The sequence below is a fragment of the Ambystoma mexicanum genome, chromosome 3q (genome assembly GCF_040938575.1).
Source record: "Ambystoma mexicanum isolate Mex_15411 chromosome 3q, UKY_AmexF1_1, whole genome shotgun sequence".
NCBI lineage: Eukaryota > Metazoa > Chordata > Amphibia > Caudata > Ambystomatidae > Ambystoma > Ambystoma mexicanum.
In genome coordinates this window covers 26,177,267-26,319,787 of record NC_090926.1, presented here as the reverse complement: position 1 = coordinate 26,319,787, position 142,521 = coordinate 26,177,267, and the positions used below count along the sequence as shown (strand labels likewise).

General features: G+C 47.0%; 1 protein-coding gene across 1 annotated transcript; it reads left to right on the top strand.

The window, feature by feature from the left end:
* Positions 1-20,950: 20,950 nt before the first annotated feature.
* Positions 20,951-100,340, top strand: KDELR3 (KDEL endoplasmic reticulum protein retention receptor 3). The gene is made up of 5 exons (XM_069652974.1): positions 20,951-21,740; positions 57,876-57,976; positions 65,813-65,971; positions 66,117-66,369; positions 99,821-100,340. The coding sequence occupies exons 1-5, from the start codon at positions 21,650-21,652 to the stop codon at positions 99,859-99,861; spliced, it is 645 nt and encodes a 214-aa protein (XP_069509075.1). The 5' UTR covers positions 20,951-21,649; the 3' UTR covers positions 99,862-100,340.
* The last annotated feature ends 42,181 nt before the right edge of the window (positions 100,341-142,521 follow it).

Sequence of the window (142,521 nt, the reverse complement as noted above, 5' to 3'; positions counted from 1 at the left end):
ATATCCTGCCCAATTTCCCATGGCAAAACGGGCTCTGGAAATCCACTGTAGATTATATGTTTGTCTCCCCAGACCTGTTCCTGAAGGGTGGAAGGACTGGAGTTAAGTGGCCATCTACTGATTACTTGTGAAAGTGTGCTCCCACCAAAATATCAGGAGAAAAATATGCCTCTTGTGTTGGAAATAAACCCAAGAAATCATGAGGTTAAATGGTCACCAAAACTGGCAAGGGCCTTCGATAACGAGATGGCAGGGCTAAGTGCAAAGGGGCTGGGCTTCCTCTGCTCACCGGTAGGGTTTTCTTCTTACATAGAGGCAGTATTGGGCAGTCTCACCACAGAAAATCCCTGAACAAGGTGGTGCTAAATTTCTGGGGTATCCATGGTTTTGACGGGCAGGTGCAGGCCCGGAAAAAACAAATGTGATGGGCGTTAACAAGGCTATAGAAGGTGAACCCGAGAGGCTGCGTCAAAGAGGTACGCAGGGTAAAGCAAGATCATAGGAATTGGGTCAAGGGTCGGAAATTTTTAATGAACATCAACAATGCTGACAAAATGCTGCCATGTTTGTGGGGTAATAACTCTGGTAGATTTTGGCAATTGATAAAGCCTGAAGGGAGGGATCAGTTCTTGCAAACCTAACCAATCTCAGAGGAAATCTGGGTCAAGCATTTCACTGACCTTTATGTGAAACCTGGGTCAAATGGGAATTCTGTGCTGCTGCAGACCAGCTGGAAGGGAGCTTTTCAGTCGGATCTAGACGATATTGCTTTTCTGATGAAAAGGAGTAAGAAATCAAATGCCCCAGGCCCTGTTGGCCTTTCAAATTTGACCCTTAAATCCAACGTATTTGTTTGGTCTAAATTATTGTCAGAATTGTTAGCAAACATTTTGATTGAGAAGGAGTTCCCTGAAACTTGGTCTGCAGCCATCATAATTCTAATTTTGAAAGGTGGAGACAGATCCTCACCTACATTTTATAGACCCATTTCATTGTTGGATGTTTCAAACTAAATTTTCACCAAAATGATGTTGAAGGAACTCCAAATCTGGGCACGCAATTCTGATTGCCTGGACCCATTTCAGACTGGGTGCAGGCGGGGGATGGCAACCTCTCTAAACAGTTTCATTCTGGAATTACTTTCATGACAGGCAAAGGTGCAAGGCAATCCTGTTTTTTCAGCGTTCTTGGATATCAGCAAGGCTTTTGATCATGTAAACAGGGCAATGCTATGGAAATGGAAATGTTTATATGAAAATGGCTGTCCGCTTCCTTTGGTAGGGATTTTGGAGGCTTTGCACGTCGGCACAAGGATTAAATTGAGATTAGATGGCCACAGATCTTACACGTCTTGGATAGAGACAAATAGGGGTTTGCGCCAAGGTACGTCCTGGCGCCTTTCCTCTTTTGTTTCTATATCAAGTGAATATTACACAGTTTGAGTCGTGCAAGGACAAATCCCCCCCTAGGTTGGGAGAGTTTAAAATTCAGCACCTAACGTACGCAGATGATATAGTCATCTGCGACTTGACGCCGATTGGCTTGCAGACAGCCTTGAATGCAGCGGAGGATTTCTTGGGAAATTTGGACTTGTCAATAAATACAGTAAAATCTAAAGTATTGGTGATGAATGGAGGAAAATAAAAACGCAGAACTTTCTCTTGGAAGTTGAGGGGCTGCGGCCTTAAAGTGGTAAACAAGTTTAAGTATTTAGGGTCCCTGGTTTATGATAACAGGGGTAGGCCTGATTTAATGAACAATCTAAAGGCCAGGTTTATGGGGCAACAACCCAGCTCTGGCAGTTTGATTTCAAATTTGGCACATTTTCGTTCCTCCCAGCCTTAAAATTGTTTAAATAGCAAATTGTACCAAAATTCATTTTTGGAGTACAGACCAGGGGTGTCCTAATTGATTGGTCAAAACTGGAGGTGAAATTCAGTACCCTTGGTGGGGATTTTGTACGAACTGGGGCAGCTTCCTATTCGGACCATGATCGATTGGGGGAAGTTGCACATTTTGTTGATTGGCCCCCCAGTTGCCTCAATCTATGAGAGACTAGGGGGTCGATTCATGGAACAAACGTGCGCCGAAAATCCCAGCGCAAGCAGGCGCAAGGTAGCGCAAGCACGAGAAACGCAGCGCACGCGCACATGTGCGATTCAAGGAAGACGCTGCGCGTGTTTCCCGCTGTTCGTGTGCCCAATCCAGCCATGGCGCACGCAGGCATACACGGCGTGTGCTACGCGCACAGCAAAAGAGCACCTTGTGCGACATACACAACCAAAGTGGGCGGAACAGTGGGTGTAACACGCGGAATGGGGAATAACGCGTGAAAAAGAAGGCGTAACTGGGGAAGTACTGCAGGGAACTACACGGAACGCCCACACGCACGCGAACAACCCGTATTCATGGATTCGAATATGGGAAACCCGCGCACAGCAAAAGACGCACACAGGCGTCAACGCGTCCGCCACACGAAGGCAGGCGGAAGCGTCCCCACGCACAGTATAAAAGTGCGCGCAAACAACAAACACGTATATACAGCTACAATGAATGCCCCATTTGTCGCAGCACTGATCGTGGGACACCGCAGGAGGAGAATAGCCAGGGCATGCATTTTCGCACCACGGACATGCCTTTTTGGGATGCCTGACGACCAGGTCTATGGCAGGTATAGGTTTCCACCCCACATCATCCTAGACCTGGTCAGGGAGTGGGAAGATGACCTTACATCCCCCACCCTTTGCTCCCAAGCATTGAGCCCCTTGGAGAAGCTGCTCAATGTCCTGCATTTTTTGTCCACTGGGTCATTTCAGCGGACTACTGCCATAGTGGGGGGGGTCTCACAGGCCACGCAGTCACGCTGCCTACACCAGGTACTGGCAATCATGACAGCACGCCCCTCAGTCCGCAGGCACATATACATGCCCAGAACACCTGCAGAAAGGCAGGCCGTTGTCCTGGATTTTTTCAGGGTGGCACACTTCCCCAAAGTGCTCGGTGTCATAGATTGCACCCATGTGGCCCTACGTCCACCTAGGGCCACTGAGCACATCTACCGAAACCGCAAGCACTGGCATTCCATCAATGTACAGGTGGTATGCGATGCAAAGGGAATCATCACCTCTGTCTATGCAAACTACCCTGGCTCCACCCATGACAGTTTCATATACAGAATGTCCGCCCTGAGCCGGGCCCTGGAAGCTGGGCAGCATAGCGACACATGGCTCCTAGGTGAGTACAAATGCCCTTGCACATGCATGCATGTCACACACACACACACACAAATAAACAAACCCCAATAATCACAACCATTTACACCTCCCCAGGGGACAGTGCCTACCCTCTGAGCAACCACATGATGACGCCAATCCGGAACCCCGCCACACCACCCCAGGTAAGATACAACGCCGCCCATATTGCAACCAGGGCCATAGTGGAGCGCACATTCGGAGTGCTCAAGTCACGTTTCCGCTCTCTTGACCGCTCTGGCGGGCAGCTACTCTATGCACTACCAGTAGTGTGCAGGATCATTGTGGCAGCATGTGTCCTGCACAATGTTGCAACACGGCAGGGCGTCCCTGTGGACATGGTGGTGCCCCCACATCCCCAACCACAGGCACAGGCGCTGCCCATGGGAGGGGACAGGGCACGTGGCGAGGAAGCCCGGACCCAGCTTGTGGCCACATTTTTCACCTAAACTCCCACCCCTGCAGAGTGCACACAGGCCTGGCACATACCAGGTGACAATCGATGATGACAAAGAGACAGTCAACTGTCACAACCCTACCACCCTGAGATAGTTGCCATGGAAGTGCCACATTGTCTGCATCCCTAGCTACTTAAACACAAGCTATCCTGTGTGACCAAAAGGCACACATATGACATGACATGATATGGCCTATACACAGGTATTTCAACATGCGATGAGGCAGGGAGGGGGGAACAAGGGAAGACAGACAATGGTACTACTAGGCCAGGTGTCATTTAGATTGTGCAAGTGCAGGGGTAGGGGGAAGGGAAAAGTGCAAGGGGAAGGGGAGAGGGGGAGTGCAGTACAGGGTAAGTAGACCAAAAAACAAATACATAGGCCAGCTGGTGGCAACTGCAAAGGTAAGTGCAGACAAGTGCTGGGAAGGGGGGGCTGCAGGGATAGAGAGACAGTACCGCACTGCAGGGGTTGCCAGGGAGGCAGTGCAAGTGGAGAGTGGCTGGGCCAGGGACCGAGGTCGGTGAGAGTGGCCCAGTTGCAGATCCAGTGCAGTTCCAGTGAAGAATTTAGCAAGGGAGAGGCAGAGAGAAAGCAGAAGCAAAGAGGAAGGTCTTGAGGTGCTTCCCGAACCGGAGATGGTTCTCCTCAAGTTCCAGTGAGGCAGGAAGGCTGTTCCAGAGGGAGGGCCCTGCCGCGGAGAGAGATCTACCCCCAGCTAGTTGCTTTGAGAAGCGGATGACCCTGACATTTAAGGTGTGAATCACACACACCTGCAAAACAGGCCATGGCCATCACCGTTATGTCACTCAAACCCTCCCAAACCACAACATGACATGGCAAGCAATACCCATACACCAACACTGTAACAATAAGGCACACATTGCCATGTCCAGAAAGTGTACAGTGGCATCAGACAATGATGCCTGACCTGGAATCAGATGAAATGACTGACCAACAACCTCCCACCCAAAATAAGTCATTTCCAAATGCATTACAAGAGTTGTAGACGTAACATAACAATGAATGCCTGTCTACATGCACATTGTGCATTGCAAAATCAACACTGCAGCTTCTGTGTGCTGTGTCCTACACCTGCAACACACTGCTCAGCGCACAGCACAGTGAACAGCCATTGTGTGTGATGCACACCCTGAGCATCACATCTAAGCGACAGACCACATCAAAAAGCAAATTAAGCATGTACAGGATCCATAATTGATCACAGAACATGTGCTGCAGGGACACAGTGGCCACCAGAAGGCAAACAGTGTACACGTGGATATGCAAGGGTGGTAGTACATGTAGTGCATCAGAGTGCAAGTGTGTGGGTCAGCAAGGACATGCACTCAACATATGCATGTGCAATCAAGTGACCCTCAGTGTTCTCTACACATCACATGTGAACATTCACCATGTGTACACCCCAGCATGTCAAACCACAACTATCCCCTCACACCTGAAAGGTAAACACAACACATGAACAGGCATTGATCAGCAGAACACAACATGTGCATAGGGTACCGCCATTACAATGTCAGGGTTCCCATCACACTGCAGGGCAAGGCAACTATCAACAACAACCCCCCCTCTCCCTCACAAATGACCATGACCCACTGAACAACTGCACCTGGGTCATGGAGCCTTCAACCCTCAATTCCACCTGGCCACAGGATCACCTTTCCCCTTCGTCACCATCTCCCACCTTGTGTGTAAAAAGGTGCCTGCACCCTCAGAATCCACACTCATTTCCAAAATCACAAAATCCAAGGCATAAAAACGAACCAGAACACCCTCCAGTAGATGACTTGACGTAGCAGTACCTCACAAAGGCCAAGTACTACCACAATGATGCAACAACCAAGGTAGCACAGTAAAACAATGTCACAACAGGATGTGAACCATGTGTGGTACATAACATAGAATGATGCACCATGAACGGATGTGTACTGTCACAGGTCCCGTGTACAGGTGCGGGAGTGTCATGAAACAACCACCCCCACCGTGTCCCGGGTGCCTGCAAGGTCAAACTCACACAGGCCCCTGAGACCCTGGTGGGGAAGGAGGGTCAGGGATATGCAGTCGGGACAGGTGTTGGCACACTGGATTACTGGAATGAGTGGCAGGAGAGGGGAGGAGGAATGACACATGAAAGTAGGGAATGCACGAAAATGTACTACCTGCATGAACACATACACAATCCAAACAAACTTGGACATCATTGTCATGGCCTTCTGTAGTCCAGGCTTAGGAGTGGCACGAACCAACCACCCCCTCTAGGGTTTTGGCGCCTGCAAGTTTGGGGCTTACACAGGCATCCGTAACCCCAGCGGGGAAAGAGGGTTAGGGAACGTTGCTTGGATAGGTGCGGGAAGCAGGAACACCGGGTAGAGGGTACAGGGTTCAAAATTGCATAGGATTCCGGGTGATTAGGGGGAAAAAACATACCAAATTGAATAACACATTCATCCATGCATTAGTGCACCCCCTAGCAAGCCTATGCAGAGCAGTTTGAAAGAAAAACAACAAGACACTTAGCTCTGGTTTTGAGTGCTGGCCTCCTGCCTGCGCACTCTCAGGTCCGGTTACAGGAGCACTGCAATGCTGCAAAGAGAGCCACAGTCAACAACCTGTACGTGCCAATTACACAAAAACACACCACCAAACATGCCCCATAGCAACAAACTACTCTACAAACAGACAATCTGGTATAGATGCTTCGTACCCATATATAACATTACCCCTGTGATGGGTCATACACAGTCAATGCAGTAAGTCAGCCGTCGGTGGGTGCGTGGCAAATGGAACACCAATGTGTCACAGTTCACACAACATGCAATGTTCCCTGGGTAAGCAGACATACCCATATAGCAAGCCATGACTTCAGAGCAAGTTGTCTACCACCATGACCGAAACAAAGTTGGCAGTGCATTTATCATAATGTACATGGAAATGAAATGCACTGCACCCGAGTATGTCCCTTGCTGTATGTCCCTGTGAGCTGCCCCTTTCCATATCTCGGATGGCTACATGGTTGATACAAGTGCCTCGATGGACCTTGGTGTACCGGAGGGTATGTGCTACTGCCCCTGCAGGTGTCCCAGACAACCTTACAATCAACAGCCATCAGTCCACCAACACATCTGCGCTGCATTGTGTGCTTCAACACCAATATTCGTCCAAGCTCACCCTCAGTGCTGTGACTAAGCCTGCATGTGCAACTCGCCTGGTGCAAGCTTTGCTGTGTTGTGGCCCCCCTGTGCTCCTCACCTTGCCTGGAGTTCCTTGGAACACATCAGCAGTTCTAGGATGTAGGTCTGCAATCCCTGTGCCTCTGCTTGTGCACACATGTGCATGTGGGCACCAACAAACGTGTCCAGAATTCCGTCATCCAATGGGCCATGTCTGCTGGCAAAGGTGCTCTGGAGGCTCATCTCCCTGCAGAAAGGGCATGAAACACATGATTAATGCTTCAAAGTCATCTGTGTGTGTCTCTTCAGGCATCTCATTACTTGACCATGTCAGAGAGTCACATCATAAATCACACCATCAGTCCGTCTTTCACATCCAAAGTGTGGAACACTAGCTACAGCATGAATTGCAACAAGCACATGTACAGTAAAGATAAGAAACATACTACACAATGCATAGCAATGAATGTACACATTAATCATGAAACACCCCATCTAGCAAAAGCTGAACAGTGGACAATAACACCAAAATCATCCCCACTAGGGGTGTAAACACAAGTCACACAGCACCAGACATGCCACAGATATGACAGTCCAAAGCCCTTGTGTAAAAGGTTGTGACACCGAACCATCCTTGCAAGCCCATGGATAAGGGAAGCAGGAGTGGCATATGTGAGTCAAGGACCCCAAGCAGCAAACACACACACAAGACAAGCCTGAAGGGCCCAGCTGGAACAGACAGTGGATGCCTTCAAAAGCCACAAAGCACCGCACCGTCACATGAAAGCACAATAGACAAGCAATTTCAAACTATATTAACTAATTACACTAACTATGGAAAACCTACATTACCTAATTAAACTAACTATCAAACAGAAACTTAACTAACTAAATTAAAAGAAAAATCAAAAATGGCCACATACGACCCGGGGGGAGGGGAGGCACCCAGAAGGGGGGAGGTACAGGGTGCTGCTCAACATCCACATGCGATGATGCTGAGCCAAAAAAAAAAACTCCATGGGCTCAACGCCTGCACAGCCCGACCTATGTGGGAGATAGATGGTCGTCCGAGTCTGGCTCATCCTGGAAAGGAGGACGTGGCACAGTAGCCTGGCCACGCTTAGCCGCAGCTTGCCCCTCGTCGGCAGCAAGTCTGCCGGATGGGTGAGCCTGGTTCTGTGTGGCGATGTGACGTAGGTCTGCATGCAGAACCTCACGTGATACACGTGCTTCCTCTTGCAAGGTTGCACGTGTAACACGGAGTTCCTCCTGCAAGGCCTGGCTGGACAACCGCTGCACCTCCCGGCAAGCCTGTAGCTCAGCCGAGATGGTACGCTCAAGCTGAGAAAACCTCTCCTCTGCCTATGGGACATCATAAGGACACCCAGAGTGGATTTGAGGGAAGCATACTCCTCCCTCAGGGCATCCATGAGCGCCTCTGCATGAGCAGCAATAGCTTGACGCAGAGACGACATTTCAGCCTGGCGTGCCCTGTCTGAGGCCGCCATGCCCAGCCTGAGCGAGCGGGCCGTGGACCGTGCCGCCTGCTGCTGGAGAAGCACCTGCCTAGCAGGGGGGAGCACAGATCGGGCCACGCGCTCCATGCTCTCAGCGATGTTCTCCATTGCTGCCCCCTGCCGTTCTGAATTGGCAGTCATGTCTTGCTCCCACTCAGTATACTGCGGTTGCGCTCGGCGACCGCGTTGCTGGGCTTGACCCCTGCGGGACCCAAGGACCGGGGGTGCTCGCTGTGTTGGCACCGCCCGTGGCTGCACGACTACATGCCCCCGTCGACATGATGTCCCAGGCACATCAGTGACTGGTGTGGAGGGTGACCCTGCGTCCCGATCCACCACGGACGGAGGAACCAAGACTGTCTATCCTTCAGTGCAGGTGTCGCAGACAGAGGAGTATCCACATCATAATCACTCACCCCTGACACATGGACTTGATGCTCATCCAACTCAACATGGACGTCAGAGTCGTCATCAAGGCTGGACTCATAGGCAGCCAGAGACAAGATGGACTGTAGCACTGGGGGGTTTTCGTGGCCTACCACCCCACGACCCCCACTAGTGCCGGGTTGATGTAGTGGTAACAACCCTGTGTCTGGCATGACAACACCATCCTCCGCCTCCATTGCGTCATCACCTGAAAAATAGAGAGAAAAAAGGTCACTACACATGTCAGAAGCACACAACACACACACACACCGACAGCAAACGCATCAGGCAGACATGTGACACACAACATATAACCTGGCATGCATGCTGGGTCAACTTTGAATTGCTTCTGTGATCAGACCTGTTGAAAGGTGGCAGTTTCCATGGAAGTGGGTCTATGCAGTGCAGAAAATGTGTACGCCACTCACTACCTACATGTACAAGGACTCCATGGTGTGTGCCAGGAAATGTGAAGGCAGTGCAATGTCAAATTCAGACATCACGTGCATTGTGCATTCAATGTGTACCATATCTAGAAGCCAAGCACCCCTCCACCCCAGTACCAAAGCAGGGATGCCTAGCATGGTATCAAAAGCCTGACCATACACCTGTGTATTGACAGGCAGTGTTGACTGGCATCAACAGCTTAATGTGATTCAAGTGACAACACTGCAAATGATGCTGGGACAGTAAGCAGGACACATGATGAAAACTTTGGATGCCGCCCATGTGTGAAGAAGACACAACAACAGTTGGACAGAGTCATTGGCCATTGAACAGGCTGAGGCCTGTGAGCCACACAGATTGTCAGACCCTAAACATGTGTGCAACGCAGGACTGAGCCACAGTTGACATGGGAAGGCTGATGAGATGGCAGGCAATGTATGTAACCAAGGACTTGTATTACAGTGATCATCCAGTCAAGGACACATAGGGGCATGCGTGCAATGCACATGGAGCATGAATGGGCACTCATGTCCCTGCGGGACATCTGACCTATGCACAGTACAAGTGAGATACCCTGCATCAAGTATTAAGGCTGTACCACACGGCATATGTCTGGCAGATTCTACTCTGGAAGTTAGCATCTACACAGGAATGCATGAACAAGTACACATTGGCAAGATTGAAGAACACCAGTGCAAAGGTGGAACTGGGGTGCAGAGTGGCAGAGGAGGGGCAAGGGAGCATGCCTACATGGAGGCCCCGCATGCAGGCAGAGGAGACATGCATCATGGAAGCATTGCATTACTTACACATCAGAACCATGTACACGTCACATGTAGTGGCAATCATGCACAACACATCCCACAAGTGAAACACACACGTCCTCAACAAACACGCATCAACACACACTGGACTGGGCATCAAAGTCCAGCATCTCTCCCACTCCTTCGACCAATTCAGGTGGTATGAACTCTGCAACGAGTGCCTCATGCGGAGTGAGCACTTCCTCCTCTGGTGCAGGCCCACTGCCAGTCACCAGAGTCAAGTTGTAATTAGAGGCACGCTTAGCCTTAGTGCTGCGTTTGATGTCATTCCAACGCTTTTTGCACTCTTGCGCCGTGCGCACCTCATGGCCGAATGAACGGACATGTTCCGCAACATGCTTCCAGTGGGTGTCACGTTGGGCAGCCGTAGTCTGACTATTGGCACCCACTAGCATGTCATGGCTGTGGCCCCACACGTAGTCCACGAGGAAGTCCAGTTCCTGCTTGCAGAAAGGCTTCTTCCTCGACGTGCAGGAGGTCGTGGCTGTGTGTGGGGTCCCAGCCTGTGTTGCAGGTGCAACCTTCCTCCTATTGGACTGTGGCGCAGACCCTGGCTGGCTAATGCCGCCCTGACCAGTATGGCCAGTGGGTTTGGTGGATTGAGCCAAGGGAGTGGCAGGTGGAGGGACGACCAAAGGCCTGACTTGTGTCAGTGGCAGCTGGGTGCCCTCTAATGGACCCTGGGCAGCAACATCAGCTGTGGCAGGGTCATTGACCGCAACAGTCCTGGTTGGCAGGGTGTTGTTGGGTGCATCTGCCCCTGGACTTGCCAACACCCGGCTGTTTGGGGCAGCCGATGACATGACTGCCCCAGGGACACGTGTCTTGGTCTGAGCAGCCTGGCCTGCCCCTATGGTTTCCCTCCTGGCCTGTTTGAGATCTACCAAGGACTCCTCAAGTGCCAACGCAGCCTGCGCTGGCAGACCCTGAGCCTGGGTGGCGGTGTCCACAGCTGCACCTGCAGCTACCACTACCCTTGGGCCTGTGGCAGTCGATGGAACAGACTGCCGGGTCACACGGGCGCCAGTGCCAGATGCAGAAGCTGCATCCCCCGGAACCACAGGGGGTGGTGGCATGACTGCACCGACACATGGCACAACATTGTGCTCAAGTGGCGCACCCCTTCCTCTTCCCCCTCTGTGGCCGCCCTGGACACCCTGGAGTCCCCCTACTCCCTGGTCACCATGGCCACGTCCCCGACCACGCCCGCCACGAGGAGGAAGCCCAGCTGAGGCGCCCCTCACCTTTGGTGGCCTCCCAACCATGGCACAGATGTAGTAGTGCCGGCACAGATGTGGTGTACACCACAATTGACCTGGGGAATTGGGGTGAAGGGGGTGGGAAGCAAGATGTTAACAGCCCCCCTGCACCTGCAAGGCTGTATGTGACCCCGGTGATGTAGTGACGGGTCACGCAACGCTCAGGCACCCCAAAACTGCAGTAAAACCGTGCACGCAACCCTGCAGCCTACGTGCGTGGATTCAACCTCCCGCAGTACGCGGTGGCACCCAGTAACAGGAATAACGCATACGCGTGGGACACGCAGGCTACTATGACATCGAAAATGGGTGCGATACACAGGGGCACTCGCAGTGGGAAAAAGAGCATGTGCGACTCACCGTCTGACTAGCGCGATGCAGAAAAACACGCGTAGCTAATACCCCCGCCAAAAGAAGAGATACGTCCTTGATAGCTGTGAAGTTGTGATGGCGCGCGAAACAACAGGAAGCAGCAACACACGTCGGTCTCCACGAAAGGCACATACAGCGAACTGCTGGGCCCGCTCACCTTTAACCCGTGCTGAGGGAAATGCCCGCGCGCGTCACGTCACTTACGCGCATGGGCAATTTCCTCGGATTACACGCGGACGTGCAGTTTTTCACGCGCGCTGAAATGCCCATGCACGCCTGCGCACGTCACTTCACAGGGGCGCTTGCGCTTGAGGGGCCTTCTGTCCAATGAAATTGCATATGCGTGCAGACGCGCTTACGCGCTAAGGGCCTTTCCTCGAATTACACGCTGACGTGCAGAATTTTCACGTGCCAAATCACTCTGTATCAAGCTGGCCACGCATAAGCACACGGAAGACCACGCTCCTGCCCAGAAGGCCGAATTACTGCCCCCCAGAGCCCCGAGCACGCTCCCACCTGCCATCTGCTGCTGCCTGACTGCCTGCTGCCCACGTGCCCTGCCATTTGCTGCCTGCACATCAGCCAGGGGTGCTGTTGCTGTGACCACCCCTGCTGGAACCGAAGACTCCCGACTGGGATTCCATCGCTCCACAGCCCAGCCCCAGGACCCAGTTGCCCACCCACTCCTGCCTCTGGGGTTGTCATGTCGGGCACTGCAACATCTGGCACCACTGACAACCCCCGGCCAGAGAGGCAGAGGGGCACCAGCTTCAGTGCCAGGGAAGTTGGTGTCCTGGTGGAGCAAGTCCTGGGGCAGTATGATGCCCTCTTCGGAAGTGTGCGCGCCGACAAGGAAGGACGGACTCGGATCTGGACTGACATCGTGACTGCCATCAACGCAGAGGGGGTGGCAGTCCACGACTTCCAACATGTCAAGAAGAACTGGGAGGACTTCAGGTCCAGGACCCTGAACAAGGCCTGGCGCCTCTTGAAGGCAGCGGATGCTAAGGGGCGCCGGGGCCACTTGTCGGAAGATCAGATGAGGGTCCTGGAATGCATATCCCCAGCGCTCCACGTCCAGGTCCTTGAGAGGCAGACCCGTCTGGAGTCGAGCGGTAAGTGTACATGCATCCTGATTGTGAGCTGTGCGTGTGGTGATGTTTCAGTAGTGTGCAGGTTGCACATCTGTTTGTATGGGGTCGAGTATGGGTGGGAGTGTACAGGGCCGTGAGGCTAACACATGCGAGGGCTGTAATGTGTGAGACATGGATGGTGCTTGTGTGTGTAGGCTTGCATGCCAAATGCAGTTGTGTGGGCACACATGTTTGGATGAATGTGTATGTAAGTAGACATGTTCGTGATGTCACGCATGTATGTTGTTTTCAGCTGCATGTATCAGCACTGTGTACATGTGCATTTGTGTGTATTTGACAAGGGTGCAACAGTGATGCAAATGGATGCATGTGACAGCGGGATGTGGAAGCCTGATTGGCAGATGTGACATGGATGCCCATCTGAACACTGCGACACTTGGCAGAGGTGTACACATGCATGCAAGTGTGGTGGTGTGTGTACATGTGTAGTGCACTTCCTGTGTTGCATGTGATGTCTGGCTCAGCTTTGCCTGCTCATGCTGTTGTATGTGTATGGATGGTGCTGGCAGTTGCGATATGACTGTGGTATGGCTCATGTGTGCGAGTTGAAATGACATGTGTGTTGGGGATTGTGATGTCATGTCTGAGGTTTGCCAATGCCACTCATGTACAACTGTCATGTGTCTATGTGTCCATTGTACAGTGCCCTGATGCCTGTGTTTTATTTCTCCCTGTCTGCAGCGTCAACTGATGAGGAGGGCGGAGAAGGTGCTGTGGAGCACAGCGGCGGGGATCCCACCGCCAGCCGGAGACGCAAGGCCCGGCTCCCCTCCCAGGTTGTGATCTCGTCGGGGAGTGAGGAGTCCGGTGCCGCGTCCCAGGCCGCAGCTGCCGGGGGGAGGTCCAAGAGGCGGAGGTTGGAGTTGGACTCCTCGGCAGCAGAAGGGGCAGCTGGGACCCCACAGGGCCCAACGGGGGAAGATGGCACGGAGTCATCCAGGTTGGTGGGGGGTTTGGTGGAGGAGGAGGCCGTGCAAGCAACAGAGACGGGGTCTGGAGGTGGGGATTCCACTGGTGCTAGTGGTGCAGTGCCGGACCAGGGACAGGAGGCAGCACAGGCCGCCGCGGAGGTGCCTGTGTGCAATCCTGTCCCTGATCCTGTCCCTGCATCATCTTGCACCAGCAGGGATGCCTACGTCCAGACCCGTTTTCAGGCAGGGGATGAGCTCACGACAACTGGCCTTCCTCTGCCTGCGGACGTGGCTATCCGGGTCCGGGTTGAGCCTGTCCTGACTGGTGTGGCATTGCGTCAACGGGCCATGCGAGGTGACCTGCAGTCTTTTCATGAGGAGACTGCACGTCATCTCGAATGGCTCGTTGACCGCGTCGGCCTACTGGGACAGGTCACCCAGGCCGGATTCCTCCGTTTGATGGGGCTTGCTGCGACCCCCTCCTCAACTGAACCCCCTATGCGCCAGTCGTCCTCCGTGCCATCTTCCCACCCATCAGTCACCTGGGTGCCCTGTGGAGCTGCCTCTGACGGTGCGGCCAGGCTGGTGGAGGAGGCATCCCTGCCACAGTCGGGAGTCGGACGTCCAGGGGTGGCCACATCAACGACTGCACCCCAGCCAGCGGAGGATGTGCAGGCAGCAGGAGGCAGTGCACGGGCAGAGGCACAGCAGCAACGTGGTGGAAGCCATGAAGGCTCAGGGCCTTCGACATTGGAGGGGCAGGCATCGGCCGGAGTGCAGGAGGACCCAGGACAGAAAGTGTCTTCCGTGTGGCAGCGGTTTGGCCACACCATAGATGCGGAGCGGCAGCGGGCGGAAGAGGCACGGCTCACGATGGTCAGGGCGGAGAACTCCATGCGGAGGGCCCTGAGGCGGGCCGAGTGCCTCGAGGCAATCCGCAGGGGGTTGGAGGTGGACACGTCGACGGCCCTGCGGACCCTCAGGGCCATGGAGGAGGACCGCCTCCGGGACATTGAGCAGGAGTTCGATGATGCCCTGGCCCGGGACATCCAAAAGTGAGCCGTCGGACTAGCCCGCTGCCCTTGTACATAGCTCTGTAGTTAGTGTTAGGTTTCCTTTGTTTTTGCATTTTTTTGGACCTTTTGGACAATGGGCCACATTTTTGTATATAGTTTTTTTTTATTAGGTAGTGTTGTTAGATAGGTTTCATTTCTTTTGTTGGGATCATGGACCCTGGCTTGTTCATCTGTACATAGTTCACTGTTGGATTTTCTTTTTATTTTACAATTTACCCATGGAGCAATGGCTTTCAATTATAATTTTCCATTGGACTTTCTTTTGTGGACTGTGACTTTGGACACCATTCCTTTGGATTATGATTTTTGGTTTTGCATTTTTTCACGGACATGCTTCTTTTTATTTTTTTACATTCCCATTTGTTTGTTTATTTTTGATTCAATTTATGTTTCCTTTAATACATATTTTTTGATCAAACTTCAATGTGTAGTATCATCTCATTGGTTTCATGCATATCATGATATGGGTTTTGATATTCACTGACGCCCATTGGGTGTATGTGAGGAACATGTGTTTGTTTCCAAACTTGCAATTGGTGTTCTATCATGTTATTGCCATTTCTAAGTGGGTGGATGCAATACTCGGGTGGGTGTTTTGCATTTGGAGGCTGACCATAGGGACCAGGGATCTAGATTGTGAGGACATGTTGGCTGGGGAACATGAGTTGGGGCCTGGTGGAGGGTGCACCACAGTGCTGGGGGGTGGGGGTGATGGGAGACATGAGTTGGACATGAGTGGGGGCCTGCTGGCAGGTGCCCCACAGTGCTGGGGGTGGGGGTGCAGGGGAACATGAGTTGGGGCCTGGTGGAGGGTGCACCACAGTGCTGGGGAGTGGGGGTGCAGGGGAACATGAGTTGGGGCCTGGTGGAGGGTGCACCACAGTGCTGGGGGGTGGGGGTGATGGGAGACATGAGTGGGAGCCTGGTGGAGGGTGCACCACAATGCTGGGGGGTGGGGGTGCAGGGGAACATGAGTTGGGGCCTGGTGGAGGGTGCACCACAGTGCTGGGGGGTGGGGCGATGGGAGACATGAGTTGGACATGAGTGGGGGCCAGCTGGCAGGTGCCCCACAATGCTGGGGGGTGGGGGTGCAGGGGAACATGAGTTGGGGCCTGGTGGAGGGTGCCCCACAGTGCTGGGGGGTGGGGGTGCAGGGGAACATGAGTTGGGGCCTGGTGGAGGGTGCACCACAGTGCTGGGGGTGGGGGTGCAGGGGAACATGAGTTGGGGCCTGGTGGAGGGTGCCCCACAGTGCTGGGGGGTGGGGGTGCAGGGGAACATGAGTTGGGGCCTGGTGGAGGGTGCCCCACAGTGCTGGGTAGTGGGGGTGCAGGGGAACATGAGTTGGGGCCTGTTGGAGGGTGCACCACAGTGCTGGGGGGTGGGGGTGATGGGAGACATGAGTTGGACATGAGTGGGGGCCTGCTGGCAGGTGCCCCACAGTGCTGGGGGGTGGGGGTGCAGGGGAACATGAGTTGGACATGAGTGGGGGCCTGCTGGCAGGTGCCCCACAGTGCAGGGGGGTGGGGGTGCAGGGGGACGAGTGGGAGTGCAGGCTAGTCCCCCGTGGTGTGGGCTGCCTGCAGGGGCCGTGGAGGTTGTGGAACGAACACCTGGGAGGACCCACATGGCCGATTTGCGTGTAGTACTCCACGGAACCCCTGAAATACACGTACCCTGCTGATGTCGCGTGTGAAACTTCCCACGCACCCCAAGATACACGTACCCAGGACATTCGCGTGTGGAACTTCCAGCGCACCCCTGAAATACACGTACCCTGCTGATGTCACGTGTGAAACTTCCTGCGCACCCCAAGATACACGTACCCAGGACATTCGCGTGTGGAACTTCCAGCGCACCCCTGAAATACACGTACCCTGCTGATATCGCGTGTGAAACCTCCCGCGCACCCCAAGATACACGTAGCCAGGACATTCGTGTGTCGAACTTCCAGCGCACCCCTGGAATACACGTACCCTGCTGATATGGCGTGTGAAACTTCCCGCGCACCCCAAAATACACGTACCCAGGACATTCGCGTGTGGAACTTCCCGCGCACCCCTGATATACACGTACCCTGCTGATATCGCGTGTGAAACTTCCCGCGCACCCCAAGATACACGTAGCCAGGACATTCGCATGTGGAACTTCCAGCGCACCCCTGGGATACACGTACCCTGCTGATATGGCGTGTGAAATTTCCCGCGCACCCCAAAATACACGTACCCAGGACATTCGCGTGTGGAACTTCCCGCGCACCCCTGATATACACGTACCCTGCTGATATTGCGTGTGAAACTTCCCGCGCACCCCATGATACACGTAGCCAGGACATTCGCGTGTGGAACTTCCAGCGCACCACTGGAATACACGTACCCTGCTGATATCGCGTGTGAAACTTCCCGCGCACCACGAAATACACGTACCCAGGACATTCGCGTGTGGAACTTCCCGCGCACCCCTGATATACACGTACCCTGCTGAATTCACGTCTGAAACTTCCCGCGCACCCCTGATGTACACGTACCCTGATGGAATCGCGTGTGAAACTTCCAGCGCACCCCTGAAATACACGTACCCAGCTGAAATGACATGAGGTACTTCCCGCGCACCCCAGTGATACACGTAGCCCGCTTGCCGTGCTGGTACAGGGTTAGCGCAGCCCTTTGCGCTGGATTGGGGATTTTGATTGCTTTTCCCTGCGCGAGAGGCGTTCTTGGGGGCGTAACTGGCGCTGCTGCAGGGTCGCTGCGCCACTGTGCGCCGCGGCTGGTTTTGGTAGCTGGAATCCATGAATACGCTGTGCGCGGAAATGGATTTTAGCGCACGCGGCAGGCGCAGGGATTCGCACGCGCACACTGTGCGCCAGCCACGTGCGACACTTGTGCGCTAAATTCTATGAATTACCCCCTAAGTGTATTATGTCAGAAAGGTTCATGTAAGGTGTTAACGGATTGGGGAACAGATTGTTTGAAACTACTGTTAACGATAGGGGTCTCAAAGGAATACCTTATAGTGACGCCTTACTTGGTAAAACAAAACCTTTTTAGACATGTGTGGACCTATCTTAGAGAGAAATTAATGAAATACCAATGTTTTGGAGACCACTTTGTCTGGACAATCAAGAACTACAACACTGCCACTCCATACTTGAAAAAGCACCCTTCAAGGTTATTTAGGTCCCAAATCTTGAGACTGAAATTAAATTTACTGCCAACCCAAGAAGTTCTGGGCAGACGATCCAAGGTGCTGAGGGATCAGAGACTTTTCGGGCACTGCCATGAGGAGATAGAGACCTTAAAACACTTATGTGTCCATTGTCCCACTTTGTGTATGTTGAGGTGCCACATTACACCTCTGAATACTAAATCAACGGAACAGGGTCTGTGGATTAGGATTTTAAACACAAATGAAATCTCCTTGTCAATTAGGCTTTTCGAGTTTTTAAAGGCATGCTTCGTGGAATTTTAATGTTTGATGGTATATGTGTTTTTCTAATAATGTTATGGGTTGTAATATGGACTGCAGTTTACATCCTGATCATGATATTTATCATGTGGCTCTTAGGGGTGGAAATGGAATTGTTACATTTTGTTTTGGTGGAATTTTGTAAAAACTGTTTTCTCTCGTTTGTGTGAAAAGTGCAGAGTTGTACTGTAACGCACAATAAATAAATAATAAAAATAAAAAATAATAATGGGAAAAGATAAAAGGAGCGTTGGTACAGGGTTGGCGGTGGGAGGATGGAGGGATATTGGAAAGAGGAGTGAGAAGGGAAGGGTTAAGTAATCGTGCAGATATGCAAAGTGCCCTTCATGGTTCAGGTACTATGTCCCAAACATTTACATGCAGACACAAACCATGAGAAACAAAAGGTATAAAACTGAAAAGAATCCATACCTCTGCAGAGGCCGCAAGGATCCAGGAAGGGATTTGTCACCTTCCAACCAATGCAGCAGAAACACTAACCCTTTGAAACGCAAGTCCTCTCTGAGGCCACCCTTTTAACGAGGCTGAAATAATGGCAACCAATGAGTGGGTTGTTCAACCTAGCTCCCGAATAATGGTCAAAGATACTTAAAAGTGTCCCAGGGACAGCATCAGTGCCTTTCCATCTTTTCAGTTGAAATGGGCCCTGAGCCTCAGGAGAGGCTGCCCCATGTTGACAGTCTAATGACACAGCAACACGCTCCTTTAATTGGGGGAAATTAAATGTGTGCTTTGCAGTGCAAACGTTACAGGCTGGTGCTTTCAGGCCATCACCTCTCTCTGGCCTCTTGCAGTATCCAGCAACCTTCTTATCACCTTGTTGCATTTTTACTCAAGTTTCCTCTTAATTATGACCCTGCTGTCAAAGAGTGATTAATAGCTTTTCAATGGACATTTGGTACTTCAGCTCCCTGCTGGATGCCTGTCCAAGATAATCTACCGCTATTAACCCCCTTGCTGTATTATTTTCACTCTATTACAATTTAAGCAACCCACAGGTGCTTTGGACTGTTTCCCTGCTGTGGGCAAGGGGGCCCCAAAACATAATTTTGAAATTGGCACCCACCGGTCCTGACAAATTTTCAGACAGCCCTGTAGTTTCCGACTGCTCGGTATTCACGTCTCCTAAACCTCCAGCACATACACCCCGTAGTTGCTGGTTTTTCTCCGATTTATGCAGGTAAAACTCAGGAACGGTTCCATGTGTGATACAAGTTTCCATTCTGAGCAGGTGTTCCTATGCTTTAGATCAAATCACAGAACATTGGTACAGACCAGAACCTCATTGCTGTCTCAGTTTTAAGGTGTTTTTGGTCCAAATAGTGCTAACCCTTGCAGCATTGGGGTTAAGATTCAGTATGGTTTCCAATGTTATGACTCAAAAATGTCAAATTTTATATTGCTTTATGTACCTCCCCCAAACCCTCTTTCCTTCTGTTCTCGTGTTCGTATTGTATTTTGTCTGTCCCCGTCTTTGTCCCCAAGTTAGTCTTTGGTTTATGAACATCAACTCGGTTGCAGATCTCATAGTTTTTGAATTCCTCTTATTAACTGTTTCTATGGCCCTACCCTAGTAGGCAATTCATTTTTCAAACATGTTATTGTGTTGCCACTGATCATATTGTGATTATTGTTGTCATTTGTTCATGATTATCTGCAATGTTATTAACATGCATTATCCTAAACCTCCTATAATCTTAAGAAAGAGTATTAAAAGAGAAGATTCAGTATGTGCAAAATAAAAAAGATTCAGTATGTGCAAAATAGAAAAATCTCACCCCTGTACTGAAAATCAAAAGTCGACCACCCTGTGCAAGTACCCTTGCCATGCACTGCTTTTGTTGCCCTCGAAATGCTACTTGCTTATTATTCTGATTCCAGCAAATCTGAAGAGGGTACGAGGACTGGCAGGGAGTACCCACTACCCATGCATATTGTGAATGCTGTGAGGGGGCACAGCACATCGAGCTATAATCAGGATGGGGCGGGGGGAGACCAGGGATTCTGGCGGGGGCAGGGTGTGGGGGGGACCTAAAGGCGTCTGGGATAGGTGGGTCTGTGCCTCAGCCTCAAAGTATCTGATGGTGGCACTGAATCCTTGTCATTTTGTTGTAGAAACGCTGTTAAGCTTTTTTTTTATCAATAAAGTCGTGGAACAGGATCTTTGAGCTTTTACACAGCTCAGCAAGCAGATGCGTTGCTGTAGGGGTGCTACAGCCGGGGGGTTATATCCCAGAGTCTTTTGGTTGTGGCCCTGATAGAAGCTCAGGGGCTACAACCAAAAGGCTTGCTAGCCCCGGTCCCGACAGTAGGGTAGCCCCGTACCTTTTCCAAACCTGGCAACACTCCTGTCAGCAAGAAAGTGGCCACAAGGAGACAGACAAGGCGCTCAACAAAACATTTAAAAAAAACGAGCTCATAGACAGAAGGAGGGAGTCGAACCTGCGCCGCGCAGGCTGTGCACGCACCCACGTAATATAACCGAGCACTGATTGGATTCCGAGCAGAACACGGAGCGCTGTGCAGTCTGCGTTACAGTCATAATGGGTTTACTGTGGAACACGTGTCACATGTCAGACGTGCATTGTTGGAGCGAGGGGAGGGCGTGGCGGAAAGGAGAGGGTGGCAGCTCGAGGCGGAGTGACAGAGGGGAGCGCCGCCTTCCCGCCACTCCTCTGCCAGCCCTCTCTCCTCCTCTCACCCCCTCCTCACCACTGGCCACGTCAACTACCCTCAACTCTGGACCAAGAGGGAACTCCGTAAACCGGGGTGCAGGGACGCGCGTAAGGCAAAAGTGGTCCTGGGTGTGTAGGTACCCGGAGGGGGCAAAGGCAGGGACGGTCTAGGATCCAAGGGAAACGTCGGGCAGTATACGGGGGCTCAGCCATTGATTAATAACGGGGAGAATAGGCGATTTACGGAGAGCGCCCGGGGTGGGACGTCTTGGGAAAGTGTCATTTGGAAGTTACTGCACAGTTCGAATCGGGATTATCGGATAATTGGAGTGTTTGAACCCGGACCAGAAAGTTCACGATATCTCAGAGTTGGCATCAGGAAACTATATTCAGAAAGCACCTTGGTTAGGAAAATTGTTGAAGAGGGCGCTGCCGAATTAGTAAATTAGCGGTCATTCAGAATCGGGATTCGGTCATTCTTGGAATAGGACATTTTGGAATTTTCTGGGGAGAGGCATCGCGACCAAGAAAGTCACCCATCTCCTTTGGAAGTAACAGCGGACTCCCAGTGCAGAGGTGTCCCCGAGCTGACGCCCGCCATGAACGTCTTTCGCATCGCTGGGGACCTTTGCCACTTGCTGGCCATTATCATCCTGCTGGCCAAAATGTGGAAGTCCAAGACCTGTGCAGGTGAGTGGGGCACTGCTTGATAGGGTGGCTGGGTGGGCAGTGGGCATCTGCAGGGCACTCTTGGGGGTGGGTGAACTTGGCTGGCTGCCTTGGGCAACCAGACTAATGTCACGATTTGAAGGAAATGTCCAGCAGTTTTAGAGTGAATGCAGGCCTGGCGCAAGCATCTCTCGTTTGCTGCCAGAGAGCTGGCTCACAAAATGATGAGGGGTGGGTCTAACAGACAGGAGAAATCCGTGCCACTTGGAACGAAAGGAGCATAGTGTGGATGGTGCATAGAGCCAGAAAGGGCTACAAGGAGAGAAAGGCTGTGCACTCCTCCATGCACTGGTGTACACACACCCTTTAGCCCCGCAATGTTCCCAACGGAATGTATCATCGTCATATGCTGCAGAAAAAGGGTTAACATTTCACTGAAAGGCTTTATCCTAGTCATAATGCTACCAAAGTAATCGCGATTATCCCTAAAAGTACCCCACAACTTGCTGAAAAAAGGGATATATGAACTTAACCACTCTGGGCTGTTGTATATACTCCAGGGATCAGACGTTGATAGCCATCTTCGATGTGTTTTGTGGTAATGGTGTAAGATAGTGTAGTAATGTGCTCTCTGCACATTACGTCATGTGTTGCTCCTGGGTGGAATGTGCAGGTGCTATGCAATGCTGTCTGCTGGTTGAGTGCTCTGCGGTGGGCAGTTGGTGGAAGCTGGCTTGGTGTGCGGATGGGCCAGTGTTTGTGCTGTATCTACATGTCTTACACTTGAGCTACAAGTGCACATCAGGATCGAAAAAAGATACATATAAGTTACCAGCTTGGTACTTGGAGGCAGAACCCATCCTCAGTTATTTCAGATAGTCTCCGTTTTTTGGTCTTGGGGATCCAGTCCCAATCAGGGAGACATGGGGAGGTGGAGTCTGGGTTGGAGGCAGGCCTGAGGCCAGGAGAGGGGATGTCTTTGGGGAGACTTGTGTTTGTGGTTTAGAGTGCAGGGGCATTGAGAGGGTGGGGGTTATGGTAGAAAGATCCGGGATTAATAGGGTAGTCCCGGAGTATTTCTGCAGTGGAGGCATGCAGATGGTCTGTGAGATAATGGAAGATGGGTTCTTTCCAGTCAGATCGGCCGGAGACTTCAGGTAAGTTGACAAGTGCCTTTATTCCAGTTCCAAGTATATAACAGAACAGAGCACTGGCCGTCCACACATCAAGCCAGCATCCCTTCCAACTGCCGTGAACAGAACACTTACTCAACCTGACCACAGCATTCCTCCCCAACATTCCACATTCCATCATCAGGAGTCCAAATGTCCTATCCTGCACATTACTACATCTCTCCCTTTGTACAATGAAATGTTGAGACCACCACCACGCCCACTAATTGCCCTGATGTGTTGCTGACACCCAAAACAAACTGTAAATCAAGCACAGTGCTGCAAACTATATAATGTGCCCGCCAACATCCTGTTAAAATGCACTTATAACCAGCAGAAGAAAGATAACCACCGGTATAGCACTACCATCAAAAAGCAACTAACCCTCGAATTGACCCACCATGACCCGGAAATACCAACACCAGTGGGTAAAGAACAAAATACCACACCAAGATGATACCCTACAGTAACCCAATGTTAAAGGGTCACCACTCAACAAGGTGACCCTGCTTCAACAAATATACAAAACACGTCACAACGGATCCACAACCCACGCAACTACCACCATTGGATCCGTTCCGCCAACCACAACAGTAACCAACAGTTGACAACACCATGCACCTAACATGGCCCTGGCCGACCACAACTCAAACCAACAACTGAAAATTCCATGCACCTAACATGGCCATGACCAACCACAACTGTACCCAACAGTTGAAAATGTCATGCACCCACACAGCCCTGACCAACCACAACTTTAACCAACAGTTGAAAATACCATTCACCTCACATACCCCTGACCAACCACAACTGTAACCAACAGTTGAAAATAATATGACACCTGAATTTAAACTAAATTTAGTCTCTGTGCTGTGCAAGTTAACTTCCAGACACCCCAAACCAACCGGTCCTTGAAGGACAAAGCATCCACCACCTGGGCAACCAATCACTCCAGTCACACCAGACTGACAAAGACAACATTGCACCATACAAATGATCACAGTGCATTCATATTGAAATGTATTTAAATGACCACAATTGAAATGATCGCAAAATGCCTCCCCGCAACCACAAGTCCCAAAATTTTCAAACCCATGAACACCGCCCAATTAATAACCTGTAACTGGGATACAGCGTTCCTCCACGCTCCTTCAAGTTTTAAATGAGCACACCATGCACCCACTTGACCAAAACCTCATGTCCAAAGTGTGTGTGTGTCCTGCACCACTTGTCCAAGTGGACCACCCCTTCCCTCATGTTCAAAATGAGTGCACACCTGCACCACTTGTCCCCTCAAAGAACACTGAAATAATGTCTCCCCTGAGAAAACCCAGGTTCTGAATCCCGCACCCAACCTAAAATGAGGCCACAACATGTAGACAACCATACAAGTACAGGCCTCAAAACCTAAACATACATAAACATACCCCCCTCCACCAGCTAGTGCGAAATGAACCCAAACCTAAACACATAAAGGCCACCCAAACAGCATTACCAAAACACTGGCATCAACACTGCGCAGCTTTCCCGCTCGTCCAGATCGGGCTGATCATATAGTCTTGACATGCCCAAGCAGTCAACCTCCATTCCATTGACATGTGCCTCAGTTCCAGAACTGCCCTTTCACTTGACTGTGACACCTCGAAAAACGAATCACACCTCATACAGTTATCACTCACGGTTCCTGCTGTTTTCTTGTGGGCGCCCTCCGCCTCCTCACCATGATGTCCATGCCTGTGTGTCACCTGCGCCATCCCTCCTGCCAGTGACATCTGCTCCCCCATCCTAAACGCACCGGCAGTGGTCACCTCAATGGCAATGGGGCGTGCGCATGATGCGCACCCACCTTAGCGTTCCAGACCACGTGGTGACGTCCACGCACCAAGCTCGCATGATGTTATCATTCGTCCTTTGATTTCCGAAGACGACGGACCTCTCCATCGCCCTACAGCCCCAGAATTTGATACGCCACTCATCCCGGCAAACACAGGGGAACACTACATCTGCAAGAGGCAGGGGTAAACCTCATCCTCCCCCCCGCCCTGTTCAATGGGACGTGATCACCTGCTATCTCCCTTCTGGTCCAACCGGTTACATGTCTTAATACCAAATATTTTATAAAGAATGAACATATATCGAATGTTTTACAGCAAATCATTTTATAGAGAATGCATTTTTTGGGGGGTGCCCCAAACCCTCATTTCCGACCCATAAAAACCCACCCCAACCATTTCCCAAAAATATTTAACCATTTACCCCACCCCTAAAAGCATTCTCTATCAAATTTTTTGTAAAACAATATTCGAGATATGATCAATTCTATATAAAATATTCGATATAAAGACTGCATACCATCCAACCCACTCTGCCGGACACACTCTGCACGCCCTCATCCACTCCGACTTCCCTCTCCCATCTCCTCTGGTCACCCCTCTCTCTTGGTCTGACCACTCTCTTCTCTCCTACCACCTGGGTCCCTATGGCCGTGTGACAACTCCTCCAAAAGGCTTGCCAACCTCATTCACAAACATCCGTCCGATGAAATGAATGTGAGCTGCTGCGTTCACTTCTAACTTGATCCCCCCTTGCCCACCCCAACTCAGACTCTACCATTGACTCATCTCTCAGCAACTTCCACCTGTCCATCACCAACACCCTTGAGATTCTTGCCTCAGTCATGAGGATCTGCCTGAAACCTGCCTCTAAGCGTAACACTTGGTACAACATTTAACTTGCAGACCTGAAACGTAAGTGCAGAGCTGAAGAACAGAAGTGGCAAACCTCAGGTTCACCCTCTGACAAACTGGCCTGCGCGGGCTCCAAAGTCGTTACAGACTCTCTATCCGTGCCAAGAAAAGGGCCCACATTCAGACAAAGGTGTCTGGCGCTTCTAGCAACACGGCTGAACTTTTCAAAATCTGCAGGGAACTTGCCAGCCCTTCCGCAGTATGCTCATCCCCTATTCCTTCCAGGCCCTTTGCAACACACTTGCCAGCCACTTGACCACCAAAACTCAGGACATCCTGAACAGCCTTGTCACGCACTCCCCCAACCTATCCCTTATACCCATGCCTCCCTTGGCCACTCACCCTCCTACTTCCTCCTTCTCCTTTGCCCTTGTCTCCCCAGAAGAAGTCACCAGAGTTGTCAACTCCATGAAGGTCTCTTCCAAACAGGTTGCCCCTTGATCATCCACAAACATCAAGGACAACATTTGCTCTCTCGCCCTTGTACTTGCTAATCTCTGTAACCACTCCTTTGCTACTGTTTTTTTTCCATCCTCCCTCAAGCACTCCCTTGTGTGCCCCCTCCTTAAAAAAAACATCAGCAGACCATTCCTGTCCAGCCAACTATTGCCCCATGTCCATCATCCCCTTGCTGGGGAAACTGCTTGAGAAGTTGTCCCTGCCCCAACTTAACTCTCACACAGAACTTATTAGCAGTCTCCACGACCATCAATCTGAATTCCGAGTATCCAGAGGCACGGAAACTGCTCTTCTGAACACCTCTGAAGAACTGCTTGCATCCCTTGATTCCAACTCCCCTGCTGTCATCCTTCTTGATCTCTCCTCTCCATTTGACACGGTCAATCACTCCATCCTCATAAAAAGGCGCCATGACGCCCTTGGCCCCCAGAGCAGGCACTGGACTGGCTGACCTCCTTCCTAACTGACCACTCATCCCAAGTCATCATTGGCATCTTCTCCACTTGTGGCATCCCCCAGAGCTCTATTCTCTTTAACATCTACCTTACTCTGCTGGCATACCTCATCTCCTCCTTCTCCCCCAATTTCCAGTGCTATGCTGATGACACATAGCTCTTCTTCAAACTTCCTGTGGACACCCTTGCACCTTCCATCATCCCTGACTGCCTCTCTGCCATCCAGGCCTGGTGCACTTCCAATGATCTCTGCCTCAATGCCTGCAAAACAGAGATCCTTCCTATTGGGACCCTTGCACCCTGCTTCTACTCTTCACTCTGGCCTTCTTCCATGGGCTCTCCCCCTGCTCCCTCTTCGGAAGCCAGAAACCTCTGAGTTCTTTTCGACTCTTCTTGCTCCTTCCTCCCTCACACTCAGGACATTGCAAAGAAGTCCCACTTTCAGCTCTTCCTTCTCAAAGGAATTCTACATTTTCTCACCTTCCCCCAGAGGCTCAATGTTAGATAGGCTCTGGTTCTCTCTCGGCTTAACTATTGCAATAGCCTCCTCCTGAATCTACCGTTGTCTACTTTGCTACCACTCCAGCAAATCCAGAATAGGGCAGCAAGACTTATCCTTGGCCTCAAGCCCAGGGGCTGCATCTCTCTTGTCCTACAAAGTCTGCACTGGCTCCCAGTTGCTGCACGGATTAAATTAAAATCCCTCTATCATCCACAAGGCTGTCTGCGGCCGGGGACCACGCTAGTTGCAACTCCTACTTACTAAATATCCCCCCTCTAAACCTCTGAGCTCCTCTGGCACTAATTCCTTGTGTGTAAAGCGGTTCGCTAAACAGAGTGCAGGTGGTTGATCGCTTTCCTCAGCTGGCTCCCTTCTTTGGAACAGCCTCCTCATCCCTTTTTGTCTTGAGTAGAACCTTCTTAAATTACAGAGGAGCCTCAAGACCTTCCTCTTTACCTATTCCTTCCCTCAATCTCTCCCCTGCTAATCACACAGTAGCTTGATTGGTGTACAGGGCCTTTATGCATCCTCAGGATCCTGACCTCCCACATTGGATCATCCCAGCTGTTGTCTATCCTCAGCACTTGCCTCTGATCACCCTCCACTCTTGGAGGTTTGAACTTACCTTTCATTGTACTTCACCTGCTGCTCACCCACGAGCACCACAGTAGCTTTCCCATTCCCTCTTCCTCTGCACTTGCACGTTCTGAACACTCACAAGGCATAGTAGGTTTGTCTTCCCCTCCCCATTGTTTTTTCTTATATTTATTAGTTTTATGTATTGTCATTTTAATTGTCAATCACCCCTTGTCCCCTCTCTGTTGCACTTTGAAACAGTATTTGCTTCCTGTATAAGCGCCTAACAAGTGAACAAAAAATAAAATAAATACATATGCCCCTGCGCATGGCCACGACAATAGGTCGCTCCTCCTCGTTATTATCCATCGCCACCTGCTGACTCTTCGCCAGTCCCTTTGCTCCACTCGCACAGTCCGGCCTGCGAGACTATCGTGACAAGTCTTGCCCGCCAACACCTGCTGGGCCCTACTTTGCCGGCTCCTTTGCTGCCTGGCCTGCACGTTTTCCACTACAGAGCTTCTCTGCCGACGCCTGCAGGTTCTCCTTTGCCGGCCCTGACCCAGCTCCTGACACTCCGGGACCCAGGTGTACCTCAGACTAGGTCCCCCGCGTCCTGACTGGCACAATATCATTGATGTGTGGATGGTGGTCGTCAAGGACAGTGTCTCTGTCCATCTGCTGCTCCATCGCAGTAGGTCCATCTTCCGTCTACCGCTCTGCAAAACCAACTTGTCGACGGTGATATAATGGAAGATGGGTTCTTCCCAGTGAGATCGACCGGCGATTTCAGGAAAGTTGACAGGTGCTTTTATTCCAGTTCCAAGTATATAAGAGAACAGAGCACTTGCCACCCACACATCAAACCAGCATCCCTTCCAACTGCCATGAACAGAATACTCACTCAACCTGACCACAGCATTCCTCACCAACATTCCACATTCCGAGGTCCTACCCAGGCCCTACAGTCTGCAGGGTTTTTAAATGGGGGATGAGTTGTGAGGAATCCTAAGGCGCATTTACAGTTATATAATTGATTGGTTGGAGGTTATAGAGTGAAGTAAGAAGAGGGCGTGTGTTCGACGGATGCAGAAAGAGAGACACATGCATTATATATGGGCTCATTGGGGCCTTTAGGGGATTTTGTGATTAAAGGCGACTCTACGCCCATACTTGATGTTAGCACAACCACTACAGTAACTGTGAACATAGCAACACACCCTCCAGAGAGAAGCACACTAGGATGAGTGGGACAGAAGCAAGGAAACAGGATCAGAGTAGGACAAGCAATAGTCTTGGTCACCAAAAAGGTAAAACAAGTGGGCCCATTCCACATGATAATTTGGGACTTTTTCATGCCAACCTGTTTGAGTGGGCACATTTCTAGGGAACTGTTGGGGGAAATGGTCGTTTTTTGCAAGAATATTGGACCAGTGAGGGTGTTTACAACTTATAATTGTAGTGGGCACTAAGACATTGAAGAGGCCCACATTTTCCAGCCCTCCCCCCCTCACCTGGAGGTGGACTCTCCGAGAGTTGTCCTACGGGCAGCTCTGGGACAGCAAGCTTAGAAGCTGGAGGCTGAGAATTGTGTACCATGCTGAAATTCAGGAGAATGGGGCCTTCAGCTAGCAAGCAAGCCTTTGGCACGCGAAACCACCATATATAGACACCTAAGTGAAAGTGGGTGACTGAATACCCTCCTGTCCATTGACACATTCTTTGGAAACCCCGCATTGGGGAACTGTACATACTGCTTCCAGAAGGACAATAGGCCCACAGCTTTAGAACTAAATTTACAGTAGTAAAGTCTCCTCCTTGGACTGTTCTGGGGGAACACCCTTCACTATCACTATTGGATTAAGTTTTCTATTCTAACTGCAGTCCTAGTTGCCTCTCTAGTTCATGCGCCTTGGGAGCAACTGAGCTGCACACAGTCCCTCACATAGGGCTGCACAAGTACCCTTCTGCAGTCCGGTGAGTAATCCTGGGCTCATAGAACATTGAGGGCGATCCCAAAGGACCCTTAATGTGAACCGCTCATTCCTCGGACAAATCCCACTTTTGAGTATCCCGCCAATAGACAACTTTACTAGTGAATGATAATAATACTTGCTTGTAATGACCAGCCCCACCTCCCATCCCACGTGTGGCAAGATCTGGAATGGGCTGGATCTAAGCGCGTAAGACACCGTTTGGGTACCCACAATCCTGGATTTACCTTATGTTCTGGGAAAAGACTTTAGGGGAGGGACACTCGGTGGTGCCTGTTGAGTATGGATAACATAGTTACCCCAGATGTCTTATTTGTCTCTAAGTTTAAAATTAACTCTCATAGTAAAAGATGGGCAAAAGTCTGAAATCGAGAATCAATATGTTAGACAAAGTGCAAAACCGAACAGTGATCTCAATTCCCCGATTCTTACTTCTGCAGAAATAGCCCAATGAAGGATTCCAATAAAGGCAGTTGACATTGCAACTCTGCGTGGACACCCACTTTTAAATGTGCCGTGGTGGTGAGACGGCAGGGATCAGTCCACGGTATGTCGCCCCTGTGTGCGTTGTCATAAGAAGCGTCAGGCAGTTAAGTAATGGCCCATAATCCTTGGTAGGCAGTGTATCTACTACTGCAGTAACAGGAAGTATGTTGGATAGATGAACAAACAAAAACATGACTAATGCTCCATCACATCAGGTGGTGTAGGTAATGTCCCGCAACACCAGGGAGGCACGGTGGGTGGACCGGGCACCAAAAGAGGCCCTAGACATCATTTTCAAAGTGGCCCCATGTTACACATTTACAGCAATCTCAACCCTTTTCCTATGGGAACATTTGTAAATACCACACAAAAGAAGCCCACGGCGCAGAGGCCTACTGGGAAATCTACGGAGTTTCCTATAGGCCAGAATACCCCTTCAGGTAATCATAATATAAAGCAATTACAGTATGGGTAATGATTCATGAGTACAGGCCCTAGCGTGTTAGTGACATTACTGAATGCATGCTAAATAGACAATCATGACTCTTTATGTGCCATGGGTCCCACTGGGACACCAAAGGCAAGACGAATGAACGGCTGAGGGTTGCAGGGACGGTGTCATAGGCCCCGCCAGTCAATGGTTTTGGACGCACCCTCGGACCCTGCAGAGCTATATATTCCATTTAGTCGATGCCATCAGAGAGAGCCCTCTGATCAGAAGACTCCCTGCCACCACTGCAAACCCCTTCGACCGCTTCCCGCGGCCCATCACGGAAAAGACCCTGTGAAACCAGCCCTACTGCGACAAGACCACACAGACCAAGAAGAATCCAAACCCACAACTACATACTCCACCCGAGAAGATGGAGTAATGAGGCTTAAGCCTCGGTATCCAAAAAATCACTGCTGATGTATAAAATCTATCAGCAAGATGAAGACAGACAGCCATCAAAGAGACAGAGGCAGAAGTGGGAAGGTGCCAATGGGAACTCGCTTTCATTGTGTACTTTTAATAGTCCCACTACTTTAGATAACGATTTGAAAAGTTCCAGATCTGTGCTTCTTGTCGTTAGAGCACACATCTTCATTTCCCCTGATCATACATGTATTTTGTTTTAATTAAAAGCCCAGGTACAACATTGGTGCAAAACAGATAGCCTATTTCTTCTATCAATATATCCGTTTGGTATTAATGTTCAGCCCCCTTTTAATGTTCTCCGACTCAAAGGGGTGAGCAGTTATTGTTCACATAGAGAGCACTGTTCCTGGATCACTTTGGGGTTATCGGCGTCTCCGCAGCCAGCACAGAGGAATAGAGGCCGATTTGACAAAATGATTGTGCTACATTAAAAAGTCAGCACTTCTGCTCCTTCTGGTGAATTTGCTCTTTTTGTGGGGTGGGGAAACATCAATGTACCAATATATATAGATTTATTTATATTTGAACAATTATAAATTGATAGCGTGTGGAAGTTGTGCACAACATTCTAAAGTGTCATGTCAAGAAACATCGAAATAGTCTCCTCCTTTCTAGATTTTCTGGTATTTACAAGGGGAACCACCAAAAGTCCTTATGGCGGTTACATCCCGACTGAAATCTGTATGCACAGTAGAGAACAGAATTAAAACTAGACAAACCTTTTTTTCCCCTTTTAAACCGAATCCCTTTGCTGTATGACCTCCATGCCCCAAACACCTCAAGACTTGCTACATGCTTCTGCCTCCTCCCCACCCTTACGCGGGGCTCCTTTTTGCTATTTTTTTCACGCGTACACTTCTGCACAGAGACATCTACCCTGGCAGTGCACACTCCTCTCTGCCCTTAACCCCACCTTCTCCCATTGACCACATAGACAACGCACCATGTTGCGTTCTCCATTGGCTGCACCTGGGTGACATCTTGCGAGATGGAGGCAGGAGTCAAGTGAAGACAGGCACTCGTTCCGGTTTTGGTTGTGCGGCCTTTATTCCTCCAACTGCCCAGGTACCAACTGGGGCTCCAGAGGAAGCCGTACCCACCGCCCAGGCTGTTGTTATCTCAGGCTCTCTAATCAATGGACACCAATGGAACTCCTGTCTCAGAAGATGCTACCCAAAGTCCCATGCACGACATCAGCACATTCACCACTACACACCTTCCCACTTAAGGAAATGACAAAAGGATTGTGTGGTGAGCACATTCCCAGGTGAACAACAAGATAGTGGCCACATGGAATGCTCATACACTTCCTATATAAGGGCTAAACTTACAATGTTGCCCTTCCATGACATCCCAATAATCACACATGCTTGCATGTGATGCACTCCACAACATCCCAAAATCATACATTCTCATGTGCACTAACGCTGCACTAAATCCACACAACACATCTCCCCCTTGAGGCACAAAAAGAGGACACTGGGCATTGTTACGATAGGCCAGTTTCCCCATGTAAGACACTCACATTGGCATTGTCCATAATACCAATAATATTGCCATGCCCATGTGGTGTCCCCCAGGGATCTAACCTCTCCCCCTGGCTATTCAACCAGTATCTGGCACTTCTCGCCCACCGCATCGCTGCTCTCTGCCCCAACTTTCAGTGCTATGCGGATGATACCCAGCTCATTTTTAGGCTACCCTCGGCCTCCTCTCCTCCTTCCCTCATCTCTGACTGTCTTTCTGCTATCCAGGACTGATGTGCCGCCAATGACCTCTGCCTTAATGCCAGTAAGACTGAGATTCTACTCATTGGCACACCCACTCCCTCCTTCCCTGCAGCTCTCTGGCCGGCCTCCCTTGGCCCTTTTCCTGTTCCTACCTGCAAGGCAGAAAACCTAGGGGTCATCTTTGACTCCACACTCTCCTTCTCTCCTCACATATCCGATGTCTCTAAGAAGTCACACTACCAGCTACACCTCCTCAGAGGTATCCTTCCTTTCCTCTCCTTTCCCCAGAAGCTCACTGTCTCTAGAGCCCTGGTTCTCTCGAAGCTGGACTACTGTAACAGCCTCTATCTAAATCTGCCTGCCTCTACTCTCCTCCCTTTGCAACTCATCCAGAACAGGACTGCAAGACTTGTCCTTGGCCTCAAGCCCAGGGACCGTATCTCTCCAGGACTGAAATCACTACACTGGCTCCCAGTGATTGCGAGGATCAAGTTCAGAACCCTCTGCATTGTCCACAAGGCCTTCTGGGGCCTTGGGCCAAAATACCTTCAACTCTCTCTTCCTAAATATCTTCCTTCTCGAGCTCTTCGCTCATCCGCCTCCAACTCCCTCAGGGTCAGCCGTTTCTCCAAGCAACGAGTTGGTGGGAGATCTCTCTCCGCTGCAGGGGCCTCCCTCTGGAACAGCCTTCCTGCCTCTCTGAAACTTGAGGAGAACCATCTCCGGTTCCGGAAGCACCTCAAAACCTTCCTCTTCGCCTCCGCTTTCTCTCCCCCTCTCCCCTGCTAAAGTTACTCAAACTGCACTGAATCTGCAACTGGGCCACTCACCGTTCTCGCTCCTTGGCCCAGCCATTCTCCCCTGCACTTGTCTGCACTTACTTGCACTTGCCACGAGCTGGCCCTTGTTATTTTCCTGTATGCTATTAACCCTGTACTGCACTTCCCCTCTTCCTTCCCCTTGCACTTCTCCCTTTCCCCTCTACCCTTGCACTTGCGTGATCTGAATAACACCTGGCCTAGTAGGATCGTTGTCTGTCTCCCCTTGTTTCCCCCCCCCCGCCTCGTCGCACCTTGAAACACTTGTGTATAGGCGCGTTACAAATGCCATATCATATCATATCATGCCACTTAAAGAAAACACGTCCATACTGGCATTGCCAACATAGGCCAGTTCCCTCACGTAAGAGCACTCGTGTTGGCTTGGCCAGTATTGTCAATAAAATGCAATGCCACTGTATCAAAACACATTGATGCTGGCTGTGCCACTATGTGCCAATATATCCACGCAAAACAATTCACATTGGCTTCCGCAACAATGCCAGTAACATGGCCAGCATATAAAAACATACCAATGCAGGCTGTGTCATTAGAGGCCACAATTCCTGTGTAAGAACTCTCTCGTTGGTTCTATCTATAATGCCAGTCATTTTGATATACCACTGTAGAAAAATATGTCCATGGTAGGATGTGCCCCTGGAAGCTGGTTTGCCGAAGCAAGAACATTCACATTAGCTTTACCCAGAAGGCCAGTAAAAGTGCCATGACTTTACATGAAAACATGTCCATGCTTCCTATGCCACTATAGGTCAGTAGCCCCCTAAAAAAAACAGACATTGCTTTTTCCCATAATGCCACCAATATTGTCATGCCAAATGAAAACAAGCATTGGCAAAGCCAATAGGTTAGTTGGTTGCAGTTGTTTGTTGCATTCTACATGTATAGGCAAGACTGTATTAAATATGTGGGCTCTACGTACCAAGTAATTCCAAACATGCCTACAATTTATTATTGACAGACAAATAACATTACAAATAGACATAGTTGAAATACCTCTCTTCACGGCAATGTACATAAGTCTTTTTTTAATATGTGTATTACTAATGTTATGTGTCACCAAACAGTAACTTTCTGACATGTTTTGAACTTTTAAGGTAAGCATGCTGATGTTAATAGCGAGCTAGGGTGGTGGGGTAGTGGGGACCTAAGGTAGAAGGGAGAAAGAGTGAGTTAATTTGGGAGGAAGCAGACAGGGATGTGCATGGGAAGCATGGATGAGCTAGGATGAGTGGGGGTAGGCAAAGGTGAGCTAGGGTGGGTATGTTGGTTGGGATAGTGGGGTGAGTGAAGGTGGGGGTGTTGGATGGGTTTGGGTGGGTGGGTGCACAGGGGTGAGGTAGGGAAAGTGAGGTTCTAAGGGATAGGTGGCGGTAGAAAAGAGTGGTGTGGAGGAGTGAGTTAGGGTTGGTTGGTAAAGGTATAACGTGGTGGGGGTAGAGTATGATATTGATAGAGAGGGGTGAAGAAGGGTGGACAGGAGATGAAAAGGGTGAGAAAGCAGGTGGAGGTAGAGAGATGAGAAAGTGCGTGAGGAAGGGAGGGGTAAGGAAGGGTGAGTTGGTGTAGAGAGGTGTGAGGAAGGTTGGTGGGGTAGAGAGCAGTGTGAAAGTGTGGCAGGGGGCAACAAAGGGGTATGGAAGGGTGGGTGGGGTTAGAGCGGTGTTGGATAGGGCGGACAGGGTTTGGTGTGGAATGGGCAGGGTAACGTGTGGACAGGTGATAGAGTGGTAGGGGTTTGGGTAGAGTGAGGGCAGCAGTTAGAGTGGGTGGGTTAGAGTGGGAGTTAGAGTGCAGGCAGTGGGTAGAGTAGAGTGGTGGGGTGAGTTGTGTGTTGAGGTGAAGTGGTGTGATGGGGTGATGTGGTAGTGTGGACTGGACTGGTGGAGTAATGGTATGGAGTGATGGTGGTGTGGAGTGGTGGTGCAGAGTGAAGGTGTGGTGGTTGAGGATGTGAAGGTGAGGTGTGATGGTGGAGTGGTTTTGTGGTGGCATGGAGAGGTTATGTGGCATGGAGTTGAGGGGTGGTATGGAGTGGAATAGAGACATGGAATAGTGTGGAGTGGTGGTGTGAAGTGGTGGTGTGTAGTGGGGGTGTGATGGTGGCTTGGAGTGGTGTTATTTAGTGGTGTCATGACATGAAACAGTAGTATGAATTGGGGTGTGATGATGTAGAGAGGTGATGTGGTAGTGTAGAGTTGCTGAATGGTGGTGTTGATTTTTTGTTGGAGTGGGGTGGTGGCATGCAAGTTTGCAGCAGACTTGTAGATAGGTGGTGGTGTGGAGTGGTGCCTTGTTGGTGTGGTGCAGAGCAGCGGTGTACCATAGAAGTGTGCTAGTTGGGGGCACAGTGGTGTAGTAGTGGTGTGGAATCATGCCCTGGAGTGGTGGTTTGGTGACATGGAGTCGAGTGATGGCATGGAGTGATATAGAGTGTGGGATGGTCTGGAATGTTGATGTTGAGTACAAGTCCTTGTGGGTGTGATTGTGGTGTGAAATGGGTGTGTGTGTGGTAGTGTAGAGTGGTGTTGTGGAGCGGTGGTTTGGAGTAAAGGTGTGGAATGGGGCATGATGGTGTTGGTTTGTTATGGTGCAGCAATGTAGTGTGGTAAAGTAGAGTGGTGGTGTAGAGTTACAGGGTGGTGTGGAGCTTTGGGTTGGTGTAGAGTGGTGATTTTAAGTGCTGGTGTGGGCTGGTTGTATAATGTGGTGGTGCTGTGGTGTGGAGTGTGCTGTGTTGGGGAGTGGTGCTGTGGCATGGAGCTGCACTATGGGGTGTGGTGGCATGCAGTTGTTTAGATGTGTGGTGGCGTGAAATGGTGTGCAATGGTGTAGAATGTTGGTGTAGAGGGGTAATGGGGACTGGTGTGATGCAGCTAGGGTGTAGTTGTGTGATGTTGGTGTGGACTTGTGGTGTGAAGTGGTGCAGTGGTGGTTTGAAGGGGTGACGAGTACTGGTGTAGAGTAGTGGTGGTGTGGAATGGGGGTGAAGTTGTTGGGGGTATAGTGGAGAGGGTGTGGCAGCATACAGGTGGGAGTGAATGTGTAATGGTTTGGAGTGCTGTGGAGGGTGTGGAATGAGGGGGTGGTAGTGTGGTGTTGTGAATGGTGGAGTGGTGGTGTAGAGTTGGTGTGTGGTGGTTGTTGGTGTAGGGATGTGGTGGAAAGTGGGGTGGTGTGAAGGGGAGTGATGGTGTGGAGTGGTGTTGTGTAGAATGGCATGGTATGGTGGTGTTGAGTGATGTGGGGCTGTTGAGTGGGGTGTGGTGGATGGGGCGAAGGTGTAGGGGTGTGTTGGAGGTTTTGCATGGTAGTTCAGAGTGGTGGTGTGGTATTGTGGAATGGTGGTCTGGAGTGGAGGTGAAGTGGTGGGGAGTTGTAGGAATGCTGATGTGGAGTGGGGGTGTACAGTAGTGATGGTGATGTGGTGAGGAGTAATGTGTGGAGGTGTGGGTGGCGGTGGGAATGGGGTGTGGTGGTAGGGGTGTGGATGTATAGAGATGTGGTGGTAGTGTGGTGTGAACATTGTGTTGTAGACTGGTGTGAAGTGATATGGAGTGGTGTAGTTTGGTGGTGGGATGGTGTGGTGGGGTGAGATAGCAGACAGGTAGACAACCAAAAAAGAAAAAGCAGGGAGAACCATGTGCCTCTGCAGCACCTGACCACGCTGCAGCATGGCTAGAGCAAAGGGCGGGCTTGAGGACATTTTGGGACTTGGGTCAGGATGCTCACAGATTTCCGTGGGCTGAGCGCTATGCTGGGCGTTTCCTCCTGTGGGCGGCTTTGGGTTTATGGTGTTGCTAGCATGCCAAGGGGTGCAGAGAGGCGGGCAGGAAGGTAGAGTCACCAGAGATGTTCAAGCATGGTTTTGGCAAGAGCACTCTCAGGAATGGGGGCGGTATGGTTATGGCCAGAGCATGTGGGCGTGTTGTGTTTTGAAGAGAACAAGTCACCAAGAGCAATGCTTAGCTCACATGGGAGGTGAAAATGGGGCTGTGGATATACGCACACTGGGGTGAGCAGGAGCAAAGCAAGGATCACTACCCAGCAAAACAGAATGAAAGCATGTGATATGCACTCACTCCTGCACCTCCTGCTGCTCCTCCTACTCACCTCTCCCTATGTTGTCTCCAGTCATGCTATATCCTCCTTTCCTATACCTATTATAAAACTCACAACTCAAAACTCCCACTACTCCATCTCTCTTACACCTCCTTCCAACAAACAACGGCCCTGATGTGCCTACATGACTCCAAACTATCCTTCATTCACTCTCCTCGACTGACTGGCAGAGGTGGAAGCGTCGGACACTACTCTCTTCCTGCCTCAATGCCTCACAAATCTCCAATGCCACATCCTCTCCAACCTCTTTTGAATTCACCAGCTCTACTATTGCTCTGCCTCACTCAGTGCACACCATCTCCCTCTATCACCCTCCTGGTCCCACTGTGCCATTCTTTGATGATCCTGGGCAACTCCTTGATTTTCTTTCCACTAAACATCACCTCATTCTCTTAGGCGACTTTAACCTTCCCTCTCCAACCACTTCTCAGAAATCTGAACTTCAGTCTTTTCTTAGTGATCACACTCTCCACTCTATCCATAACCTACCTACCTAACCTACCTACTGATCTACCCACTGAGGGGGTAACTCTTTGGATCTCTTGTGCATCTCCACCTCTCTCTCAGTCACTTATAGTACTGCCACACCATCCATGTCTGATCACTCAATTGTTTCCACCACTATCTCCCACTATCTCCTTTCCACCATCTGGACCTTCCTCAACACTTGATTTACCTATTACTAAAAGGAAATGTAAACCTTCTGCCATTCCCCCTTTCTCTCTGACCTACAGTTCTCACTTTCCTCCTTCACACCTGATGCCTCTCCCACGAACACTGCATTCTCCAGCTTCTAATCCTTACTATATGACTCATTCTCCTCTGACTTACCACTGCTTACTTTCACCCCTAAGTCTTAGCATCCTCAACCTTGGGGCACCCCATTCATATGCTCTCTCCGCACAGACATGCGTCGGCCGATGCGCATATGGAGGCGTACCCACTCGCATGAGGACCTGCAACTCTATCTCTCTGCCCTGAACCTTCTCAAGTCCACTCTTCATAGAGCAAAAAGGGAATTCTACCTAACCCTCATTGACTCCCTCCAACCATCCCCTCCAGGCACAGGGCACCCTAAACTCACTCCTCACTCCTCCTAAGTCTATGACTAGCAACTCAGCTCTCACAGCTAATGCCCTAGCTGAATACTTCACTGCAAACATTTCCAAAATTAGAGACTCTATCCTGACCTTCTTCACATTCTCTCCTCCTATATTTTACACTCTGCCTACTCTACCATCATCCTCTGCCACTTTAACCACACTAATACTGACAAAGTCCTATCTCTACTGATGAAGGCTAACCCCATGTGTGCCCCATCAGACCCTCTTGTTCCTCAGCTAGTAAAGCCTATTGCTCCCGTAGTGGCCTCTCACCTCGCTGAACCTGTTCTTTGACTCAGCTTGTTTTCCCTGTTTTCAAAACAGCCACGGTCACCCCTCTCCTAAAAAAAGTAAGGGGCTGACCTGAACCTACTGGCTAACTTCGCTGTGTCACTCCTTCCGCAATACTCAAAAGTGCTCAAAAGGGTTGTGATCAATCATCTTACCAATTTCTTAAACACCCACAACCTTCGGGACCCCCTACAAGAAGGTTTCTGTTCCTGCCACTCCACCGAAACTGCTCTCATGAATGAGTCTCACTTCATTGCCTCTGATAAGCACTCCAGCCTATCCTCTATCCTTGACCTGTCTGCTGCCTTTGACACTGTCAATCTCTCTGATTTCCTTAATAATCTCTTTCTTCTTGGGATTCATGACCAACCTCTTGCCTGGATTGAATCCTACCTTGCGCCTCACATATACTGGGGCTCATTACAACCCTGGCGCTAATGGGGTTAACAGCGCCGTAAAAGGCTGCGGCGCCGTTAACCCCTTAGCACCTAATTACGAGGTCCCTTTGCGGCCCCCGACCTGAACGGCTGGTCTGGACCAGCCGTTAAACTAGGGACCCGCAAAGGGACCTTCGAGGTAATTACGGTACCACAATTTGCGGTACCGTAATTACCGCCTTCCCCAGTCCCATTGAGCCCTATGGGGCAAAAATGGGAATGGGGAAGGGCCAATGTTCAATGGGGAATTACCGCCCCACCAACCTTGGAATGGGGTGGTAATTCCCCATTGAACATTGGCGGACTCGTTACAACACCGGCAGCAACCATGGTGCTAATAGCGCCATGTAGTATATTGAGAGGGGTAGGATTGCGCTTCACACCATTAAACTACAAAAAAATCAACAATCTGGGTACAGTATTTTAATGAAGATATTTTGAAGAACAGCCGACACGTGTTTCGACACTTGGGTCGTCTTCAAGGCTGAATAACAAACATCAGTAGCAAATAATTTCCATATTCAATAGATATCAGTAAAGAAATTGTTGTTGAAATAAAGTGCAAAAAAAGGTGTGTTTAAAGGATATTACAAAATTAAATAAAAGACATACCAAGAAACAGGTTAGGGGCGAGGTACAGCAGTTGTGGATCAATGTAAGTACACAATAGATATAAAGGAAAAAAAAAGAAATTGAACAATAATCAAAACAGGATTCATCAATACAAGTTAAGGTTAATACCCTATTGCCATCTCTGGACTAGTTATGACCAGCACCCCGTGGCACAACCACATGCGACTCCAGACACCAAAAGAATTAAAGTGATAATCAAAATTCTAGATGACCCCAAAACAATAATTATGTAATTAAAGGAAGAATACCGGAATTACAACATTACCCACTAATTGGTGACAAAAGGCAACTCGAAATACCAGTTATATAGAATCACAAAATAATAAAGAGCGAAGTCCGTCAGAGAATAATAGGACACAATAGAATCACTTACCACACAAAACTACAAATCATCAGTTCAATGACGATATCCTATTAAGAAAAGAAATAAAATAGACCTCAATTCAGAGGCTTCAATGTGTCCTGAGTCAAATAATAGAGATTTTAAATAAAACCACTCACCGATTGTATATGCTGAGTGGTTCCCGTCAATCAGGACATATTACGAGTAAAAGAAAACAAAATACATGATGCCACATTGGCCGGCAAAATTATATAGCCTGAAAGATGACCAAAGTTAGTGAGAAATTGCGGTATCACAGTGAGCAAGAAGCTGTCAGGAAAGGAAGAAGGCGATGGATATGGCAGGGGAAATGTGCACAAAATACACAGTAAACAACCTTGAATCTAACAATGTGCATTCAATACCCAAGACTCGTGTATACCACTATATGAAAAAGGAATGTAGGGTAAGCACTTAGAACCTCCTTATGACTGAAAGGAAAGTCGGCAAACTTCTTACCCACTATGCTATTACAGATACTGACAGCACTAAGCCCACGTAGAGGGCAAGCAGGGACAGAATCTGTGAGCTGACACTCTAGACGGTACTGAATAAAGAATTTGGAAACAGTACCCACAAGGACCGGAATGACCACATGAATGCCAGTACTCACGAAGACCGGAAAGACCACTTGGATGTCCGTATTCACGAGGACCGGAAAGACCACTCAAAAGTCAGTACTAACCCACAACCCTGTAAATCAAACAAGAACCCAGAAGGCAGTAAAGGCAAAGAGTGAGGATAACTAAATACCTAAACCCAAGTCAAGAGGCAAGAAGGAATAGTACAGTGTGGAAAACAAAAGATAATCACACAGGAGCTAGTTACAACAGCTTCCCACACCTAATGATAAAATAGGAAAAATGTAAAAGTGTAAAGGAAAACATGGCATGGATCCCAGTAGAAGGTAAGGATCAGGAGCAGTGAAAACGATATCAAAAGGGAAACCTTCCCACCCATCCAAGGTGAAAAGGCAGGAAACTAAACCTGTAAAGGAAAGATTAATGCAACAAGTCTTTCAGTAGCAAAGGACAATTTCTAGGAAACAGTGAACACAGGCAATTGGGCTACAGCAAAAGGAAAGCTCAGAGAAAGGCTGCCTGCAGACAGAGAAAGGGAGAAAGGGATTTCCAGAAGGCAGAAATCAATTAGGCATACAAATACGAATTCCAGGACAAGGAACAAGAAACACTAACTAGAAACTGGGCACAAAAACTAGGAACCAGGAACAAGGGACCAGTCACGACAGGAACGCTGCAACAATGAGCAGAGCTAGACTGAAGCAAACTGAGGCTTTTAAAGCTGCTTAACAAGCACACCTCTCAGGTGTGCCGCCTGCTGCACCTGCAGCCACAGGTGTTGCCTATCCTCCACCCAACCTTGTCCTGCAAGGGAGGAGGTGAAGCAGTGAGCCAGGCATTCTGGGAAGCATAGTCATTCCGGAAAGCATAGTCATTAGATTAAAGTAGCATGCTGGCTGCCAAAAACCTGGAATGGATCCGGAAGGGAAGTAACTTGAAAAATAGGGTTTTAGTGCTCCTAATTCATCACAGTACTGTAGAGTAAGGTTCAGAGGAAATGTCCAGTAGGGAATAAACCCCAAACTATGCTCCCAAGTGGCGGGAACGGGAGCGAAGGGAGCGAGCCGTGACAGAAGCAGATACTCACAAAGAGATAATTACTTACTCGACAAATCGAGTGAAAATCATATATACCAGAACAAATCCAACCTTCAGTGATCGAGAACACTCTGAAATAATAAATGCCGCCGGAGACGTCACAGGGGTGACGCCGACGGAAACGTTGACACGTTACGTCGCTGTGGTGACTTATTATGTCAACAAAGTGACGGTAGCAGAAAGTGAAGCTACCGCAGTCGCAGGCTATGACGTGTGGTGTCAACAGCGCACCGAAAACAATTCCAAAACCCGGCAGTTGCCGGAACACACTACAAGATCACGTGTTTGGACTCCTTAAGTACAGTAAACATAGAGTATCCAAATTACACTATAGAAAGATATGGTGTGTGCTGGCGATTGGACACGCATCTGTGGTGCGCCACGGTGATTACTGGCCACAATCAGACAGATGGCTTAATCAATGATGCACACACCTAAGAAAAACATTTAAAGAAGCAGAATTTAACGTTAATAGGTGAACCGGATTCACAAAAAAACATGCATCTCATGGTCTGAATTTAATCCACGTGTGGTGCATCTCAGAAGACATATTAGTTTTGCTTCCATCTGCCGCAGTTTAAGCTGAAGATTCCCACCCCTTTTCCCCTTATGTGCTTTCAACAGTCCAATAAAGCGCAAATCAGCGATTGAATCAAGTTGATGCTCCAATTGCCAATGAATTGCTAGAGGAGATTTGGGTTCACACATCCGGAGACTAGCCAAGTGTTCTCTGATACGAATTCTAAGCTGGCGAATGGTACTGCCCACGTAGAGTCTGCCACAGACACATACAATGGCATACACCACATGGGTTGACCTGCAATTAATGAAATCCTTGATAGTCACTATAGATCCAAATTTATCAGTGAAGGTTTCACACTTAGGAAAAGCCCAAGGACACTGATTGCAGTTCCCACATTTGCGAAAACCCGTAAGTTGCTGTAGCCATGAAGGTTTAGCCATTTTATTATCAAGGAATGATGGACTCACCCGTGACTTAATAGTAGGTGATCTCAGATAAGTGAATTTCGGTTTGGGTGTCAAATATGGCTCTAAATCCTTGTCGAGTCTCAGGATGTGCCAATGTTTAGCAACCATTTTGTACAACATAGAAGAATCAGCCATAAATGGGGTGACCAAAGAGATATGGGGTGAAGAGTCTTTGAGTTTGGGCGCCTTGTTCAAAAGGTCTGGTTGAGTGACATTAGTGAATTTAGCATGGGCTACATTAATTACAGAGACTGATATCCTCTGTTTAGAAAACGTTGATTAATGATGTTACATTCCATATCAAAATCAATAGGGCGTGTGCAATTTCGCCTGGCCCTGTGGAACTGCCCTGTAGGGATATTGTTAATGGTAGTTCGTCGATGGTTGCTTTGTGCTGCTAATATAGAATTCACCTCAGTGGGTTTCCTGTACGTACGCGTATGAATTTGTTGATTCTCAACAAATATGTGTAAATCCAAAAAATCAATTTGTTTACAGTCACATTTACTGGTGAAATTAATCCCAAATGTATTGGTGTTGGCATAGGTAAGAAAGTCATTAAAGGTGTCTTCAGTACCCTTCCAAATCAGAAAAATATTGTCAATAAAACGTCGCCATGTAACGATATTGGCGTTATACTGATTTTGATTCAAAATGTGGGTTTCTTCAAAATATGCCATGAAGAGATTAGCCAAGGAGGGTGCAAACTTAGCCACCATGGCAACCCCCTTCAATTGAAGATAAAATTGATCATTAAAGAGAAAGGGCCTCATTACGACCCAGGCGGTAAGGGGTTTACGGCAGCGTAAACAGCGCCGACCCTTACCGCCTGATTCCAAGGTCCCTTAGCGCCATGGCAGATTTAACACCTGCTTTTAGCAGGTGTTAAAATCCATGGCGCTAAGGGACCATGTTGTTAATTACGCCACCGTAATTTACGGTGGCGTAATTAACGCCTTCCCCACTCCCATTATGCCCTATGGGGCAAAAATGGGAATGGGGAAGGGTAAATGGGGATTGGGGACTTACCGCCCCGCTGACCTCGGAATGGGGCAGTAAGTCCGCCAACCACCATGGCGTAAACATAGTTTACTCCATGGTGGTAAAGGTACGACCCAGGCGGTAACTTACCGCCTGGGTCGTAATGAGGCCCAAAGACATTATTAGCTAAGACAAATTTCAGAAATTGTTTAAACATAGAAACATGTTCAGTGAATGATGCTGAGCAATCTTTGAAAACATAGTCTAATGTAAGTAATGCCAAATCATGATCGATATTAGTGTACAAAGCAACAACATCAACGGTAGCTAGCATGAAGTCTGTTTGCCAGGTAATAGCAAAGAGGTCCTTGAGAATGTGAGTGCTATCTCTAATATAAGAATTCATTTGCGTTACATATGGTTTCAGCGCTTCATCCAAGTATTTCGACAAACTCTCTGTGGCCCAGTGAATTCCGCTCATGATGGGTCTGACTTCAGGTAGAACGTCATAAGGTTTATGAATTTTAGGTAAAAAATACATCGTTGGTATGGTGGGATCAGTAATTAGCAAAAAATCCTTTTCATCATCAGTTAAATATCCTTTAGAATGCCAATAATCAATCAAATCAGTTAAATCTAATACAACACGTTTAGTAGGATTTGATTTGAGGATTAGATAGCAGCCATGGGTTACCGCCAGTGCTGTAATGAACACTTCTCGTCTCACTCCCCTAACTGTTTGTGTTCCACAAGGCTCTATCTTGGGTCCACTCCTCTTTACACTGTATACCTCTGCTCTTGGGGCACTAATCTGCTGCTTTGGGTTCTCGTGCCAACTCTTTGCACACAACACACAAACCTCCTTCTCTTTTCCTGAACTCTTCTCTGATCTCTCTATCAAAATTTCGACCTGTCTCTGTGCCATTAAATATTGGATGGCTTTGCACTCTCTGATGTTAAACTCTACCTAAACAGAGATGCTCTTATTCCCTGCCAAAGGCTGTCTCTCATCTCTTCCTCTGCCTATCAAGTACCCACCTGACACTCTCCCTACTCTTCTTCAGCTAGAAACCTCAGCATCATCTATGACCCTTCTCACACCTTCTCTACTTGCATCTCTAAAACTGCAACAGCAGCTTGCATCAACCTCCTAATATTAGAAAAATCAGACAGCTCCTTCCTGTCAGCACAGCCACGCATCTCTAAGCCACTCTTGTCTTCTCTAAACTGGACTACTGTGCCAGCATCCTCTTTGGTCTCCCCAACTATGCTTTCTGTCCTCTCGACAAGATAATTAACTTTGCTACCAGGACTATCTTTGAACTCCCTCACGTCACACCTACTTCCATGTACCATCACCAGGCTGGATGGCTGATGATGCAAAACAGGTCTAGGTTCAAATCTCCTCTCCTGGTTCACAAATCTATCCACGGTAAGGCACCAGTGTGTCTATCCTCCTCTATCCAACTCTGCAAGCCTTCTCATAATCTCGGCTCTGCCTCCTTAACTACCCTTTTGGCTCTTCACCCTCCCTGTGCTTTCTCTCCTCTTGCTCCACTTGCATGGAATTCTCTTTCCATGGATATCCAAGAAACATTCCACACAGATTTGTTCAAAGCCAAACTAAAAGCCTACCTCATCACCTCTGAACTACCCTATTAACCTACCTCTCATCTGCTAGCTACCTAACATTGTTCCCTTACCTTTGCTCTGCTTCTGTCCCTCACTTCCTCTGCCTCCACTCTAGCACTTCACCCATCATGGTCACATCCTGAGCACAGCTGGCCGTACTGCCTACCTGCACTTAATGAAGTCCAATGTTGGTTGTCATTAACCTATGTATGTCCACTTATTTATTGTCCCCTGTGACTATTCCATTTACTCCCCTCCACAACCTGATCAGAATGTTCCTCAAACTCACCCCATTGTAAGAAGCTCACTGCTTCCTGTCAAAGCTGATTTCTTATCTATTGTACCTTCTTTTGTCATCAAAAGAGCATTGTTCCTCCAGTATATGAATACATTGAATTAAATTAAACAAAATCAAATAATTTTCCATGGCAATTCTAGATTGGCCCAATTAATGTTAATGCCTGCATATTAGTTTAAATGGAAGAAGCGCACGCAAATTAACAAATGCTGCTTTTTCCATTTCATGCCACCAGTTTTGCCAGCCAACCAGATGTTCTGTTTTCCAGAACCCCTTCTCTCACTTTCTCTCTCTTCTGTCCGCAAAGGATATGCCACAGCGTCACCAAAATGCCAGTAATATTGCTGTGCAATGCGTAAACACATGTCCATACAGGCTGTGCCACTATAGGCCAGTTTCCCTATGAGGAAACCCTCACAATGGTTTTGCCCATAATGCCAGTAGTTGTGTCATGTGACTATACAAAAACATGTACATGCAGGCTGGGGCACTATAGGCCTGCATCCCCATGAAAGACCATTCGCATTGGTTTTACCCATAATGCCAGTAATTGTCATGCCACCTTAAAAAACATTCTGATGCTAGCTGTCACAACATGGACCAGTTTCCCTATGTAAAAACACTCAAATGGGCTGTGCCCATAAAGCCAGAAATATTGTCATTCCATATTAAGAAAACATGTTACTGCTGTCTGTGGCAACATGGACCAGTTTTGCCATGTAAGAACAATCACATTGTCTGTGCCCACAAAGTGAGTAGTATTGCTGTGCCAAGATAGGCCAGTATCCCAACATAAGAAAATTCACTCTGACTTGGCCTCTAACGCCAGTGATATTTCTGTAACACTGAGAACATGTTGATGCCGGCTGTGTGTCCATAGGCCAGCATCCCCATATAAGAATCCTCCAATTGGCTTTGCTCACAATGCCAGAATTATTGCTATTCCACTGTATGAAAGCATGCCTATGCTGGCTGTTCCACTATGGGTCAGTATTACCGAGTGGGAGCCCTCACATCGGCTTTGTCCATAATATCAGTAATATTGTCATGCCACATTAAGAAAACATGTCGACATAGACCAGTATCCCCATTAACATCCCTCAAATTGGCTTTGCCCCTAATGCCAGTAATATTGTTATGCCCATAGAAAACATGCCCATGCTGATTGTGCCTATTCCCTATGTAAAAACACACACATTGGCTTTGTCCATAATGCCATTAATACTGTCATACCCCTGTAAGACATCATATCCATGTTAGTTGTGCTGCTATAGGCAATTATCCCACGTAAGAACAGTCCCATTGGCCCTCATTACGTGTCCGGCGGTAACGGTGCTGGTAAAAACGGCAGGTAGCCGCCGGACCCGTAATGAATTACCGCCACCTGACTTGGCAGTAACACTGTGGCATTACAACCGGTCTGGTAAATCAGGCGCCGGTAAAATAATGATCCCCATTCCCATAGGGTCCTATAGTACTCTATGGGAGCGGTGACCACGGGAGCACCGCTGTCGGTGCTTCCGTGAAAATCTGTGGGTGGGTGCCAATCCGCCTGCCAGGTCTGACTCTGGCGGGCAGTACGGCACCCGCCCGCAGACTCGTAGTTTGCCGGTCCGGAAACAACAGTGCCGGTAAGCTTACCAGCAAAGTTGTTTCCGGACCAGCAAACTTGTATTGAGGACCATTGGCTTGCCATTGTATGAAAACATGTTGTAGCATCAAAGATGAGGTAGGCGTAGTGTATGTGTATATAATTAGGGATTTATTAATAAACTTAAGTATTATGAATATATATTAAAAGGGGATATGATATGGAAGGTGTCTCTGAAGGAAGATGCTTCAGTCTCTCCAACTGTCTTCTCAGTGTCCTCTTCCACCTCCACATTCTCCTTCCAGAATCCCTGTAGATTCCACACGTGTAGCAGCAGATGTTACCATGCTACACATCCCTCTTCTTTCTAGACAAATCTTCACTCTCCATAGTCCGTTAGGTACTTCGGTCTTTGGTATCTTCTCCCAAACCTTGATACCGACATTTGTCTCACATTTGGTACATATATGAAATTCACTGGTAAGGAAACTTTCTGGTTCCCTCAACTTTCACCAGCATCAATTTTCTCCACACTCTCACCATCAGCTTCACCATTCACTCCCATAACTCTTGCATTATTCCATACCCTTCCATCACTTGTTCTTACAGCATATTTAAACACTTCAAAAACTTGGATCGGATCAGACCATTTACTACCTTTCACTCTTAAAGCTTCCGGGAGCTTCACTCTCACAAAACACCCTACTTCCAGTGCCTCATTACCCCTAAATCTTGTCTTGTCATGCCATGCTTTATTTATATTTTGTCTCTGTCTAATCATATCTACAGCATCACTGGTTACCACTCCCATATTTATCACTTCACCCATCCATCCAGGACATAACTTGGTAGTTGCTTTTCTACCTCTGCTCAATTCAAATGGTGATATACCTGTAGAACTGTGCGGAGTAAACCTGTGTGCCATAATAACATTTTTGACTGCTTCTTTCCAGCTCATTCCATTAGCCCATGCCCATCTAATGACATCTTTGAGAATTCTGTTGTATCTTTCTACTACACCATTAGTCTGTGGGTGGTAAACCGCACTAGTCACATGCTTAATCGATTTCTTTTCTAAATAATCTTCCATCTCTCTCTCTCGAGACAAATTGAGGACCATTGTCAGATAGGATAACTCCAGGATATCCTTCCCGACCACATACTTCTTCCATGAAATTGATAATATTTTTAGTTGTGACACTAGGCATCATTTTCACTTCTGCCCATCTTGTTAAAATATCAATCATAACCACACAAAACGTTTGACTTCCTTCACCCATTATATCAATCCCTACTTTCATCCATGGTCTACTTGGCACATCAGTCATGACCATCAGGTACTCACTACTCACACAACTCTTATCAGACTTATTACAAAGGATACAGTTTCTTATGATCCTCTCGATTTCCTCATCACATCCCGGCCACCAGTATTGGATGGTTCGAGGCGAAGTTAGCCTTCAAGGATAGAATTGCCAAAGGGAAAGTCTATGTATCAAGAAAAGGAGCAACGCCTCTACTTAGCTGGACGCATCAGGCATGGCTTTAGGTCAGATTGGATGTCAATGCTCATTGAGTCCATGGGCAAATATTTACAAAGTCTCAGGTACCTGGGAAGGGTGCAGGCTCCACACCAGAATACAATCTCTTTTCCTTTGGGTGCACCAATTAGCCAGGTCTATTCTGCGCAGGATTTTCAAGTCAGAAGAACGCACAACCCCTGGCCCCGTTCTAACGCGCAGCCAAGAAAGTACTGTATTTAAAAGTGCATCTCTAGGTTCCCTTTTGGAAGGTCTCGCAACGTTGGTAATAATAAAGTTTTGATTGTCTATGATAATTTCAGATCGATTTCAGCTCTATCTTTGCTCTCACGATAGCATTGCATTATACATATTAACCATGCATTCATATCTGTATTGTATTGCATTGTATGAGCACTTATAGAGCGCAAACTATGGCTAATTGGCAGCTAGGCGCCAAGATAAGGGCCACAATGCTCTTATAAAGTGCCCATTTCCTTGCTGCCTGCAAATTCATAGGGCCTCATTACACGGATGGCGGTAACCATGGTGCTAGTAGCGCCATGGTTGCCGTCGGAGTCCGGCATGGTGAATGGCGGAATTACCGCCCCATTCCAAGGTTGGCAGGGGGCGGTAATTCCCCATTCACCATGGCCTTTCCCAATTCCCATTTGAACCCCCATAGGGCTCAATGGGAATGGGGAAGGAGCAAATAACGGTACCGCAATTAGCGGTACCGTTATTTGCTCTGAAGTCCCTCAGCGGGTCCCGTCCTTAACGTGTGGTCTGACCACACGTTAAGGACGGGACCCACTGAGGGACCTCGTAGTAGGGCGGTAAGGGATTACCGGCACCAGTGCCCTTACTGGTGCCGGTAATCCCTTACCGCCATCCATGTAATGAGGCCGATAGACTCCATTTATTTTCCAGCTCCGTTCTTTCCTTATATTAATATATATTAATTCCAAAACGAATGATATGTCTCTTATCGAACCTTGAAGCAGGTTTTGACCCCTTGAAACTGGTATCTGGTGATCATTTTTCGCTCAATAAATGTTTTAACTACCTACTTCAGCCATGAAAGAGATACACTAAAAAAGGCTTATGGGTTACTCACATTTCATGTGAGCGCCAAGAGAAACCATTTTTATGGTTAATTTACATTTAATGGAAGGGACATAAAAAAAACATAAGAGTAAACCTTAAATTGAAGACCCGACTTCCATACAGAGGGAGGGCATGAGCAGTTCACGTCGGTGGCACTGTTAGGGTTGCTTTAGAAACCGTAACAGGTGATCTTTTATTTTCCTCGCACTGCAGCCATAAAGTCCCTTTAAGAAAGATGTTCCCCTGAATTGTGTAGGTTTTATTCACCCATCCCTTTGGCGAACATTTCGTCACTGAATAAGTGTGCCTGTGTTATTGTAGCAGTGCTAGAAAGCACAACCTGTCAAATTCAGCAGTCATGGTTTTGGAATTAACTATAACTGCACCATCGTGCAATAACCATAGCTTGGCCACTGCCATGCATTGCTCATCACGTCTCTCCATATGTTAATTCCACACGGAAATAAGGTCGTCTTTTACATTTTTGCACTTGTGACAGCATATTATGTGTTGTCACTAGCAGGAAATGTAAACGAATCAAAACGTTATTTTTTGTCTCTTGGTCCTCACGGAAATATAAACAAACCATGAGTCTTTTAAAACTTTTTTCAATAATATATTTTTATGAGTCCTGTTCAAGTTGGGTTGCGCCTAGAAACTCTTGTGTACAGGCACGTTATTAATGACATATATCATACATGTCATTTGAGCTGGCATATTCGGCGCCATGCCGGTGGCCAAGCGATGGCTATTTTAGGATGGCAGTGGCACAGGTTTGGTTGCTGTAGAAACCATAATGACCCCTTGTGCAGTAAGAACCTGCTGGGGATAGATCTGATAGGGGATGTAGTGAGACAGGCGACTGCTAAAGGGAGATCCCAGGAAGCAACACCCAGGGCTGAAGCCCCACCAAGAGGAGACGCATAGGACAGGCCTGCCATTGAGGAGACTTGCATAGAGCCCACTGAGCTACCACCTGTCAGGGGAAGGAGGCCTTTTCTGGGCTGAGGAGCTCCTAATGGCCGACTTTGGGGATCTGCTGAGGAGACTTGCACAGAGCCCACTGAGCTACCACCTGTCAGGGGAAGGAGGCCTTTTCTGGGCTGAGGAGCTCCTAATGGCCGACTTTGGGGATCTGCTGAGGAGACTTGCACAGAGCCCACTGAGCTACCACCTGTCAGGGGAAGGAGGCCTTTTCTGGGCTGAGAAGCTCCTAATGGCCGACTTTGGGGATCTGCCAGATCTTCAAGAATTGCAAGTTGCCTGCAGTCCCAGGAAGGCTGAGCGTTGTGAGGCAACACGCATGTACCTTACAACCGCAGGATTGACAAGGTCAGTTAATCTTCACCGCTTTTGTAAAGAGAGGGTAGGAGCAGTGCTTCACTAAAGCCACGTAGAGGAAGCCCACGCGAGGACGAAGGAGACTTGGAGGATGAGTGCATACTGGAAGACAAAGTGAGATGGTAGGCATTCAAAACATGTGAGTATGTGAGGGTGCATGGCAGGAGGACATTTCAGAGAAACTGGACAATTAATGAGTTCCCGAAGCAGGGCAGAAGAGACCTCAATGTGAAGAGGTTGGACCATTAGGGGTAATTGCGGAAAGCTATTGTAGGACCACTCCATAATGCCATAAGATTGGTAAGTCAGTAGGTCAGTTAGCTGGTCAGGCTAAGACACTTTAGTTCAATGCCGGTGCTGCACGTGGCTTTTTAAAGGCCCGATTTTTAGGTCCTTCCAATAAAGTGGCCAGTAAGTACATACCACCAGGTACTGGCAAGCCGTACCCATCGGGTGCACTACTCCCTCCTGCTATCCTTTCCCATGGTAGATGCCGTTTTGGACCAGTGAGCCAATCTCATGTCTGCCTTAAATGCAATAGGGACAGGTGTGATGCAACCTATATAATCACCCCTTCTTACTACCTCCGCAGCAATTGACCAGTTGAATGTTTTATCAATGCATTTCAAATTATGATAGGTGCTCTGCAAGGAAGTGGGATATCGCCTTTCCATGATTGCTGTTCCATTTATGGAGGTGCCGCAGGAGGGAATGGGGTTCAGATCCTTTTATTTCCTCTTCGGCCACCATCTGTCCGCTAACCCCTCTTTAGTTGAAAAGGCTTGAGGATGGAAGCCCCAGTTTGCACAGTGAGGGTGCTTTCGACTTTGTGCTTGGTCTTCGGCATAAGATGGTCTGACTCAAAATCCGAGGCAAAATCTATGCTTCAGACTCGCCAGGGTCAGATGAAATCCTGGTATGATCAGAAGGACCCCTCCAGCGGTTATCAGATTGCTCAGAGAGTTTTGATTATTAAGTCCTTAATACCTGATGATTTAGAGGGCAAGCATGCTTGCCCTCACACCATCCTTTAGATAGAAGGCGAGATCAACAACTTAATGAACATATCTGCCATGGAGGAACTCCACAAGGTGTTCAATGAAGATAGTCCGAAGACCTGCCGCCAAGGCTTAGGTCAGAAAAGAGAAAATGTAATGTAATGTAATTGGTCTTGCATAGCACTCTTTTTCCAATTTTGGTGCCTCCACGGCATGTGGCACTGTAAGAAAAATGGAGCGGGGTCATCATTAGTGGCACAGCGATAGAGGCAAACATAAAACATGTGATGTTGATGGGTGCAGGTTGGAAGCACTAGCTTTCTATGTATCAGTCTGTTTTTATGGGTTTGGCAGAGAACCCCAGGAATATGTTATCAATGGTCTATAGCCCAAGATAGACTGCAGCACTTTGAGTCTGATTCGCCACTTTTGTGGGATGTTGTGATAAGGCTAGAGAGGAGAGCTTATTCATAGCTCCATTAGTATTGATGTGCTAGCAGCTAGGACTGTGCTGGCCGTCGGTAGGGAATTATAAAGTGGTAGATCTTAGTCTGGTGATGAGGGTGAGTAGGCCACATGAGGCAAAACAACCTGCAACCCTGCACTCCGACCACTGGCCTCTTGCAGACAGGTCCCATTTTACTATCTCACATTGCCACTGTCAATCTCAATTTCTCACTCCGTCTCTCTCTCGTTCTCTCGTTCTCTCTCCCTCTTCTTCTCTCTCTCCTCTCTCTCTAGCTCTCTCTTTCTCTTCCTCTCTCTGTCTCTCTATCTTCCTCTCTCTGTCTCTCTTATTCTCTGTCTGTCTCACTCTCTCTTCCTCTCTCTTTTTCTCTTTCTCTCTCTCTCGTCCACTCTTTTTCTCACCCTTTCTTTTGCTCTCTCTCTCCCTCCCCCCTCTTTCTCTCTCTTGCTCCCTGTCTCTCTCCTCTCTCTCTCTCTATCTCTATCTCTTTCTCTCTCTCTCTCTCTCTCTCTCACAGACACAGATACATTGCGTCCCATGTACAACAAAACAAGTATCTGGCAGATGTGGGAAAGGTGACAGTCTGGAAGCTTCACTCATTACCATAAACTTTCATGCTGAGGTTTATGGGAGTTCAGATAGTTTGGTTCAGGGACAAGTCTGGTTGAAATTTGAAGACTGCAGGTGACCGTTTCACCTTCCTTTGTATTCTTGGGCACTCTAATAAGCAGCACTGGCGACCGAGAACCAATAAAAGGCCTGCAGAGCCAAAAACTGATAGAATCTAACCTTAACTGATTGCTTATTGTTCCTGTAGTTTGAAATTAAATAACATATTTTTCCCAAAAAATCTAACCATGTTGACTGGTGCAGCCTCTGGTTTCCAATTGTCACATAGGCCCTCATTACAACTCAGGCGTTAAGGGTTTAACGGCGCCGTCGGCGCCGTTAACCCTTAACGCCTGATTACAAGTGTCCCTTTGCGGGTTGGTGTTTAACGCCTGCTTTTAGCAGGCGTTAAAAATCCAACCCGCAAAGGGACTTTGGAGCTAATTACGGCACCGTAATTTACGGTGCCATAATTAGCGCCTTCCCCATTCCCATTATGCCCTATGGGGGCAAAAATGGGAATGGGGAAGGGCAAATGGTGAATGGGGAATTACCGCCCCACTCACCTTGGAATGGGGCGGTAATTCCGCCATTCACCATGGCAGAATCGTAACCTTAGCGGCATCGACCATGGTGCTATTAGCACCATGGTCCTCCGCCAAGGTTGTAATGAGGGCCATAGTCTTAAATTTATATACCCGGTTACCCAGCATTGGGAGGACAAAAAGACACCTTGTGCATTGGCAAAAGGATATAATCAGCTTTCTTTGGGGAAATGGCAACTTGCAACTGGGCTTATGACCTGTACCCTGGGGAAAAACACTATCTGAAGCCAGGCCAGAGATGTGTAGAGGAGCAGATGTATACATCATCCCTAGCTCCCAACCCCTCACCTCTGTCATAATGGAACAGCAGGAGAAGAGCCCCATGTGGGACACCAGGTATCATCCCAATACCACATTGAGTGTTTGAGAGACAATATGCACTTAGACAGATGTATCTAATGCACCCTTGCACTGAGAGGGTGGAAGGATGTCTGCACACACCATTGGACATCATAGAGCAATAAGTAAAATCGGACAAGAGTAGAGTGACGTCATGAAGGAAAGACACGAAGACGCACTGAAACGATATGCAAATATTTAAAAGTGTAACTGGAGTAACAAAAGAAAAATGTACAAGGTAGAGTGAGCAAGTCTCCAGAGGCCAAGAGGAGTAATGGCAACCAGCTTAATTAAATCAAATAGCAGTAAATAAAAGGTTGAAATGGACAAAATCGTGGTCTCCCTACATGTGATTCAGTGGTCAAAAACAAGGGCTATTCATTAAAGCTTCAGACAAAAACAATGATGTATGTATACTCCCTTAAAAATCCCAGTACAGAACAGTCTGCAAGGTCAACTATAAAGAAGAAGCCTTGGCTTGGGGCCTGACTGATGAGAGATGATGGACCAATTGGGCAAGTGGGTAGCAGTCTGATGTTGCTCTGCACCTAAGTTTCGTTCTGCTTACTTGCTGCTAACGAGCCGAAATGTCCAAGTTTGGGAGAGAATGCCAACCAATCAAAGGGCCTATGTAGTAACATGCCAAACAGTGCTGCACAGGCCAACCCGCTGCTGTTATTTTGCCATAATCTGCATTATACGTATTTAGAGATGGTTTAAGGCATGCCTACCACATAAGGGGCATCCAATAGTATTACATATACTTACATGATATGCTCCCTTAACCAATCCCTTCCTTCAATAGATTTTACAGTTTGCCACGTAGGATGACATCATAACTGACGTCGAGGTATAATACCTTTGTATAATCAAATTTGAGTGTGAATGTGTGGATTACAGTTTGTTGTTCGCAAGATTGCCTTACTTTATTTTATGCTAATAATAAAGTAGTATTTAGCCATATTCTTTGAGTTGGTCTGGTTATTTGGGTCTGAGATCACTATTGGTAATTCCGTCTAGCACATGAGACGCTTCAGGTTGCAAGAGCTCAGATGTCTCTCCATGTCCTTACTATCTTTCTCCTGCTGTGAAGTGAAGTGAAATGCTCCAAAGAACTGAGACACAACAGGTCTACCAGAAGCAGAAGTGCTGGAGAATAGTGAATCTCGATAAACTGTTATGAGTAATAGGCAAAAATCCCACCGCACTGGGATTATGAACCACCATTCATCCAACATCAGCATTAAATAAACAAAAAAGAATGTCACCACTGTAAAAAACGTGTATAGGGAGACACAAATAACCCTACAACTTTCTACAACTTGTAATGGTAGTGGACCATGAGAGTGGGAACAAGCCCCTGCCCTGAATGAAATGATTGCGCCCGGCACAGGCAGTGATCGCATACATGCTTTCCGGGGGGTGTTCAGTGCCATCCATTGACCTGGCTTTCTCAGCCCAAACAACTGAGCTGGCAGAATCCTTCTGCTCACACCTACTACTTCGGTTCTCAGATGGTTCCCTGTGCCACCCTCAGAGAGAGCGCATACTCTTGTGCTAAACTCACACCTGTGAAGTTAAAGTTCCTAATTGACCCACTGGGTACAGCCGTGCTCAACAAACACTATGGCTCCGGGGGAGAATGCGGCCGGGTAGATTTCCGGTCTTCGTGATACGCGCAGAGAGCGGTGGGAAGTTTGATCCTTCTCTGCGTGTCTGCTGTGGAGTTGCAGAGGACATTACAGACCCCTTTCTGTATGGAAGCTGTAAAATGCAATCTTAGGTTTCATTTGACAGTAAGACATTCTTTCATAGCGGGATGTTTTTTCGCAGGATTTTTTACTGTGGATTTTTTAATGAAAAAAACGAATTGAATTTTTAGAGGGGAGTTAGAAACATATATATATGAGGTATGGGTGTTCTATAATAGCAAAAAAATTAAAGGGGATGGGCGACATGGGGGAACCCCCCCAAAAATAAAAAAGTTAAAATTCGATGAGTTTTTTTCTTAAAAAAATACACAGTAAAACCCCTGTGAAAAAACATCCAGCGATAAAATGACATGGAACCCATTTGACAGGGTTGGAAAGACCAGTAACCACACAAATAGACACCAGTGCTGCCATACTGCAAGAAGTTCTGCAAGCGCCTAGGATGATTACCCATCATGCAGGTGGATGGTACGTGGTAGGAAATTAATGCTATCTCTGCCTCTTGTGAAGTGGGGCAAGAGGTGGGCTCGTTTGAGATCACGTGGCATGACGAGGTGCAGGTGGAATGGCCACACCGCTAAAAGGTGCACGGCACTTGTCTGAGGTTATCATTTCCTAGACCCTGCAAGGCTCCTCAAATGATTCAAAGGACTCTGTATTATGGGTGGAAGGATCGGGTGCATTCATTCTCCCGTGCAAGGGGAGGATGGCCGTCTGGTCAGGGGACTGCGCGAGGGGCGTGCCCCGATTTCTCCTTGAAACTTTCTCTTCAGGGTGACTGGGCTTGTAGAAGTTACTTGTAGTATTCAGGTGAGTTTCTTGCCAGTGTCTCGGCCAGGGTAAAGGGCATCATCCTTGACGTCGATATTTTGGGTTTTACTCCTATCTGCCCACGCCTTAACAAAATTCCTAACTTGTCCCAAACATTGACGAATTTTAATTGTAGGAATGCTGAGTGACTTTTTATTGATTACCAACGGCTGAATCTTGTAAACAAAATGGAATCAAGGGCTCTGCCAAGAAGGGGAAGTGAGTGACACCTGCCGGACTGACTTTATGAGACGTTTGTGTGTGCGTGTGTGTGTGGTGGGGGCGTGTGTGCACGCACACAACTACTTGTTACAAGATATTTAGGTCTTGCCCTGTGTTTGTATAGAATAGACTGTATTTCTGAGCTGTTTCATCCCTTAATTCAAGTTCATTGTTGTAAAAAAATGCAATATTGAATCGTTTTAAGAGTGCATCCTTTGTTTGCTTTTTGACTAGAATCAAAGCCAGTGAATTTTTTGAGTCCTTGTGATTGAAGTAAGGAGGGCGTGGTAGTGTGACAACTGAAATTCTTTGCGCAGTTCTGGGGGAACTGAGGCATGGGCTATTTCAAATGTGCAGCCTAAACATGTCAACCTTCCCTAATCTCACATCTCACCCCTCTTTCTCTCAGGGATCTCAGGGAAGAGTCAGCTGCTATTTGCACTGGTCTTCACAACCCGCTACCTGGATCTCTTCAGCACATTCATCTCGATCTACAACACCACCATGAAGGTACGTGCGGCCGGTGAAATGATACAGTACTAGCCACTCACTGTACTAGCCACAGTACTCTAGTCCTTCAGCATCTTCACTTACACTCAATGAGTGTCCAGCATCATTGGCTAGTTTGGAGAAAAAACACTTTTAAATTGAGAGCCTGGGAATGGGTGATCTGCACCCAAAACGAATACCAACACTCCCTCTGATCCTTCTGCCCATCCTTCCCTTCCCTGCACTAATTTATGAATGATGTTATGCCTGTGGAGTAGTAGTACTGATAACGTGATGTGACTGAAGCAGCCTTATGACTGAAAGTGGTGCATGAGGACACGCAACATCCAGTAGAGCTTTAGCACAGGGATTGCGGCTCATGTCTGCCCTCTCACGCGCTTTGCTTGTTTCCCTCGGGCACATCTACCAGCTTTGGCCCGGCCCCAAACTCTTCTGAGACCTTGCAGGGCAAGGATAAAATGGCCCTTTCCCAATTCAGAGCCCATTGGGACAGGTCAGCTCTACAATCCCTGACCCTACCAAATCTCCTTGCAAGATTCTGCAGGGAAAAGATAAGGTGCTCCCTCCAAATTGAGAGAGCCTATAGGTTAGCAGACCCAGAGTGACACGATTTTCCTTAACCCTACAATAGTAGCAAGTGTGTTTATACAATACAGACACAACCAGTTTATCAAAGGAGTCATTTTACAAAGTCTGCAGGACGCACAGGAAACTGTGACACTCTGAATACAGTGTTGCCAATCAACACTTCACAAAGAAGGTTCAGCGCGTGAAAGAAAGTCTCTGGCGCATTAATACCCAGTATTTCAATTTCTCGGCACTCTCAGAATAAAAACAGATGCATGGTTTTTTCCAACCTTACTCTGTGGGCTTTTGGCTTCTAGTCCACAAAGTGGGAGCACATGAGACCGCATCCATCTCAACTCAGGCAGAAGTGGGGATGGTTTGGGGGAAGACTCTTCCAAGATGGCAGACTGGACAATTATAGGCTTTATCCAAACCCTTGAGCCAAAATCAGATGTTCTCAGAAACAAAAACCACTTTAAACCCTCGGCTAATTAAAATCCACAGGTTGACGAACTACCCACAAGGAAGCGAGATGACAATATAAAAACACATAGTCCAAGTTGCTCGGTGTGGGTTGCAGGAGCAAGAGGCTCATCTTTGAAGAAGGCTGGAGACTGGAGAGCCATGAAGGAAGCCGGAGAGTGGGGTGGCAGCTGTAGTGGAGGACCAGAAAAGGTAGTGAGAGCAAGGAAGGACAAGGAGGGTGTGGTACTATCAGGGGTGAGAGTGGAGAGAAGGAGGCGGTGGTAGATAATGGTGGTGGTAATATCAGTGGGTGATGGAAGACCGGAGGAGGTAGTGGAGATTAAGGGAGTTACAGAGGGGGCAATAAGGTCAGGAAGAAGGTTATTGTTGGAGGAGGTAAGAACATTAGGACCTGGGAGCGGAAGTCAGTCAGAGCTGATAGGAATCTGGATTCAGGTGGAGGTGGAGGTGGGGAACCCCAAGGAGAAGGAGAAGTTGGTGACCTCACAGAAGAGATGACATCAGGGAGAGAGAGGGTTGCGGTGTACGTGGATGAATGAACGCCATGCATTGGAGGTGGCACTGACTGTTGCAGTGTAGGTGGCACGGGAGGAGAGTGGCATGTTGGCACCAGGGGGTAGGAGGCAACCCCAGAGAAGGAGGTGGCCTAGAGATAACAGTGAAGCGAGATGCAAGAACAGACAAGGCGGTAAAGCTCTGGAGGTGGCAGAAGAAATGGAACAAATCAGGCAAAAGAAAGCCCGATTAGTTAGCAGCGCCCGAGCTTTTATCTGGATTCAGACCTCAAAGTCCAAGCAGGCACTTGAGTGTCCGGAGGCGGGGAAGACATCTCAGGCCCAGCGTGGATCTAAGCCCATACGTCACAGACACATGGACTGATCCACAGAATCGTGCTTTTAGAGGCAGTGGACTCATACCAAGGCACATCTCAGGGTACTCCCGCGAGAAATGCTGAAAGGCCCACTCAGTGTGAGTCCCAGCTGTGCGGCTGATGCCACCTCACTGACCCCCACAATGTCCTACTATACTGGGGCCACAATACCTTCAACTCTCTCTTCCTAAATATCTGCCTTCACGAGCCCTTCGCTCATCCGTCTCCAACTCTCTCATGGTCAGCCGCTTCTCGAAGCAACGAGCTGGGGGCAGATCTCTCTCAGCAGCAGGGGCCTCCCTCTGGAACAGCCTTCCTGCCTCCCTGAAACTTGAGGAGAACCATCTCCGGTTCCGGAAGCACCTCAAAACCTTCCTCTTCGCTTCTGCCTTCTCTCTCCCTCTCCCCTGCTAAACCTCCTTAACTCCCCTTCGAAGTCTGCACTTAACCTGCATCTGGGCCACTCTGTGACCTCGGCCCAGGGCCCAGCCACTCTCCACTTGCACTGCCTCCCTGGCTCCCCCTGCACTTCGGGACTGTCACTGCATCCCTACAGCCGCCTTCCCAGCACTTGCTCTGCACTTACCTCGCACTTGCCACCAGCTGGCCCTTTTATTTATTATTTATTATTTTATTACGCTACTTACCCTGTATTGCACTTTCCCCCCCACCTCCTCCCCCTGCACTTCTCCTTTTCCCATTACCTCTGCACTTGCGCGATCTGAATGACACCTGGCCTAGTAGGATCGTTTGTCTGTCTTCCCCTTGTTTCCCCCCCTCCCTGCCTCGTCGCGCCTTGAAACACTCGTGTATAGGCGCGTTACAAATACCATATCATATCATATCATATCATGTCCTAATATAGTTTCACTTAAAGTCCTTTCAGTGTTATATATCAGAGCACCGAGGTAGAGTCACACTGCGCCAACACACATTCGTCTACTTACAGCATATTACACTAAGCTCAGCGCATTGCACAATACACCACTGTACAACAGTGCCGACAACATACTACAACTCTACTGCATACCAAACTGCTACACTACTACATAACACACTGCATTTCAGTACAGTACAACACTATGCAACTTCAACACACTGAAGCAACTCTTCAGCAATTCATTACACAATTCTACAAACTCGTTTCCTATGCTGTAATTTCTCACTAAACTACACTATTGTAGTTAAGCACACACCACACGCTATTTTAAAACACAACAGATCACACACACAACACATTAAGCCAATAGACAACAACATTTCATACCATAATGCTAAAAGAAAGAAAATAATAGTGCTTCTGCTCTCCATGACCACCCACCATCGCCATACACCAATACACTTTAATACTACACTGAATCTCATTGCACTATGCCACACTGCAATTACTATATCATAACATTTTACACCTCAACACGCTACACACAAACCTAGTGGAAGCCTGAAAACACTACATTTTGAGACCTCCTTTACAGCACAGCACAGTACAAGTCCCTTTACTCACCACACCACACTATGATAAGCTGTCCACCAAACAACCTGGGAAAAACAGCAATCACTTGCACAGACCGCTGTTGCCCTTAACTACTCGTGCCGTGACACAGAAACACAGAATGACAATGACAGATATGTACAAATGATGATAACAAAACACAAAAATCAAATGGGAACTTACCACTGTTGGTGGCACCTGTAATTTCCCGATAGCACCGGGATATCGGGCGCCGGGAACAGTAAGACGAGTTTGACGTACTACCGGTGGGTTACCGGCAAACTCGTAATGAGGGCCCAAGTCTCCCCTTCACATGACAGAGTGCTCTTCATTGATTAAACCTTAGCTAATTGCATCCTGAAAGCTCTCTGAAATGGGCATCTTCTGATCAGAAATTAAAAATGTAGGCAGATGTCATGGCCACCCTCTCTCCCAGCCTTTCCATTCTGTTCACACCTCCACTGCACACGGCAGATACCTCACGTTCCTCTGAGCTTGTCACAAAACAATTACTCTCTAAACCAATTACCTATTATCACTACACAAACCTAGCAAAATAACCTATCAGAGCCCTATACCATCTTTAAACTCACTACCAAAAGCATAAGCCTCGCCCTACTGTTTGACAAGGCACACGTGTTGGCTTTGTCAGTGCTTAGTGCGAGAGTGTTTGTCCCATGCTCTTGCTATCTATCCACCTGAACATAGCGAGTCTGGCTGATAGGGATACTCTGTTACTTACCAGAAGTCTTCATTACTTCTAGTCCTTCTCTTTCTCGTCCCAGTACTTCCGCCCTCCTAACCCACCCAGGTGCTATGATCGCTGTGACCACTTGGAGGTTTGGAGGGAGGTCCTTTTTATATCCCGGATGTGGATGGAGTTAAGAAGAGGGAGAAGCAATTTGAGGGTCACTGTTGGGAGTGCCTTCAAGAAGAAAGCATGGACTGAGGAGTGGAGACATGGGGTGACGACCTAGATACATGAAAACAGGGAGGGGAGTATGTGTGTGGAAGCAAACTACCCTGAGTCCAAGGGCATTACTTTAGCCTGATAGGATGCACGGATCTTCAGTCAGAAAGGAGTGCTTCTGCAGACCAAGTTTAAAAAATGGTTGCTCTTATAAGAATGTGAGCTAGGGTTAAAATAATCAGTTTTTTCAGATTTCACTGTGACATTAAGGAGAACAGCCCAATCTCTCCTTGGCGTGATGTTGTGGATTGTATCTCACTTTTGTGGCACGCCCAGCTAGCAACTAGTAGGATGTGATGCTGGTTTGGTGGCTGAAATCTAGCCCCATTCAAAAACCCTTTGTTCTCTATGAAGTCATTCTAAAGTATTCATATCTAACCCTGCACATCTGACACCATGACCCCTCAGTCATGTACTCCTGAGGCTGAACCCCGCCCACCCCGATGCATGCTCTCTTTCAAATATTTGGCTTAGTTGGATGTTAGGAGGGTCAGACATGCCGCTTGTGACTTTGGCCATTAATAATAATTGCTGCTATGGCGTGATTGTTATCTAAACTCCAGCACCCCCTTTTATTCCAAGAGATAGTGCACCCTGCTTTGTGGGGGCACATGGGGGACTCCACACTCCACCTTGCATCTCTCTTGATCCTTTTCTTATTGACTCCCCTTTGATGAACCCCATGCAGGATTTCAGCATCATTCTGAAATCAATGTTATGGAGTTTCCTCAACAACAGGTGAGGAGGTCTGATTGGAGGTTGGGGAAAATTAATGTTGGTCTGTGTCTTTGCACACTATGTGAGAGGGGGCTGAGGTTTGTTGAAGGCACTGATGTAGACTTCTGGGAAAAATTACCAGGGATTCTGATGCTTATCCCGCCCACCCTCTGCAAATGATGTTCATTGTCTGACGAGTGTTGCCCTAACGAGCAAACGTTCCAGGACCCCCACAAAGCAAAGTACCTTAGCAGTTAGGGTGAGGTTTGAGAAGGCTTGCAGCCTACAACTAGCGTACAAAGGAAGTTGAAATGAGTGCCTGGGGTTTTCATGTCGCAGTCAGCCCTCTTAACCAAAAGTTGATGGTTCCCTTAACCCTTAACACTTCGCTTAGGGTAATGAGTTGAGTCTCTGGACGGCCCAATTCCCTCCTCTGCCAATTCCCTGATCATTGACGGCCACAGGGCACAATTAATGTATCTGAGAGAGAGAGAAAGGGAGCGAGAGGTGTAGGAGGAGGGGTGGGGGAATTGGCAGTAGCAAAGGGAGATTGTGAAATGGGGGCTGTCTGCAGAGGGAAGCGGTTGAAGTCTGGAGTGGAGGCCACCCTGTTTTGTCTTGTTAGGCCTTTTTAATTATTTGCTATCAATTCTAATTCTTTGTGAGACCGTTTATGCCTTGTGGTGATTTTTCTTGTCTGGGGTTTTCATATCTAAGACAGCCCTCTTAACCAAAAGCTCATGCCTCCCGTAACCCTGAGCACTTTGCTAATCGTAATGAGTGGAGTTTCTAGACTCCCCCATCCCCTCAGTTGGCAATTCCCAGATCCTTGTTGGGCAAATCATACAATGTATCAATCAGAGAGAGGAGGGGTTGTCATTGGCACTGGGAGAATGTGAAGTCTGAGCTGTATGCAGAGGTAAGTGGTGGAGTGTTGTCAGAAGACCATGTTGTTTTGTCTTGTTAACCCCTTTTCATGACTTGGTATACATTCTAATGGTTTGTTATTTCCTTCATGCTTTGCCATGACTTTTCCTTACTCGCATTGCCATGTTATGATTTGCTATATGTTGCTACAAGATGTTCTGCTTTCATCATGAACCCAATGTTTCCACTGACTTCTCTCTGCACTCATACACCCAAACACGACATTCACACAATACGCATACCAATTAAGTCCCTCACACATGTCAATTAAACACCAAACATTCTCACATTCTACCTCTGCAACCAACTGACATAGCTCAGCCCCAGCTGACTCGCATGCAGAGCTTAGGGTACTTCCGGTCGGACTGCATCAATGCAATAACACTGCCATCTTGCATTTTCGGCATTCTCCACACTAACCTAACACACCCACCTCGCTTTCAAAACCTGCAGAGTGCCTGGAGACTATGCAAATGGCAGCTGAGGGTAGTATACATCCCTGTCAACAAGACATAAAAAGCAGCTTCCTTACCCTCACTAACTTCCCGGGTCCTCTCAAACTCAAATGTAGATTGGCAGTGGTGCTTTCACTGGTGCTTCCTTCCATAGGTCTCCATTCCCCAATTCACTCTTTCCCAGCCTGTCCTTGCCCAGTGCATGATGGGATCTATGGCTACGATGGATCTTTGTGCAAAGGGCAGCTCCAAGACTTTAGCAGCCTTTTTAGATGCCTTGCGGGTTGACAGGTGTCTGTCATTTGATGCTTTTTGCAGAAGGGTTGAGATGTAAAGTGTGGTCATCGCTTCTCTGGTTGCAAATGTCTAGAGCTGTTAACCCGCCTCTGTCTCTGTGTGTCTGGTGCGTGTACACGCAAAAAATCCCTTTCAGTATACACGAGCCAGAAGTATTGCATTTCCAAACCTTGTTTTTGAAATGCTAGTCAACCTGTGCCATTCAATGTAGTGGGACATCCCATGTTTCAGCCTGCACTGGCTAGTATGTAACAGGGCCAGGCCCAGCACTCCACCTGTGAAATCGAGTCACAGGACTGAGACTGGAGACTTAGGGCGCAATAGTGCACAATACCTGACCTGCAGGAACCCCTGCTTTCCTATTACGCACTGCTCGGTTTATGTACCTAACTCTTGGCAGCACCTGTTGCTATTTTTGCCCTAGGGAAAAGAAAGAGCTGTGCCGGAGTACATCAGCGACCCCTTGTACTCCAGTAGTGATACAAACACATATATTTTTCATGTGTATCTCAATCCTAACTTTCAGGATCGCCCAATATTCCAGTACTGGATCTGCCCACAAACAATTCTGCCAAGGATTACTGTGAAATGATCGAAAGAAGTGACCTACTGAGAAATGACTGAATTCTTTTTGATCAAATTTCGTTAAAATAATGCGGGGGGGGAAGAGATCCCCTGCTCCCCAACCACTTCCCCTTACCTTAACCTATCCCCTTACCCCACCCCACATCTATTTTTCATAACAATGAACAAAAATACCTAACAAATTCGACCAAAAAACACAATCCCACGCTCTGCCAGTGCTTTCCTTTCCCACCTTGCATGTCTCCCCTCTGCTCTTTCAGTACTGGGGCTGTCCCACCCACGGCGTGGTGTTTGAGTACCGGGACCTATAACGACCGCTCGCACGGTACCACAGTCCTGCCCTGCAACATCTCCTGCTACTCCTGCTGTTCAGCTGCACACCTTCAATTCCTGCACTGGGACCTGCCCACAGCTCTGCCTATGCATCACACTTTGTCTAAAATGAAGGCTTCTCTGCTTTTCCCTCCAGGTTGTCTTCCTTCTCTGCAGTTATATCACCATCTATATGATTTATAGAAAGCTCCGGAAGACCTATGACAGCGAGAACGATACCTTCCGGATGGAGTTTCTGTTGGTTCCGGTCATTGGGCTCTCATTCCTCGAGAACTACGAGTTCGCCCCTCTGGAGGTAACAGTGCCACCTTCTGAGAGAAGACATCTAGTACTGTTCACATGTTTAATAGGGCAGAGAGTGAGGGGTCTGATTTACAAGACGCAGAGACAAACATTGCCGAGGCTGTAATGAATCTCTGTTTGCTTCCCTCTCTCTCCAGATCCTGTGGACCTTCTCCATTTATCTCGAGTCGGTGGCCATCCTCCCACAGCTCTTCATGATCAGTAAGACGGGCGAGGCAGAGACCATCACTACCCACTACCTCTTCTTCCTGGGTCTCTACCGGGCTCTCTACCTTGCCAATTGGATCTGGCGCTACCACACTGAAGGCTTCTATGACCAGATTGCGGTGGTGTCCGGGGTCGTGCAGACCATCTTCTACTGCGACTTCTTCTATCTCTATGTCACCAAAGGTAGGGGGAGTTGAAGCGGGAGATTAAAAGGGGGCGTCGAGGAAACCTCTTGAAATAGGTGGGTGCTGAAGGTGGGCCATGGTGGAGAGTGTGTTGAAAACCTTCTAGGGTTTTTGGGAATGGTGTCCGCAAATGGAGGTCAGACGACATCTCTTTTCATGCAGGTGAGATCATGATCGGGAAAATCTCAAAGGGGGAATGGAGAAATGGGGGGATGCAACACGCTCTTGAAAGGTAAGACACAGCATTCCGTGGGAGTGGGGGAAGTGAAACCTGCTTTCCCATAGGTGGGTAGGCGTCTTCGATTTACGATCTAAACGTTCCCTACTGTTGGAGAGATGTCTGAAAGTTTTCCCACTTCTGCTTCGGAAGATTAAAGGATTCTTCCGACGTCATCTGAGTTTTGAGCATTTTGAAACTCTACCGAGGTTGAAGGCGTCCTTGTGTGGCTGCACGAGTGGATGAAGTCAATCGTGGGAAAGGCGCGGGGACATCAGTTTCCAAACAGTGTGGAGGTTGGTTGTTTTGCTTACGGAGATAGGCTGGGCACGAAGGCTGGCGATTACTTCTTACAGGTCTCTAACGTATCTATGCCTTCCTCAGCACAGGACTCTTTTCCGATATCAGCTCCCAAAAAAGTTTTTCGTTATTATTTATTGAGGATTTTCTAAGTTGCCCTTTCTACAGGCTGCTACAGGCAGCTTTAGGGTACTGCTTATTTTGAGAGATGTCTCTATCAATGGAGAGGCATCAAGGGCATCAGATCCAGAAAGCAAGGCGTGCAGAAAGCATGAACATGTGGGCGTAGTGCATACATGTTTCCAGCAACAGCCAGTGTCTCGGCTTTACGCCTTGTGCAAAGCACCCTGGGAGCCTCTTGCAGTATTTGCATTTTATGCAAGGCTTATTTTACCTAGACACTGTCTGTTTAGGCATGGCTCGAAGATCCCTGCTTCAGAAACTACAAAGAACAGCCTCGAGACTGTGATATCCTTCATCCTAGGTATGGAATACAGTTCTGAATAGAGATCTGGAGATTAGCCATTGATTAAAATGAACATGTAGAATCACGCTGGGTAGAAAATCTAATGCAGAGAAGCAACTTTCTACCAATAAAACAATCATACATATCAGGTCTTTATACAGTGCTTCATGGCATATTCCTCCTGCTTCTATGAGCTGCAAAAATAGCTGTTATTACTACCCAACACAATGGTACTCAAGGTATCGGTCTTGGAAAGAGTAAGGCCTGTGCTGACCCTAACAGGATTATAAGTTGCTAGGTGATATCTTGTGCCATGTTAAAGGCAAGCAGTTAACCTGTGAGCGATTCAGCTGGCGCTATAAAAACTGTGACCTGCTCAACAGAGCCACCTTCCTAGAAAGAAACAAGAAAAGTCATCATCATGTTCACTGTGGATCCTTCCATAAAACAATGCTTCGGGAAGAAGAGACAGCATATACAATGCTAAAATGGATAACAACTTAAATATACATAAGATAACATATATTTGTATTTATCTAAGAAGAGGGTGCCATTTCAAACAGAAATGCCTTACAAGGTAGACAATAACAGAGCAGAGTAAATTCTAGGGTAAGCAAGGGTGGACTGGGAACCAAAAGAGGCCCTGGAAATACATTTCAAAGTGGCCCTATATTACACATTTTTAGCAAGCCCCACACTTTTCCTATGGAAAAATGTGGCAATACCCCCACAAAAGAGGCTCAGGGTGCAGAGGTCTACCGGGAAATCTCCAGAGTTCCCTATAGGCTAGTCTGCCCATGAGGGTAAGGTGCCTTGAAGTAAGAGCATTGTTGGATTGAATGATGTATACTCGTGAATGGGCAAGATTACTAACATATACCAGGGAAAGGGGCTGTGAGACTTAGCAATATTTTATACTTTGAGAGTCTTAGGTCAGTATTTTCATTTTTACAAATTACATCGAGTAGTCTTGAGGCCGAATGCAGGAGAGATAGGTTGGGCTGCTAGCTCGGGTACGAGGGCTTTTGGGGTGCTACTTCCATTGCGATCAGGTATAGTTTGAATAGTTCCACTGTAGAGATGGCTTTGATGGCCAGAGACAAGCCATTCCAGTGGACTGGGGAAAGTAGGGGAAAGGACGGAAAGTGGGAGTCAGTAGGTCCATGATGAACTGGTAGAGATTCGCCTCACTGTCAAAGAGAACCCCAAGGTTGTCAGCCACAGGTGAGAGGTCAGGTGCGGAGGAGGTGCGAGGAGAGGGAGGGAGTTGGCCTTGGAAGCAGGGAGAAAGATGACTCCCATTTTGAATAATTTAGCATGAGGCAGCATAGTCAACCAGTGGTGGATGGTGTTTAGGGAGCTCGTGTGCATTCAGAGATTGCAGAGATGAAAAGAGGGTGGAAACTATTTCAGTATTGTTTGCAAAGAGGTGAAAGCTAATACGAAGGAGAAAATAATGTCTTAGGAAGGAAGTGTATACGGTGAAGAGTAGTGGGCCTACAACTGATCCTTGAAAGATATCCAGGGGAAGGGGCATCAGGAACATGGTGCAAGAGTCCCAGGAGATGGAGAAGGACTGGTCAGAGAAATGGGGGCAGGTCCCTGTCAAGCAGTGTGCCCCTGACGCCAAGGAGGGAGCAAAGAGCTGAAGTGTCAAAGGCAGCCGAAAGGTCGAAAAGGATGAGAGCGGAGGAGTGATGCAGTGGTGGGCAGTGGTAAGAGAATTGTTGACGTCCCTATACACAGGCTGATAGTAAATGATAATGTATAGTGTGAACTGGGTTTTATATAAGGTGGACCTAACTGTGAAGCAACAACGCACTGTACTACAAGGTGATCAGGGTCGGACGGGGGCATAAAATTGTCTTGGGACCAACGAAAAAGTGGCCCACTATTACACATGGGAATTCATTCCTTTTGTGACGCTGTTTGAATAGTACCCAAGGGGGAGGTTTTTAATAACGTGATGCAAATTGTACATTTTAAAGAATATTTATTCAGCAACACTGGTCAAAACTATTAGCCCCATAGTGAAATAACTCATCAAACTGGCCTACATTGGCAAAAAAAGTACCCCACTTTGGCCTAAAAAACTGGCCTAAACAAGCATTTTGCGTTTTTGGTTCGGTCATGGGCCTATTGCCCTATAAGCCAGTCCGAGCCTGAAGGTGATACAGCGAAAGGATAAAATAATATGGATCGGATTATTCTTTTTGTTTCTGGGATTTACATTGCACTTAACGCTCGACTCCTCCAGCTTCTAAGAGGCAGGCCAGCTATCGAATCCCAAGAGGAATGCTTGCCCATGAGCTATCTTCTCCGGCACAAGTACAATAGAATGTTGAGGGTATGATTTGAAGGACATAGAGAGGGGATACACACAGTTTCAGGAAGGGGATACAGATCAGAGAGGCGAAGGCAGACCCAGTCTTAATTACATCTTTGCTGGATCCACAGCTTTGAACTCATTGACGCTATACTCTTATGAGTTTCACACAATCTCACCTTCCTAAGTGCTTGTTTACGTGCCTGGGTTTGCATCCGCAAACCCCTCCTTTGGCTTCCTCTGCTGTGAGGGTGGAAGCAAGGTGTGTTGCCTTTTAATACCACCAGAAAACCCAGTCATTTAGCCACTCCTCCTGCATTTTCCCCTCCTATTCCTGTGCCAATGGCTACTGATTTTAAAAAGAAATTCTGAATGTAATCTCTCTGGGAGTCATTTTATACAAATCAGTAATTGCACTGGAGTGGACGTGTCCATTTGTATCTAAGTCCAAATGCTCCCCTCTGTGCAATTGTGTTCATTTTCACAATAGAGTAGAAATGCAAAGAGTAAAATATCGGCAGAATTGTCTTTACTCTTCAATTATCCTCTCCATGTAAATGCTGCCTGCAAATTACGCTTCGCAGGCCACGTTCATAACGTATTCTTATGGAATCTTCCTACTTTTTCCAGGTGGCAAAATCAGCCAGATTCTATAGGAATCCATTGGTTTTCCGACAGCATGAGAATGTGCTAATTGAAAGGGAAGCAGGAATGCACAGCACTCGTGTCACATACAACCGTGGTACCACTCCTGACCACGTTCAGCAATTCTATGACCCCGCTCCTAATAGAGTGTCGTGCAATATTCTGCCAGTATTGAGGCCTGCTGCCCCTGCTAATACTGATGCGCCTGTTTCAATGACTGCTGCCCCAGGTAAAAGTGTTGCGCCCTGTACCTTGGTGCCTGCTTATATGACTGCTGCCCCTGCTAATACTGATGCGCCTTGTACTTTGTTGCCTGTCTCTATGACTGCTACCCCAGGTAAAAGTGTTGCGCCCTGTACCTTGGTGCCTGCTTATATGACTGCTGCCCCTGCTAATACTGATGCGCCTTGTACTTTGTTGCCTGTCTCTATGACTGCTACCCCAGGTAAAAGTGTTGCGCCCTGTACCTTGGTGCCTGCTTATATGACTGCTGCCCCTGCTAATACTGATGCGCCTTGTACTTTGTGGCCTGTCTCTATGACTGCTACCCCAGGTAAAAGTGTTGCGCCCTGTACCTTGATGCCTGCTTATATGACTGCTGCCCCCGCTAATACTGATGCGCCCTGTACTCTGTTGCCTGTTTCCATGACTGCTGCCCCTGGTATTAGTGCTGCCCCTTGCCCTGTACCGCCAACTCGCACTGTGACAACTCCTGCCACCACCGACCACACCCTGCAACCTAAGGACACCACATTATACTGTGCCTTAGTTAACGCACGGTCCCTGCCGGCGCACCCTCTCGATATTCACGACCTTATCAGCTCTAATAAACTTGACCTACTCTTCATTAGTGAAACCTGGCTAAACGATACATCTGGCCCTGCCCTCTCACTTGCCATCCCGGAAGGGTATTCCATCCATAGACAAGATCGCTCCACTCATAGAGGTGGGGGGGGGGGGTGGCTGTCATTGCCAAGGAGAATCTACAATTCAGAAGGATTCAAGCAGACTTGGGTCAGAGCTCTGATTACCTCCTGCTCAAACTCCAGCTCTCAGCCACCTGTACCATTGCTTTCCATGCGGTCTACCGCCCGCCTGGGCCGAGCACTAACTTCCAGGAAGCCCTAATTCACTCGCTCTCAGACAATCTAAAAAGCTCATCTAAAGTTATCCTCCTAGGTGACTTTAACCTCGGTCTCAATGACTCTAAGGACTCCCACGGCACTGCCCTCAATAAAGCTCTCTCCAACCTTGGGTTCTCCCAATCTATCTCCAGGCCTACCCACTCTAAAGGGCGGACGCTAGATTGGGTTGCCCACCACAACTGCACCCTTGAGGTCAAAGGCATCTCCCCTATCCCTTGGTCTGACCACCATTGCATTAAATTTGACATCACCACATCAAAAGGGCCGCATAGGCCAGCGACTTCCCTCCCTGCCGCACTCACCAGAAGCTCTCGGCAGCTCACAAAGGAGAACCTTACTAAACATCTCCTCGTACCTGCACTATCTCCACCCTTCTCTAATGATCCATCAGTACTTGCTAAAGACTTCAAAAGGATCATCACCAAGGCCGTGGACACTGTAGCCCCTCTTACCCTCAAAAAAGCAAAAAAGGTCAAACATACCAATGCCTGGTTCACCCAGGAGCTCTCACAGCTACGTCAAAAAAAAGAGCTGCACTCTCTGCCTGGAAGAATAACCCCAAAGACACCACTAAAGCAGCTTTTAAGGCCCTATCCACTGAATACAAAATCTCCATAATCAAGGCTAAGGCGTCTTCCTTCAACACTAGGATTTCAGAAGCCAAATCAGGGACCAAAGAAATCTTCTCCATCTTTAGAGAGCTTGAGACCCCTGCGTCCCCCCCTTCTACTCTCCTAAAAGATGAAGCCTGGTGCAACAAAATTCAATCCGCCATGCTGGATAAATTGGACACTCTACACGCCAAGATCCTTGCACACCAAAAAGCCCTCAACAACCTTCTAGCCAAACACATTGGCTCCCCTGCTCCACTAGCTGACACCAGCCAAGCCCCTCTGTTTGAGTTCAAGGACATGACTGAAACCGAAGTCGCTGCCCTCCTTAGATCCATCAAGCCCTCCAATTGTAAAGGGGACGTCTGCCCAGCCCAGGTGATCAAGGACTGTGCCCCTGCCCTTGTCCCCCTCATCACTGCCTTCATTAATGCTTCATTCAAGTCTGGCCATGTTCCAGCTGAGCTCAAGGAAGCATGGGTTCGTCCGCTTATCAAAAAACCCTCCTTAGACCCTTCGGTCCAAGGGAATTATAGACCCATTACCACTGTCCCATTTTTACTAAAAATCTTGGACAAAGCAGCTTACCTGCAAGTTCAAAAATTCCTCGAAGATAACCATCTTCTTGGTCTTCGGCAGTCAGGCTTCAGGCCAAGACATGGCACCGAAACGGCACTTCTTGACCTCAAAAACCAGATGGACGACCTCAGAGATGCAGGCAAACCTGCTCTACTCCTCCTTTTGGACCTATCAGCTGCATTCGATCTGGTGGACCACAAGACCCTATGCCACCATCTTGCCACCGCAGCCAACTTCTCCCCGACTGCCTGCAACTGGATAACCTCCTTCCTGCAGGACAGAGCAATGAAGGTCTTCTCCGACTCTTCCTGCGCTGACCCGAGCATCATCCAGTGTGGCGTCCCACAGGGATCATGCATCGCCCCTACCCTCTACAACCTCTTCACGAGGCCGCTGTTCAAGATCCTTGACGCCCTGGGCATCTCATACACGAACTATGCTGATGACACTCAGGTGCTTATCCCCCTCTCCGGGGACTACCTGTCTGACCTGAACACGCTCAACTCCATTTACACCACGATCCAATCCTGGATGGCAGAAAACTGGTTATGCCTCAACAGCGAGAAAACCGAGCTTCTGCTGATTGGCTCCCCGTCCACCCTGGGCAAGCTGGACAAGCAATACAACTCCTTCACCATAGATACTATTCCTATCCCTGTCTCCCAAACAGTCAAGACCTTGGGTGTCTACCTGGACCCGAACTTGAACATGAACAGGCAGGTCAATGCCATTGCATCCTCCTCAGCCTACTACTCCAAACTGCTCAACGCAATCAGACCGTACCTCTCCCAACAGAATTGCCTAACTATCGCCAGGGCAATCATTGGCTCAAGAGTGGACTATTGCAACGCCCTTCTAATAGGGACGTCAGGAAAAAACCTAGCTAAACTCCAACTAGTCCAAAACAATGCCCTAAGGGCCGCCACTGGACTATCACGCAGGGACCACATCTCTGACCTCAGGTGTCAGGTCCATTGGCTCCCAGTCAAGGAAAGAATCCTGTTCAAAACCCTTGCCCTCACGCACAAATGTCTTCACGATCAGGCCCCTATATATCTCGTCCAGAGATTTTCTAAACCCTGTGCTTCCAGGCCCTCCAGAGTGGCCTATTCCAATCTACTAACTGTGCCAAAAACCCGCAGAGTGCGTGCTGGTGGCGCAAGCTTTCCCACCATGGCATCCACCCTCTGGAACTCCCTTCCACCGCACATCAGACGACTCGACTCTCACACTGCCTTTCGCAAGGCCATCAAGACTAGTCTCTTCAAATAATGTGCCTGTTCTTTGTTTCGCTACCCTGGACCTATGTATCTGTAACTCTGTATGTATATTCTAAGAACTCCTCTGGGGTGGCTTTTTTTGTAACCCTTAATCAAGCCTTCTTATGTACCACTTATCAGCGCCTCTATGCCTTAGGGCTGCAGTGCGCTTTACAAATGTAAAAAATAAAAAAATAAAAAAATAAAAAAACATATATCCCGTCTCCACATAGAACAAAAATCCTCTGGAACTTAAAAGCAATGTGTATGCACGTTATGCGCTGGTTTTACACCTTATGTTTATGATCTAGGGGTTTAAAAAAAGGCCCATTTTGTTTTTCTCCAGCATCCTACACCTTCGATGGCAGTCCCTTCGATTTTGAATACATTTTAGTTGGATATAATCATGAGAAAATAGCCACCAAAAAAAGGAGCACTTACTGCACTGGTGGGGCCACTGCATAAATTAAAGCCCCAAGTTGTTAAGCTGCAGTGGTAAATAGTAGCAGCCTTTCGGAGACTATTGTCAGAGCAATAATAGGGTCTAAAATCGATTATTGCTCAAGTCTTTTAATAGGATTAGATAAATTGGATCGTAACAAACTCCAAGTGTGCCAAAATGGCGCTATTAGAGTCGTTATGAAACTCAAGCGCAGAGATCATGTTGTGCTCTCCATTGGCTTCCAGTGGAGTCTAGAATTCTGTTCAGAACCCTGACTATTATACAAAATTGTTTACAGGGTAAAATGGCAGATTATTTACAACAGCTTCTCCCTATATAAACAATCATAAGAGCCCTGAGATCCAATAATCAGGTTTCTATCTGTTCCAGAATGTCGAACTGCAAAGGTGGCCAACTCAGCTTTCTTTGCTATTGGGCCCACTGTTTGGAATGCTCTTCCTTTAGAGATCAGATGTATTGAATCGCTTGAGATCTTTAAACAAAGCTGAAGACCCACCTTTTTAATCTGCTTTTAAATCCACTATCAACACTTTTATTCTTTTAGTCTGACTTCTCGCCTATGGCTTGTTATCTGTTTACAGTGATGTTTTGTCTTGTTGCGCCGTCACGCCCTCGGGTCTATGGCTGTGCTATATAAATAATGTAAAGTAAAGTAAAAGCTAGTTTTGGTGGGCCCAATACAAAGTTGTTAGAAAGGTGTTAGAAAGGAGTGGGCTAACAATATCAAGATTTGACAGGGGCCTGGAGAAGGGCTGTTGGAGTTGCTCACTGAGACAGGAAAGTGAAAAGGCCCTTATGACTCATTGAAGGCCCCAACCAAACATTAAGAAACACACGCTGGAATGCTTAGGCCAGGTAGGCCCCACCAGCTGAGTACAGGCTCTCTAGACCAGGGCCGTTCAAGAGCATTAGCACGCGTTTCGTGTTTTTATGTAGAACATTCTGCAGAACACAAAGAAAACATGGGCAGAATTGCTCAAACACAAGCAATCCAATCAAGAACAAGCATTGGCAATGCCAACAGTTTGGGCTTTTGTGTGGGCATGGGAAAGGCACATGTCAGGCACTCAGGCAGCGGTATTAACAGGCTATTGACGGTAGCAGCTGCAAAATGGTGTTAGTACCTGAGCATCTAATAGCAGTGCCTGTCAAATGCCTAATACGTATACCCAAGCCCAAACGCTAAAGACAAACTTGGTTAAGACATTTTTATTACACCAGTAGCTGGTTTACAGCTGCAAGTAAGTCAATAACTCTCCGAAAACCGCTTTGAAAATAAAATGGCAGGCACTTCAATGCAAAGTTTGATAGTAAGGCTTGATTAAAGCCAGCTCAAAGAGCACCCACGAGGAGATGTTTTGGGTGGGGAGGTGTAGGGACTGGGTGGATATGGCCATAGGGATTAGCATGGCTGTGTGCAGTTAATGGGTGGGAAAATAACTAAACAACACCTACAAGCTGTGTGTCCCGTCTCATATGCCATTTCTCCCTATCTGTTCTCGAATGCAATAGTTTAGGCTTACAGGTGGCGTAAGCAGAACCTAATAGCCCAAGCTGAAAAGAGTTTTAAATGTACACGGACCTACTAAACTTAAAAGTTACACCAATGTATTCGGTATGGAAGGCTCAGTCAGTGAAAAGACGGATGTACACAGATGAAAACACACATTCCACTTGCCACAGCTCTAAGAACCCTGTACCACCGGCCATCATCTAACCAACACTGGCATTATTTTGTATTAGTTAATATTCTACCTGACTCATAACAGAGAAATGTACCCGTTCTTGATCTGATTGTTTTTATTACAAAAACATGTGTATTGGAAGATGTGTGGTAACATAACAATTTTCAATCTTTAACATAAATAGTGGACCGTCTACACGTTCAGTTATACCAGGATCTTTAAGTAGGAGCCAAACTGATTTCCTTCTGCCTATAGGGACCCAACTGCAGGAAGATGTGCTTGGCTTTCCATTTAGATGCGCTGTTACAGACAGCGGGGATTAATTACTCCACTCACTGGAATGTTCTCCTTAGCATAGATCGGCTTCCTCAGATATGGTTCAGTAATGAAGAATGATTTTATTTTTAAATAGTGCCTTCTGAGTGATTGGTCCAAAATACTTTGCGATAAAAAAGTCCTCTTTCAACACACTTTAAGAACTTGAAGGCAGGGTGTTAGGAGAGCTCAAGTAACAGGATGAACCAATGTTGCCAGGACTGCTTGGCCCCCTCCAAGGATAACATATCATGAAATATAAGCTTAATGAAGATGGGGCAGGGACGTGGAGGTGGACAGGAAAGTCCAAATACAAATCCAGTTCCATAATGGTTTTAGGGCAATATAACCGAAAGCATAGAAGTGCCTGAGCGCGAGAGATGTCTGGGCACCTTCCAGGGACGTCAGTTCACCAAAATGCCAGGGGTAGCGGAAGTGACATCACATGACCCTTGACCTCTGGTGACATCACATGAAGTGATGTCATTTAACCCCACCCCGAAGTGACATCCCGGGAAGCGATGGAACTCAAGCTTTTACCCCTTGACAAAATAGGAAGTGGCATCACATAGCATTGTTTCCAGGTACACTATGAAAAATATGGTTACAATATGACTGTAACGTGATATACATTTCGTACAAGAATGGATCACCATATGTATCGGCAGAAAAAGACATGCCATAAGTGCAACTTGCGAAAAGCAAAATACATAGGGCCTCAATACATGGAATGCGGTAAGGGTTTACCGGTGCCAGTAAGGGCAGCGGTAAACCCTTACCACCTTACCACGAGGTCCCTTTGCGGGACCCGACCTCAACGGTTGGTTTTAGCAGCTGTTAAGAAACGGGCCCGCAAAGGGACCTTGGTGCTAATTTGCGGTACCGTAATTAGCTCCTTCCCCATTCCCATTGAGCCCTAGGGGGGCAAAAATGGAAATGGAGAAGTGCCTTGGTGAATGGGGAATTACCGCCCCTGCTCACCTTGGAGTAGGGCGGTAATTGCGCCATCCACCAAGGCGGACACGGTAAAATACCGGCGGCAACCATGGCGCTAATAGCGCCATGGTTACCGCATACCGTGCAATGAGGCCCATAGTCCAAAATGAATGCTTATTCTACTCTGAATGCTTTTTTGAGCGATTTTGTCTGCATTGTGAATTTGAGTTGTTTAACAACAAACTAAATCAGTGACTCACCCCCTGAAGTGTGCCTGAAATAAACCTTTAATGAGTCTAGCAATTATTGTTTAGAATTCCAGAAAGACAAATTATTTGTCATTCCTATTCTTTCTCATTTATGGTCACTATTCAAAGTGCAACCCCCTGCTTTTTAAGAGGCCTGAACAAGAAAGCCAGCCACTCCAGAAACAAAAAGGGCACATGGCATTGGCCACAGCCGAGGAGCTTCAATTTGTAAACAAAATAAAAAGGTTGGGGTAGCAAGGGAGACCACAGGCGTTGAAAGTGTGACCCCTAGCAACCCCTAAATTACGTCCCTGGTACCTTTGCAGTGCATATACCTCCAGCTCACGCCATCATACACTGCTGTAATGTTGTATTCCAGGTGAACTGATGGAGCCATCTTCCCACCATAGCTCAGATAAACAATGACAACTTGAACCAATCAGCAGACTGCATTGCATTCTAAAAGAATGACAAGAGGAACATTGCTGCCATGCTCTCTTGTTGCTGTATTGATACAACGTTTGTAGATTAATGAAAGGAGTCCTGTTTGGATACAATACTTTAGGTGGCATGTTAGAAAGAAAACATGCTGCAGGTTCGTAAGACTTTTAGTAAATATTTGTACATGAAGTTTGTCTGTTCAAGTGAGAGTGGAAGCATGGTGTGCTCATATCGCACTTCCTCAGGACTCATATGTACAAAACAATGCTGAGTATTTACATTTCTTAAATCTGTGTGGCTATGTCTGTGGGAATGCTGCTTAGGATATTTTTGCTGGAAGGTGGTTCCTTTACTGGCAACCTTCTAGTCTGTAAAATGAAGATGCTCTCCTCACTCACACTTTTATGCGATGCTTAACAAATGGAATTAAAGTCGTGTGCATGCTTGTTTCGGTGCACAAGTCATTGGACTAGCATCCATTGGCTCTTAGTAATCGATTACTGCACCAGTGAGGGCTCACTTTTATCTAAGCACACTACTGTAATGCGTTGATCACCAGGCTCATATATTTGTAATTCAATAATACGGATCCCCGTTATTAACAAGTTGATATACTCAACACCAGGAATCCAATATTTGCACACTAAATTAGTAATTACCTTGTCAGATGTAGCAAATATATTTATTGTGCAGATATTCTTGAGCCAAGCCCTCCCTCATGTGAAGACAGTATTGCTCTGTAATGTAGAGCAACAATCATCCTAATTTGATCTCAAATATCAATTTTACTTAACATTCACAAAAAACCTCAACACTTTATATTCATTGACATATTTCCCCTTTATTAAAGCTTGCTCAGTACTTGTACTTTCTTCCTTGCCTGTAGGTGTTGCTCATGGTATTGTCTCCCATTTTGATTTTACACTTTTGGTTTGATTATTGTGAGGGAATATGGGTAAAACAAGTCCTTCTAAATTTGATGGCAGCCATCTTGCTCGGGCTAAATAGATACGCGTTTTATGAAAGACAAAGTAAGGCAGGCAAATTCACTAGCAATTACCCATTAAGGGAACGCATCGGTCCTTAGATGGTTTCATGCTAGCCGTGAAGCATATCTCATGGTAACGGTCAACTTTTCAGTTTCACATTTAAGCTGCTTCTGTTCATCTATGGCAGGAGTGCACAACTGATTTTGACAGAGAGCCGAAAGTACCTTACATGATGGCTATAGTGGGCCGAAAAGTAAATGTGGGTGGGCCGGTAGTCGCGGTTGGGCGTGGCGTGTCAGAAGGCTTTTTCAACCCCCAATTTTTATTAAACACATGGAAAACACTATGCCCCATAGCCCCTACCCCTCAAGCAAACACTATGCCCCTTGGCTCCCACCCCTTAACCAAACACTATGCCCCATGACACCCACCCCTCATGCAAACACTATGCCCCAAGGCACCCACCCCTCAAGCAAACACTATGCCCCATAGCCCCAACCCCTCAAACAAACACTATGCCCCATGACACCCACCCCTCATGCAAACACTAAGCCCCAAGACACCCAACCCTCATGCAAACACTATGCCCCAAGACACCCATCCCCCACGCAAACACTATGCCCCAGGACACCCACCCCTCAAGCAAACACTATGCCCCAAGACACGAATCCCTCAAGCAAACACTATGCCCCAAGACACCCACCCCTCAAGCAAACACTATGCCCCAAGACTCCCACCCCTCAAGCAAACACTATGCGCCATGGCCCCCACTTCCCGACCAAACACTATGCCCCAAGACACCCACCCCTCATGCAAACACTATGCCCCAAGACACCCGCCCCTCATACAAACACACAAACACTATGCCCCAAGACACCCACCCCTCATGCAAACACTATGCCCCATGATACCCACCCCTCATGCAAACACTATGCCCCAAGACACGAATCCCTCAAGCAAACACTATGCCCCAAGACACCCACCCCCCAAGCAAACACTATGCCCCAAGACTCCCACCCCTCAAGCAAACACTATGCGCCATGGCCCCCACTTCCCGACCAAACACTATGCCCCAAGACACCCACCCCTCATGCAAACACTATGCCCCAAGACACCCGCCCCTCATACAAACACACAAACACTATGCCCCAAGACACCCACCCCTCATGCAAACACTATGCCCCATGATACCCACCCCTCATGCAAACACTATGCCCCAAGACACCCACCCCTCATGCAAACACTATCCCCCAAGACACCCACCCCTCATGCAAACACTATGCCCCATGGCCCCCACTCCCCAACCAAACACTATGCCCCATGACCCCCACCCCCCAACACTATGCCCCATGCCACCAAACGTGCACCATGCATACATACTCATACAGACCCGAACCCCCACGCCCCTTCATACAAAATAGCAAGTATACACCATGCACCCATACAGACCCAAATCCCCAACTCAGCACACAAACTCACAAGCATACACCATACATCCATACAGACCTGAGCCCTCCACCACCCAACTCACTAAACAAACTCACAAGCATGCACGCATACAGACCCGGACCCTCCACCCCCGCATCTCAACATACACTGAACGTGCACACAACAACAACAAACATTCAGGCAGACCCGACCCCAACACCCACCCACCCCCCCCCAGCATCTCAACATACACTGCCCTTGCACACAAACACATTCAGGCAGACCCGACACTCGCCCCACCCCCGCATCTCAACATAATCTGACCTTGCACACAAAAACAAACATTCAGGCAGACCCGACACACACCCCACACCCGCATCTCAACAAGCACTTTCACACAACAACAAACATTCAGGCAGACCCGACAACCTCCTCCCCCCCAGCATCTCAACATATACTACAATTGCCGTCAAACACATTCAGGCAGACCGGACACACACCCCACCCACGCATCTCAACATACACTGAACTTGCACACAAACACATTCAGGCAGACCCAACACACACCCCAACACCCGCATCTCAACATACACTGAACTTGCACACACACACATTCAGGCAGACCTGACACATACCCCCCTCCGCATCTCAACACACACTGCACTTGCACACAAACACATTCAGGCAGACCCGACACACACCCCACCCCCGCATCTCAACATACATTGATCTTGCACACAAACACATTCAGGCAGACCCGACACACACCCCCCCTCCGCATCTCAACACACACTGCACTTGCACACAAACACATTCAGGCTGACCCGACACACACCCCCCCTCCGCATCTCAACACACACTGCACTTGCACACAAACACATTCAGGCAGACCCGACACACCCCCCCCTCCGCATCTCAACACACACTGCACTTGCACACAAACACATTCAAGCAGACCCGACACACCCTCCACCCCCGCATCTCAACATACACTGCAGACATACAAATACAAACACCCATAGACAGCGACAACCATCCCCCCCACCTCTGCATCTCAACATACATACAAAAACAAAAAACACAGTCAGGACGGACCCGAGACAGACACACGCACACACACACACACACACACACAAACATACAGCCCCCCACAATGTACTTACCAGACGTGCTGGAACGCTGGCGAGGCTTCTGGCACTACAGCTGGTGTGAGCGTGACAAGGCTGAAATGCCTTCCGGCATCAAGCTTTACTGGCCATGCCAGCCGTAGTGCTGGGACTCCATTGGTGCAGCACACACGCACTACGTGGCTCGTAGGAGCTACGTGGTTCGTGCGCACTGAACCAATGAGGGCCAGTGTTTTGTCCAGCCCGGAAGACAACAAAGACTTTCCTAATGGAGGGCGGCCGATGCTGCTTGCGGGCCGCCCTCCATTAGGAAAGTCTTTGTTGCTGGCGGGCCGGACAAAAAGGCATGGCAGGCCGCAATTGGCCCGCGGGCCGTATGTTGTGCACCCATGATCTATGGCTTCTCAATGACATCTACCTCATCTCACGCTCTACACACTGCAGACTTTTCATTCCAATCGAACTCACCAAAATGGTTGCCTTGGACATCCTACGTGAAGGCATCTCGAATTTTAGAAGGGGGTTCTCAGTTTTTTCTTTATTGAGAAATGGGAGTGTAACCCATGATAAACCCCCTTTTATCTCCTCTTCCTCCCAATTTCTCTACTTGTATTATTCTTCTTTTCCCATTCATTTTTCATTCTGTTTTCATGCCCTGTTGTTCCTTATTATTGATTACTTATATTTGTTTCTTTTTTTAAATTGTATTTGTAATTTTGGTGGTGACTTCTGCATTGAAAGCAAGGTGTGTAATTTTGGTGTGAGGGCCTTGCATTGAAATGTGTGGCCTTGAAATGGGTTCCAGTGAAATGGATGAGGCAGAATGGGTGGATGCCCATAAAATGAAGCTTCTGTGCATGAATAAAAGACCCCTCTCCTAACCAAGGGCCTCCAGGCAATGCAAACAAAGTGTGATTCGTCCCTGCCAAGTGCTGGTCACAATCATGGGTAATAATGGCACCAAAGAGAGACACTTCTGGTCAAGGTGCAATGAATACACAGGCCTCAGAATTCACCTGCAAGAATTTACTGAAAGTCTTAACAAAGTTAAATAAACACCACCATTCACTTCCTTCTGAGCTCAGTATCAATTACATTGCCACATTCCCATGGTTATGCCACTGTGCATGTCCAAGCATAGCTTTATTTTTCTCATATTTTTCAGAAGCTCAGGAAAAGGGTTGTACCAAGGTTCTCTGCCTAGTTCTGGTAACCTGTGGTGGGGCAACCAGACCAGAGGTCCCAGGATTGTCCCCTCCTTGTCCTAACCCCTATAGGGAACAGTCTCATTGTCTGGCACCATGATATCCCCAAGATACGTTTAGGCAGGGTGCTGCCCCTTTCAGGAACATTTTCCCTGAAACCCCCGGCCCCTATCCATTTGACATAATCTGAAAGCCCCTGCAGACAAACACAGTTCCTAGAGGGTGAAACCAAGCATGTTTTTATCAACAGGAAGCCCTGCCCAGTAGGAACTCTTAATCATTCTTTGTCTGAAGACATAAGAGATATTAAAAATTCATAAAAAAAGTCAATACCTAATAAAACTACAACAAGATCCTGAACAAATTCTTAAAAAATGTGAAACAAATAGCGAAACCCTTATTGTCAATCTGGACAAAGCCAAACAGGCCTTAATGAGAACTGACTGGATCACAACTAGGGCTTTATTTTACGATCTCAAAAATACTAGAAATGTTGCCGTCTATGAAAAGCAGAGTAAATATGTACTGCCCTACCTAAGGAGATTGCCAAACCGTAAGTGGCGTGCCAAACCTTTGCGCTTTGGCCTTAATTTGGTAAAAACAGAAAAAAACTATAAGACTATTGCAACACTTAGATCACAAGGAAGGAAAATGTGACCTTTGTGGTTAAGGTCTAGTTCAGGATGTGAGACATCTCTTGATAACTTGCCCAGCTACACTGCTAGCCCATGAAAAATATTTTTCGAAATGTGTTCATAACAATGATTGGTTAAAACCCCAAGAATGTTGGCATAGACTCTTGGTTGATAAAGAGATCTCCTTAGCAATAGAGCTGGTGAAATTATTGAAGGAAATGTATTTCATAGAAATTCCCTTTTGTAGGGGAAAATAACCTGAAATGTAAAAAAGTAGAAAAAGTAACTGTTTAATTTTAGTTTGACACTTTTACATATATTTTTTAATGAAATTTACGAAATTGAATGATAAATGTTTTATGTTTTTTCTAGTGCACTTTTGTGTTTTTGAGAAAACTGTGTAAAAAGTCTATGTATGACTAATGACACAATACAAAATCAGACTCATACTGATGTTAATTTAAACCCTTTAACAATGACGAAAAACCTTGTTCACAATGGAAAGGGTGCCTGACTGCTGTGTTTGTAAAATCTTCAACATTGGAAAGGGGATCTAAGCTAAGAGAAAAGATACATTCTGCAATGTATGTAAAGCCTCCCATGGAGATTCCAGAGCACCTGCGGGGGATACAGATGTATTAGGCCATGACTTCATGAAGATACAAAGTTACAATTTTACCAGCAATCAGTAATTCTTTTACCTTCAGCAGAGTTAGAAGGAAACTCAGAGGTTTTTCCAGCTTCAGATTCACACTCTGGAAAAGTAAAGGGGCACTATCCTTCAAAGGACCTACTGAGAACTACAGAGAGGGGGCAATGTATTCCGAGATGGCAGCCAGGATGGCCTCTGAAGTCCATAGTAAGCACAGGAGCAGCACAGGAGCAGCAATCAATACCAGCCATTTAACCTCACTTACCGGATATGGGTGCAGGCCCTTATCAAGAGCCCAGCCCAGTGGGAGGAAGGAGAGCACTATACAATCCATAGACCCCAGTGAACAATGAGGTAGTTGGGGAACAGCAGGAGATTTGTGAATGTTTTGAGGAATTGGAGGGTGGTGATAGCAAGGAGGAGCTTGGTGATGGGAAAGATCGATTGATTCAGAAAAAGAGTTTTGCAATCCCACAGGAGGACAATGACTGAGGTTTGATGACTAGTAACACAGGGGAGATGACTGATGATACAAAAGAAGAGTTTGGCGATAGGAAGGGGTAGGAAAGGATTTAGAAGACAATGGCGATAATGAGAAGGTTGCAGCTACTAAATAGGAAATTGGTGAAACTGAGGAGAGAGTCAATATGAGTTTTGGAAAGATCTGAGAGGATATCAACATGATTCATCTGGAGACAATGAGAAGGAGGCTGGTTGAGACTATTTGGAAGCTAAAGGAGTTTGGTGACAGTGAGCAGGAGTGAGAGAGACAAGGAGGTTGGTGGATGGGGCCAGAAGGTTTACATGTACAAGCAGGCATACAGAGACAATCAGAGGATGTGTGCTTGTCAGGAGGGGATAGGTGGAAGGTAGTTTCTTGGCAAAGAAGGTTTGTAGAGGAGGCTACGGATGAGAAAGTGAGATACAGAAGGTAGGAGGAAGGAGAATGTCAGGATGAGGAAGATAGTCAGATAAAGGAGGTGCTGGCAGGCACGACTGGTCCTATGCAGGTGATGGAACAGGCTGGAGGAACAAGGACCGATTGGGGAGGTTATGTATTTATTTATTTTATGTTACATTACAATACAAAAAGACACAATTGCTAAAAAAGTATATTCCTTATTAACACTTGTTATTAAAAAATTAAAAACAAATTCAGCAATCCTCCATCAATATCTTAGTTAACATCCATTTAAAACATTTCATTGGCACGCTGCTCCAAATAGATAAAATTATATCATCATTATCTAATTTGCATCATATTTAAGTATCCCAAAAATCTTAAAACTGCCATTATCAACACAGGTTCGATTTTCTCAGCCAAAATTAGTGTGACGAGAGCCAACCTTTATTATGTGCAAATCTTCCAAATGAAAGAGCTTTCAAAGTTTGTAATGCAGGACAGTCTATTAACAAATGCTGAAGATTTTGAATACAAGTTTCTTCCATGCATACAGTGCAATAATACAACAATGGAAAGTTTTTTGAGGAACCTATTGGGGGGAGGTTTCCTATGGTTGGACCTTCAGCACCCTTGTATGTATCTGATGTTTTCCTTTTCATGGTCGCATGGGAGAGTAACAATGGAGTATCTGGTTCCTCTACTCCGTTTGATTCAAAAATAAAGTCTTGCAGTTACATTGACTTAGTCTCACGCGCCCACGTTTTGCCGAGAAAAGAAGACAAATGGCCTCTTTCCTCAGTGTTCCAATAGGTTATTAGTTTTTATTTTTCTGTTTTTTTCCCAATTTTTCTCTTATTGTGCATTTGACAGTGCCCTTTGTGATAACACGTGTTTCGACGATCTCCTCGTCTTTTTCAAATCAGGGCCAATGGTGCTGGTTTGGAAATGTACTTTTTAGGTCTTTGGTCTCAATTCACGGGTTAAATCCCAGATTTATCTTCATTGTAAGATCACGTGCAAAATAGTCCATCTAGGACTATTTTGCGCAAGATCTTACAATGAAGATAAATCTGGGATTTAACCCGTGAATTGAGACCAAAGACCTAAAAAGTGCAATAATACAACAAACCAGAGGTCTGCAATCATATATACTGAATGTGTTCAATTGGAAATATATTTCATCTAAGACTTAAAAATTGGGTCCTACAATAAGCATTATGACATTTAGCTAAAATATATTGGAACCCAGTTTTAGTTACATTAGAAACGTCCCTGACCTATTTTACTACAATTGTGGAAAATTATTTTGAGAGTCAATATATTTTAGCTATCAAAATGGACACTGAATTTATTTTTCCTTTTAAAGTTATCTTACATGCTAATAAACCATAGTGTTCATTTGAAAGAATTTCACGCTTCATTAGCACCTCCGATTTTATCGCTATCAAAAGACCGCCAGATGGTGGCTCTCTTTAGCCATTACTGCTTTCTGTTGTATGACAACTGACCATCCATGACTATTGATGTGTTTAACAGGACCTTCTGTAATAATATAATAGTATAAGAAGTCAGAATTCTGGCCACCCTTTCGTTGTTTAAAAAACTATTTAACCTCTAGAATTCCATGAGAATGTGGACACATCTTTTGTAATACTTGCCTTGTGTTAAATGCCTGTGTCCCCCTCTCCTAACTGCCTGAAATCGTTCGCAAGATTCCATTTTGGGAGTTCACGGATTGACAAGGAGGACCCACTACCTCAACTAATCAACCCAAAAGAAATGCCCCCCAAGAGTTTTATTTTTAGCCATTTATCATTAAACCCTCTATTTACCTGGGATGGAGCGGGGGATTAGATTGGCGGATTGTGTCAACCTCAGCCACTAACATTTTCATTACAATCTTTGACTTCATAGTTAACAGCACCTTATCAGTTCTCTCCTCATGAATACAATAAACTTTATCTATATCTCTGGAGGTCAGTAAACAAAGCCACAGTATTTCATGAAACAAGACCAATACATTTGAATGATTCAAAATAACCAATTTTTCTGTACAAAAAGAGACTCAAATAAGAGATGCTGTGAATGGTCCCTCTTTAGAGTTTCCCCTGAATCAGGGCCCACTGCATTCAGGTTACGAGTATGGGTATTGTTCCATATTGAAGAACCACCATGGCTAGATCTCATGTATGCCACACAGGTCTCTGAAGCAACACCATCCATTTGTGTTTTGGTGGCGCGCGTCCATGGTCCCTGATTTTCCTCTAAGGACTGGGATGATGAACCAATTTGAACGGAGACAGATACAGAAGAAATTGGTGGTACCACATGCAAGGTAGTTTGCTTCCGCCCCCAGTTCGATTGTTGCATCTCCTGAGCTGCTGGCATTGCCTCCAGATTTAATGGTACTGTTGCTGCGGTTGTGCAAGGCAAATCAGTTTCATGAGGCTTCCCGTAATCAATCTCCATCTGCCGCTTAGATATTAGTTGTAGTGACAACCTAACTTCAGGCTCTGTACCTTGCGCTAGGTCATTTGTATCATAATTTTTGAATTTAATTAGCTGCTATATTTAACTATTCAGATTAGCCCTTGAGGCAGTCTCTTCTGTTGTGTGTACATTTCTTAAAAATGGTCTTGTATGTGTGATGTAGGATTGCCCAAGGGGCTGAACCTAATAATTAAAGCGAATCTTCCTCTCTATCAGAATAACGTTCAGTCAGAAAAGAGGACGCCTCTGGCAAAGACATAGCATTTGAAGGATTGGCTTGATTGTTCATTTGACTTTCAGATACATTTAACCTATTGAAGACCTGCTGCTCATTTTCTGATTCAAGAGCCAGATCTAATTGGCTAATATCATTAATAAAATTACTTTCTTCCTGCACAGATCGCTTTCCAAGGGCTCTGTGTCATAAATCAGTGCTTGTGTCGGCAATAGGCAAAAAAGCTTTGATGGTCTTATTGCTAGGGCCACCTTTCAGTGTTCTCATTTTTCTACCGTCCATGGGAACTGATTTATGAGGAACTGAAACAGATACTCCATGAGCAAGTGAGCCAGCTAATTGCCTTTTAGGAGCTGTGCATAAGGGCAAAGGAGCAAAGGGACCTCGTAGTAGCGCGCAAAGGGATTACCGGCACTGGTGTCATTACCGGTGCCTGGTATCCCTTTGCGCCCACCTTGTAATGAGGGCCAATGTCTTTGTTTTGTTTGGGACTGCCCTTTAGAGCAGCACTTTCACTACTGGAAAGGAAAGCCCGTTATCACCCACAATCTGAGGGACATTAGGAACGTTGAGTTTTCCTACATTTCAATTAGCTACCACCTGGGAATGCTGAAACCTAGAGTTGCACTTTATGTGTCCTCACTGTTTGTTATTTTGGCCCCACCACAATCCCAAATAAAGAACATTCAAACTTAATATTAGAGTTAGTCTGGTCTTTTGATCCATGTCACCGACATGACAGGGCCTATGCGGGGAGGAAACAAGATTTGGTCTGCCTCCAGCATTAAGCAATTCACACAATTTAAATCTAAGACTGTAAAAGGGAAAACCTCTGGTAGTACTGTTATAATCTGGGATCGGCCTCGCACTTAACTGCACACCAATATTGGATTTAAAGCCCCAACCGTTGGGAGACTTTGTTGACCCCAGGGTGCTGGACGATGTTTCTTGAGTAAAATATATGAACTACATTGGTGGATCATAGGTCTTTGGAGATGCAAAGTTGCTCAGTGAGGTATCTTGGGGACAACTTCAGGATAACAGCTTTGCGGATGATACAGCAGGATTTGAAGATGATACAAGCTTGCAGCAGGAGCCAGTAGAGTTCAATGAGGGTTGGGTGATGTGGTCAAATTTGCAAAGTCCTTTGATGAGTCATGCTGCAGCATTTAGAACACATCTAAGGGATGCCAGTCACTGGAAGGACTTTTAGAAGGGCATTTCCAATCCAGTTGGGAGAGGACCAAGCCTTGAAAAGCAGATCTGAAGTTTTTTCTGAGATGTACGGCTTGATTTTCCACAGGAGCAACAGTTGTTACCAAGCCATTTGTGTCTTCCTTCATATGTGCTGCTTGAAAGAGAGATGCCTGTCCATGTTGAATCCAAGGGTCAGCAGGGGTTTGAAGCCTTCCAGGCTCACATTGGAGAGCCATGTCTGGATGTCGGGCTGTTCTCTGTTGTTGGTCAGCAATAGGAATTCAGTCTTGGAGGGGTTGAGCTTCATGTAAGCACTGGACATCCAAACTGGATCAATGTGAAGCAACCTTGAGCCTGTGGATGTCTTCGATGAAGGATATCTTGGGGTAGAACTGCGTGTCATCTGAGTATTGGCGGATGTGGATGTTGTATGGAGCGAGGAGGGCTCTGAGCAGTTCCTTGTAAAAGTTGAAGATCACGGGGTAGAGGAGATAGATCGTTGCAGGACTCCACAGGTGATGGGTAGAGTTGGTGATCTGGATGAATCCATTTGGAAGAATTGATGGCAGTTAGCAAGGTAGAGCCCTGATCCTATCTCGGCTAGACTACTGCAATGCACTCTACATTGGGGCCAACAAAGCTACTATCCAAAAGATCTAAATCCTTCAAAACAGCGCCCTAAGAGCAGCTCTTGGCATGCCCAAAAGGTCACACATCTCCGCGTTAAGGCGTCAAAACAATTGGCTCTCTACCCTTAACAAGATCCAACTAAAAACAGCCTCCCTTACACACAAGGCTCTGAACAATGCTGCCCCCAGCTATCTCACTAACAGAGATTCCAAAGAAGATCCTCCACTAGACTCTCAAGACTTATCAATACCAACTGCATCACCATCCCCAGATTTAGGCTCGTCAAGGTGGGTGGAAATAGCTTCCACGTCAAAGCTGCCCAATTATGGAACTCCCTACCACACCACATTAGAGAAGACCAATCTTACCCTAAGTTCCGACAAAGCTACATCAACTGGCTCAAGTCGAATGACATCTAACTGCCCCCCTCCACCTATCCCTAGTCTGGATCCTACTCCAGTACCTCCACTTCCACTTGTCTATATGCTAACATGTATCACACCTATTCGCTGTTACTGGCACCATGTAAGATACTGTAACCAACTTGTATATATTGTATATATTTTATTGTGTAATCACCACTGTTATGCTAAATATGTAACCTGTCAAACAAGCTTCACATTTTCTGTAACTGCTGCGCCCTGTTACCCCTGGGTCTGGTGCACATTACAAATGAATAACTTAACTAAACTAAACTAAACTAGGATTTGAACCAGGTAAGGCCAATCTTGTTGATCCCCAAGCAACAATGTAGAATTTCATTGATTGTCTGGTGGTCTACTGTATCGAATGCTCCTCAGTGGTTGAGGAGAACCAGAAGGTACGGGTGGCCTTCATCAATTATGTTAAGGGCAATGTCGAATACTAGATGTTTCAGCGCTGCCTCTGGGTCGGAAGCCATATGGCAGGACTGAAAAAGGTTGTTGTATTTGATATGTTGTAGAAGTTTTGTGCCTACTGTTTTATCATGAATCTTACCTAGGAAAGGAAGATGGATGATAGGGCGATAATAGCTGAGGTCATCAGGGTCCAGTGTTGGTTTCTTGAGAAGCAGAAGGATTTGTTTGTTCTTGAGGGTCGATGAGGAAGGTGCCTTGTGTGAGGGGGCTGTTGATTCTCAGGTAAGGGAGGAGTGCTTCAGTCAGAAGGGTCTTGAGTACAAAATCAGAGAGGAAGTCGTCCACATTCAATGTGGCCCAGGGAAATGCTAAGGTGGCAGTGAGGTTTTCCATGATGATTGTCTTGAATGTTTTCTTTGCAGTGATGGTTTTGTGAGATGGCATTTGTAGTGTGCTGTCAGTGGTACCATTGCTGTAAATGTGCTGCCGGATCATGCTGAATTTGAAGAAAGAGTCAATGGTGGAGGGTGTTTCGATAAGTGCAATATGGGTCAGTTGACCATAGGGTTGATGCAGTGTTTGATGGCTTTGAAGAGGGCTCTTCTTTCATTGTTGACCCTGGCTATGGTGTTTTGGTAGTAGTTGGCCTTGAAGTGGTGGCCAGTCTGCTGTCTGTAGCACAAGGTTCTTTGAGCAGGGCGATGCCGGATACCCTGCAGCCAAACCTTTTCTTGTTTTCTGATGTTTCTTGAAATTACTATGTTGCAGGGGTTTAGGCTTGAGGGTGCGTTGTTTCACTGCGGCATGGCGATTGCTGTTGGTTGTGAGGGTTGTGTTGAGTTCTTGGAGAAGCAAGTCGCAGTCCTGTTTCGTCTGCAGCAGATCAGCTCATGTTAGGTGGAGGGTGGCAAGGTCTTACTGGAAAGTTCTTGAATGATCTGAAAGCTTGTTTGCTACTTTTCAGATGGGTGAATTTGGCTAGGATTCTGGGCCTAATGTCAAAGGGGATTTCTAGATGGTCTGACCACTCCAGCAGTATTGGTCAGCTATGATGGATGGTGGACAGGGCAGTGATGATGAGGTCCAGGATATTAACTTTCCTGTGAGTTGGGTCTTTCATATTCTTTATGAGGTTCAGAGTGTCGAGAAGACAGTGCAGGTCTTCTTTCATTGACTTGGTTGCTGGTGGGAACATGTTGGTGACCAAGATTGTGTAATCTCCGATGGAGGATGTTGAGGGATTGGGTGGTCTGTAGATGAGATGGTATGTGACTATGTCCATTGGGAAGAGTGTAAAGTCGAAGCAAAGTTTTTTGAAGAAGCCGATGGTGGCAGCATCCAGTTGGGTGGGTGCCCTTGATGCTTCGTGAATGACGACGAGGACGCCGCCCATCTTGTTTAGATGGTCTTGATGTAGAATTCTGTAGTATTGTGAGGAGGACGTCTAAGATGTGGTGGAGTCCGATGTCATCCAGCTCTCGGTAATGAAGATGGCATCCAAGTCATGTGTGGTGAGCAGATCGCGATTTCTGTGGGGTGGTCAATTGCTTAGCAGACATTGCCGAGCATCGGTTTTCGTGTAGTCGTGGATGATGGAGTGCTGATGGAGTTGATGGTGACACAGGGAGGTGTTTTTTTCAGTTAGAGTCCCCTGGTCTGGATGGCCAATTTACCCTGTTTTAAAAAAAGGGTTGTATGTTGTTTTATCAAAGTAAATTAGTCTACAGTAATTTACTGCGACAGAATTACTTTGGGCCTCATTACACGTTGTGCGCTAAAAACTGCAAATTAGCGGCATGGCGCTATTAACGTGTCCGCCCTCGCAAGAGGGCGCTAATGGCGTACCATTACGAGTACGCGGACACGAGCATAGCGCCATGCCGTTAATGACCCTACCGCCATGCCGCTAAAGTCCCCAAAAAGTCATTTACCGCCTTCCGCGAAAGTGCAGCTAGCACCTCCGCCCTCGCGCCATTAGCGGTCACCGCTATTAGCGGTGACTGTTAAATTGCGGAACCGGAAATAGCGTCATCGCACAGGAACGGGAAAGGCCATCTTTAAAAACACAATCCATTGCCATTCTCTGCCCCCTGGACCTGTTTTGAGTTGGGAGCTGTGCAAATTCATCTGGGACACCTGCATCATGCCCAAGGCTCTGAAGAAAACCAGTGACAGGCAGCGCAAGGAAAAATATACCAATGAGGAATTGGTCATGTTAACACAGACCCTTGCAGAGCATGCAGAGGTAGTCTTTGCAAATGACATGCGCCGGCCAACCTTGCTGAAGAAAAAATCCATCTGGGAGGAGGTAGCACTCAAAGTCAGTGCTGTGGGCACCAGCACGCGCACCGTGCGCGAATGCAAGAAGAGGTGGGACGACCTCTGGCTGCGGGTGAGGGGCATCCTGGCTGAGAACCACCGCATTGCCAGTGCCGGTGGAGATGGCTCACCAATCCGGATGAAGGAATGGGAGGAGACATGCGCAAACATGATTGCCGTTGAATCCATTGATGGAGTGGGCAACATGGAGATCGGCGTGGCTACCACTTCAGATGGAGGTGAGTGTACACATGACAGGATGCGGTGTGAATGTACTGTTACCCCCGTATGTGAGCACAGACTCCTCTCATGCATGGACACACATCCACACATGCATCCATCCCTCACCATGTCAGTGTCAGACCCAAACACACACACATGCACACATCACCAGAGACAAGTCCCAAACACACCCATGCATGGATGAGGCACTGAACTGGCACATCACCTGCATCCACAACCACTGAGTCCCAATGGCCACAACTGCATCATTCATGTAATCTTCATTAAGTAAATTGAATCGCAACCAATGATATCCCCCTTCTCGTCCCTCACAGGCTCACATACAGATGGGGAGGATGCCGCTGATGCATCAAGGGCACCAGCTACATGCAAGATGGCAAGGGCACAGGAGCCGGAGGATACCCCAACAACATCCAGGGGCAAGGGGGCAAGGGCACACCTGACGGGTAGGAAACATTGTCATGGTGCCACTGCCAGGGCAGTAGTAGCTGCACCACCAACTGCGGCCCCACCACCGGAGGTGAACCCACTGGCACCAATGCCAGCCACCGAGTGACCACCATCAGCTGCGGCTAGCTCCGCTGGTGAGGCAGCCGCCACTGCCCCCTATCCGATCCAGAGGACACCCTAGGCCAGCACATGGAGATGCACACCCCAAGCCCCCCTAGAACCCTAGCGCCTGTGCCATTCTAGACCCCTGGGTCTGATGGGACTGTTGAGGACACCAACCCTGCAATCATGTCCCCCATGTTACCATCACCTGCTGCAGTGGATGCATCGGAGGGCACAGCATCCAGTGCACGGTCACCCAGCACTGCCCCCCAACTCACCACCATCCTGCAGCGCCAAAACGAGCTGATTGTGCTGGTCGGCCAGCATGTTGAGGAGGCTGCCAATCTCAGAGAGAACATTGTCGAGGCGGCGAGGCACTGCACTGAGCGGATGGACGCCAACACCGACAGGCTATGCGATGAGATAGCGAGGCTCAGGGAGGTCCTTGTCCGCATGGCTGACACTATGGACCGCCACTTTTCCCAACAAGGCCAGTCTGCCCCGTCCTCATCTTCCGGGTCGAGACAAACAAGCCCCCTCAGGCGCTCATCGCGCACCATCAGGCGCACGTCTGGCAACCCTCAAGATCCTTTCAAGGACAATGGAAAATAGGGGGTTGATGGAGATTCCTCTATATGCATTGTCCAGGGAATACATGGCAGACACATGAGGGACTGTAGTGGGGGGTGGTGGGAAGGGTGTTATGGGTCTGTTGTGGGGGGTGGTGGGAAGGGTGTTATGGGTCTGTTGTGGGGGGTGGTGGGAAGGGTGTTATGGGTCTGTTGTGGGGGGTGGTGGGAAGGGTGTTATGGGTCTGTTGTGGGGGGTGGTGGGAAGGGTGTTATGGGTCTGTTGTGAGGGGGGAAGGGTGGTGGGATGTTTTTGGGCTTGCACTACTACACCTTTATGTCACTCAATACACTGGTTTCTGATCATAACACAGGCTTGGACATCTTCATTGTGTGTGTGTACTTTATTGGCGACAAGGTCCATTGCGTGCTTCAAAACATACACCAGTGCATTACCCCCCATATCCATGTGACAGTACGGAAAAATGTTCCTCAGAATATTTGGTTGATCAGATGCTGTCTCACAGCACGCCCCTCCTGGCCCTCCCCTCTTGCAACACCTGCATCCCCTTCACCTCCGTCCTCATCACCATCATCATCCTCATCAGGTGCTTCTATTTCAACGTCAGGGGGCAGTGGCACATTCCGTCTGATACACATATTGTGCAGTATGACACATGCCATGGTGATCTTGCCCACCTTCTCATGTCCATACAGGAGAGCACCACCAGACCTGCTAATGCACCTAAAACGTGACTTCAAAAGTCCAAAAGTCTGCTCGATCTCGATGCGGGTATGGGTATGTGCACGATTGTATTCCTCCTCGTGCCTGTTCTGTAGGTTCCGTACAGGTGTGAGGAGCCAGGTCTTCAGGGGATAGCCCGCATCACCTGTATGGGGGAATGAACGGGGTCCTGTTACTGTTCACCTCAAGATCGGCCTGTTCACATCACACAAATTGACATTGCATTGTGATTCAAGTACTGAAATGACAGCATACATGCAGATGGTCTGTGTGACAGCAACGTGCAAGGGGGAGGTCGACCCTGCAAGTAGAAATGCCACATTCATGCCTCCAACAGTAATTGACATGTCCTGGGTGAGGCCAGGTCTTAGGTGTCCCTGGCCAATCCAAATTAGGTAACACACTGCTAGTGTACTGACATCCTGACGCCGATGTTGCCATGCTGTGAAGCATCACTTCAGTGGTGCCATAGGTGTGTGGTTCAGTGCTATGTCTAGGGGTGATCCCTTTGCATACATTCAAGGGCGCGTTTCTGAATTGATGTTGTGCTGCACTGATTCTGTATTACGGTCTTGACGCCATGTTGCTGATTTGTGTTATATGTGGCGTGGCATGATGTACAATGTGGATGGATGTGTGATATTTTGCAACCTGCATTGTTCTCAATGTTGTGCACCTTCGAATTGCATGTGGGTTCTTCTCAAGTACATCGTGGCCTTCCCTGAAGGACATTGGCGTACATCTGTATGTCCATTTTCCCTACGGACGCCAGTCAACACCCAGTTGGAGTATGTATCTCTCCCCCCCCCCCCCATTCACACCCAGTTGGAGTATGTATCTCTCCCCCCCCCATTCACACCCAGTTGGAGTATGTATCTCTCCCCCCCCCCCAAATCACGCTGCCATGTGCTTGCCCTGCTACTCACCAAGTAGCCACGAACGTTGTCCGGTGTGTCGCTCCATGTAGCGTGGGATAGTTGAGTTCCGCAGAACCATGGAATCATGTGTTGATCCTGGGAATCTGGCACAGCAATGTGTGATTATCTTGTGGCGTCACATACCATTTGGACATTGATAGAGTGGAATTGCTTCCTGTTTCGGTACACTACTTCATTGTGATGTGGGACCACCAATTCCACATGGGTACAGTCGATGGCCCCGATGCAACTTGGAATGCCTGCCAGTGAATAGAAGCCAACTTTTGTGTTTGCAATCTCCTGGGCAGTCTGTGGCATGGATATGTGTTCAGGTGCATGCTTCAGGAGTGCATCGAGTACCTGGTTCAGCGTGCGTGAGAATACTGGTTGTGAGATGCCATGCATCTGTCCCACTGTATGCTGATAGGTGCCTGTGGCCAGGAAGTGGAGCACACTCACCACCTTCAGTAGCGGGGGGATGGCAGTTCTGAGGTCTATGAGGCTCACAATGTCGTCGTGGATCATGTCCACGATTCTGGTGATGGTAGCCCTGTCCAGACGGTACAGGGTGTGTATCTGCTCAGGGGTCAGGTTGAATGGAATGGCTATGATCCTGGGTATTGGTGGGTGCCTCTGTGGTATGATTAGGTGCCGTTGTGGTGCCTGCTGTGCCTGTCTTGCCCTCCTCCTCCTCCTCCTCCTCCTCCTCCTCCTGCGTCTCCTTTGTGCTGCCTGTTGTTGTAGCAGCTGCGCTGCAATGAGGTCCTCCAGGCCATGTAATGCTGCCAGTATTGGAACCATCTTGGTGTGGGGAGGGGTGTGGGAAGGGGCGTGGTGTGCTCTTTTTGAGCTGCCACAGTCTCCATTGCCTTCACCTGTGCTGCTTTGGTCCACCTGTGGCAGGTGGGAACACTGCTCATTTCCCTTAACGGGTGGTCCGCGATGCCGGTATTTGCACCATGGTGGTAAGGGGTTTGGGGGGATTTACCATGCCACTATTAGCATGTGCACTGGCCTTGTGATGCTGTGCTAATAGCGGCATGGCGTAATTAACGGGATGGAGGGTCGCGCGCCCGCGGCCTGCCCGCTATTAGTGGCACCGTAATTAGCGGTGCCGCTAATAGCAGTGTGCCGGGTCGTGATCCACATGGGGATTTAACGTTACCCGTAATACATTACCAGTAACGTTAAATCCCTACCGCCATCCGTGTAATGAGGCCCTTTGTCTTTTTTTGCATTTTCTTTTTAATGTGTGTGCCCCTACACTCTCCTCATCCTTTGACTACTGTCACCACTCTACCCACCCCACCCTCCCTATACCTCCTAGCCCTTAAAACAAATATTTATATTTACCTCGTCACTCAGTAATTCTTTCGAAGTAAATTAGTATGGAGTCATTTACTTTGATAAAACAACTGCACACCTTAAATTTATTTTTCAAGATTGCTTACTCCCCCATATGGTAGAATTATATAATAGCTTTTAGGAAACGAGGCCCAAGAATGGAAGAATCAACAATGTCCCTAATTGTAAACCCATAGGCTGTCCCCCAACTTGGCACCTGCTACTGCCCCTTTGCAGTGTTAAATTATGGTGCTAGTATTTACTCAAACTTGTTGTTGAGAGGTCCGGCCCCGCAAATCCTTATGCAGACACTGACCAAATGGGATTTGTCTTTGGAAGGCATGCCCAGGACAATATCTGTAGTGTATTGGATGCAGTTGACATTTTAAAACAATCGGGATCCTCTTTGCCCTACTCTCAGTCGACTTTGAAAAAGGACTGGGTCCTCCCTTTAATAAATTTACTTTTGGTCCTAACTTCACCTAATATATGGAAGTGAACCTTTGCCCCAGACTAGGGTCTGAATGAATAATCTGACATCAGAATCAGTTACAATAACCAGGGGGGCTAAGCAAAGATGTCCTGTGTCCCTCCTGGTTTTTGCCCTACCACAGAACCTCTGGCCCAAGAAATCACAGACAGGACTTGACTTAAGAGCTACACTCCATGGTCATAAACAAAGACCTGAATACCTTTGGTTGGGTTTATTCCCTGCACATCTCGTATAGCCCTTTCTTGCTTGAAATCTGTCTTCATGTCTTCTGAGTCTTTTTATAGGAAGTTTGCTTAATCTTCTTCTTTGAATAGTGTGTAGGGGCAGCGAACTAACACGTCTTCATCTCCCCCTTTCAAGATGGGATGTATTCCCCTTTTCTGACCCATTAAAATGGGATTCATTGATTTATTCCCTATTTCTGAGCCAGTGAACTGCATCAGGGGAAAGGAAGCTAGTCTGGTTCCTCGCAGCCCTAATAAACAGTTGACCACGAGGGAGAGTCTCCTATGTTACACCTTTTAGAAGATTAAGCAAACTTCCTATGGTATGACTCGGAAGGCCGAAGGCATGAACACAGGATCAAAATGTAAAAGGGTTTATCGAGATGTGAAGATAATAACCTCAACCAAAGACATTCATGCCTTTGTTTCCGACCATGGAGTGGAGCTCCTCACATGTTTTTTTCGAGTGAAGTCCTGCTCCTGATGAAAGTTCTGAAAGCAATGTTTGGGAACTGAAACATGAGCTGTTGTTTGGTGTTCTGTATATATGTATATACTGTTCATAGGTATGATTGTGTTTGTCTTTGAGTACCCTCAACTACGCAGAAGGATTGTGAGAACTTAGTTCTTAGCAAAGAAATAGCTAAACTGATCCCCCACCCTCCTTCCATGACTCCAGTGTTGTGCTCCTAGAAGATGTTGATGAAACCAGTTTCTACAGACGGGGCTGCCCGCAGTTGCAGCTATTTATGCAGATGTTTCAGGAAGCCCTATTGATGATAGCCTTTGCTGTGAAAATCTCCTAGGCCTCCCCCATTGCATCTTTTTTGTGCCAATTTATGGAGTAGACTAGTGATGAAACTCTGAAGAAGGAGTCCCACCCATATGTTGGCACCTTGTCTCCCTCCCTTTATCGAGCATGTAAACAACACCAAAGATATTGCTGTAATACATAGAGCTAAACTGTCAAAGATATTTTAGTCAAACTAGGCAGTTTGGGGATAAATAATGCATAATGGGTCTGGAGGATTTTATTTCAGTAGAAGTGGAACTGTTATTCTGCACTATACTGGTAATTGATGTTATGATGATTCACCTAAGATTACCAAATGTTTTACTCCTGTGATACCACATTTAGAAATGTGTTATGATTAAAATAAAAAAATAATGACTGCAGTACTCTAATAAAACTGCAAGATAAACTGCACGAAAATAAACCACGTGGTGTAGAAAAACAATAGAAAACGTGGACTTAAAATAACAAACACAATCAAGCCAAAAGAAGGCCTATGTAAACAAATAATTGAAAATCCCAAAAAAAGGCATAGTCCCTTGTCAGAGACCATATGGTCTGTTAAGTGTGGCAATTAGTGCAGTGCATTGCAGGAGTCTTTTTCCTCGGCAAAGCTTTGATATTTTAAAGCTGCAGCAGGTTGCTGGGGCCTGAAGACTGATGTAGCATTTTAGAATGGAAGTTACATCTTCAATGATGGCAGAGAATATTCACAGATTGTAAATCTAGGCAGGATATGCAGGTTACAGTAATGGATTCTGGAAAACCGGAAGGGTGAGAAGAGACTTGTGATGGGGAGGGTGGATGGAGGAAAGAATATCCGCGAAGCAAGAAGTCCTCAAGAACTGTAGAAGAGCTTATACGTAGAGGTGGCTAAGAGAGCTTGGCAAGCATTGTCAGAAGACCACTTCAAGGTGGTTAAGCTTGTGTTTGAAGATGGTCAACAAAGCAAAAGGATAATGAGGGCTGAGCGAAGTCAGGGGAGTGTTTGGTTGGAGCCAAGGAAGGGAAGGCTATAGAATGGGCGAATGAGAGGACCTCACTGAAGTTAAGAGCATTTGCGGTTGTGGAGTGGAGTGGAAAGAGAATGGGAGTGTGAGCTGGCTTCTTGAAGTTAGGAGAGCAAGTGGTGAATTTGTTGAAAAACGAGCACTATAGAATGAGTTTTATTTATCACTGAGAGACAGCCATGTCAGCCATGTCATACGGCTCCCTCTGCCCGTGCGCAGATTTCTTCTCGACTTTCACTAACAATCTTCCACTCTCTCTTCTTTGGTCTCCAGTTCTGAAAGGGAAGAAGCTGAGCCTCCCGATGCCAGTGTAACGACTCTCACTCCTCGACGTGGACGACAGCAGAGCTCCCCGCACATCTACTTTTGGGGTCTTTGCTACAGGGCGCAGAACCATGGCCATGGTCTCCGGCTCTGTGCAGGAAGGCTTTCCCCCGGGGTGCTGCTAAGGACACACATTGGCTCTTATGGTCCGAATTTTCAGATCGCTTTTTCTGCCGGGTTGGGTGTCTGAAAGAAGTACTTTTTTAGGAATATATTTATGTTTTCTATTCTTTCTTTGGGTGGGTGGCTGAACCCGTGAGAGGGTGCACAACTTGTGAACACACTAGATGTGTGGAGGGGCTGCATCGTTTTCAGACTGGGGTACATGTTGTACAGTTATGACGAAAAGGAATTCCGAGATGAGCATGTAGGGAAAACTCTCTTTTTTTCACTGTGTAATATTTTATTTGCTTTTTATGTAACACTGAACATTTTCAATAAAATCTGAATTCACCATCAACACCAAGAATTGGAAAAGCCTGTCCTTAATAATCTATAGAGACATCGCCAATTGTAATTTGCAGTTTGTTTGTTTTTTTAAAACTAAAAGCAATCTTCGGAGGGTGGTAGCTTTTTAGGCTAACGCATTTATGTTTGCCTCCTTATGCAGGTCCATTCTCTGGGGGGGGGGTGTGGGGGGGAGTCAGCTCTGACATTGGTATTGGGTTACCTGGGACTGTGGAGCTGTCTCTCCCCTCCATTTTACAACCTGGACTGGAGCAGCCTGTCTGGTGTGGTGTGGTTCTATGCTGCCTCTAGCTATGTGAACCAGCCTGTCCCAGTGAGATTAAGCTCTGGGGCCCTATAGTTAACACACAGTGCTGAAACTGCTAATCTGCCGTCGTGGTCTGATTTCCCCATGGAAAACAATACCATTGTTGGCAGGATCTGATGCAATTTCCGGGGCAAACATGGGGAATTCATGGTACAGTAATACCAAACAACAAAAAAGCACACTATGGCATCACGAAAACCTAAAAAAATGAGGCTTTGTGAGGTTTGTATCATGGAGCTCAACTGGCCATGGGTGCACGGGTGAAGACACTGGCATGGAATGTTGATCGTACTGGGATTCAGCCAACATCCATAAAGCTGTACAAGAGAATTTTGAAATAACACAATAGGACCTACACACATTTTACTGAAGGGGGCATAACTGAATTTGCAGTTGAGCAACTGGTGCAACATAAATATGCAGTTTGCGCCAAATTAAAAAAAAGATCTGTAATGTAAAAAAAACAAAATTGAAATCAGTTTTAACATTGCTCTTGCGAGTCACAAGAGCAAAGTGCGTGAACTAGGTGATCTCCTCTTTCTTGTGACTTGAACTTGTATCTATGAAGCAGCTGTGACTGCTCATGGGAATGCATTGCATTAAATGATTACCAACTGCCCAGGGAAGATGGGGACACTTTTGAAAATGGAAGCAAATCATGGAGGGCGTCTTCCATTTTGGGTTGAGCTCTTGACTGTTTACTGGGTGTAGGAAGTGTTTGACTGAGACCTTTGACGTGACTGTACCTCCGAGTTCCAATCTTATGCCTAAAGGGACGATGACAGCAGCATGAGAGGTTTCGCCTGGGGCAGGCCAGACATGGGGAGATTAGTCATTGGGTGCATACTTTGCGTGGCTATGTTAACTAGCTTTCACATGTACCCTTATTGAAGCACATGACAAGCATGAGGCTCAGCTCATCCAAGGGTGCTTGTTTGGCAAAGTTAATGTGACAGACCTTCAGGGAGCCAGGCATCTCCCTAAAAGGTACATTAGATTAAGGTTGCTCTCACGAAGTGGCCAAGGCCGAGCGTCACAAATGGAAACAGTGCTGCAAACTCTCCATCTTGAGGAAGTAAGTAGAGTGACAGGGAGTGCATCTCGCCAGTTTCAGATGACACCTCCACCACAGCCACCATCCTGTGGAGGATTCATCTCCTTCCATGGTTTGTGTCCCAAAGAAAGTCGGAAGTGCAGCAGATGTGGCAAATCTAACCACTTTGCATGAGTCTGCCATTCACGAGCACCACTACCACGCTACACACAAGTCCATACCCTCTACCTGCAAAGCCGAGAATCGCACAATTTGAAAATGCCACACAGCCGTGCCAGAAGATGATGAACCCGAATAGGATGAAGACATATTTTTCCTTTCTGCAGTTCCTTGGGGAAAGACTACACAGGTAGAGACAACCACGCTGTAGGATGTCCATACAATAAAAAGAACTGCCAGTCCGTACAGACAAGAAGGCATCCATCAATGCCATGCCAAAATAACTTCTTAGCAATCCCTGCAAATGACTCTTACATAAACTAAAGTACATATATACAGGTGCATTCACCACTGACGTCACTCATGACCATAAACAAGTACGCCACACTCATGGGGTGCAACCCTAAGGAAGCAGTGGACTGGACATAGTGGACTTCACATTTTCAGTATACATGGAGGATTTATTCCAATCTATGGGTTAAATGCAAGATATTCTTTGAGGGAGTAGTGTACCCAAAGGTCCAGCCAGTCCTTGTATACATTGAAGAAACAATTCAGTCAGTGCCTCTACGACACCACCAAGTCACATTTCATGCACAAAAGATAATGGAACTTGAGTTGGAGGAACTAGAAGATAAAGATATTTTTTTTGAGAGAGTTTCTGGCTCGATCCACTGGGTATCACCCATAATTCTATCGATGAAACCTAAGAAAGAAGACCCAGACAGAATTAGCATGGACATCATCCCATTTAGACAACTGAATGGGAGTGTCGTCCAAGGCCAACTATTGATGACATTACAGCTGACTTACAAAGAGGCAAGCTGTTAGCAAAACTGGATCTAGAGGCAATATACTATCAGTTGTTCCTACATCCTGTCTCCCGCAACATGGGTGATAAAGTATACAATTGATCAGGGCGTCCCGAATGGATGAAAAATATATGTATGGTCCCATCTGCTTTGCACAACATGTCTTAGAAAAATTGTCTCTGTTGTTTATTCCTTTATGTGCATTGATTTCTTTGGCTATTCAACGGAACATATATGTATAATGGTCTGTTTTTGTCCTATGTAATTAGGATCAAATTTAGGTATTAGGCTACCAAATTTGTAACGATTAAAAAACTCAGTATGAGTAAAGCATTTTTACAAAAACGTCTCTGAGTCACAAGAGTTTTTCGTCCATTTGGGATGACCTGATCAATTGTATAATTTATCATTTCATTTACCTAGACAGATCAGGAAATCGCCAGGCGCCCTACAGTATATCCTGCAACATAGATACTTTCTCAACACACAAAGGCTTGCATAGGTAAAAAAGACTACGTTTTGGGGTTTCATGGGCAGCAGAGGATTTTCAATATACCATCAGCAGTGTGCTGGTCGGCTTTCCTGCATCATTAACATAGTGATGGTGGCCTAGAGATTTAATAAAAATCAGTCATTTTCCAGATTTAAAACATTTTCAGTAAACTCATCGCCAAAGATAAAAAAGAGGAGTATAATCGCAGCCTCAATAAAATCCCAAAGTTAAAATGAAAACCTACCAATAGATCCTAAAATGTAATCACTATATCAAAATAATATAACTCCTGTTAATCTTGCCCAATAACTTTGACCTGAACAACCAGGCCCTGTGAACATAACGGGCGACTGCAAAAACAACGTGTTGCTCAGTAAAAGATCTGCATAATTTCACGGTTTTGGTAGTAGATCGAAAACTAGCTATCCTAAAAAGAGGTCGTAAATATCGGATTCTCAAGTATTTCATTTTAACACAGATAAACAAAAAGTGGATAACAGATTCCATGCCTAAACCACATCATGAGCATATACCTGATCCGCCTTGACCCTAGGTTTTGGTAAAGGATGCTAAATGAAGCGCTCCCATCCTACACGAATATACAGGGATTTCTCATATGGAGGTTGGATGTAATCAAGGTAACGTCCAATACCAAAATGTGGCTTGTCCTCAATGTAAACTGGTCCAGATTAAAGACTTCTAGCTGCGACCGACATCAACTCTTTGTTCCTCATTTTTACTGTGCACTTTATCCTGGTCAAAGCAAATGTTTCTATTTTTTTCTGGGCTTTCCCATAATACAGCTTCATTCTAACCTATCAATTGCGTCTTAACATGTGCTACCCATGGGATACATTTCCCCCCTTCCAGGCTCAGTAGATGTTTTAATGGTTCTCGATACATCCCTAGGCTATCCGAGCTCCACAACTTAAGCCAGTAATATACTGGTTTTACAGATAACAGGTTTCCTGTTGAACTAATGTCCAATTCCGAATTTAAAAGTGCTGACGGTGAGCTCTGTGGCAATAACAATATGTTTTAGAAAAGCGTATTCTCCACTTTCTCCAATGCACCTATAGTGCCATAGCCCCACGTTTCTGCACCAATGGTTGAAGCTGATATCGCCTGCTTTCGGTGTAACTCCAAAGCGGGCGAGATTGCCCCCCTCTCATGTTTTACAAAAAAGAAGAGTGTAGCCCCACCAAACTTTCCCAAATCAGAACAGGCCTTGGCAAGTTGAAAAGACCATCCACAGTAGTTTACTTTCTTGTACATAGATATGCAAATTTATTTGTGAACTGTGGCTTAAAGAACAAAATCTTTGTGTTATCAGTGTTCAGTTGTAATCCCAAGGTCTCACATGAGTTTAAAAATAAATTCAGTATTGATCTTAATACTTGTGGTGAAGTGGACAATATCACTGCATCATCCCCATAAAATAAAGCTGGGTAGCTGTCCTTGCCCATCTTGGAGCAATCCATATAATTCTGACTCAAAGCTTTGATTGCTTCTTCAATGTATATGTTGAAAAGGAGGGGTGCAAGGACACAGCCTTGTCTTACCCCCGTTTCCACATCAAATGAGTGTCACACTCTGCCTCTTGTCTCACCTGTTTGTCCTTTGAAGTCTTCTTTCTCAGAGGTCTTTCTTTCTTTCTGGTCGTTCGGGACTTGTACAGGTACGGATGGGTCTCCTCTGTCTCCAGTGTGTAGACCGGACACCAGCTTCGAAGAGATGGTAAGCGTTCAGTATTCCAGGAAGATCAAGTGAGTAATGGTATTAAGTCCGGGATGGGTCTTGTAACCAGGGAGGAGTCGAGGTACTTGCAGTGTGCACAAGGCAGAATGCGAGTACGGAATGGAGCAGGACCAAAGGCCCGTGAGGGAAGAGGGACGAACGTTTCCTCAGGCGGAAGCACGAGGAGTGGCACAAAATGATACCAGGATGGAATTTTAGGGAACCACTAACTAGAACGGGAAATTAGCACGGGAGTAGAGGGAAAAGTTAGGTTCGCACTTGCCGTATACTTGGAAAGGTAGTGCTGAGACGCGCAGAGCCGCGGGGGCGTGTTTGTTTTCTAGGTCCTGCGGAAACACTAGACAGCGGGCTTCTCAATCGTGTCGTACATGTTGGTAGAATAGCGGATACGACATTGCGGTGCTTGATGGACCATGAAGTCCGGAAAGGGCGGAAACAGTGAATCATGACAGCATGCCCCCTTTTAAACCTGTTAAGAATGATGGCAAGGCACGCACTCTGGTTCCCAGTCAAGTTTTCCTGCTGTAGCAACAAATTGTCTTCTCCTCCAAACATTTTCTTGACTCCATCAATCATCAGGGAGGCTGTGTTTCTTTTCCTTTTCAGGCGTGTCTAGTTACATTTCCTCTTCAGGTGTTTCAGGTTAATTCACATTGATGTCTCTAAGGATTCTGGTACTTGTATTCTCGCACTTTTTTTCAATTGCAGGTGACTGGAAACAACTCGCTGCAAAGCACAAATCTTACCCTGATAGGGGAGGGGGAAAACCATGTTTATGGCTCTCCGTAGTAAGGCATGATGGCCCTGGTGCTGCAGTCTCTTGAGCCCGGGACTCCTGGAACAAAGTGTTAAGAATGATGGCAAGGCGCGCACTCTGGTTCTCAGTCAAGTTTTCCTGCTGTAGCAACACATTGTCTTCTCCTCCAAACGTTTTCTTGACTCCATCAATCATCAGGGAGGCTGTGTTTCTTTTCCTTTTCAGGCGTGTCTAGTTACATTTCCTTTTCAGGTGTTTCAGGTTTATTGACATTGATGTCTCTAAGAATGTTGCTCAGTAAAAGATCTGCATAATTTCACGGTTTTGGTAGCAGATCGAAGACTAGCTATCCTAAAAAGAAGTCGTAAATATCGGATTCTTAAGGATTTAATTTTAACACAGATAAACAAAAAGTAGACAACAGTTTCCATGCCTAAACCACATCATAGGCATATACCTGATCCGCCTTGACCCTAGGTTTTGGTAAAGGATGCTAAATGAAGCGCTCCCATCCTACACCGAATATATAGGGATTGCTCATGTGGCGGTTGGATGTAATCAAGGTAGCGTCCAACACCAAAATCTGGTTTATCCTCAATGTAAGCTGGTCCAGATTTAATACTTCTAGCTGCGACCAACATCAACTCTTTGTTCCTCATTTTTACTGTTCACTTTATCCTGGTCAAAACAAATGTTTCTATTTTTTCTGGGCTTTCCCATAATACAGCTTCATTCAAACCTATTAATTGTGTCTAAACATGTACTACCCATGGGATACATTCCCCCCTTCCAGGCTCAGTAGATGTTTTAATGGTTCTCGATACATCCCTAGGCTATCCGAGCTCCACAACCTAAGCCAGTAATATACTGGTTTTACAGATAACAGGTTTCCTATTGAACTAATGTCCAATTCCGAATTTAAAAGTGCTGACAGTGAGCTCTGTGGCAATAACAATACGTTTTAGAAAAGCGTATTCTCCACTTTCTCCAATGCACCTATAGTGCCATAGTCCCACGTTTCTGCACCAATGGTTGAAGCTGGTATTGCCTGCTTTCGGTGTCACTCAATACACTGCTTTCTGATGAAAACACAGGCTTGGACATCTTCATTGTGTGTGTGTGTACTTTATTGGCGACAGGGTCCATTGCGTGCTTCAAAACATACACCAGTGCATTACCCTCCATATCCATGTGACAGTACGGGAACATGTTCCTCAGAATATTTGGTTGATCAGATGCTGTCTCACAGCACGTCCCTCCTGGCCATCCCCTCTTGCAACACCTGCATCCCCTTCACCTCCGTCCTCATCATCATCCTCATCAGGTGCTTCTATTTCAACGTCAGGGGGCAGTGGCACATTCCGTCTGATACACATATTGTGCAGCATGACACATGCCATGGTGATCTTGCCCACCTTCTCATGTCCATACAGGAGAGCACCACCAGACCTGCTAATGCACCTAAAACGTGACTTCAAAAGTCTGCTTGATCACGATGCGGGTACGGGTATGTGCACGATTGTATTCCTCCTCGTGTCTGTTCTGTGGGTTCCGTACAGGTGTGAGGAGCCAGGTCTTCAGGGGATAGCCCGCATCACCTGTATGGGGGAATTAACGGGGTCCTGTTACTGTTCACCTCAAGATCGGCCTGTTCACATCACACAAATTGACATTGCATTGTGATTCAAGTACTGAATTGACAGCATACATGCAGATGGTCTGTGTGACAGCAATGCGCAAGGGGGAGGTCGACCCTGCAAGTAGAAATGCCACATTCATGCCTCCAACAGTAATTGACATGTCCTGGGTGAGGCCAGGTCTTAGGTGTCCCTGGCCCATCCAAATTAGGTACCACACTGCTAGTGTACTGACATCCTGACACCGATGTTGCCATGCTGTGAAGCATCACTTCAGTGGTGCCATAGGTGTGTGGTTCAGTGCTATGTCTAGGGGTGATCCCTTTGCATACATTCAAGGGCGCATTGCTGGATTGATGGTGTGCTGCACTGATTCTGTATTACTGTCTTGACGCCATGTTGCTGATTTGTGTAATATGTGGCGTGGCATGATGTGCAATGTGGATGGATGTGTGATATTTTGCAACCTGCATTGTTCTCAATGTTGTGCACCTTCGAATTGCATGTGGGTTCTTCTCAAGTACATCGTGGCCTTCCCTGAAGGACATTGGCGTACATCTGTATGTCCATTTTCCCTACGGACGCCAGTCAACACCCAGTTGGAGTATGTATCTCTCCTCCTCCCCATTCACACCCAGTTGGAGTATGTATCTCTTCCCCCCCCCATTCACACCCAGTTGGAGTATGCATCTCCCCCCCCCATTCACACCCAGTTGGAGTATGTATCTCTCCCCCCCCCAAATCACGCTGCCATGTGCTTGCCCTGCTACTCACCAAGTAGCCACGAACGTTGTCCGGTGTGTCGCTCCATGTAGCGTGGGATAGTTGAGTTCCGCAGAACCATGGAATCATGTGTTTATCCTGGGAATCTGGCACAGCAATGTGTGATTATCTTGTTGGCGTCACATACCATTTGGACATTGATAGAGTGGAATTGCTTCCTGTTTCGGTACACTACTTCATTGTGATGTGGGACCACCAATTCCACATGGGTACAGTCGATGGCCCCGATGCAACTTGGGATGCCTGCCAGTGAATAGAAGCCAACTTTTGTGTTTGCAATCTCCTGGGCAGTCTGTGGCATGGATATGTGTTCAGGTGCATGCTTCAGGAGTGCATCGAGTACCTGGTTCAGCGTGCGTGAGAATACTGGTTGTGAGATGCCATGCATCTGTCCCACTGTATGCTGATAGGTGCCTGTGGCCAGGAAGTGGAGCCCACTCACCACCTTCAGTAGCGGGGGGATGGCAGTTCTGATGTCTATGAGGCTCACAATGTCGTCGTGGATCATGTCCACGATGCTGGTGATGGTAGCCCTGTCCAGACGGTACAGGGTGTGTATCTGCTCAGGGGTCAGGTTGAATGGACTGGCTCTGATCCTGGGTATTGGTGGGTGCCTCTGTGGTATGATTAGGTGCCGTTGTGGTGCTTGCTGTGCCTGTCTTGCCCTCCTCCTCCTGCGTCTCCTTTGTGCTGCCTGTTGTTGTAGCAGCTGCGCTGCAATGAGGTCCTCCAGGCCATGTAATGCTGCCAGTATTGGAACCATCTTGGTGTGGGGAGGGGTGTGGGAAGGGGTGTGGTGTGCTCCTTTTGAGCTGCCACAGTCTCCATTGCCTTCACCTGTGCTGATTTGGTCCACCTGTGGCAGGTGGGAACACTGCTCATTTCCCTTAACGGGTGGTCCGCGATGCCGGTATTTGCACCATGGCGGTAAGGGGCTTGGGGGGATTTACCATGCCGCTATTAGCATGTGCACTGGCCTTGTGATGCTGTGCTAATAGCGGCATGGCGTAATTAACGGGATGGAGGGTCGCGTGCACGTGGCCTGCCCGCTATTAGTGGCACCGTAATTAGCGGTGCCGCTAATAGCGGTGTGCCGGGTCGTGATCCCTACCGCCATCCGTGTAATGAGGCCCTTAACGTCCTTATGTACAGTGACTAGATGCTCAATCCAGGAATCAACCAAAGGAACCAGGGTGGAGTGAGCCAGGAGAGTTGGAAGGACAGATGGATGGAAACCTTGACTGCAAAAGAAAGGGCTTGTCTTGATAGCAGAATGGTCAGAATTGTTGTATGCAAATTCAGCAACTGGGATTAAAACTGACCAATCATCCTGGACTTTGGCAGCAAAGCATCATAAATATTGTTCTAGGGTCTGGTTTACTCGTTCGGTTATCCCATTGGACTGAGTATGGTATCCTGAAGATAAAGCACGTTGAATACCTAACATTTGGCAGAGGTACTTCCAGAATCGGGAAATGTATTGAGGCCCACGCTCTGAAATGATTTTGGAAGGGAGACCATGCAGTCTAAAGATGTGGTTCAAAAATATCCCTGCCATTTCAAGTGCCGAAGGTAGCTTGTACAAGGGAGTGAAGTGGGCCATATGGGTGAATAGATAGATGGTAACCATAATGGTAGTGAAACCCTTGGAAGGAGGTAAATCCACAATAAAATCGTTGGCAATAATTTCCCAAGGCTGGTCTGGCAAAGTAAGTTGATGGAGAAGACCAGCAGGTTTCCTATTGTCGCACTTGTTCTGACTGCAGACAGCACAGCCTTGGATGTATGTCTTTACCCCATCAATCATTCTAGGCCACCAAAAATTTCTCTGGATGAGATGAAGGGTAGCTTTAATGCCCCAATGCCCAGAATGGAAGGTATCATGACAGAGGCGTATTATCTTGGTTCTTAGGGTCTATGTAGGTATAACCAATCTCTTGTCCTTGAAAAGGTAACCATCTTTAGCAATCAGGGACCATTGGTTGGTCTTGGTGTAATCCTTCCAGAGATCAGAAAGTGGGGTCTCAGTACAGACATTGTCCAATAGAGAGCTGGCCTGGGCTATGAATACAGTGTCGGGAAACATCTTGGGAAAGGCACGGGCCTCAACCGGTTCGTAATCAGGACGTCTATATAAGGCATCAGCGATTACGTTGGTTGTTCCGGGTACATGATGGATGTGAAACTGATATTGGGCAAAGAAAAAGGCCCAACGAGCCTGACGACTGTTTCTGTATTCCAGGGATTGCAGGACCTGTACATTCCTGTGATCAGTCCGAACTTGTACAGGGAATCTGTCACCCAAAAGCAGATGACGCCACTCTATAAAAGCCTGCCGGATGGCGAGCAATTCCTTCTCCAGTACAGAGTAATGGGTCTCACTAGGATTCAAAGTTTGAGATAGTTATGCAATGGGATGTTCTTCTTTGTACTCGGGTTCTTGTTTTAACACTGCCCCAATAGCGTGATCTGAGGCATTAGTTTCTACCAGGAAGGGTTTATTGATGTCAGGTTGAGCCAGGACGTGTCCTTGAGTAAGCCTTTGTTTTAGTTCTTGGAAGGCGGTCTCTTGATCAACGGACCAGTTGAAAGGAATGTATTTCTTTATCAATGCAACTATAGGTTGTACTATGGCAGAGAATGTAGGAATGAATTTCCTATAAAAAATGTGCAAGTCCCAGGAAGGATTGGATCTGTTTTACTGTTGTAGGAGCAGGCCACGAAAGGATAGAGTCAACCTTAGCGGGATCCATTTCTATTCCTTTGTAACTCAAAACAAATCCCAGGTAATGGACTGTAGGGACATGAAAAATACACTTTTCTGGTTTAGCCAGCAGCTTGTTCTCTCGTAGGCGTTGTAAAACCAAGGTCACATGTTCTTGATGTGGTATGGGATCATTGGAATATATCAATATGTCATCCAGGTAAACAATAACAAAGAGGAATAGCATGTCTGAAAAGACTCTATCCATGAAGCGCTGGAAAACTGCTGGAGCATTAGCAAGACCAAATGGCATAACCAAATATTCAAAGTGACCGAAGGGCGTCCTGAAGGCAGTTTTCCACTCATCGCCTTCCTTTATGTGGATCAAATGGTAAGCGTCCCGTAAGTCGAGTTTGGTGAAGATTACAGCGCCGCGTACTGCTTCCAATATGTCTAAGATGAGTGGTAATGGATAACGGTCCTTGAGGGTGTATTGGTTAAGACCCCGGTAGTCCAGGCATGGTTGGAGTTCCTTGGTGTCCTTTTTAGGCACAAAGAACAAAGAAGCCCCAGCAGAAGACTTAGAAGGACAGATGGTTCGATTGGCGAGAATGGTGTCCAGGTATTCACGTAGAGCTCTTTTCACAGGTTCTGAATGTATAAACATCCTCACAAATGGTATAACTGCAGAGACTTCAGTATCGATAGCACAGTCTTCTGGTCGATGGGGAGGTAGTGACTGAACAATGGCTGTCGGGAATACATCTGAAAATTGTTGATATATCTCAGGTACTTGGGTAATGTTGGAAACACAAATAGGGGGTTGTTCTGGGATCCGGGATTCCACAGATGCTGTCATGACCACTGTGAGGGGGCACAAGTTGTGCCACAAGCAGGCTCCCACCAGAACCCTAAAGGCCTTAAAACCACTGCAAAAGGGCTCCTGCAGCCAGTCCTGACACCTTTGGCATCAGGCTCATATGTAGGAAGGAAGGGCTGTTCAAACTAAGTCCCATTTATGTACATGGGCCTTTAAATCCAACATGGAAGCACCCACACAGTCTAGTACTAAGAACCAAGCCATGCAGTCTAGTGTTTTGGGTGTGGCAGGCCTGGAACTACTTTCCCTGGTACTACTTTACCTGGGCTATATAAACCACACCCTGACTGCAGAACACGCTTTGTGTTATTCTGCAATTATCAGCGTGACGCTCACCGTGTCCAACTCCTGGTCTTCAGCATCTTCCTGTAATCCTGCAAGATCAAGAACAAGATTATTCTGTTTTACCTGAGAAAACACCATCCAGCACTCAGCATCTCAACTGGGCTGCAATCTGTGGAAACCGAGTGAAGAAAAAACACTCACCTGTGAGTTCTAGCTTAAGGACTTCCGGCGAACTGCTACCACAGCTGCTGTTCGAACATTGCGATCTGCAATAACGAGAAAGGGAAAAACAATATTAGAACGTGCGCTTCCAAAACATCGAATTCCAACAGTCTTACCTGAATTCCATCGCGCTACACCACGCTTCCATCCGGAGCACCACAGCAACATCTGCAAAGGAAAAGAGACATATTCAGTTTTGCTTTCAATATTAAACAGCCGCGCAGCACTGTACTTACCGTAACGGATTCCGGGGGCCTGTTTTTCATCGCGCTCTCATCCACTTGCAGTACCACAGCGGCCTGTGAGGAGAAGAAGAAGAAAACACAGGTTAGCTTTAAAAGACAATAAAGGCGCTGCGCTTTGTGCTTTCTCTCATCTAGAAACGTGCCTCTCCATCTGGCACGCCAGCATCAAGACCTTCACGCCTGAAAAGAAGGAGATAAAGACATTAACGAATTCCCACCCTAAACAGAACAAAGGCTTACCATTAAGAAACCTACCTGCCTACCAGCAGACTCTGGGCCACAGCAGGCCTGGGCCCAAGGAAGGCATACTGCACCAGTGAAGCAACTCGGGCACCTCGCCAAAAAACGTCAAGCGCCCCTGCACAAGAAACGCAGGACGGATAGCTCACCTTACAAATAACTAAGGTGAGAAAAGAACCCAGTGGGAAGGGAATCGGTCAGAGGGAGTTGGGGTATTCACCCGTTAGAGACAGTTATCACAAATCCTCCCTTCTGTAATTGCAGATTCATTATTCAGCACTGGGCAACTACGCATTCAGGGTTCTAGATCTCAGATCCTTCCAGGCGCCCCCGGGGATATCAGGTGAGCGTAACAGAACACAAAGCCCTTTTAACCTTATCCACCTGGGCATCATGGAGGCATTGGAAACTGATCAGTTAGCCCAGCTTTTGGGACAATTACGAGCCGAGGTACACAAAGCCCGGCAGGAAACCAATGCATTAAGACGGGAGTTAATAGTCACAAAAGACCGTGCTGATGAACTAAGCAAACAGCTACTACAAACACAGGCGGGGCAGGGTCCATTGCCCAGATTCGCCCCATCCGTCGCTACACCATCATCAGTCAATCCAGTACAGATAACGTTGCCAGGAGCAGTACCCCTAGCACCACCAGAACGGGTAAATGGAGACCCCAGAAGGTACGCAACATTCATGAACCAGTGCCGCCTCCATTTTCTTTGTAGGCCTGGGGCTTTCCCAAATGACCAGGCAAGGGTGGCCTTCATGTTATCATATTTGAGTGGAAGTGCCACAGACTGGTCGGTACCTTTCATGAGCCAGGATGACGCATTACTGCAGAACTTCAGGGGTTTTCAACAGAAGATGGAAAAGTTAATTGCTCGACACTTGCATGGACAAGCACTTGATAGTGAACTCCTGTCCCTCCGCCAAGGGAATCAAGATTTTCTGACTTATATTGCCACCTTTAATAGACTGGTTGTAGAAGCGGGGTGGCCAGAAGATAAAAGAACCACGTTGTTTCATCGGGGCCTACGAGGAGACCTGAAGGATGTCCTTGCTCAAGTGGTAGACCCACCTAAAGACTGTGCAGAGTTTATCAAACTGGTAGTTCAGTTGGACCATCGATTACAGGATCGATGAACAGACCGAAGTAGACTCGAAAATCTTGCCATGTACGTACGTTCAAAAGTGTTACACTTCAGACTTCCCCGCGGGCATCCTTGCAAAATACAACTTCTTTACAGGCTCCTCTATGGTCCAGGTACAAGCTACCATGGCGTCTGTACAAACGTCAACGCACTCCAGGTCACCTGACACGTCTTGTACGTGGAAGACGTACAGCAAGCCACGCCCCTCTTACGACTATAAAACCACCGTCTTCCAAGGGGCTCGTTGCTGCTAATTAGCGTTACCAGCTACACATGGTTTTTGTACTGTTTCCTCTTCGTGTTTCCTTACACAAATCCTTATCTGAACTCCTGGTTTTGACCCTTTGCCTGACTTTTTGGATTGCCTCGTCTCATCCCTTATTCTTGTCGTGCTCATCTGGTTGTTGGACTCAGAACGCTACTGGATACAGCTCTCTTCTTTGGCGGTTCTTCCCAGCTGCCGCTCTGCTCTTCAATTGCCGTCTTCTATCCGGATCATCTCAACAGCTACGCAGCTATACTCGTGTACTCAGGTACATACCTATTGCCTTCCTTGGATATTGTCTTCTGTTGGATTCTGGGACATTGAGTGACTTTTCTTGTGATTGCTCTTAAGTGCACATGAACGCCCTCCTGAATTGCACCAACCCGGCACTAGTGCGTCCCTCGTGCCGTTCGGGGTTACTTACCTGTACTAACTTCCCTGTTTGTTATTTTCTCCTGTCGTTGTCTTCAGAATCCTGGACTCCTCTTACTCTACTATCTTATTTCAGGTCAGTGGTTATCAATCCTATAGCTATAGTGGGAACTGATATTGAATTAGTTCAATTCCACTCATTTGTGTTATTCTTCATTTAGATCATTCCCGGGTAAATTCAACTCCACTTCAATATCTATATAGTTAGTTGTCCCATCATTTAATCTGTTCTAATTACTTGCATAATATCAACACTGTCTAATATCTTGGTATTCTCTTGCAGCATTGGTATTGGCGGTGTGTGTTCTCCCCGCTCTTTTATTCAATTGACATCTCTGTCTGTTCTAACTAAAACAGCAGAGAGGTACATTGTGGAAAAGAGCCCCTCTTTGAGGAAGCCTGAGTCTTGTACTCAGGGGAGCTGGGATGGAAGGCTGAGTTTGGAATCTTATACCACCAACATCTCCAAGGTCATTATCTCGGTATCCTCGGCCTACTCGGAGTGGTGAGTAACAGAATTAGCAGCCTTAAAAATGTCCACAGAGGCCAGTGATGCTTTGAATCAAATCGTGCAAATGGTCGCGGATCTACGTACTGACTTGACCAATGCACAAGAAGCACTGCGCCAACGCATGAAAGCCATTCAGTCTTTGGTTAACACACCAGCGTCACAGATGGCTGGTGCTGGAGCTACAGCATCAGGTTCAGGGTTTCCACCTCCACAGCAGGAATCAAACCCGATCATGCTTACCACCCAGTTCCCTCTAGCTCCTCCTGAACGCTTCCTAGGCGACCCTAAACAATACCGAACCTTCATTAATCAATGCAAATTGCATTTTCTGTGTCGCCCCGCCTCATTTCCCACATCTACAACCAAAGCGGCTTTTTTTTGGTCTCATTTGGGAGGCACTGCAGCAGCATGGGCTAACCCGTTGTTGGAATCTAATAGTCATGTTCTTTACAATTGTGATGCCCTTCTTGCTATGATGAGTAAAGTATTTGATAGACGTTATACTACTCAAGCTACTGATTTGGAACTTTTAAAACATCGACAAGGAAAGAATTCTTTATTGGTTTATTTGGCACGATTCAATCAGTTGGCAGCAGAAACTGACTGGGCTGAAGAAAAGAAGACAGCTGTCTTCTATAAAGGCCTCTCAGATGAATTAAAGGACATCCTCTCCACTGTTCCTGTAGTTCCCGCGGCATTCGGGGAACTGCTAGACTTAGTCCTTCAGATTAATGCTTGCAAGTCCGAAAGACGTGGTGAAAAGAAAACAGCATTATTCAGCACGGTTTCAGCAGAGGCCTCGTCTTCGTCATCTCCTGCGCCTGAACCCATGCAGATTGGGGCGGTTAGGGGGCCACTTACCCCTGCTCAACGAGAATATCGTCGATCACACAATCTCTGCATGTATTGTGGGGCCTCTGATCACTTATTACCTGAATGTACTAAAAAACCTAAAAGAAAGGCGGGAAATGCCAAATCCCGACAGTAGACAGAGTCCCTATGTCGGGAAACTCACCCTTGGACTCTACATTACAGAATCCGAGTCATTTAGTCCGCCTACCAGTTACATTTTCCTTAGATCATGGTGTTTTATTCCAGACAACAGCTGTGATCGATTCAGGTGCAACAGGTAATTATTTTGATCAATGTTTTGCCACCATGTCAAGAATACCACTGGTTCGCAAAACTATACCTGAAACAGTGAATGCAGTGGATGGTTCACTTCTTGTCTCAGGAATGGTTACTCACCAAACAGTTCCACTACATATGAGTACTGATGAAGGCCATACTGAAGACATATCATTTGATATCATTAAAGCACCAGCTTACAAAGTCATTCTGGGCATTCCATGGTTGAAACTTCATAATCCTACCATCGACTGGTCGACATCCCAGATTCAGTTTCTTTCCAATATGTGCAACACTCGATGTACTACATTACTCGGTATTACACATGATAGTCCGGTCAGGGCGCTAGTTTCGCCTACGATGCATATTAGAGCTGTCTCTAAAAACGTTACATCTGTGATACCTTCTCAATATGTAGATTACACAGATGTTTTTGACAAACGGATGGCGGAGTCCCTACCCCCACATAGAGCTTATGATTGCCCAATAGACCTAATTCCGGGAGTAAAAATACCATCCGGCAGAGTATACTCCCTCACTATCAAAGAAGACGAAGTCCTTAAAGATTACATAGACAAGCCTTTGACCATGGGATTTATTCGTCCTTCCAAATCACCAATTTCATCACCACTTTTCTTTGTTCCTAAGAAGGAAGGGGATCTACGTCCTTGTATTGATTATCGTGCTTTGACTGCAGCAACCATAAAAAAACAGTATCCTCTTCCTCTGATTTCTGTCCTTCTTGATCAGTTGGTTTCCTCCAAAATATTCACTAAGCTTGATCTCAGAGGAGCTTACAATCTCGTCCGCATGAGAGAGGGGGACGAATGGAAGACCGCATTTAAAACACGTTACGGTCTATTCGAGTATCTTGTCATGCCTTTTGGCTTATGTAATGCCCCGGCCACCTTTCAAGCTTTCATGAATGATCTGTTTTACGACATTCTTGATCAATTTGTTGTTGTCTACCTGGATGACATTTTGATTTACTCTCAAAACCAGGAAGACCACGAAAAACATGTCAAGACAGTACTCCAACGTCTGAGAGAACATAGATTGTTTGTTAAAGCCAAAAAGTGCATATTTCATGCCTCAGAGGTGGAATTTCTGGGATATGACCTTACTAACAATGGTGTGCGCATGAGTCAATCCAAAATTAGTGCGATCCTGGAATGGCCTGTGCCCAATTCACTCAAATCATTACAATCATTCCTGGGATTTGCAAATTTCTATAGACGCTTCATCAATGGCTTTTCTGAAATATCTGCACCCCTTACCTCTCTGACAAGTGCCAAAGTACCATTTGTATGGTCTTCAGATGCTCAGAGAGCCTTTGATCAATTAAAATCAGCATTCACTTCCGCTCCTGTCCTCAAACATCCTGATCCTGAGCTTCCTTTTTTTGTTGAAGCTGATGCTTCAGGTTATGCCATTGGGGCGGTATTGTCTCAAACCTGTCCGCATTCGGGACAGATCCATCCTGCTGCCTATTTCTCTCGTAAATTGACAGCTTACGAAAAGAATTACTCCATCACAGAACGCAAACTTTTAGCCATCAGAGACGCATTCTTGGAATGGAGGCATCATCTTTTGGGGGCCAAACACCTTGTAACTGTATACTCTGATCACCGCAGTCTGTTAGCCTTCAAATCTATGAAATGTCTTACGGCTAGACAGGCGCGGTGGCATTTATTCTTTTCACAATATCAATTCGTTATCACATACCGTCCTGCTAAAGCCCAAGTTCCGGCTGATACTCTCTCACGCTTACATGCGGATGGTCAGTCTCAACAGCTCGAAGCTCTTCCTCTTCTACCAAACAAGGTTGTTTGTGGTTGTTCGGTTCAGCCCTCTTTGCGTTCAATCATCCTTGATTGGGTTTCAAAACATCCAAAAGAGATCATTGACCTCAATGTAGAAATCATTCAAGGTATGCCATTCATTCAAGGGCACGTCTATATACCCTCAGGTCAAGCTAGAGAATTAGCTCTTCAGTGGTCTCACGATTCTTTGATTGCTGCACATCCAGGAAGTCAAAAAACTCTTGAAACCTTACGGCGTTGGGCTTGGTGGCCTTCCATGGTTCGTGATGTAAAGGATTACATTTTGACTTGTTCCATATGCACTCAGTGTAAAACGTCTAGAGCCAAACCAGTTGGATTGTTGCAACCTCTTCCTGTGCCGTACAAACCTTGGCAGATGCTGTCAATGGATTTCATTGTGGAACTTCCTGACGTTCAGGGCTATGACACTATTTGGGTAATCGTTGATTACTTTACTAAATATGCATTGTTCATACCTTGTTCGGGTTTGCCTGCAGCTCCAGAATTGGCTAAACTGTTCTTGACGAATGTGTTTCGTTTCTTTGGCTTACCCTCGGTTATTGTTTCCGATCGTGGCATGCAATTTACGTCACGATTCTGGAAGGCTCTTACAGCTTCTTTGGGTATTGAGGACAGGTATTCCTCGGCTTACCATCCTCAAACAGATGGGCAGACTGAGAGAACTAATGCTACCATCGAACAGTATCTACGCTGTTTATGCCTCAGTACCAACAGTCTTGGTTTACTTCTTTACCTTATGCAGAATTTGCATATAACAACTCTATGCATACATCACCTGGAGTTTCTCCCTTTTTTGCCCTGTATGGTGGTCATCCTAGGGCACTTCCACTTGATCCAGTATTACCGGCCATTAATCCTGCAGCAAAAGATTGCATCAGAGATCTCGATAAGATTCATCGGGACGTACGCTGTCATTTACTCCGAGCTCAAGATCGTGCCAAGAAGTATGCCGATGTACATCGATCACCTGCTCCAGTCTATCGCAGTGGCATGAAGGTGTGGTTATCGTCCCGCAATTTGCGAATTGCATGCAAACGCTCGCTTCTGCCCAAATTTGTGGGACCCTATGTCATTACTGATGTCATCAATCCTGTGGCAGTTAAGCCTTCTCTGCCGCGATCTTGGCGCATACATCCAGTCTTTCACGTCTCCTTGATCAAGCCTTTCATCCCTGGGACCCGTCTGCCTACTCGTCCTTCGCCAATCTTGGTGGATGGTGAGGAGGAATATGAGGTCTCGTGTATCCTGGACTGCAGGGTGTCTAGGGGTACATTGTTCTACCTCGTGGATTGGAAGGGGTATGGGCCTGAGGATCGTACTTGGGGGCCACTCTCCAATTTGCATTGTCCGGTTCTTCTGAGGAGCTTCCATTCCGCCAGGGGGTTGCCGGTGTCTTTGGGGGAGGATGCTGTTACACTTCAGACTTCCCCGCGGGTATCCTTGCAAAATACAACTTCGTTACAGGCTCCTCTATGGTCCAGGTAGAATACAACTTCTTTACAGGCTCCTCTATGGTCCAGGTACAAGCTACCATGGCGTCTGTACAAACGTCGATGCACTCCAGGTCACCTGACACGTCTTGTACGTGGAAGACGTACAGCAAGCCACGCCCCTCTTGCGACTATAAAACCACCGTCTTCCAAGGGGCTCGTTGCTGCTAATTAGCGTTACCAGCTACACGCGGTTTTTGTACTGTTTCCTCTTCGTGTTTCCTTACACGAATCCTTATCTGAACTCCTGGTTTTGACCCTTTGCCTGACTTTTTGGATTGCCTCATCTCATCCTTTATTCCTGTCGTGCTCATCTGGTTGTTGGACTCGGAACGCTACTGGATACTGCTCTCTTCTTTGGCGGTTCTTCCCAGCTGCCGCTCTGCTCTTCAATTGCTGTCTTCTGTCCGGATAATCTCAACAGCTACTCAGCTATACACACACATGGGACATTGAGTGACTTTTCTTGTGATTGCTCTTAAGTGCACATGAACGCCCTCCTGAATTGCACCAACCCTGCACTAGTGTGTCCCTCGTGCGGTTCGGGGTTACTTACCTGTACTAACTTCCCTGTTTGTTATTTTCTCCTGTCGTTGTCTTCAGAATCCTGGACTCCTCTTACTCTACTATCTTATTTCAGGTCAGTGGTTATCAATCCTATAGCTATAGTGGGAACCGATACTGAATTAGTTCAATTCCACTCATTTGTGTTATTCTTCATTTAGATCATTCCCGGGGAAATTCAACTCCATTCCAATATCTATATAGGTAGTTGTCCCATCATTTAATCTGTTCTAATTACTTGCATAATATCAACACTGTCTAATATCTTGGTATTCTTTTGCAGCATTGGTATTGGCGGTGTGTGTTCTCCCCGCTCTTTTATTCAATTGACATCTCTGTCTGTTCTAACTAAAACAGCAGAGAGGTACATTGTGGAAAATAGCCCCTCTTTGAGGAAGCCTGAGTCTTGTACTCAGGGGAGCTGGGATGGAAGGCTGAGTTTGGAATCTTATACCACCAACATCTCCAAGGTCATTATCTCTGTATCCTCGGCCTACTCGGAGTGGTGAGTAACAAAAAGATAATGTTCAATGCCCATTAGAAAATACCACAGAACCCATGCAGATTGGAGGAGTACGACCCCCTTTAACCAAGGTTGAAAGAGACAAGAGGAGACAGCTACAGTTATGCCTATACTGCGGTAAATCGGGTCACTACCTCAAACAATGCCCAGTGAAACCTCCAAGGAAGGTGGTAGGCGCTACAGAGAAAGAAGATGATGGAAAGGAATCAGAAAGATACCAGGCCCGGCCAGAGTAGAGGTCTGCTTGTTGAGCGAGAAGGATGAGTCAGAGACCTCACATTTCACCCTACAAGTAACCTTGATCAATCACCAACCACCATCACGGATGCATGCCATAGAGGCATATATAGACAGCGGAGCAGTTGGTAATTACATAGATCGAGATCTGGCAACAGAAATGGGACTTCCCTTATGCACAAAACCAACATCTGAAAAGGTAACTACTGTTGACGGTACAGAAATTGCTTTGGGACCAGTAACCCAATGCACAACATAATTAACCCTTCTGTGTCAGGATGGACATCAAGAAGCAATCACGTTTGACCTCATCATAGCTCCTCAGTTCCGGTTGATCTTAGGGGGGCCATGGTTAGTAACTCACAATCCCCACATAGACTGGCGTGCAAAGAGACTGAACTTTTCCGACAAATGCGCCTAAGCCTGCTACTCGAAATTTATACCACAGCCAAACCTGAAATCTGTTCAAGGAATAGCATCGGGGATCGTGGAACCAATGGACACCTTACCAAAAGAATATCAGGATTATCAAGATATTTTTCAGAAGGATCAGGCTAACACATTACCGCCACATAGGCCCTATGACTGTCAAATCGACCTGATACCTGGCACACATGTTCCTTGTGGTCGAATTTACGTACTTATGGAAATGGGAAATCTCCACTTGAAGTCATATCTGGATCAATACATGGCTAATAAGTTTATCCGCCCGTCAAAGTCACCGGCAGCCTTTCCCTTATTCTTTGTACCAAAGAAGGAAGGAGATTGGAGGACTTGTATCGATTACCGCGCACTTAATCAAATCACAGTAAAAAACCACTACCCTTTGCCCCTTATCCCACAACTGTTGGACCAAGTCAAGGATGCCCGAATCTACACCAAACTAGACCTCAGAGGAGCATACCACCTTGTACGTGTTAAGAAAGGGAATGAATGGAAAACCACGTTTTGCACCAAGTATGGCCTGTACGAATATCAGGTAATGCCTTTCGGTCTGTGCAGCGTTCCAATCCTTCATGAATGATGTATTATGGGAATTCATCGATGTCTGTGCCCTGGTCTATATTGACGACATCCTGGTGTGTTCCCCCTCTGTAAGAGATCATGTGGAACATGTTCGCTCAGTCCTTGCAAAACTTTGCCAGCACAAACTGTACGCTAAACTCGAGAAATGTGTCACAGGTTTCCCCCTTTCTCACCTGTCTGTGTTGTTTGTTCGAGTTCTTCGAAGGAGTCTTCTTTCGCGCAGTTCGGATTTTGTATAACCCTGTGCGTGAGTCCTCGGGTTCCAGCGTGCAGTCCGGGACACGTGTCCAGGAGCGTTCAGATGTCCGGGAAGAAGTCCAGAGAAAGGCGAAGAGCGCACTCGGAAACGAGTGCGAAGGAAATCCAGGAATGGAGGTGAGGACAAAAAAAGGGGAGGATGAAGGAGAAGGCATATTAAGGGACCGGGAACCAGGAATCAGTGGAAATTGCTGTACAAACTACAGTAGAACACGTCCGACTACTGCAAGTAGTAGCATTGAGACGCACAGGGCCGCTGGGGTGTGTCTGCTTTGTAAAACGCAAGGCGTACAACGCGGAGACTAGCAAACAGCGTTTTGTGTTCAGCGGCCATGTTGGGAGTACTGCTGAGTTCAGTCCCCTATGGGTCAGAGACCACGAAGCCCAGAAGGGACGCACCCGGTGGGTCATGACAGCATGCCTCCTCCGAAACCCGGTTCCTCTGGGTTTGCCCGGGTGTATAGTGTGGTACCTTCGGAGCAGTCTGGGGGCACTTATGTTTGAGACTGGTTCCCAGGTGCATTCACTGGGAGGGTACCCTTTCCACTCGACCAGATACTGTAGCTGACCACGTCTGTAGCTGGAGTCACATATTCTGGATACTTTGTATTCTAACTGATCATTGACAACCACAGGGGTAGATCTTGGAGCAGTCCGGGAGGGCTGGACGTATGGTTTCAACAAAGAAGTGTGAAAAAATGGGTGGATCCTCTTCCAGGATTCTGGTAGTTTGAGTCGAAAAGCCACTGGGTTAATGATTTCTTTCATGGAAAAGGGGACATGGTACCGGGGAGCCAACTTATTTGGTCTTAAGTGTCAAGGTAGAAGTTTCGAGGATAGCCAGACCTTATCACCCACTGAGTATGAAGGCCCTGGTCTTCTTTTGGAATCCGCGTAATGCTTGGTGTTTGTTCGGGCCTTTTCGAGCTGTTCTTTGGCTTCTCTGTGTACGTTGATGAGAGTTTCAATCCAGGAGTCAACTGTAGGAACTGGGATAGGATGTGGGAGTATGGATGGTAGAACCGAAGGGTGGAATCCTTGGCTACAAAAAAATGGGCTGGTTTTCACGGCCGAGTGATCCGAATTATTGTATGCGAATTCAGCCAGGGGTATTAGAAGTGACCAATCGTCCTGGACCTTGGTGGCAAAGCAGCGAAGATATTGCTCCAGGGTTTGGGTCACACGTTCAGTGGCTCCATTGGTCTGTGGATGATAACCTGAGGATAGGGCACGTTGCATTCCTAGTATCCGACATACGTGTTTCCAAAATTGAGATATGTACTGACGTCCCCTGTCTGATATTATCTTGGAGGGTAGTCCGTGAAGTCGGAATATGTGTTCCAGGAAGATTCCAGCGAGGTCAGAGGCAGATGGTAGTTTATACAGAGGTGTAAAATGAGCCATGTGTGTGAATAAATCACTGGTAACCATAATAGTTGTGTATCCCCTGGAAGGTGGTAGTTCCACAATAAAGTCTGTAGCGATGAATTCCCAATATCTTGTTGGCAGTGCTGGTTGGAGCAAGAGACCCGCCGGTTTCTTGTTATCATGCTTGTTCTGAGTGCACACTGCACAGGTTTGGTTGTAATGCTGTACGTCATCCTTCATCTTTGGCCACCAAAACTGCCTTTGTATTAGACGGAGGGTATTGGTGATACCACAATGTCCTGAATGGAGGGTATCATGACATAGGCTTGTGATCTTTTGTCGTAGTCTCTGTGTGGGGATGACCAGGCCATTATCCTTGAACAAATATCCGTACCTTGTCTAGAGATTCCATCGATTCTTCCCAATAAACGCCTTCCAGATCCCAGAGGACTGGGTTTGGATCCGAATGTCTTCTAGGAGACTGATTGCTTGGGCAACAAATATTGTATTGGGAAACATCTTTGGGAAGGATCGGTCTTCGAGAATTTTGTAGTCAGGACGTTGGGATAAGGCGTCAGCAATTATATTGTGTGTTCCAGGAACATGATGGATTTGAAACTGGTACTGGGCAAAGAAGAAGGCCCAACGGGCTTGATGACTGTTCCTGCATTCCAGGGATTGCAGGACTTGAAGATTTCGATGGTCCGTGCGGACTAGAACAGGATGTTTTTCCCCTAGGAGTAGATGACGGCTGTCTGTGAAGGCTTGATGGATCGCCAAGAGTTCCTTTTCTAAAACAGAATAGTGGGATTCGCAAGGCGTCAGGGTGCGAGAAAGATAGGCGATGGGGTGTTCTAATTTGTCATCAAATTCCTGTTTTAGAACTGCTCCGATGGCATAGTTAGAGGCATCTGCTTCCACTGGGAAGGGTCGATCAATGTCAGGTTGAGCCAAGATGGGGGCTTGTGTAAACTCTGACTTCAACCGTTGAAAGGCCTCATCCTGGATTGTCGTCCAGTGAAAGGGAGTATCTTTCTTCAACAATGTAACGATCGGATGTACTATCTCCGAAAAGGAAGGTATGAATTTCTGGTAGAAGTTGGCAAGCCCCAGGAAGGATTGAATCTGTTTCACAGTAGTTGGAACAGGCCAGGATAGAACGGAGTCTACTTTCGAGCAGTCCATTCCAATTCCTTCTGGGCTAAGGACAAATCCGAGATAGTGAACAGTGGACACATGAAAAAGGCCTTTCTCAGGTTTAGCCAGGAGCTTATGTTCACGTAGACTCTCTAAGACTGCTTTAACATGTTCTTCATGCTTCAGATGGTCCTTGGAGTATATTAGTATGTCGTCCAGGTAAACTATGATGAAGAGGAACAGCATATCGGAGAATACCCGGTCCATAAAATGTTGGAAGACAGCTGGGGCATTGGCAAGCCCAAAGCGCATAACCAAGTATTCAAAATAACCAAACGATGTTCTAAAGGCTGTTTTCCATTCGTCACCTTCCTTTATACGGATCAGATGGTAGGCACCTCTGAGATCCAATTTCGTGAACACTATGGCTCCTCTTACCGCTTCCAGGATATCCGAGATCAAGGGCAATGGGTAGTGGTCCTTGAGGGTGCATTGAATATGACCACGATAATCAAGGCAAGGCCTAAGCTCCTTGGTATCCTTCTTGGGGACAAAAAACAACGAAGCTCCTGCCGGAGATTTAGATGGTCGTATAGTGCCATTTTCTAGGTTGGTATCCAGGTATCCTCGGAGGGCTCTTTTTTCTGGTTCTGATAGGATGAACATCCTTCCAAAGGGAATCACTGCTGAAGGTTCTGTATCAATAGTGCAGTCTTCAGGTCTGTGAGGGGGAAGGGGCTGAACTATGGCAGTCGAGAACACATCAGTGTAATCCTGATAGGCCCTGGGGACCTGGGAGATATTCGAGACAGTAACTGGGCCTTGCTGGTCAGTTTGTGTATGTTCAGAGGGTCGGGACGAGGAATCTAGGGATAGACAATGGGACATACAATGTTCTGACCCAAGAAACAAGGATCCTGCCGCCCAGTTAATGTAGGGGTTGTGCTTCTGTAACCAGGGCATACCCAGTACCATTGGGTAATGGGCAGATCTTATGATGTCGAATTTGATCCTTTCTTGATGGTGGTTTATAGAAAGCAGGATCTGTTTGGTCTGAAGGGTTATGGGTCCTGAAGAGAGAGGTCTTCCATCGTTAGCCTCTACAGTTTGCAAGATGTCTCGAGTTTCATATGGAATATTGTGGGTAGTGACCCAGCCATGATCTATGAATATCCCCATGGCCCCACAATCCACTAATGCCAGAATGGGATAGATTTCTTTCTTGGAAGGCGATAGGAAGGCCTGCAGAATGACAAGACTGTTTTGTCCAGGAGAGTTCAAGGATGGAATAGATGTGGAGCAAACATCTCTCTCCCGAAGCTGTGCTCCATCTAGGATTGGGAGCTGGCGTTTCCCGAAACCCGTGGAGGGGCTATAGGGCATTCTCTCACAAGATTTTTATCAGAGGCACAGTACATGCATAGCCCGGTGTGAATCTTTTGCATCCTTTCTTGCAGAGTTATGGATCCGCGGAAGGCTCCTAGTTGCATAGGTTCTGGGTCTGTAGTCGGGGAAGGAGCGGGCTCAGGTCTAGAGGAGGATTCTGTAGAGGTCTTTTGGCAGGACATTTTACTCTTCTTCTTTTCTGCCTTTCTTTCCTGGATACGAAAGTCTATTTGTAATGAGAGGTCCATGAGAGCCTGGAAAGAACCTGGGCGAGCTACCCTGGCTAGTTCATCTTTTATTTCTTCATTCAACACTCTTTGAAAAAGGGTAAAACAAGCCTCAGAGGACCAGCCTGCTTCCTTGGCAAGTTGCTTGAAGCGTGTTACATAGGTAAGCATATCCTGGTATCCTTGCTGAAAGTCCAATAAGCGTTCTTGGGCACTGTACACCTGTTCTGGGCGGTCAAACATGGTCTTTAGCGCCTGTACAAAACCATCATAGTCATCCAGGAGGGCATCACCCAAATTAACTAAGGGAGTTGCCCAAGTTAATGCATTCCTGGAAAAATGTGAAATTATAAAGCCCACTTTTGCCTTGGGGGTGGAGAAGTGGTAGGGCTTAAAGGTAAAGTGCACTAAACATGAATCTAGGAAGCCACAAAGGTTTTTTGGTGAACCATCGTATTTATCCACCACTCTGCCCAGTAACAAGCTTTCCTTGGTCGTGAAATCAAGTGACAGGACTAGTTGTTTCAAGGCAGCGTTTTCGGCCTTGAGATTCTGAACTTCTGTTGTTAACTCCTGCATGCCGTGCATGAGGTCCTGAAAGGCAGCCTCCATTTCCGTAACGGTATCAGTTTGTTGCCGTCTCAATCTGTCACAGGTTTCCCCCTTTCTCACCTGTCTGTGTTGTTTGTTTGAGTTCTTCGAAGGAGTCTTCTTTCGCACAGTTCGGGTTTTGTATAACCCTGTGCGTGAGTCCTTGGGTTCCAGCGTGCGGTCCGGGACACGTCTCCAAGAGCATTCAGATGTCTGGGAAGAAGTCCAGGGAAAGGTGAAGAGCGCACTCGGAAACAAGTGCAAAGGAAATCCAGGAATGGAGGTGAGGACAAAAAAAAGGGGAGGATGAAGGAGAAGGAATATTAAGGGACCGGGAACCAGGAATTGGTGGAAATCGCTGTACGAACTACGGCAGCACACATCCGACTACAGCAAGCAGTAGCGTTGAGACGCGCAGGGCCATGGGGGCGTGTCTGCTTTGTAGAACGCAAGGTGTACAATGCGGAGACTAGCAAACAGCGTGTCGTGTTCAGCGGCCATGTTGAGAGTACTGCTGAGTTCAGCCCCCTACGGGTCAGAGACCACGAAGCCCAGAAGGGACGCACCCAGTGGGTCATGACAGAATGCTCCTTCCATGTCACAGAAGTTAAGTTCCTCGGTTTTGTTCTCTCGCCAAAGGGAGTCAAAATGGATTTATACAAAGTAGATGCCATCCTTAATTGGCCGTCACCTTCTTCACTTAAAGGAACCCAAAGTATGCTTGGCTTTGCAAATTTTTATCGCCAATTTATTCCAGACTTCTCTCGGATAGTCCACCCAATCACATCGTTACTGAGAAAAAAACAACAAAAAATTCCAATGGACTGAAGAGGCGGAACAAGCCTTTCAAGAACTCAAGAAAAGATTCACCTCCATGCCAATTTTACGAAATCCTTGCCCTGATCTCCCCTATGTAGTGGAAACTGAAGCTTCCAGCATAGCTATGGGAGCAGTTCTCTCTCAAAGAGATCCAGAGACAGGCCAATTACACCACCTGGCCTTTTGGTCACGTAAAGTCTCACCACCAGAACTTAACTATGCAATTACAGACAAAGAATTGTTGGTAATAAAATCAGCCTTCAAAGCCTGGCAGCAATATCTATTAGGAGCCAGACATACCATCACAGTAATCACAGATCACCGAAACCTTCAATACCTAAAGTCAGCAAAAGCCCAATCGTCACAACAGTTGCGGTGGGCTCTATTCTTCGCAGAATATGATTACGTAATAACATATCGACCGGGTGTTCGGAATGGGAAGGCTGATGCCTTGTCTTGTATGGGTGTTGAAGAGAAAACTAACAGTACCCTGGACCCTGTTGCCATCATCCCAAGTGATAAACTACTGGGTCTCACCACCACATTGACTCTGAGTGAACTTCAAGATAAGATTCAAACCTTAATGAACTACGAGATCTTGCAGAAATGGAATTCCCAAAATGAACATCACACGGTTCTGGATGGATTACTCTACTTCAGGGAACGACTATATCTACCAAGAAAGATCTGCAAGAATTGGTCATGTCTGGTTATCACAATCCCCTGATCCTGGCCATCCCAGAATTGCTAAGACTCTAGCCAAGGTTAAACAGAATTATTGGTGGCCAACCTGGTGTAAGGACATTGCTCGATTCGTTCTATTCTGTGGGATTTGGGCACAGAATAAATCACAAAAACAGAAACCAGCTGGCCTCCTACAACAACTGGATATTCCACAAACTCCCTGGCATACTCTTTCTCTTGATTTTATTACGGACTTACCTCGCAGTCAAGGTTTTAATACCATTCTGGTGGTTGTAGACCTGTTCTCTAAAATGGCACATTTTATTCTATTCAAAGGACTTCCTAACGCTACCGGTCTGGCAAAAGCATTTCTTGAACAGATCGCAGATCGTGGAAGCCAATGTGTATCCAACTTCTGGAGGAAATGTTGTTCCATGGCACAAATCGATGTTCGCTTATCCACTAGCCATCGCCCTCAAACGGATGGACAAACAAAAAGAACAAACCAGACATTAGAACAGTATCTACGTTGCATGCTGCATCAAGTGGAAGAGAATTGAAAAGACTTGTTATGGATAGCAGAATACGCATACAATAACTCCATACACACCAGCATGGGACAAAACCCGTCCTACACAATATATGGAAGACATCCACGTACCTCTGAACTAGACTCCCCCATTACCTTGGAAATGCCAGCGGTAAAGACTCTGCACACAAGCATAACCCAAGCCTTCAAAAGGGCAAATGAACATTTACTGCAAGCCAAAGAAAGACAAAAAAAGATTCTCGAACCGGCATCGAAAGAAAGCTCCCGATTACCAAGTTGGAGACGAAGTCTGGTTGGCATCAAAACATGTGCCCATAAAAGGTACCCAGACCTTTCGTCCAAGATATCTGGGACTCTATATCATCGAGTCTTAACACCACCAAAACCTGTTCTAGTTTATGGGGAGCCTGAATTTGAAGTTAAAAACACCCTGGATTCGAAACTTACTAGATCTAAGCTATACTATTTAGTGGACTGGAAAGGGTACCGGCCTCAAGACAGAACTTGGGAACCAAGTGAACATATTCACGCACCACGTCTGATTAAGAGGTTTCACCTGGACAACACCACCAAACCCAGACCGGAAAGGAAGGATACCATGAGAGGAGGGTTGGGGGGGGCACAAGTTGTGCCACAAGCAGGCTGCCACCAGAACCCTGAGGGCCTTAAAACCACTGTAAAAGGGCTCCTGGAGCCAGTCCTGGCGCCTCTGGCACCAGGTTCATATGTAGGAAGGAAGGGCTGTTCAAACTAGGTCCCATTTATGTACATGGGTCTTTAAATCCAACATGGAAGCACCCACACAGTCTAGTTCTAAGAACCAAGCCGTGCGGTCTAATGTTTTGGGTGTGGCAGGCCTGGAACTACTTTCCCTGGTACTACTTTACCTGGGCTATATAAACCACACCCTGACTGCAGAACACGCTTCGTGTTATTCTGCAACCAGCAGCGTGACGCTCACTGTGTCCAGCTCCTGGTCTTCAGCATCTTCCTGTAATCCTGCAAGAACAAGAACAAGTTTGTTCTGTCTTACCTGAGAAAACACCAACCAGCACTCAGCATCTCAACTGGGCTGCAATCTGTGGAAACCGAGAGAAGAAACATCACTCACCTGTGAGTACTAGCTTAAGGACTTCCGGTGAACCACTACCACAGCTGCTGTTCGAACATTGCGATCTGCAATAACGAGAAAGGGAAAAACAATATTAGACCGCGCGCTTCCAAAACATCGAATTCCATCAGTCTTACCTGAATTCCATCGCGCTACACCACGCTTCCATCCTGAGCACCACACTAACATATGCAAAGGAAAAGAGACATATTCAGGTTTGCTTTCAATATTAAACAACCGCACAGCGCTGTACTTACCTTAACGGATTCCGGGGCCTGTTTTTCATCGCGCTCTCATCCACTCGCAGCACCACAGCGGCCTGTGAGGAGAAGAAGAAGAAAACACAGGTTCGCTTTAAAAGACAATAAAGGCCCTGCGCTTCGCGCTTTCTCTTACCTAGAAATGTGCCTCTCCATCCGGCATGCCAGCACCAAGACCTTCACACCTGAAAAGAAGGAGATAAAGACATTAACGAATTCCCACCATAAACAGAACAAAGACTTACAATTAACAAACCTACCTGCCTACCAGCAGACTCGGGGTCACAGCAGGCCTGGGCCCAATTAAGGCATACTGCACCAGTGAAGCAACTCGGGCAGCTCGCCAACAAACGTCAAGCACCCCTGCACAAGAAACGCAGGACGGATAGCTCACCCTACAAATAACTAAGGTGAGAAAATAACCCAGTGGGAAGGGAATCGGTCCGAGGGAGGTGGGAGATTCACCCATTAGAGACAGTTAAGACAAATCCTCCCTTCTGTAACTGCAGATTCATTATTCAGCACTGGGCAACTACGCATCCAGGGTTCCAGATCTCAGAGCCTTCCAGACGCCCCGGGGATATCAGGTGAGCGTAACAATATAGTTTGCATCAAATTCCGGGATAGACAATGAGACAGACAAAATTCTGAACCTAGAAACAAGAATCCAGCTGCCCAGTTGATGTATGGGTTGTGTTTTTGAAGCCAGAGCATGCCTAGAACCATTGGGTAATGAGCGTCCTTTATTATATCAAAACGTAACAACTGCTGGTGGTTGTTTATTGAAGGCATTTGTTCCATGGTTTGCTGGGTTATGGGTCCAGAAGACAATGGTTTCCCATCTATCCCTTCGACCGCCTGGATGATTTCTTTGGATTCTCAAGTAATATTGTGCCTTAAGTCCATTCGTGCTCCAAGAATATCCCCATCACACCACAATCTACTAGGGCCAGGATGGAATGCGTCTCCTTATTGGTGGTAGACAAGGATGCCTGTAGTACCACTAAGGTGTTTTGATGAAGACAGTTCAAGGAAGGAGAAGAAACGGAGCAAGTACCTTCCTCCCGAAGCTGGGCTCCGTTCGAGATCGGGAGCTGGCGTTTCCCGAACGCCAAGGTGGGGCTATTGGACAGTTTCTTACAAGGTGTTTATCAGAGGCACAATACATACAGAGTCCAGTGTTGATCCTACAAGTCCTTTCTTGTGGAGAGATTGGACCCTGCAAGGAGCCAAGTTGCATAGGTTCGGGATAAGGGGAGTGAGGAGTGGTTGTTTCTTTAGGGCTAGGATAATCCACGGGAACCTTTGGTGGTACTGTTTGTGTCTTTCTTTTCTCCGCCTTTCTCTCTTGAATGCGGAAGTCGATTTGTAACGCAAATCTATCAGAGCCTGGAAGGAACCTGGACGGGCCACTCTAGCTAATTCATCCTTGATATCTTCATTTAACCCTCGATGAAACAAGGTAAAGCATGCCTCCTGGGTCCAATCTGCTTCCTTAGCCAATTGCTTAAAGCGGGTTACATAAGACAACATATCTTGGTTTCCTTGTTGGAACTCCAGCAACTTCTCCTGAGCACTGTACACTTGTTCTGGACGGTCAAACATGGTTTTGAAGGCATCCACAAATCCGTCATAGTTTTCCAGGAGCTGGTCACCCGCATTCACCAAGGGTGTTGCCCAGGCTAAAGCATTTCCAGAGATATGGGAGATTATAAATCCCACTTTAGATCTGGGTGTGGAAAAATAGTAGGGTTTAAATGTGAGATGGACCAGACAAGAATTGACGAAGGATCGAAGTGCCTTAGAGGAACCGTAATATTTGTCCACTATGCCCCCTACCAAGGTACTTTCCTGGAATGCCAAATCCCTGGATAGCATGAGTTGTTTTAGTGCTGCATTTTTCGGCTTTGAGATTCTGAACTTCTGTTGTTAATTCTTGCATTCCTCTCATGAGGTCCTGGACAGCATCCTCAATATAGGATTCTATATCAAGTCTTGGGCATCTCAAACTGTCACACTCTGCCTCTTGTCTCACCTGTTTGTCCTTTGAAGTCTTCTTTCTCGGAGGTCTTTCTTTCTTTCTGGTTGTTCGGGACTCGTACAGGTACGGATAGGTATCCTCTGTCTCCAGTGTGTAGACCGCACACCAGCCTCGAAGAGATGGTAAGCGTTCAGTATTCCAGGAAGATCAGGTGAGTAATGGTATTAAGTCCGGGATGGGTCTAGGAACCAGGGAGGAGTCGGGGTACTTGCAGTGTGCAGAAGACAGAATGCGAGTACGGAATGGAGCAGGACTGAAGGCCCGGGAGGGAAGAGGGCCAAACGTTTCCTCAGGTGGAAGCGCGAGGAGCAGCACAAAATGATACCTGGACAGAATTTTAGGGAACCGCTAACTAGAACGGGAAATTAGCATGGGAGTAGAGGGAAAAGTTAGGTTTGCACTTACCGTATACTCGGAAAGGTAGCGTTGAAACGTGCAGAGCCGCAGGGGCGTGTCTGTTTTGTAGGAAGTGGCAGGTCCTGCGGAAATACTAGACATCAGGCTTCTCAATGGTGTCGGCCATGTTAGTAGAATAGCGGATACAACATTGCGGTGCTTGATGGACCATGAAGCCCAGAAAGGGCGGAAACAGTGAATCATGACAATGAGTCAGTTAATTCTACAACTAATCCAAAACGAACTGCCTTATTATCAGTTTACAGCAGCCGGGGGCAGTGATCCATTTTGAATGGGTCTTCCCTTTCCCCCATAATTCTTCACAGGATTTCCCTTGAGATACTGTCGAACGCTGTCCTAAGATCCGCAAATAAAGCAAATAGCTTCATTTTCAGCAGCAAGCTGTACTTCTGGATCAACAGGAACAGCCGAAAAGTTTCATCAACAGTACTGTTAGGCTTTTGGAATCCTGCCTGCAGGTCACTAATGATTTTATTTTCTTCGGACCAGTATTGGCAGTGAGGTAAAAACTGCCTTAGCACATATTTTCCCCCACACTTTCAAGGAGAGAGATGGCTGATAACTGACTGGTAGGTCCGTCCCTCCCTTTTTATATTTCTGTACAACTACTGCATTTCTCCAAGAGGCAGGGACTGTCCCCAATCTCATTAAAGCATTAAATATTGTACACAATATTGTGCCCCAAATCATTACCTCATCCTTGTAAAGGTCAAGCGCTATCCCAAATGCTTTCCCACTCTTTTGACTTGGAAGAGTCTCATCCCCAGTGCTAGATGTCCCACAAGAATTCAATGTCACATTTCAAATTCCTCCAGAATTACCGTACAGATTTGTAAAATGCTCTTGCCAAACTCCTGTCATGACACAACATTGCAGACTTGATTACCCATTCATCTCTTTCAATCAATTACCCCTTCTTCATAATCCTTTAGGAGTGTCTCCCATCTTTAGGTAACAAAATCTTTCTTTTTCGTTGCTACCATAGATTTATAATCAATTCTATGCGCTGTGAGCTGTAACCTATCCACTACCCCATTGGCCTTTAGGCAGACCATTATCTTATGTTTGGCATCCCTGCAAGTTTGATCATACCAACCAGATTTGGCTATTGCACGTTTGTTTACTCTAGAGGCTGCATAGGTCATAAGCTGGACCAAATACTGCAATATCTTATTAAAATCAGTCAGCGCGTCCCAATCAGAAGTACTGTCTGAGCAGACAGTTACAACATTTTCCAAAATGTCATTATATTTACAGTGATGCAGGTCTTGCTTAATCACTCTAATACACTTCACCGATTTCTGTGTGTGGCCAGTAAGAGCTATAGCTTCTGCCATTCCCTGATTATCGCATAGTGGATTAATTATCTTTTCAAATTGAATCAATACGCTCATGGGTTTGTGGTCACTTTCAATTCTATCATGAATTCTAAAATTACCAATCCTCGCCCAGTCCTTAGCCAAAATCAGAATGTAATCTATAAAAGATACACCATTTTGTCTGATGAAGGTCGGTTTTGCTAGTTGATATTCTAAGAACAGACCATTGCATGCTGTGAGCTCCAAGTTGCTCAAGAAATGGGCTGCATCCATAGCGCATAGATGCAGCCCCTTTGGTCGATCGGCTTTCAGTGTAGGAATATCCCAAGCACTGTCCTGGTCTTCCCAAAGCCCTGCCAGCTCCATTATGGGTTTGAACTGCATATTCAAATCACCTGCTACAATTGTGCAGGTTTTTGAATGGTTCGACCCCTTCCAAGAATGAATCGATTCATGAATCTTTCCTTCCACCTCCAATCCATTGGCTTCAGATGGTCTGTTATAAAAACGAAATAAGAAGATCCAGTTATCATCCCCAGTACAGATAGCCAAATGCTGGAGTTCCTGAATGCCTGTTGTACGAACCGTCACTTCCCAATTTAATGTAGAGTCGTACCAGATAAGAAGCCCCAGCTTGTTCTGCCTGTAAGGCCTTTTCTAGCCACAACATGAAAGGCTCGATACCCCTGCATATCTACTATAGCCCATGTTTCCTGTAAGAGGATCAGCTGGAACTTCCTCAAGAATTCAGTCCAACATGCGTCCTCCAACTTCTTTGCAATTTCTGCTATATTCCATGAAAGAAATTGACAACCCATATCTAAGGTAAGAGGGGTAAAACCCGGCTCCAGTCAGTCCACCTCCTTTAAATCCTCATTGGCTGTCTCCCTCCTTATGGTCCCCTCCTCTGTATTATTGGGGCTGAAAGGCTGCTGGCTGCTAGTAGAGCAAGATATCTACAATCTGCTTTTCCTTGATTGTTTTATATATAGGGACATGAGGGCTAATCAGAATCGAGGTGCCCACTGGGGGAAATGCTCGAAGATCTATTGCCAAAATTCCATCTACCAAACCCTAGGACCGCAAAAACACCTGAGTTTTATCAGCGTGGTGATTAGGCATTGAAACCTGAGAGCATCTTACTATATCTGATCTTATTATGGATAGACACCCCTTAACGTGTCTTATCCAATTGATGCACTTGTTTGTCAGTGCCTCCTCATCCTCAAAAGCATTTCGTGAAGGTTTTAGGCCATTAATCATAGTCACAAATGGTTGTTTTCTAAGGTGGTCCCTACATTTTCCTCTATAGTCCTTACTATTGATAATGTGGGGATTCCCAATTCCATTTTGCATATTATTCACTCTCAAAGTCCCTGGGCAGGATAAGGATTGTAGGGCACTGAGTTTATGTACGGAGCTTATTTAAGGCACCGGGGTACACTCCAGTTGTGAATGATCTCGATTGCAGCCGCCCCCAGGCTTACCCACAGTACTCTTTAAAGGGTCACAAGTAATCAATATTAACTCATCTTCTTGATTGTGTAGATTGTTGGGCTCAGCTCCTTTAGGGGCAATGCCCTATACACCTTTAAGCTCTTTATCACCAATTCTAAATGAAAAAGTAATACTATTTTCCTTTAATAAAAGGTTTCAGAAACGCTGCTGAGATATCAGTCACATGGACTAACCCTGTACAAGGCCAAAATGGGAGTTTCTTTACTCTTGCAGTGAATTATTCATTAACATGTTTGCGGACTTGAGCATCTGAGCAGACCCCAACAAAGGTTTGGCCGTCCAGACAGTGCTGCCTTAAAATAATCTATTGGAAGGCTGTAGATTCCTGGGTATGCTCAACAACTGCTGGCACTTCAACCATAACAAACCCAAGGAGGTGGTAATTGATGCACGCCTGTATGGAGTGGGTACCATAATGATGTAGATGGACCAGAAAGGGGAAACCGATGCAATTGCATATGCAAGATGAGCTCTGACGACTATAGAACAGAGATTTTCACAAACTGAGCGTGATTCAACCCTTCTGTGGAGGGTGTTGGCATTTATCTACATATATGGGCATCCTATATTTGTGGTCATGGATTACAAACCTTTTCTCACTATCAAGACAAGACTGGTACGTTGACCTTCCTGTCAAAAAGAGAATTAAATTGGGTTCTTATGTCGCTCCTTATACCAGAGTACAACATCTAAGCGCAAGACCAGTTTTAGAACCTGTGCTGCTCCTCCTTGTTTTGCTTCCAAGACGATCACTTTGCCACTGAGCAGTCTTCCCGGTTCCAGATGCTATGGCTGCACTGCAGGAATGATGCTATGCTGGCATACCATCCAGGAGCAAATAATCCAGTGGACTATTCAATGTGTCACCCTTGTCCTCCCAAAGGCACATGGAGTGGGTTGTGCATTGCAAAAGATTATGCTTACATGCCTACATGCTCACTGAGGCAGCCACCCTCCTCCCCATGTCCATGGAACAAATGTTTCCAGGTGGTCATGAAAGCATTTCATTCTCGGGCGGTGGAAGGAACTCTCTTGCTGCAAGATAATAGGACAGCAGCAGCAAGGGATATCTTGTAAGCCCGTGAATGTCCAACCATCAGTACTTGGGAGATAGTGATTGGCCTCACTCATGGAGGACATCAAAATCTGGTGAAGACCAACACCAGACTTTGGGTAGAGGTTTGATTCCCAGACCTTGAATCCATTCACAAGCGTGTGAAGTGTCAGGCTATGGAAATACAGAACCACCCACACCACTGGGGAGTTCTGCGCCATGGCAGTGCATCAGCATGCTTGCAACTGTATTAGTAGACACTTTCTGGTGGCGCTTAATGAATTTTATCGGTATCCAGAATTGAAGTTTGTCTTCCACCGCAGAATCCGTTGAAACACATGCCGACCTTTTCAAGGCAAGATTTTGAAGAATTTCTGTAAAGACTACACAATGCATGCAAATTAAAAAAAAAGGTGACATGGAGCATTTCATGCTCCGACTCAATAAGGCAATCTACATTGCCAAGGTCAAAATGAAGGGATGGAACTATACAGATATCTGCAAGAATATTGGATAATGCCACATAGGTAGCCCCTGAGGCAGCATTGATGGAAGGGATGTGAAAGGAAGCATACCATATATCACGGCGAGCCAAGTACCCTCCATTAAAGACAGTGCTGCGGCTCTGCCAGATAGTACATGTGTCCTATCTGAATCCAAGATGATTCATTCTTACTTTCCAACTGTTACATTCTCGCAGACGACATCTGTAAAGCTACTGGGCCTCATTACGAGTTTGGAGGTCGCCATGGTGCTATTAGCGCCATGGCTGCCTCCAATCTCGTGTACGGGTCCGGCTTCTTTGAATGAGGAATTACCGGATCATTCCAGCCTTGGAGGACCCGGTAATTCCTCATTCAAAAAACCCATCCCCGTTCCCATTCGAGCCCCCATAGGGCTCAAACGGGAATGGGGATGGAGCTAATTACGGGCCCAATAATAACAGGCCCGTTATTAGCTCCCTGATCCCCTTGCGGGTCCCACAAAGGACGTCTGGTCTCACCAGACGTTCTGAGTGGGTCCCAGAAGGGAACCTCGTAATAGGGCGGAATGGGTTTACCGGCACCATTACCGGCGCCGTTAAACCCATTCCGCCCAGCACGTAATGAGGCCCACTGACTTGCCAGGGGAATATCTGAAAAAGTTTGTGTGAATAAATGAATCTATGAGCCCAACTTCCATGGAGTGATGTGCGCATCCTGGAAAAAGGTTTTAGCTATGAAGTGTATGACATGGAGGCAGCAGACCGTGATAGAGCAGGTATTTATTACTCTTACTCCATTAAACCCATTGGCAAGACAACTGGAGCAGGCATCCTCATTGATATGATATGATATGATATGATATGATATGGCATTTGTAACGCGCCTATAGACAAGTGTTTCAAGGCGCGACGAGGCAGGGGAGGAACAAGGGGAGAACAGACAACGATCCTACTAGGCCAGGTGTCATTCAGATCGCGCAAGTGCAAGGGTAGGGGGACTGGGAAAAGTGCAAGGGGAAGGGGAGAGGGGAAGTGCAGTACATGGTTAGTAGAATACAAGATAAGTAATAGGGCCAGCTGGTGGCAAGTGCAAGGAGAGTGCAGAACATGGTTAGTATAATACAAGATAAATAATAGGGCCAGCTGGTGGCAAGTGCAAGGTAAGTGCCAGGAGAAGGGGCACTAGGATACAGAGACAGTCCCGTAGTGCAGGTAGGCAGTGCAGGGAAGAGTGGCAGGGCCAAGGACCGAGATCGGTGAGTGGCCAGTTGGAGGTTCAGTGCAGGTTAAGTGATTTTAGCAGGGGAGAGAGGGAAAGAAAGCGGAGGCAAAGAGGAAGGTTTTGAGGTGCTTCCGGAACCGGAGATGGTTCTCCTCCACTACAATCGTCCTCTCTCCTGCTGCCTTCCATTCCAGAACTCATTCACACCCATACATTCCACTCCTGCTGCATGCACGCTAAACACACTACACACCTCCCCCCTCAAACACACCAACAAACAATTTTCCCATCATACATTGCACTCATCCCACATACACCACTGAGCACACTACCCACCTAATATTCTTTTGTTATGTTTTTGCATTGTGAGCTGAGCATGCCCACATTACCCCACTATGTAATCCCTGAATTTCCTGGGACTCTTTCGTCCACCTCCCTTCCATCTTGCAACATGTCTTTGCCCACGCTATTCATGTTTCACGTCCTACCATCCTCAGTCACCACTGCATTGTGAAAAACCTTCACAACTTGACAAAGTTTAGACCACTTCAATGGCACATCTCTCAACGGTGCAGGTAATTTCATTCTCACCACATCACCTGCTTCCAAACAACCCTCTCTAACAGCTTTCCTTCTGTCATAGTTGCTTTTGTTAGACAATTGTCACTCCCTAACTCGCAACTTTGCTTTTTGAACACTGTCCCAAATTCACCTCGCTCTCTTCATTGCCTCCCCCTGCTTAGGTCAAAGGGTGACACTCCTGTTGCACAATGCAGCAAGAATCAATGTGCCTCGATCCCACTCATCACCAGGTTCTCCCAGTCCTCAACATTCACCCACGCCCATCTTATGCAGTCCTTGATTATTGAATGTTTCAGCCACACCATTGGCTTTATGCTCAATACCATTCTCCATTAAATACTGACACATCTCCTTGGATTTAAATTGAGCTCCAATTTCCGGGACAAGGGTGCAGGGATAGCCTTGTCACGTAAACACATGTTCCATAAATCCAATTACATCTTTAGTCACAATACTCCTTGTAATCTTTACCTCGACCCATTTTGATAGTATGTCAACCAGAACTATGCAGTGCTACTGTACTCCTTTACACCAAATGGGACCAGTAATGTCCATCCCTACCTTCTCCCATGGCATACTGGCGACAGCAATTATGGTCATCGGCCTCACCCTAGCTACCAAGCTCTTTTCACTCAATGAACATGAAACATAATGGGCCTCATTACGACCCTGGCGCTAATGGTTTAACGGCGCCGTAAAGAGCGTCGGCGCTGTTAAACCATTAGCGCCTGATTACAAGGTCCCTTAGCGGGTTGGAGGCTTTAACGCCTGCTTTTTGCAGGCGTTAAAATCCAACCCGCTAAGGGACCTTGGAGATAATTAGGGCAACCGTAATTTACGGTGCCGTAATTAGCGCCTTCCCCATCCCCATTATGCCCTATGGGGCAAAATGGGAATGGGGAAGGGCAAATGGTGAATGGGGAATTACCGCCCCCGCCAACCTTGTGATGGGGGCGGTAATTCCGCCATCCACCATGCCGGAGACTGGCATGGACCATGGTGCTAATAGCACCATGGTCCAGCGCCTGGGTCGTAATGAGGCCCAATTTCTCACTGCTCGTTCAGCCTCCAAATCAAAAACCTGCCCACCAATACTCAGCTCAAACTGTTTGTTTAGTTTTAGTTATAGTTATTCCTTGATTCCCTATATGGGCGATTTCCACAATCCTCTTCCTCACACCACTGGGGGGACTAATTCTGCCCCCTTTCATCACAAACTCACAATTCATATGCAATTCATCCTTCACCATCCATATCCGTTCCAAATCCGAACCATTCACAGTACATTTCGTAATCATCCCTTTTTCAATAAGCTCTGCTTTCACTCTTCTTAAATTCTCATCCTTCTCATACACTCCTCCCATTCACCAGTGACAATCATTTTATGTTCAACTAACAATACACAGTCCAGTTCATCTTCATCTTCTTCCACATCCTTATTTGCTGTTATCCGAGACAAACAGTCAGCAGAAATATTCCTCTTCACCGGAGGATATTCAGCCTCAAAACGATATTCTTGAAGTGCCACCACCCATTTTCTTATTCTTGAAGACACTCCATCCAACACTTTTTTCTGCAGTGTCTCTTTCAATGGTTTATTATCTGTACTGATCGTGAATGTTGAACCCCATAGGAGTGTTCTACATTTTCCAATGGCCCATTTTATTGCTAATAACTCTTTTTCTATTTTGCCCCCCTCAACAGGTGCGATGCAAATGTAATCACAAATTCTTCCTTCTCTTCTATTTATGTGAAAACAGACCCCAAGCCTGTATTGCTCGCATCAGTAGAAATAATATGTTTCTCCCCATTTTAAAGTTCTGTAAGGAGGGTGTGTTCTCCAGTCCTGTCTTTATATTTTCAAATTCTGCTACTTAAACGACTCTTTGTTCTTCAGCAGGGATATGATATGAATTGTTTTATCTGCAATGTTTTGTATACATTTCACATAGAGTTCTGTCATAACAAGAAACGAGCGAAGTTGCTCATTGCTGCTTGGCTCTGCTACATTTCTAATGTTGTCCGCTAAATTCTTTTTAACAGTCACTCCTCTGGCTGATACCGTATGTCCAAGGTATTCAATCATTTCTTGGTTGAATTGGCATTTCTCCTGACTCAGCGTAAGACCTCTTTCAATCAACATGGCCATTACTTTTTCCAACCTGCTATCATGTGTTCTTTGGTCTGAACCAACAACTCGCACAGGTGTCCGGTCAAAGGATCGAATGCAATAGGGTCGAGTCAATAGGACCTAAAACAAAAGGGTCACATTTTTTTTTTAAATGTATATTTTTTGGGGCGGGGTTTCGTATAGGAAAGAAAAGGGATTTTTACAGCAAAAACGGGGGTTTGGGGTGGGATCATGCTATCATGTGTTCTTTGGTCAGAACCAACAACTAGCACAGGTGTCCGGTCAAAGGATCGAATGCAATAGGGTCGAGTCAATAGGACCTAAAACAAAAGGGTTGATTTTTTTTTTAAATGTATATTTGTTTGGGGGGTTTTCGTATAGGAAAGAAAAGTGATTTTTACAGCAAAAATGGGAAAAAAAGAAAAAAAAATGTGACCCTTTTGTTTTCGGTCCTTTTGATTCGGCCCTATTGTATTTAGATCCTTTTGATTCGATGCTTTGACCTACAACCTAGCACATCATCTTGGAAGCAAATCACTCCTGCTTCATCTCAAAATATCGGATGCATAATCCGCTGGAATACTGACGCTGCCAACACCATTCCAAATGGCATCCTTACAAATTGAAAAAGGCCTCCCGGAATGATGAAAGCAGTTAGTAGTTTGGAGTCATTGGCCCTCATTACGACTCAGGCGGTAAGTTACCGCCTGGGTCGTACCCTTACCACCATGGCGGATTTACCGCCCCATTCCAAGGTGAGTGGGGCGGTAAATCCCCATTTCCCATTTTACCCTTCCCCATTCCCATTTTTGCCCCATAGGGCATAATGGGAATGGGGAAAGGCGCTAATTACGCCACCGTAAATTACGGTGGCGTTATTAGCACCAAGGTCCCTTTGCGGCATGGGTTTTAACGCCTGCAAAAAGCAGGCGTTAAAATCACCATCCCGCAAAGGGACCTTGGAATCAGGCGTTAAGGGTCGGCGCCGTTTACGGCGCCGTAAACCCCTTAACGCCTGGGTCCTAATGAGGGCCATTGTGTAATTTTATCTGGTGGTACGCAGATGTGAGGTCTGGCGCGGAAAACACACATGCTTTTCTGAAAGTGGAGAGTGTTTCTGCTATATTCAGGAGGAGATGACGGTCTGGTTTTACACACTTATTCAGAGACCTCAGGTCTACACAGTGCCTTAATTTACCATTAGGTTTTGCCACTACTACCAATGACGATACCCACTCCAATGATTCAATTCTAGGAGTCATAGGAATGGCCCTCACTTTATGTACTACTGGCTTTGATCCTTGCGATAACCGTATTTTATGCAAAAAGCCATTTAAGCACACAATCTCATTACTAAAGAGCTGTGAGTATAGTTTTTCTCCATCACAAAGATCAATGCATTCTTCCTCATTTGGGTTTAACCAGAAACTGAAACCTTTTTTCTGTAACCAGCTCAATAATAGGATGCTTCCCATTTCGGTGACATAAACATTTCCTGATGCAGACCTCCCTTTAA

What these genes read in the sequence shown, in the direction of transcription:
- KDELR3 (XM_069652974.1), top strand. Translation starts at nt 21,650, where the DNA reads ATGAACGTCTTTCGCATCGCTGGGGACCTTTGCCACTTGCTGGCCATT. An exon ending in ACGAGTTCGCCCCTCTGGAG is followed by an intron (nt 65,972 to 66,116) that starts GTAACAGTGCCA and finishes CTCTCTCTCCAG; the next exon opens with ATCCTGTGGACCTTCTCCAT. An exon ending in CTATCTCTATGTCACCAAAG is followed by an intron (nt 66,370 to 99,820) that starts GTAGGGGGAGTT and finishes TTTGGTCTCCAG; the next exon opens with TTCTGAAAGGGAAGAAGCTG.